The 144,179-nt window shown below is 37.1% G+C and overlaps 2 protein-coding genes across 6 annotated transcripts in view; both read left to right on the forward strand.

Annotated features, from left to right (window-relative positions):
• Positions 1-18,213: 18,213 nt before the first annotated feature.
• Positions 18,214-114,176, forward strand: pam (peptidylglycine alpha-amidating monooxygenase). 5 transcript variants are annotated; one of them, XM_041233205.1, is made up of 26 exons: positions 18,214-18,305; positions 49,497-50,030; positions 50,992-51,112; positions 55,321-55,375; positions 56,647-56,734; positions 62,497-62,588; positions 62,884-62,967; positions 66,138-66,186; positions 66,865-66,932; positions 69,161-69,241; positions 69,799-69,875; positions 72,542-72,645; positions 75,576-75,772; positions 76,224-76,295; positions 91,112-91,420; positions 97,070-97,199; positions 102,642-102,758; positions 103,206-103,278; positions 103,697-103,907; positions 104,773-104,976; positions 105,099-105,217; positions 106,512-106,611; positions 109,754-109,807; positions 111,974-112,189; positions 112,884-112,940; positions 113,343-114,176. In XM_041233205.1, the coding sequence occupies exons 2-26, from the start codon at positions 49,939-49,941 to the stop codon at positions 113,522-113,524; spliced, it is 2,952 nt and encodes a 983-aa protein (XP_041089139.1). In that variant the 5' UTR covers positions 18,214-18,305; positions 49,497-49,938; the 3' UTR covers positions 113,525-114,176. The 5 variants fall into 5 exon arrangements, with proteins under 5 accessions (XP_041089139.1, XP_041089150.1, XP_041089175.1 ...); XM_041233216.1 differs by having other exon boundaries at positions 18,214-18,300; XM_041233225.1 differs by lacking the exon at positions 18,214-18,305 and adding an exon at positions 23,861-23,949.
• A 14,100-nt stretch (positions 114,177-128,276) lies between these two features.
• ppip5k2 (diphosphoinositol pentakisphosphate kinase 2) overlaps positions 128,277-144,179 on the forward strand; it is a 45,041-nt gene continuing 29,138 nt past the window's right edge. The window contains exons 1-9 of the mRNA XM_041233255.1: positions 128,277-128,597; positions 134,948-135,399; positions 136,052-136,247; positions 137,164-137,254; positions 139,118-139,203; positions 140,577-140,731; positions 141,190-141,291; positions 141,964-142,125; positions 142,905-143,026. Of these exons, the coding sequence (XP_041089189.1) occupies positions 135,253-135,399; positions 136,052-136,247; positions 137,164-137,254; positions 139,118-139,203; positions 140,577-140,731; positions 141,190-141,291; positions 141,964-142,125; positions 142,905-143,026 (1,061 nt within the window). The 5' untranslated portion in view covers positions 128,277-128,597; positions 134,948-135,252. The remainder of the gene's footprint in view (positions 128,598-134,947; positions 135,400-136,051; positions 136,248-137,163; positions 137,255-139,117; positions 139,204-140,576; positions 140,732-141,189; positions 141,292-141,963; positions 142,126-142,904; positions 143,027-144,179) is intronic.

Below are 144,179 nucleotides of genomic sequence, written 5' to 3' on the forward strand. Positions count from 1 at the left end.
TATATATATATATATATACATATATATATATGGGCTTTACTATTTATTTATTTATGTATTACGAAGGGCTGCATTTTTGTTTTTGTTATCGTAGCTTCCGTATTTTTTTGTAACGTTGCTTATAAAACAACCAAACTATAAAGCACTATCATTTCAAATGGCAATAATCTGACAGTTGAATAAATTGTCACATTTAAAAAAAAAAAAATAAATACTGAATGAAGAGTTATTTAAACCCCTCGTACTGTATACATATTTATTCCTATTTGGTCAAAGAACCTTCCCATGGCTACTTCCAACAGTTCTCAGATAACAAAGGACAAAATAAAAAAGTATAAAAAGTTTGCACGCCACTGCTCTAGAGGTTTGAATTGCAAATTCTGTACCGTCTGCAAGTCATGTAGGGCTGTAGGGCAAACGCATATAAAAATAATACTGTATTACAGGTTTTAACAACAATCCTCAAAACAATAAGTCAGTTTTGAAATAGTTTTTTATTTAAACTAAGTTCACAAAGCCAAAGACATCTCTTTAGAATCAACTTTTCTGGTGGTTTACTGATAAGGTATGCCACGACAATAACGATAAAAAAACATCAGTCTGCACCTCAATGAAAAAGATTAAGAAATTAGACAATTTATAAAGTAAATGGCAACTTACAGAACAAAGGCAGAAGTTAAAAGAAAGTTAAATTTAAAAAGTAGAAAAGTCATTTTAAAATGTTATGCATTTACTGTAAGTTAATACATTGTGTGTATGGTATCTATTAATTGACTACATTTCATCTTGTGCAGTTTGTATGGTTCTGGCTGCTCAAACTATTCACTTATAATAATCACTTTAACATTTCAAATGTGGGTCAAATTGCACCTTGACAAATAATAAACTTATTGACCAGTCTGATTAGGACAAAGCAGGTAACAAAAGTGCAGTAGTCATTCTGCCATTCAAGTACTGTTGGTGGATAGCACAGTATCAAACATAATTTTTATCCCCACATCTTTTGATGTTCAATACTTATCTAGCTTTTTTGTCCTGTCTCCTCCTCTCAAAACAGCGACATTTGAATAAGAGAGAATATTAATTGGAATAAACTCCTCAGGCACTGATAGCATTCATTATGAACTTTATATTCAAAAGGTAGGAGGAGGGTCTGATTGGAAGGTGGTAGTCAACCCATAAGTAACTGAGGATTACAAGCACCCAGAGGATGAAGAACATTATTCAAATCCCCTTTCGAGGTGGATTACAGAAATAGGGCTTCTTTGTCAACACTGTGTTCATTTCATAGGAAAACCGTTACATGGGATCTGACATAAGTTTAGAAATAAGCACAATTAAAAAATAATTATTTATAAAACTTGATGAGTTCAGTAAATAAACATTTACTATCTCTGCTTTAAAACAATGATACCAACCTGTTTAAACCACAGATAGATCATTAGTTTGAAGGTATTTACTGACCACAGAAATTCTAAAGATAGACTATTTGTAAACCACACATTTAGCACAACACCAGGTGACAAAGAGTCTCTTTCCTGTACATAACCTGGCTAATTTAATACTTTGACATATCAGGTACTGTGGAACACAACATACCTGGTAGATGTTTTGGGAAACCCAAGAAGGGCACAATAAGGTGCCACGCTGCAGGCAAGCTTGTCAGATATGAAATCCACCATCCTAGAGAGGGTCTTATGGACTAACAGCAACACTGATAAATACACACTGATCAGTTATAGCAAAAGATGCTAATTTTAAAATAACTACTGTCCTCCTCCTGTACAAATGCAGTGGGTATGACACACATTAAGCTGTAACAGATCAAAATGTAACTTAATATACAGTGGCTTCCAAATTGACCTATTAAAGTCAATAGAAGATGGACAGCAAAATAATGCCCATTTCACACTGGCATGCTCTACCCGGGTCAGAACCTACCAGGTCAGGACCCGGTGTCATGCGGGTCGGGTATGCAACTTCACACTGCTTTTGATAAAGCAGGGATGACCTGGGTGACAACGCAATTAAACAATACACGTATCAATGCCCCGGAAGCAGCTTGTTACTAACTATTCCATCCAAGCTTCTCTGGATTAAACTGTCGGCCCAAAAGTTGATTAGAAGAAATGTTTCTACATCCCTGCTGAAATCACAGAAATATTTACACACTATCCAAATACCATGCCCCCCACCACATAGCATTCTAATTTCCATTAATGCACCACCATCACCTAACACTCCTTTTACAAATGTATACACAAGGAGTGGTTTCAGGGGGGAGTCCCAAAAGAACCTGTTTCTAATTTATTCTGTAATAATCCACATCTAAAATGGATTTGGCTTTTCTAAAAGATGGACGGGGGACAGGGGACGGGGTGGGTTGTAACAGACCCAAGTTTCTTTAAGCTCAAAACATTGAGAACCACTGCTCTAAAGTGAAATATATGTAGCTATTGAATAGCTCCAGGAGGGATTAAGAAAAAAAAAACATGCAAACAATTGATTAATCAAAGATATTGTAACAGTAATAATGTAGTGTTTAATGAAAGAGCTAACTTTGCACTTCAGGTTTACTTTATTATTGTATCCAACTGTAGAACTCATTCTAAAGGAGTATAAAAATGGTCTGCAAGAAACTTATAGTACATGACACCTCATCTCCCTAAACTATACTGAGAACAATTAATTTACAAGGACTACAAAAATAAATGTTACATCAAGGCACAGTAAACCCTAAATACTTTATTATGGCATCAGTCTGTTAGTGTTTAGTTTTTCCTTTACTCTTGGTATGAGAGCAAGGCAATAGTTAACCTCGTCCAACATTACATGCAACACATTTGTATTTACTATTTTCAGTCTACTGCAGATTATGCAGGCGCAAAACACACTGGCTGGGAGAACAGAATGTACAAAATGCTCATACTTTCCAGCAATAATTCACATGCCCAGCAATTGGGATGAGATGTTTATATTTGGGTCATGTCTAGAATGAGGGTCGCTAATGACAACCTGAAATGAATGAGTCTTATTGACAATGCTTGTATAGCCATCTCCCTTCTGAAAAGTTTTCCCAGGGCCTACATAATTAGGAGAAACATTGGTCAATAAGTTGGTTATGAACTCTGTATCCATCGTGATCACATTCAGTATTCAGGTCAGATACAGGAGGGCTTAGAGCATCCTCCCGTGAATCCAAACCCTCCTCCTTCTCAGCATGGATTCCGTCCTGGTTGTTTATTAACTGCTGACGGACTGCAATGTTGTGAAGCATACAACACGCCACAAAGATGTTACACACCATCTCAGGGTTATACTGTAGCACACCTTTAGATTGATTAAGACAGCAAAACCTTGTCTTTAATAAAGAAAGGGTTCGCTTGATGACTTTCCAAGTAGAGGAATGCGCTTCATTATAGTTCTGTTCTGCTTGGGTCCGGAGATTGGCAATGGGAGTCATGAGCCAAGGTTTAATATTGTAGCTTGCATCACCTAAGCAAAACATAGATAAGACATATTTGTACACAACAAATAATCCAGACAATTCAACACAGAATCTCAAAATATAAGTTTCTGTCAATATTCTTTGGTCCATACAGGAAAAATTTACTTTGTCTTTTCCAAACAAACACATAAATACCTTTCTAGATACACATGGACACAGGAGAACCTGCAATGCAGGGCTCCAGACAAAACCTTAGCCTAAGGAGACATATTGTAACCATCCATTTCGCACTTCAGTTTGAAACAAGTTTTTTAGGTTTTTTTTTATTTTTTTTTAATATTGCGCATTCACAAATATTGACATGTTTTTGAAGGAAGAGGCATTATTTTTGGGTTACAGGCACCAATGGCACCTAAACTCAAAAAGACAGTTGGCAAAAAAATTGTCTACCATTTTAGCCACAATCTGGAGCCCTGTAATGACAGTTTTAATAATATTATTATTTATCAAATATTATAAACAGATTGTATATTTACCCAATAAAATGCCATCTGGGATATGTTTACCTTTGAAGATCTTGTATATCGAGGATTCAGATAAGATATAAGAATTCTGAAAGGAACCAGGGAATTTCGCAAAAACAATCCAGATAATGCCGGACGTATCACAAATCACCTGCATGTTGATGGAATGTGATTTCTTATGACCGATATACAGGTCAGCATCTTGGGAAGGTGCTCGGATTGCCTGGGGAAGCCAGCAATGTCAGAAAATTATTTTTGTATTTTAAGCTGCTGCTGAGAGGTCAAAGGAAGGGAAATATAATCAGTCACCTTCTTGACCAAAGCATCAGTGACCTGACATACTGCCCTGGAGATGGCAGATTGACTTAGTCCTAGTCGGTCACCACTAAGCCTTTGAAATGACCTGTTGGCATAAAAGGATAACGCTCCCAAGAGGTTTAAATGGTGCAGTACAGCGTGGCACCTGCGGGTGCGACTCTCCAAATCCCCCTTTAAAATGTCACCAAGTTCCAGAATGGCTGCTCTGTCAAGGCGAAATCTCTTTAGCATTTCCTGGTCTGACACATCCAGGAAATTTGTCCTCTGCTTGAACACTCTCGGCCTGCGAAGCCAGCGGCGGGTGGCTTCTTGGCGCACAAGTGGTCTTGCAGTGTCCTCCATTCCTTCCTCCACCCCCTCCTTGTTCTTCTATTATTAAATTAAGTTGTACTGCAACAAGCTGAGTTGCAGCTGAAAGAATTGACATAATGAACCTCAAGCAACTTAGCTTCCACCAAATCGTATTTATTCAGAAAGTCATTTTTTTCCAACTCATTAAATTACTGCAATACTTCACATGTATAATAGTGGGCACCGTCAGCCATTTAGTTACTGGGGAATCGTGTTAGTCTTTGTAAAATAGCACAACGTTGATATAGTACTAGTTTTCCTGTTTACTGTACATCTAACCACATTAGGAAAGCAACTGCGCTCGACTCAAAACAAGACTTTTTAGGGAAAAGTCAATTTCTACCCCCTGAATGGAATTATTAAAACTAGTGTTAAACCTGGAATCAACCAAAGATGGTTATTGTTTTATTCAGTAATGATGTGTAGCTATTATACATCAATGGTTTAAAAAAAGAAATACATGAAAACACTTCAAACATTAAACTTGAAACTCAGAACCAATTACAGTACATTGCCCCCCCCCCCCCCCCCCCCCCGCCCCCCCCCCCCCCCCCCCCCCCCCCCCCCCCCCCCCCCCCCCCCCCCCCCCCCCCCTCAAAAACAAACAAATAAATAAATACAGGCTGGCAACAACAACTCAAGCAATAAACTGGATACAGGGCATCCTTTTAAAATGCCCAAAATATATCGGGATTGTACACTGCATATTAAGACAATGCAATTTAAACTAAGAAAAAAACAAACTTTAAACAATTCATAAGGACAACAACTTAATGTACAGATAACATTTGTAAGACACTAAACAAATACAACTCAAGAAGGCAAACACTTCAACTAATGGGTTCGTGAATGTTGTAATAAATCACAAAATGATACTCCAAATAACTTCAACTAAAAATTAAAGTTACAATTACCTGCATCAAACCAAACAACCACACACAAGCGGTCTTCTATTTTCAAACAACGTCTCTAAACGTGGCTACATAATTGTCTTATTGGCTGTGTTGACTCATGTGACATTTACGATCAAACCACAGAAAATAAAAGATTTTCCTTTGCCTTCTGCTCGGCCCTCTGGTGGCAAGGAAGACTAATTACGGTGAAACTAATTTTCTTAGCCCAGCTCAACCCGGATGCTGTTCAGATGTTCATATAAAAAAGAATTACATTTTTTGCATATAACATTTTTTTAATAAAGGCAAAACATTGATTTTAAAATTAATCAAATAAATAACTGAGGAGATTAATTTAGGGGATCATATATGCACCTTTGTCGTCTTCTGTTTAGATCTGTAGGATAAGCAGTTTGTTTTAAGTTTTACTTAAACAATTCTCAAAATTAGCATGGCAAATGCACTTTAAATATGGCTCGTTGTAGAATATATTTACTGTAGCAATATATTTACATATTATATCCTTTTTCTATATTGTACAACATACATTTTAAAACAGTAGAATCTTTGATAATCTAAAATATATTTGTAATTGATTAAATAAAGCTATACTAGCAATACCGCTGACTGAATGACAGTGCTATTGAGATATATGGCCAGTATGTCATTTTGTAGTATCACCTATAATTTTTGTTAACTTTGCCAGCATGGTGCCCAGTTTACTGTGGGAAAAAGATTTGAACCCGTACATTCAGACGGTGTATATCCTTATTTATCTGTACTCCATCATATTACATTTTATGCTGCATTTACTTCATTAGACACGCATGCTGCTATTAAGGAAATGTTTTGAAAAGCAGATTTAGCTGTCTTGACCAATCTTACTGTGAGCTGCCAAACACAGTACCCTAGACAGTATATGTCTCAACTGCAGTGTATGTCTCAGCTGCATATTTTACTTTACATAAGACTGCAGTGTCTTGTAGGATTGAAGATGCCTGCTTATAAAGGACGAGCGAGCAGATTCTCAAATAGTTACTGGCAGGCTGCTTGTGTGAGCTCCCACTTTAGCTCTACCACCTTGAGTCAATTGATTTATTTAGTATTGTCAAGTTTTGGCAGAACTTCACAGGCTCCCTTAGTAACCCACATCTGGATCTACAACCCCTTACTAGAACCCTCTCAAAATACACCAAAACAAACCTCCTAAAATCTACAGTTTAAAGAAACCCCCTAATATTTTGCCAAATCAATTATCAATAAATATAAACACACCATGCTGAAGTGTAGCATTCTAAAGTAAAGGTGCTTTATCATGGGAATATTTTTGTTTTGTTTTTGTTTTCTAGTTGCCCACTGTATGACTAGCAACAGACCTGCTTATTTACTTACACTTAAAAAAAAAGAAAACGTTACTATGAATTATTCTAGAAATGGTTTTATCAGTAGAATTTGATGCAGTTAATATCTCTTGAACAACTGGCTACTGTAAAGCCGTACAGTACTGTACAGTTCAAGCTGCTACATGCACCAGAATGAAATGCCATCTGCTGGGATTCACCTAAAAAAAAACACACACAAAAACCAAATGCATTGTATAGTAATAGACAGAGCCATCTTAGATAGTGTTATTTAGAATCATGGGCCATACTAGGAGTAATGGGAGTGATAATTGACATGTGACAGTCTGGGTCTAGGTATGCAATATACTGTAATTAGGTTCTGAGTTTCAAGTTTAATGTTTGACTGTTTTCATGTATTTATTTTTAAAATCATTGATGTATAATAGCTACACATAATTACTGAATAAAACCATCAGGTTAACAACCATTTTCGGTTGATTCCAGGTTTAACACTAGTTTTAATAATTCCATTCAGGGGTAGAAATTGGCTTAGTCAGGTTTAAACCTAAAATAAGAATCCTTTTGATTTCCCTGAATTCGTTTTTTTTTTTTCAAGTCTTTGCCTGACTGGTTTGAATCGAGCGCAGGTGAATCATGACAGAGAATAATTTCCAATGTTTGTTCAGCTCGTATTTGAAATGGATTCTGGTGATCCCAGCACAGCTACAGCACTAGGGGACATGTGTCCTCATCTCAACCAGTGCTAATGAGTAGTTCGACTGGCAGCCTTACAGAGAGCCTAGGAATTGGATAGAATAGTTAGGCCTTTGAATTACTGATACAATCCCTGGAGGAAGGTCTCTCCCGGGCAGGAATAAGACAGATTGCTGCATGGAGAGCCACAGGGAATTTGCAATAGCAGCTGTCTGTCGGATGTATTCAAATCTACATACACCCCCCCCCCCCCCCCCCCCATTTAAAAAAAAAAAAGAAAAAATCACAGTTAGGTGCTAATTATTATGAAAATGGATTAAAACAAGAAAAAACTGCTTTCTTTGTAGGTGTTTTACGAAATTTTGAATTACTATATTACATTTATGCTGAGAAGGTTTTAAAAGAAATACAAGGTATAGTTATATTTACAAAGCACTTACCCCCTAGCTGAGTGTGCACCTCTTTTTGTAAAATAAATAATGAAATAAACTGCTGATGTTATAGAACTAACAAGAAATGTACCTTAATTGTTGCTTGCTAGTTGTATGTTATTTATTTGAAGCCTTTTAGCACCAAAACTGGTGGTGAATTAACACAGTGGCAAATGCTTTGTGAATATGGCCTGCTATCTGGTACAACACTAAGTGAAAAATCTCAGTTTGCAAGCTGTGCTTTTAGATAGTGTTGCACTTTCTTGGTCTTCATTAACTATTCATCTGATTCCCCAATTGGCTGGCATGTATTCATCCAGTAACATGCTTTGACCCGGAAGACACTACGGGGCTGAAATGACCCAGGAAGTGCAAGAGAAATAGATGTTCCGAGAGTTTTGAAAGAGTCATTCTGTATCCTGGTGTAGTTCCATTTAAAAAGAAAAAAAAAATTGTTATAACATATGTTTCTTTCAAAATTGCACATTTGAGACCTATTGATAGTAACTATTAGCAATGCAAAACAGAGCAGATTTACGGAATAGCTTGTGGTACGATATAATAGCATAGCTAAGAGACAGGATATTACAGTTTAAGCATTTTTTGCTCAGTTTTATTTACAACAAAAGCGTTAAACAAACAAAATATACAAGGCAAACAGAAAACCAGAGCTTTTGGTATCTGTTCTGTGCCATTAATGTGTTCTAAACAGGATAAAAGGAATTGGCTCCTTTTATTCATGTGGTCTACTTAAATTGGCAAACCCAATTTGAGCCTTACCTCATGTTGAACATGGATGAGATTTTAACCCCATCCCTGCCAAATTAAATTAAAATACATCAACGTGTATTTACAAATACACATCACACTATGGGGGTGTCACAAAGATGGCTGCAGTGGGTGACGTCTGACCAGAAACCCAGGAACCAGGAAATAAACAACAGAGGTGGAGTTTGGTGAAGCTGAGTGAATGGTCCTTCTCAGCATTTAATAATGAACAGACAAACAGAAAATAAAAGGTTGTATGACAAACAAGACACAGGACACGGCACTCGTAGCCAAAACAAAAAAAAAGACAAACGAAATGGACTATATAGACAAAACACAGCGAGCTTCTATTATTATATCTATTACAATTACCTCCATCTCCAATCCTGTTCTCCACTCACCGAACACACAACCCCGAGTGAGTGCAAACATGTTGCTTTTATGCAGCTGTACTGAGACTCGATTGCTAACACTATGTAATACAATTTTTGTTCCTGGTTAGTAAGTGTTATTTCCTAATTGCTTATGCCTCAAAAGTATAGAAAATGGCTATAATTCCCCACAAACTTTGTTTTTGTGACCAGGACAGTGATATTTCAAAATATCACTATTTCCAATGGGAAAACGGGCAAGTGTGTGTCTTTTCATTCACATAAAGTCAGAAAAAAACAACATATGAATCCAAATTAACATGTATTTATACTAAAGTAATACAAAAATGACTACAAAATATTTAGAAGTGAGTAGTTTTTCGAGATTTACGATTATACTGTATTTACATACTGTATTACTGTATTACTTTAGTATAAATACATGTTAATTTGGATTCATATGTTTTTTTTCTGACTTTATGTGAACGAAAAGACACAAATTTGCCCGTTTTCCCATTGGAAATAGTGATATTTTGAAATATCACTGTCCTCGTCACAAAAGCAAAGTTTGTGGGGAATAATAGCCATTTTCTATACTTTTGAGGCATAAGCAATTAGGAAATAACACTTACTACCCAGGAACAAAAAAAAATAAAAAATTTGTTACACGGTGTAATCAGTCATTCAATTTGAGTCATGGTACAACTGCACATGAATTAATAAAGTGCAATTCCCCTTGTTCACATATTATTACATTTTACTTGCAAGTGAAGTGCTGTGCAATCCTCGTGCCTAAATATATACATTTTAAACACGCATGTTACACAGACCCGTTTATATCCTGTGTACCAATAACTATACAACAACATTAACACACAACATACAACACAAAATACACACAGGGGCGGGGCACTTTGCCACAGGGGGTGATGTAAGTATAGGCACGGCGCAAATAATTGCAGATGCAAAATTAAATTTGCATTGCGGCCAGGCAATTACTTTGCACTTCACCCTATGTTATGATAATGACGGTCTCAAAGAGTGCATCTGTCTATTTAGTGGCCTCATATACAGAGTTAGCAGTACAGTGAGCAGTAGTCGTTGTGTGCGGAACACAAAAATAGAGAGCAAAAAAATAAAAAAGTCAGAGGAAGGACAGCAAAGTCCTCTTGGAAAGAGGTTAAAAAAAGTTTTTTGAGAATGGGCTGAGAGTCCTTACTGCTGAGGCCACTCAGTATGAGAGGAGTTTGGAAAAGCCTCAGCCAACATCAATTATGTGAGTAGCTATAGGAAATTATATGTATTGGGCTGCCCTTTTCAGAAATGTGCCTAGTACTCTGGAAAAGGTGGATTGGGATATCCTTCCAGACATTCCAACTGTGGTCAGAAAGGAACTAGATGCTATGCCATGCAGAGAACACAGCACTTTCACATGTGCAGGGATAGTGGTCCCTAGATTGACGCGGGGATCTAGCTCATCTAGTTCAATTCAGCTATTAGGTCTAGGATGACCTGCAGAATGAGACGAATATGAATATGATTGAATATACAGGGTCTTCTTTGTCTTGCCCTTCACTTCCGAACGGGTTCCCGCCTCTCCTCAACAAGAGTCAAGTGTCGCCACATCGGACGTGTACCAAAGCAGCCATCCTAAAGCCAATGACAGGTCTCTGCAGGTGTCTGGTTTTATACAGCTCTTAGTTATTCACTTTTACAATGGTTTGCACCGTGTAAGAAGTGTAAAGTTTTTGGAGGGTCAGCAATTGCCCAACTGCAAGGCAAAATCCTTAAATCACGTTATGTTTGTTCCCACTTAGTATCCAGATCCCACCCAATTCCATGCTCTTTTCTTCAATTGAGTGCATTTCAATATCATTTTAATGGATTGATGATGGGAAAGTGCCAATTTGATAGCAGGTGCAGAATGCCAGGTGAACACCATTCTTTACATACGGCGCATTTTTAACAACCGGTAAATATTTATATATATATATATATATATTTATATATATATATATATATGTAATCTCACAGCTAGAGCTATGGTTCCCCAAAGGGAAATGTCCCAATGAGGGTAATGGTTAACAATTAGTCAGATCAAAAGTTAACAATGGAGAATAAAAAGCCAAAACACACTATTGGTAGTTACTTATCTTCAGAAAGCCCAGATCATATTTTGTATTTTTTCAAGACAAATTTGTATCTACAGGGTGATTAGACGGTAAGTTTACCACATCAACGCACCCTATCTCATGTGTAAACTTACTTTCCAGTCACCCTGTATATTAAGTGCTAACGTCTAGTCTGAAAACTAATTGTTTATAATTTTTTTTATTAATTTTGATATCAGAAAACATCTGGAAACAATATACATTATATTTCAATTGATATATTTGTGCAGTTCCATTGGATTGATGTACATTTCTTTGCAAAAGTCCTCATTAAGTAATGAGATGTAATCTCATCTCTCATGGGGTGACACCATATGCTCTCCCTAAAGCTAAAAAGCACCACTTAGCTAAGAAGTTTTAAAACAGACCTCTTAGAAATAATCCTCTAACTGATCTACTGTAAACTGTAAACTGATGAGGGCATCTAACTGTAGCTGATGACCATCTGTGGCCAATAATAATGTCTAATTTAATCAAAGAGAGTCTTATTTCTAAAATGCATTTGAATAGACAAACAAGACCATCAAAGTGAATTTTTGATTGTACATCAGTAATCATCGCCATGCCTTCAGCGTTGCATGATTTACAACATTAATCATTGCGTGTATAAATGTTTTATTATTCATTACTGAGGGGAGTCGTGCAAAAACTTGATCATCTATCATTTATTTTCTTTATAGAACCTGGCAGCCTTGCTTCCTATTAAACAAACATAATAATACCAGATGGACAGGGCTCCTCTTGTCCACTCACACACCCTGCTGACTATTGCCAGCTGGCCCCAACATTAGCTCCTTTCTCTTCACTGGGCTTCTGTAAGGGGGTGCCCGTTTAATCCACAGCCTACCCCCAAAGCCCTTTGTCCCTTTTTGAGGCACCTCTGGAGGACGGCCTTGGCAACAGCGTAAGCCCCAGGCTTACTGCTGGTGTCGGTTGCGAGGGGCCTTCCAGCAGTGGCACTGTCAGCTCTAGACACGCAGTAACGCTGCTGGCGGGAGTGTGACTGGCTTCCACCGCTCTCCTGTCAGCAGCGTTTACAAGTGCAGGGCCTCAGCCCCACCACAGCCTCATTTTTATTTCATTTTGTAAATAAAGAAATAGTACCATGCCAGGGAAAAAAACACAGCCTGCATGCTTGTAAATAGTAAAGATTAGAGTACTATTAGCTTTATTTTAGGAATACATTGTCTATGTTCAACGGTAGTATGCTAAACAAAACTGCTTACAACTTGAACAGTTTCATGAATATCACATTTATTTTATTCATTAAAAAAAAAAAAAAAAAAAAAAAACTAAACAAAACAAAAATATTACTGTGACTATATAAAAGTCCAAACATTGTAGGGTGGGAACCATTTAATATTCCTGGTAAGTGTCTTTGTGCATAATGTTACATCTCAATGAGGCGATATCACACACTTCTAGGAAATATAATTGATCTAATGTTATCTTAAAGCACATTCCTGTTTATCAGTGTTCTGTGTGAGTTTATGAAAGCCTATTCAGAATTCAATTAGGGACCTGTTAACTGGATAAAAAAGGGTTGTGTTATCTTCTGTACTTCATTCATATTCAAATACTATCCTTGGAGGTTTGCCATTGATGATAAACGCTTAAAAATATATATATTTAGTGCAATTGGAATGTTGTCTGCCTTATTATTTATTTACAATAGTCATTCAATACATAGTCCAAAATCAATGTCAATCAGGCATCATGAATCCAGCCCGTAGTTGTAGAATATATTGTCATACTTAAAGAAACTTAAAAGGAAAAATGATCTGACAAACATTTATTATGTTAATTATCTGTACAGTAGCTGTGCAAAGGGTAAATAGCTGGGCGTGAGTCATGTTATCTGACAATGTGTCGACTCCCTGGCAGGTTCATCTGGTTGGAGACAACTCATACACACACTGCCTAAATGTGGTTGCGAGTTCACCTTTTGCTCTTCATATGATTTAAATACACACACAGTTTGGTTGCAAAAGGCAAAATCCTGTTCAGAACAAGTAGCGAGTTGTGTTGGTAATTCCGTTTGGCTACTTAATGCACAGCAACTGTGTGTGTGTGTGTGTGTGTGTATTAAAAAAGCACTTAGGCCTTGTCCACACTATGCCATGTGTGTGTGTATTAAAAAAGCACTTAGGCCTTGTCCACACTATGCCATTAAACTGTATTAGCTGTCTTTAAACTGGCTTAAAAGTAGCTCTGTCTCTGTCCCATGAAAAAAAAAAAAGAAAGATCTTTGAGATTCATTTCGGACTCTGACCTGGTAATTGTGGGCACTCATCTGCCCGGGCAAAACCCGAAATGAAAGATCTCTGTGATTAATTTCAGACTTTTACTGGGAAATCCTCAAATTGCCTAGTTTAAGGGTTTGCTCGTAACATATATACAGGGTGATTAGAAAAGTAAGTTTACCACATCAATGCACCATCACCCTCTGCATATATACTGTATATAACCTTACCAGGTAGTCTACCATTTTACCAGCAGATGGCAACATTTCATGTGAGCTCAGAAAACATTTCATACAGGTATGCCTAATATAAAATATTAGTATCAGGATTGCAGGAACAACGTTTTTATACAAAGTAATGAAAATGTAGTAAATATCTATGAAAACCTTCATATAGAAGATAAAAGACTTCTAGCTGAAACGTTTGTCAAATAGTTTTACTCTACTAGTTTGATTAAAATGTTTCTTTTTATAAAAAATAGAAAAGTCCTGTGACAAGTCACACACACACACACACACACACACACACACACACACACACACATGTGTGTGTAGGATATCCCTTATCTGATGGTTTCATTTTATACAAAAAGCAAATTTTCATAAATGGCTGATCAGTTGGCAGGCACTCCATATTAAAAAATAAATACTGAGTGTACTGGAGAACAGACTTTTCTCCACTTGTGCCCCTCAACATGCTAATTCTTTATGTCAAACTAGTGCCATTCTGTGCAGTTTGCTCATTTTAAGATCATTTTTCCTACTTTTCATATATTTTTTTTAAATGTTAGAGCCATTTTTAAACCATCTTTTATTACTCATTTTAAACCATCTTGTATCACTCATGACATCTGATGCTAAACAAGAAGTATTATTTTTTAAATATTGCTCACTTTAAAAAGGAATGTGTAAGAGAATTGCAAATGATTGAAGCTATTCTGAAACCACTTGCTTAGTGCTGCGTATTTAAAAATATATATTTTAATGGTGGTATAATTGTGAACGGGCCACAAGAAGACAAAGCGAAAGATACTGATAAAAGGTAGAATGTCTAATTATTATGTTGGGGGGGAAAATGATTCAATGCACTCAGTTATTTCAGTAGGTTTCTCTCCGTTTCTTTTGTGTGTACTATGTGCCTGAACTGTGTATATTTGCTAAATTGATGGAATAACCTAGTGACTTGAGGCTATGCCTTTCATTCTGTTTCAGCTGAATATCTCCATGGATACAGGGCATAAACATTATAAGATCATTCAAAATCTCATTTTTTATCATAAGTGGTGACATTTCTTTCCAATCATCCCTTTAAATCTGTATGCTTTTCAATACTGTTCCATACACACAAATGCATTCAGCTTTAATAAATTAAAAATAATTGTGCATACAGTAGTGTAGTAGGGATGATACCCAAATGCAAAATGATCCTTCAACATCTACACGGCCAACATGGCAGGTTTTAATGAATCCCTACAAATCCTTGTGGCTTGGAAGCAATTCCGTGATGAAATTAAGAGCTGACGCAGGTGGTATTCAGACTGTAGTTTTCCACCCACTGTGTGCCCCCTGGTTAATGAGTGAATTATTCAGAACAGCAGCACTCATCTCCTGAACTACATGTTAAAGTTTTACTTGTCTAATGCTGTCAACATTTCATAAAAAGGTCAGGAATCCCATAAGATACTGCTGTCTTCCCAAGTCCAAAACTGTCAGTGGCCATTAAATTAACTTTACACTAAGGCTAATCTTTAAGGGTCTATTTTGACACCTATGTGAATTCACCCAAAATGAATGTTAGAAAATCTGTAACGACAGACTACCTGTTACATAGACATTATATATAGGTAAGACCATAAAAAAAATATTAATTTGAAGTTAGTTGCACTTTAAGTTTGTCAGTAATTTTGACAAATGACAACCTTACAGTATAGGTCATACATAAATTAAACAGCCCAAGCATACTGAATACTGGGAGTGGTTTAACTGGTATGCTGTTTTGATTGGAGTTATTTTTCCCGGACTCCACTAGCAGACAGTCTGCAATTTTTAACGTATTTATCATAAACCTCTTTCCAGGTCATTAGTGTATGTATTCTTTTAGTAGCAGAAACCACTTGAGAGTTAGAACATAAGAACCTAAGAAAGTTTACAAATGAGAGGAGGCCATTCGACCCATCTTGCTCATTTGGCCATTAGTAGCTTAATGATCCCAGAATCTCATCAAGCAGCTTCTTGAAGAATCCCAGGGTGTCAGCTTCAACAACATTACAGGGAAGTTGGTTCCAGACTCCCACAATTCAAAATAATAAAATGTCTCCTATTTTCTGTTCTGAATGCCCCTTTATCTAATCTCCATTTGTGACACCTAGTTCTTGTTGTTTTTTTTTTTCAGGTCGAAAAGTCCTCTGCGTCGACACTGTCAATACCTTTTAGAATTTTTTGAATGCTTGAATCAGATCATAGCATAGTCTTCTTTATTCAAGACTGAATAGGTTCAATTTTTTTTTGCCTGTCTGCATATGACATGCTTTGAAACTCGGAATAATTCTGGTTGCTCTTCTTTGCACTCTTTCTAGAGCAGCAATATTCCTTTTTGTAGCAAGGTGACCCGAGAAAACACTTTTCACTATATAACATATAGCATTTTGTTGGCCTTTTTTTATAGCTTCCCCACATTGTCTAGATGAAGACATTTCTGAGTCAGCATAAACTACTAGATCTTTTTCATAGGTTCCTTCTTCAATTTCAGTATCTCCATTGTGGTATTTATAATGTACATTTGTATTGCCTGTGTGCAGTACCTTACACTTTTCTATATTAAATGTCATTTGCCATGTGCTGTGATAGACATCCAAAATTGCATTCCTGTTTTTGATAATCTTTAGGTAAATTGCAACAAACTAAAAGTATGCAAAGCTGACATTTTCAACACTTTTAAATGATTAAATTAAATTATTAAATAATTAAGATTTACTTTAGGGTTCTAGAAAAATTGGGTGTAAACGTAATATTGTGGGTGAAATTACGTAGCTCACAGTTACTCATATCTGCAACTTCTTTCAACGTTTTCTACCTATTACAATGCGATTGCTTAATGCTTTATTTTTGTTTGTCAGCATGTTTCAAATGACTTAAAGTGATACAATGGGTATATCGGTATTCATTTTTATACACATTCTGTGTTAACTGAGTTCAACTGGGTAACTATAAGGTGAGCAGGGAGGGGATAATAAAGCTATCTGGCCGGGGGATCTCAAGCACAATAGACAGAAAACAAAGCTGATGTACGTGTAAGTAAGCTGGGCTGAGTTGAGTGGGGGACGGAGGGGGGTGATGGTGCGACGCCAGTTGTGGGCTAGTCAATGTAACACAGAGGATGAAAGGTGCCCACTTGAAGACCCCAGAGATGTACCTTACGTTGCTCAATCCAGACGGTTGTCATGCTGATGCACTGGGGAGACTGCACTGGGTTGATCCCCGGAGTCAGTATCACAGCCATTGTGTGTGTTGATGCGCTGGGGAGGCAAAATAAGCTGATCCCTGGAGCCAGCGTTACACTTCAACCATCAACACCAGACAGAAGGATATCTACATCATCAGATGGAAAGAAACGCAAATGGATGGAGATGCAAAACGATCACATTAGTTTACTGTAAAGATCTTAGTTGGTGCTTATCTTGGCGAGATCATGAAGTTTTAACATCTACTCTCATGTAATGGAAATCATCAGTGTTGTACACCCCTAAATTGATTGCAGGTGAAGAGGTAGGACTGGAACAGATATTATATGTACATTGCCCACAATCCACACTTATTGTAACTGTCTCCCAAATGCACCAATTCAGTCCACAAGGAACATCAGTCCAGGAGGCCCAGAGATGCCACTGAACCTGAATGTGATTCAGGAACACTATACATTATTACCCCCTTCTCTGGTACATGTTAAAGTTAAACTCTCCAGAGTAAGTCCAGGAGCAGCAGCCTAGCTGCATGTGTTACCTCAAATAGCCACCTCTGATTCACGAAGCCAGTGGAACTACTGTAATGGTTCTATATAGGCTTAATGGACAAATGGATACCAGATAACTTTAAAGAACTAAACCATGGAAACATGCACAGCACATTTGGTTAATTCTCATTAAATTCTCAAGGTCTCATCCAAATGAGTGAGGTTTGAAAAAATGTCAGTGAGATTTGGGAATGCTCATTTAAAGTAATTTCCTTCCTTTTAGAAGTGAGATTTCAAATATGCCGTCAAAAAAGCTCCCAAAATGTTTGTCTCACACCAAAATGGACGAGACATGATATGTGTGCTACTAAAACATCATTAATGAAAAAGTTATGTTCCACTCTGTCTGTCTGTCTGTCTGTCCAAGTGTATATTTGGATTTTTGTGTATAGTTCACAAAGAGGTAAGGGCCTTCACGTCTACCGATAGGACCTTTTGGGCTATGACCTGTCAACCATTTGAAGGTAAAAAGCTGTTCAAATGCATCCCCATACAGTAAAATAAGTCGATTTTTGGCATTTTTTCAACCACAAATCTTTAAAGACCTTGAACAGCCAACTCACGATCGATGACTCGGAGCTCCACCCAGTTCAATCGACCTGCTCCTATGAACGATTAGACCAGCCTACTTGACTAACATGGAAAGACAGAGACACTGCAAAGTCGAGTCGCTGGGGCATTACGGAGAGGAATTTAATGGAAAAGAATACACAGAAGGTAAGGTAAGTGAAGTAAGAAAACACATTAGTGCTTAATGAAGTCTAACCGATACAACCTTTCTTTTCTGAGTTGAAACTAAACTTCTGAGTTGTTTCGCAAGTTTTTAACTCTTGATTATGTGAATGTTGATCCTGGTATATAAACAAACGTGAACAGCATAAAACAGAACACCCTGTCCGTTAGTTAATAGTTGCGTGTTGACAGTTGTTGCTGTAGTTTGCTGGTACTGTGTAGTGATTAGGATTGGTTATTATTACTTGCTTAACATTTTTCAGATAGCGAACTTCTGAGTCAGTGTTCTGATGCACGTCAACAATCAACACGACTTTGTTTTTAAAATTCCAGTTTAAATCTACACTTTCCCGAACAGCGATTTGCTTTTTGCACTGCGTTTACATTGCACAATGACACGATCATGGCTTTTGAAACTAATTGTTTTGGATCCAAAAAACGAATGCACTGAGTTTTATAAATGGCATGCCAAATTCAGTCGAGCTCGGCGGAATCAGTTATTCTGAATTTATACGATTTAACGATAGTTTGTGTACATAATGTATTTGTTTGTGACAGGTTGAATCTGGAAGATATTAATTGTGTATTTAACTACGCTGTTTAAAGAAAGCCTGACAACTGGATGCACTGGTGATAGTTTAATATAATAATGACATGTTAATAAACACGAGGTCAGTAGTCGCCTTTTTGATATGAATGATTTTGAGCAGACTGTCTGCAAATGAGCTTGTGCAGTGCGTCGACCACCCAGTTAAAATACAGAATTGCAGGGTGAATGCTCCAGACCTTCCTTTACAACAAGGACTTCATATGAATTCAAGTACAAACATAACTGTTTATGTTATAAAGTGTTGCGCTTTACTGTAATACTCCTTGCTTATATGTATTGATTTAGCAATGCGTGATATCTGAAGTAGTGTATTTTCAGTAACATCAAAGTAGAACATTTCTTTAACTGTGGCAATAGGTTTAATAACACACATAGACAGACATCAGGTACTTTATATGTTTTATATGCAAGCCATTTTGTGTACTTATTGCACAGTACATTCATGCATTTATATTTATATCATGTCCTAATTATTTAAACACGTATAATAAGTGCCCCAATAATACCTAAATGACAAGATCGATTGCAAAGTTGCAGAAAAGGCATGGTTCTGTTAAACCTGACAGAAGGTAAAATGGTGGCTAAAATTGGCAAGAAATATTGTAGCAATACGTGCATTTATAATCCCCCGCAGATGATGCATATCCCAGGCCACATTCTTTACCACAAGTTATTGAGAGTCAAAATCTGGAGGCATCTGTCTGACCGACTATGTCGCAAACAGGTCATGATGATTTCCCTTTTCTATCCGTGTCAGGAAATGTTGTGTCAAGATTAGTGATGGTAATTTATTGGGCTGTGAAACCATCAGTTTTAATTTACTATTTTCCTAAATCTTTTCTATTTTCTTTTTGATGTATTATTAAAAATATATTAATGTTTCAATGTTCAGGTAGTAATTACAAATATATGGGAGTGAGTTTGAAGAGCTGGTTTTCTTTATTCTGTCAACTCTTCAGACATTGAAGTTCTTTGAACACAAAAATGACTCATTCTCAGCATATCACATCTAATTGTGCGTGGGAGGAATGAGCTTGTGTGTATTTTCAGGCACAGATCCTTCTATTAAGAGTTGTTTACCCATGTAAGCCTGTGAGTTGTGGGTCCCACATCAGTGGTTCGTTTGGAAGGTATTGTAGCTACAGCAGTGCAGGGGCTGCAGTGGCACTTATTGCTTCTATAGGCAACAATTTTTCGATGATGGTATTCCCCAGAAAAGACTACAACAAATCCACAGAAATTGCAAACGCATAACAGCAAATTATCACGTTATGAATTATTTTGATACTCGGATGGCGCCACCTACAGTACTAACAGTATTAACTTTACAGTCCTCTTTTGGGTCTAAGTTTCCTTGTTGGCACTTCATTTTTCTGTGGAAAAGCTGTTGTCAGGTACTGCAAAGTGACTTTTGAACCATGCTGTTTGTCTGCTTTACAGAAACAAAGTGATGCTTGTGGTTTGAAATACAGTATATGGCTGGTACAGAAAGATAAACTGCAGCCCTTGCTTACCCATACCTCGAGGGCTGCACTGAGGGCCAGTTTGTTATAGTTTGACTTGCATTCACTTTTTAAAGTTTAACTTACAATTTTATAATGCACCTGTTTTCCTTTAAACTGTATGTAATATATAGATCTCACAAGGTTTGCAGTTTTTTTTTTTTTAAACAATCTATTTAGTATGTTGGTTTGTTTTTGTACTCCTCCCAAAGTAATACTTACAAATAATTGAAATAATTGAAGTTGTAGATACTGGAGATTAGCTAGGTGACAAGGGTATAGTGGAGCTGCCACCCCTAGTTATTGAGTTGAAAATCTGGGGAGCTTACCAAAAATATTGATACCCACCTGTTTTTTCTATGCTAAGTGCTCAAATTCACTAGGCTCAACTGTGTTTACACCTGAATTGGTAATGATTTAGTCAAATATAATTTTCCGTTGCTTTAATTCACGTTTTTATAGCAATGTTCTTCACTAATTTTCAGAGGGGGCGACTTTCGCAGCTAAGACATCAGTGTGAGGGCCGCCACACTGCCTTTTTCACGTTTGTATATTGTTGGGGGCCGCACTAAAGTCCCCCAGGGGCTGCCAGTTGCCAGCGGGCCTTGCAATGAAGAACATTATTTTGTAGTAAACAAAATAATTAGTTAGAAATACATGAAATAAAATATTATAAGAAATTGGGTTTTAAAACTAGATTAGATTAAATAATTTTCTTTTTTTTTTTTACATTCATATTTTAGGACCCTGTCCATCTGTATGCCAGTCACGAATTGCACATTTTCACAAGGACCTACATTGTTTCCTTTTATGATATTGATATGTTTAATTTTGTATATCTGTGGCAGGGAATGTATATTACTAAAGTGCATGTTACAGATATGCTAAGTTATAGTACACTATTTGTTACAGTGCATTTCTTACAGCTGGATATACTGTAGCTGTACTGCTAAATGCTTTAAGTTTCTTGCAGCGGTTAGCTGGTTTGAAATTAGTCATTTTAATTATGTTTGAATTGCACAATTAAAATTTTAGTTGACCCCAGCCAGGCCTGATGATATTAAAAGGGGAAAAAAAAAAAAAAAAAATTATATATATATATATATATATATATATATATATATATATATATATATAAACCTCAAATATATCTGAGTAATTAGACTCATGTCAAATACAGTTTCAAAATAAGGATTAATAGCTCAGTTATAATGTTGAAGACATATTTTGAAAGCTTGCTAAAGAAAAATATTCATCATCAGACCCACTTGCTATTGAACCATTACATTCCATTCTGCACTACTTGCTTTAATAGTCAAGGCACAAGGGATACACTACTAATATATTGGGTGCCTGTAGAAATGTTTTCTTTTCTCCGTGCATTATTAGTTACTGTAGGGATTAGTTTCCAGAGTAGTACAGGCTGTCAAATGATTGTTTGTCCTTGCATTAAAAAAATTAAATAAATAATCCTATACAATACTGCAGTAGTATTCACCCAAAACAAAACACTTTATTTATGCCTTCATGTAGTCTTGCCCTTCGTTTTGATCTTGTTCTCCTATTGGCTGAGCAACTAAATGTGACAATTCAATGCTAAATGTACATTAGAACATTATTAGATGAACATAATCTTGCACCACAGTTCAGTACCCAAGAGGAGCATTAATTTGGATATGTGAAACTTTGTATAATTTTTTTTTTTTTTGTATCTTTAAAATATAGTTCTATTTATTCTATAAATCTACTGACCTGTTGCTTCCATCCGCTAGGTAGGTTTTTAAAGAACAAGTAACAACAAAAAGGTATTTATTCTATTATTAGACAGTGAATCAATAATAGGGTCTGGATTAGACGAGTTTTACTGTACTAGACTTGTTGAAACACATCAAATTGCATGCAGTACTGTACCTGGGTCATTCACTTGATGTGTTTGGGGTAAAAGCATGCCAGTCATTGGAAGTACAGTGCTGTACAGTAGCTGGATGGGTAATGATAGTAAAGTAATTTAAAGGGTGGATATAACTTCAATTTAATGAAAAAAGTGAAGTAACCTAAGTATACAGTAATAATAGAAATGGCCAACGTATGACAAACTACCAGAAAGTGTTGGACACAAGTACTTAAGCATGTTTGTTTTGACGCTGATGCTTTTAAAATGCTTTATTTATTTGCAAAATTAATTTGTAGAAACTGGCATGTAATATTTAGAGCAATACTATCATCTAACTAGTGAATTGCTTGCACAATGAAACAGTTTCATAATTGAAGGACTGCACATTCAAGAAGAATACATTGAAAAGGTCATTTTATAACCTTTCCAAAAATTGGTTTAGATTCTAAGATTGGACAATAGTTGATCTTGTAGGCTGCATTAAAGTCATGTTGTCAGTTTTGCTGCTCTGGATATGAAGTTGGAAATCAATTGCTTGGACTGCCACGCTAGCAATGGATCATACAGTTCCAAGACACACAGACATACAGTACTTTACAAGTAATTCCAAGTTTGAAAAAACAGTAAAATGGACTTGAGAGAGAGCTACAGTATATAGTGAATGGAAGTGCATGACAGGTACAGTTATTTATTTTTTTTAAATTATTTATGTAGGAACCCTCTAAACATCTTTTCATGAAAACAAATTATTTGGAACTCTGTAAAATGTTTTGTGTCCAGAGGCTCAAAACTGACATGTACAGGTTTTAATGCAGCCCTTACAATCTGTTTCTGCTAATGTTCTCAGATGACCTTTTGAATATATTCTTCTTAAGTGTACATTTTTTAAATTACAAAACATTTTCATTGGTCAAGTACTACAGTAGATAGATGATTTTATTACTCTAAAAATTCTGTGCCAGTTTCTGGAAATTAATTTGGCAAAAAAAAACAAACAAAAAAAAACCTCAAACAAATAACCAGAAGCATTTTGAATTGATGTCAGAACAAATGCCTGCGTGTCACTGCTGGACAGCTTGCCTGGTCGTGTATTGATGTATTGATCGTGAACCCTGTATTTAGGATCATGGTAAGAAGTGATTTGGTTACCAGCCTGTGACTGCAGTATTTGAGTTCCTGAAGCCCACATTTATTACATTTGTCTTGACAGACAGGTCCTAGTGGATTAATGAATAAACCAGTCCCAAAGGCTAGGATAGATGCTGCTTGATGAGTCTATTTATAAAAAGGCTTGTTTTGCATTTTCAGAACATGCGGCACTGCATTTTGAGTATCATTGTTTAAACAAATTATTAGCGTGGTACTTTAGAGCACCTTTATTTTCTGCGTGGGATTTCAGAGTCCAATAGCTGAAGCCCCAGGAAGTTGTTAAAACAATTACGGGCTCTTGACTGTTAGTGCATGGAACGGTTACCATAGTATCCTCTGCACCCTAGCCTTATGTGCTGATGTCAGTGTGCATGCTAGGCTAATTCAAAGCATCTCTTCACCAATGAGTCACTCCAAGCTGAAGATCAGAAGTCTCTTCTCTGTTCTTTAACTGTGTTTCAGAGGCAGAATGTGAGCAGGTAAGCAGCTTGTGGAATAATTATGTGTGTTTACTGCTTGACAGTCCTTTAGTCTGCTTCTCAGTGTTGACAGGTGCATAATGTGATTTACAAGCAAAAATACTTGTGTCAGCAATTACCTTGTTTGTATAAATTTATATATATATATATATAACAGTGTTCGCAGCAATATGATGTGAAGTATATGTGGTCTAAAATATCTTAACTATGAGTAAGAGATATATTTAAAGTTATTGAAGTTAAAGCTTTGAGGTGATTTGTAATCTATACATTAGTTAGTTTTACCTTGGCAGCAGGTGCTTGATATGTGGGTTTGCAGTACAAGACTAGTTTGGCTGTCTACATTCATCACATTAGATTTGTAGAGGAAGCATCTTAGCAGCTGATTGAACAAGGAGGCTTCCTGGAAAAATTGATTTGCACAATTGATTGATGTTTGTGTGTAAGAGGCACAGAAGATGGATTGGAAATCCTCCATTTAGGTGTATTGTGTTTGTGTGTTTTATGCCTTTTTAAATGAAATATCTTCATATACTGTGTGTGGGAGGCTAGAGCACTAACAGAGCATATGGCAGCTGCATATTTTTAAAATGTAAATAGTCTATAGCATCCATTTCATTTAAAAAAAAAAAAAAAAAAAAAGTTAGTAATTATTGCTTCTTTTTCTTTCGAACATAAGTGAAACACAATGGGCTTATGTGAGCGATAATAAATGGAACGGCAGTGGATACAGTACTTTGTATAAATGTAGTCTGCATGTAGAGTATTATGTTGGGCTCCACAATGTCTTGTTTAATAAGTACAATACAGTTATGTTTTAAGCTACATTATTTCATTTTATCAGCTCTTTATATCTACCCAATTTTTTTTTTATGATTTGTCAACACAGCTACTGTAGCATTAACGATAGATATCCTGAATGTTAACTTGTACCTTTCATGAAATATTGCATACCTGTTTGTTTTCTTATTTGTTCTCTAGACCTGGTAAAGACACGTCGAAGCTTTTGCACATTGTTATATGAACAAATAAGCTAGGGGCGTCGGGCATAAACAGGTTCCATTTATTCACCTCAAGGCTGCTGTAACAGGGCCAACCTCGCAAATTGTTGCTGTGTGTCAAAGGTCTCAGGGGGATTGTAGGATCATACTGTGTTTTGTTTTAAAGAAACCAGAGGGAAAACTGCATTTAGAACAAAGCTGTCCAAGCAATGGAAGCTGAAATTAAAAGAACGTTCTTTGCTATTTTCATTATGGCACTACATATGATTTTAGACAGGGTACTGAATTAAAAAAAAAAAAAAAAAAAAAAAAATTAATGACACTGTTAAATGTAAAACAATAATACATCCTACAAAATCCTTAACATATGCTGCTCCTGGCAAAATCCCCATTATTTTTTATTTATTAATTAATTTATTTATTTTTGGCTAATGTCATCTAGTTTTTGTGTCAAGTTCCACATGATTCATCATGACCGAAAACAGAGAGCTTTAACACTTCCTGGATACGTGATGACGCACTTCATTGTAGCCAGTTTGGCTGCATCGAGTATGAGATACACACCTGAGCAGATAGCCGCGAGCAGGAGAGTTATCTCACATTGTCACTACTGTGACTCTCCAGTCTTTTCATATGTGGGCATAATATAAACTGAAGTTCAGGCAGCTTTAGCCTAGCCATTAAAGTATTCATTAAAAAAAAAACAAAGAACCCTAGTTATCTGTGACTGTAGTTCGGAACTATATGTGAACATTGAGTGAATGGAACTAGAAAAAAGGGAATGCATGTGCTGTATGGCTTATTTCAGTAACGATAATGATCACATAATATAAAATGTGAAGCATATTAGAACTAATTCAGAACTGTCCCTGTTGAAGAGGTTTTAACCCTCATACTTGCGTACAATTACCGCCTATTAAAAAGCTACAGTAGAACTCATGTACAGTATTTGTTGCAAATTCCAAGCCTTGTTCTACAATAGTTCTGCAGTCATCCAAATACAAAACAAAGAAATTAGGGTTAATAATAACTGATACTCTCTGTAAAAGATATGATTTAAGTATCTGAATCTTCAGTTATTCAGTCTCCATGTAAAAACACTACAGGGGCCTAATTAAAACGGCAGGAGACTGAGCCTTTCCCTGTCGGATAGATACTGTGTGGGTGGGTGGTATATATATATATATATATATATATATATATGTTATTAAAATGTTTTTTTTTTTTTCATACTGCAGCAGCAGTGCACCCACAGTACCTCTGACTTTGAGATTCCAACTGAGCCAGTTCATTAATTGTTGTTTTTTGGGGGAGCGTGGGGGGGTTGATGTTCTCCCTGAAGTCTTGTGTGTTTGGTGTGAAAATAAATCTTGCTTAACTGTAAAGAAATTAAAATGGGCATGTGCACTGTAGATGAAATAAAGACTTTTGCACTATTTTTTGTCTCCAAGAGTGCTTTGAAAGGATCAACATTCTCTAAGCAGTGGGCATTCTGTGTACTCAATTAATGGTTATTTACATCGAAATGATGCTGCTTTTGGTCATTTTAAATACTTTTATATTTAAATACTATATTTTATATACTGTATTAAAAGGGGCACAAAAGGATCTCCGGTCTACTCTGCTTACAATACTGTACTGTGTCTAATGCAGCTGTCATGCAGAACTTTATGAATTTGTTCACTAATTCACAAAGGGTAGTGATTCCAGTTTATAAAGCAAACCGTGCCCTGTCTTTTAAACAATTTAATGCCTAGCGCATGTTAGGCAGGATGGCATTTCACACCATGCTAAACAATATCATGGTTACTGTACTGTGTGTTTTAAAATGTTGTCCACAATTAAGATGGCATACAAATACTGTTTCTTGTAATACTTTAATTACAAGATTAACATTGTTGTGTGTTTTGTTTGTTTTTTTTTTAATGTTTTTTTTTGTACTTGCGATGTATTTCCTGTTTCGCTCAAGTAAAAGGAAGTGGGCTGTGTCCAGACTGGAACACTGTGACCTGTACATCGCTTGTGAATGCTGTGCAGATGGTGCTGAAACTGTTTAGAAAAGCACAAGAGCTGATGAAAGCAGTTAAACAGAGGAAAGAAAGCAATGATATGTTGGTATAGTTTTGTTTTACTGCATGGAGAGTAAACGGATTGAGGAAATTGATCATCTAGTAAACCAGGTCAGGGCAGTGCTCCAGAGATGCCGTAAGAAGTAGGTGGATTATATGGTTGTCAGTCATGAACAGGCATGCTGGAGCCATTTACAGTATACTAATTTATACAAGTGTTGAGAGGTTTATAATAGCAGGGAGTAACTTGTTTCATCTGCAGTGTGCTGCAGATCTTCTTTTGGAATCTGTCTTGCTTTCATTCAAATTAATGACAGAATGACTGGGTATATCGCACTGTTGCTAAGCAGATGGGGCTTGTTCTAGTGCAGTAAGGGCAATTCTGTGAATTCAATGTTTAATTTAGGGTTATACATATTATAACTTCCATGCATGGTGTTTGTTATATTAGATTACTCCATGCAAATTCATGAAGTGCTGCGGTTATTTCACACTCACTTGGCCCCAGCAGTGGTTTGCATGTTATTCGGCCCTCCTCAAGCATGGCAGACAGTACTCTATGAACTTTTTTAGACTCCCTAGCAGTGCATCCGTATAATATTCACTGAACTCCATGTGCAAACTGTACAACTAACATGTTCCAAAGCAAAATCTTCTTGCTAGCATCTGGTCTGTCAAACAGATCTGTTTTGAATGGCCAAATTGAATCAAAACGTTACCGCATGCCTTCTCCTGTCTGGCAAGGGCTCATAATCCTACTGCAAACCAGCAATTGTGGAGATCAGTCTTTTGAAAGCAAAATTTTTCTGAATTGTTTTGTCATTCATTTTGAAAAAGGTTCAGTAGCCCTCCGTTTGTCACACATTGATATGAGACTAATAATAGCAAGACCAAGGTTTGTTGTGATACAGTTTAATAATCAATAAGTCATCTTTTAATTTAATGTCAATGTCAATAATGTGTTGTTTTTCTTCTTTTTTTAAAAGACCTTGTTGGTAACCTGCTCATAGTCTGCTTGCATCTAGAGCAACAAAGTCACATCACTCCTGACTAAATTGACAATGTTTTAAAGCCTCTGGGCCTTGCTGGCTGTTGCTTCCTTCCTTGGTGGCAGATAAAACTAAAATGTAAAAATAAATAAAATAAAAAGTGCAGTTTTTTTTTTTTTTCATTTGTTGGAGCTAATAAATAAGATTGTCCGATAGAAACACACTGATGGTAAACTGCTTATTGTAATTTTCTTATGTGTTTAAATGATATAGTAAATTACAAGCATAAATCCATACCCTTCTGGTGTTACAAAATGTGTGTTTGTTCATGGCTTGTTTTGTTTGGTGTTTTCTGTCTGCACAGCCACACCCATGTAAAGTGTTTCTACAACTGTAGCAATGAATTGTAATGTGGCTTTACAGTTGAACACAATATGCATCCAGCTTGCTTGCTTTGATGTCTGTGAAACTAAAATGATTTGAATTTCACCTAATGTTCCAGTTTTCTATTTAGTTCATTGCATCAGTTCACACACTTTGGATATATATCATTCATAAAATCCGCACTGTAACATGTCACCATTGTGCTACTTGTTCCTAACAGATCTTATAAGGGGGGGGGGATTAAATAAATAAATAATGCATGCATTTGATCCAATACTGTTCTCTAGAGTTGCACTCTCAGTTTTAATACTGTAAAACTAAATAAGCATGGTTACAGCATTTTCTATCTTTGGCACTGTAAATGTCTCGGAATTTTTCTCTGTAGAATGGATGTAAGCACGAGTGACAGTTACATGATTTTTATTATTGTTATTTTCTTTGTTTCAGAGATTTATTGTAGAAATGTATGTGTGTGTGTGGGGGGGGGGGGGAATACTGTGTTTAATTCTAAGTACTAAGTAACCTTGGTACTGTGTTTTAAATTGGTATTTTCTGTTGATATGTCACAATGGTAGATGTACAGTAAGATAACTGTAGTGAAAAGATTGTTCCTGTTGGTCAGTGTGCCCATTTTATCAGGAACTCTGGAGTAAAAATGTATTGTGTCTTTGGTCAAAGATTATGTTTTGTGCATTTGTGATTACCAGCACTGGCCTCTGATACCAAGCCTAATGCCCATCTCTCAAGATACAGTACATGACAGTGCTTAAGATACTATACAGTAACTGTTGTGCACTGACCCTACAGATATGTATTACAGTACAGTAATATCCACCCAGGTTATGAAGTTGTTGCTGTATGCTTTTAGGACAGATGCAGTGATATCGTTACAATAGGAAGAAAGACAGACATAATCCAGAGCTTTCTTTTTCAAACTGGCTAGTGTCTGATCATTGCACAATACTATATATGGAATGTTTTTTAAATAATTTTAATAGCAAATGATAACTTAACAAATTGAATAGCACTGCATGTTTGCTTACAGTACTTTCCTAATTCTAATTTGAGAAAGCCAATGGATACATTGTATAACACAATCATGTCAAATTCAATAGAAGTGCCACTAATAATCTACTGCCATATATTGTAGAGTATGGATGCCTTGAACAATGCATTCTTAATCAAGTGTACTGTAGTTGGAAGACCAAATGGAGGCTTTTGATTTGGCAGAAACAACTTGAAGCACGACACAAACTGGAGTTAAAACATTATCTTTTTCATAAACATTGCCGTGGCTTTGGTGTCTGACATTTAGTTCTAAAATGCACGTGTGACTAACGTCTAGCAGGCAGTGTACTGTTCAGAACAAATTGTTCCGAATGATAGAATGAAACGTGTCCTCATTGGACAGGAATTCATATTGGCTGTGAAGCATTTCTTGAAACTCCCATGTTTCTCAATGCAAAAAACACTTATAGGGAGAATTCACCATTTGGTCTTAAATACAGAACTGGTACTGTATGTTGTAATGGATTGATGTAGTTGGCGAAAAGGAGGTTAATTAAGGTAAAGGTTAAAGCACAGTATATTTAAAGTGAGCCACATTTTGGCTAAACATGGCCACTACCTTTTTTTTCTTAATGTTTCTCTTGTTGCAGAGTAATACTATATCATTTGTGTGTGTGTCTTTCTGCAAGTACAGTCAAGCCGTAACTAAAATCAACTTCTGAAAGGTACTGTGCGTTAACCCTTGTGTTTTGTTTTTTTGGGGAAGGGTTTTAAAGTGAGCCATGAAGATGAGCTCTTGGTGTACTGTACTTTATTCTGTACCATAAACTCAACCATGTAGTTTCTGTGTTCCAGCGCAGAGAAGTTGGTTTTATTTAATCATTCGTATGACCGTGCCAGCTGCTGTCTTGTGTTTGAGCTCCCTGTCACATATGCTAAAGTGATTTCACAACTGGGGAAAGGGGAGGGAGGGAGGAGGTTTTAGTAACACAATGTCACATCTCTTGAATACGTGCAACAAATGTGTGTGGCTTTGGTCCCATGTCTACATCGCTCCCTCAAGTGGTTGTGATATGTCTAAACCACAGCTATTGTACAGTTACAGTATCGGATCTACAGTAGACATTCAGAGGCTGTACTATAGTTCCCAATTATCCAGTTATCACAGCAATGCACAGTACAGTAATTTATTGCTGTTCATACATTTGTACTGTAAGATGTATTACTGTGGTTCAGAGGTCAATGGTTGTTCTGTACATGGACGTTTGTTTCTCCATTTCAGATCATGCAAGGTGTATAGTACTGTACATGTGTCTGGAGTGGATGTGGGCTCACATATAAAGCCTAGGGTGTAGAAACTTTTGTTCAAAAATGACATGAGCAGGCTGTATAATTTTGTTCTTTCAATATTTGTTGCTTCAGTGCTGTTCTCTTGCCATGCAAAACTGTAAATTACTTTGACTTTGCATGTCCTGTAGGTACTGCTCTTGTAAGGCTTCATTACCTAGAGGCACAGCTTTCTGAATTTGTCATACTGTAGTTTTTCTAAGTGTATGGTAATGATCTGGTGATTTAGCTAATAAATAAGCTGGAAACTAAAGGCTGTTTGATTGTATTGGATTAATGAAATAACTGGAGCAATTCTGTACAGTATTTGTGTGAAATTCAACATCGCACTTGCCTCAGTGGTAAAACATTGGAACAATGTTATTGTGTTACTGTGTCATTGGTCACATAACTTTACATCACAAGGGTACTGTAAGATGTGGTGTCTTGAATGATCTTAAGAATTGGTCCTGCTGTCAGGGTGGGACAGTGGGTCTAGACTTTCAGCTCTGGAAGCCTAGGTTCAAATCCGAAATTCAGGTTTTGTTAAATCACGATGCATGTATATGTATCATTGCACAGAAAGGCAATACTTTGTTTGTTGTAAAGAGGATTTTTTTTTAATGTCTTAATCTCATTACTGTAATGCATCCAAAGTTTTTTTTTTTTATTTCAGTTCTTAAACATTTATTCATAAAACAATGAATATATATCCCAGAAATAAATATGTATATTTTGCAGAAGTGTTCACTATTTGCAATAATCTGTATTTTGAAAGTACACCTTATAATTATTGCTTTTTTTTTTTTTTTTTTTTTTTGGAGAAAGGCTACATGTATAAAGGGATTTGTCTCATTACTGTAATATTTCTTCAAGTTCTCCAATGATTCCTGGAAGTTTTAAATAAATCAAGTTATCTTCAAGATGGACCCAAGGTGAGTCTTTTTCTTGTAAGTTCACAGTTCACCCTGGTATCCTCTGTGTGTCCCACTTATTGATCTCATGATCATCATTTGTAGAATGCAAGACATAAAAGTGCCTGAGTTTTCAAGGCTGTCTTTTGAAAAACACTATGACTGCCAAGTTTGCAGAATCATGATGGACCTTCTCATTACTGTGTCAGTTATCTTATCAAAAACCCATTGCGGTAATGAGATGTAACATTACAGTAGTGATAACTGTAAGACTCATTGTAAAAAATGATACAATTTATAGCTACTTATAATATCTGCCCTAGAGTAGATTATTGTTGAATTTGTGTTTTGTTTAATTACTTTTTTTATAGTGGGCTATTTCCTTTTATCTATTAAAAATTGTGTGAACAAGGTTACAGAAACGCAGAGAAAAGATCCAATAGAAGTGCTGAGCTTCTAGAGGTGTATAGAAGAAAGGAAAGAGATCCAGAGTAGTGTGGAGCTTCTTTATAAGAAATGAAAGAGATCCAGAGTAGAGCTGAGCTTCTAGAGGTGTATAGAAGAAAGGAACGAGATCCAGAGTCGTGCTGAGCTTCTGTATAAGGAAAGAGATCCAGTGTAGTGCTAAGCTTCTAGAAATGTATAGAAAAAATAGATCCAGAGTAGTGCTGAGATTCTAGAGGAGTATAGAAGAAAGGAAAGAGCGGTAGTTTCAGAATAGGAATATGTTTGGGTAAAAAAATACATATTTAGCATAAATCAAGTGGCTTATCCCTTATGTATAACAGATAAACTACACTAGATCAGCGGGTTGCGGGTGCAGGTCCTGTAGCGGTGGGTCGTAAAAATCGGACCCATGCAGCACTCTGACTTCTATGAAGAGATTTCAATACGTTAAGTGGAGTTATAGTGAAGCATCAATGAAAAAAAGGAGCCTTTGATGGTGTTGGAGGAGCTCTTAAGAATTTGGCTGAGAAAATTGTTGCCCACGGAACAGATATACCAAATGTTGACACACTAATGGAGCAACTCTCACGACATTCTTCAGTTAAGCTTTACAGGTTATCGAAGGGAGTGCCAAACTAGTACTCCCATCCCTTTAAAGCAATACGAAGAACCACGAAGTTTCACAAAGTAAGATAGTTATATCAGTCTGATATAATACATTTTGTAGAACTCCATTTTAGAGCAGGTTTAATTTACAATAATTTGTTGAATATGGCTGTGCTCTGTTTCCGAGTGTTGTCACACAAGTATGGAAATATGAATAGCATTTTAAATAGATCTTCAATTAATTCATTGTTTTTGTGTCCTGTCATCTCAGTCAATTTTGTGACTTCTTCAGGTGGTATGTGAACATTATGAAGTGGATGTAGAGTTGGGATGGAATATATATATATATATATATATATATATATACAACTATATATATATATATATATATATATATATATTAGTACTGTGCAAAAGTTTTAGGCAGGTGTGAAAAAATGCTGTAAAGTAAGAATGCTTTCAAAAATAGACATGTTAATAGATTATATTTATCAATTAACAAAATGCAAAGTGAGTGAACAGAAGAAAAATCTAAATCAAATCCATATTTGGTGTGACCACCCTTTGCCTTCAAAACAGCATCAATTCTTCTAGGTACACTTGCACAAAGTCAGGGATTTTGTAGGCATATAGTCAGGTGTATGATTAAACAATTATACCAAACAGGTGCTAATGATCATCAATTCAATATGTAGGTTGAAACACAATCATTAACTGAAACAGAAACAGCTGTGTAGGAGGAATAAAACTGGGTGAGGAACAGCCAAACTCAGCTAACAAGGTGAGGTTGCTGAAGACAGTTTACTGTCAAAAGTCATACACCAAGGTAGTTATACTGCATCAGCAAGGTCTCTCCCAGGCAGAAATTTCAAGGCAGACCGGGGTTTCCAGATGTGCTGTCCAAGCTCTTTTGAAGAAGCACAAAGAAACGGGCAACGTTGAGGACCATAGACGTAGTGGTCGGCCAAGGAAACTTGCTGCAGCAGATGAAAGACACATCATGCTTACTCCCTTCGCAATCGGAAGATGTCCAGCAATGCCATCAGCTCAGAATTGGCAGAAAACAGTGGGACCCTGGTACACTCATCTACTGTCCGGAGAAGTCTGGTCAGAAGTGGCCTTCATGGAAGACTTGTGGCCAAAAAGCCATACCTCCGACGTGGAAACAAGGCCAAGCGACTCAACTATGCACGAAAACACAGGAACTGGGGTGCAGAAAAATGGCAGCAGGTGCTCTGGACTGATGAGTCAAAATTTGAAATATTTGGCTGTAGCAGAAGGCAGTTTGTTCGCCGAAGGGCTGGAGAGCGGTACATGAATGAGTGTCTGCAGGCAACAGTGAAGCATGGCGGAGGTTCCTTGCAAGTTTGGGGCTGCATTTCTGCAAATGGAGTTGGGGATTTGGTCAGAATTAATGGTCTCCTCAGTGCTGAAAAGTACAGGCAGATACTTATCCCTCATGCAATGCCATCAGAGAGGCATCTGATTGGCCCCAAATGTATTCTGCAGCATGACAACGACCCCAAACTTACAGCGAAAGTCATTAAGAACTATCTCCAGCGTAAAGAAGAACAAGGAGTCCTGGAAGTGATGGTATGGCCCCCACAGAGCCCTGATCTCAACATCATCGAGTCTGTCTGGGATTACATGAAGTAAGAGAAGCAACTGAGGCTGCCTAAATCCACAGAAGAACTGTGGTTAGTTCTCCAAGGTGTTTGGGCCAACCTACCTGCCGAGTTCCTTCAAAAACTGTGTGCAAGTCTACCTAGAAGAACTGATGCTGTTTTGAAGGCAAAGGGTAGTCACACCAAATATTGATTTGATGTAGATTTTTCTTCTGTTCACTCACTTTGCATTTTGTTAATTGATAAATATAAACTATTAACATGTCTATGTTTGAAAGCATTCTTACTTTATAGCATTTTTTCACACCTGCCTAAAACTTTTGCACAGTACTGTGTGTGTGTGTGTGTGTGTGTGTGTGTATAATATATATATATAATTTGTGAACGATTGTCGCTACCTCACGCGGTTCGTTGCCCCTTTAAGAATAGACCCAGGACACGGAAACTGATTTTTTCAGCGCTTGCGTGCACTTTTAATAAACACAAAATCAAATTAAACAAACAGAAACAAAAACCTAACTCTGTTTTGGAGCTCTGACTTTACACCATTAGATCTCTGCCTAACCCACAGGACGGCTAAGCCGTTTACCTGTTACTCGCAAAAACTTACACACGTTTCACACAATACCTTTCTCTGAAAACGACTGGACACGCACGCACGCACAGTCTGGCTCTTCAGTCAGCAGCCTCAAACAGACTGGCTGCACTCCTTTAAATACCCTGCACCTGGCTCTAATTTACAATTAGCACCAGGTGCAGGGGATTATTAAACAATAAAACAATTAAAACCCTTAGCCCATTCACCCAAAATTGCATTCTCACATTTTTTTAGCAGGGGCGATTTTTAAGCCCCTCCCTGCTATCTCACTATATAAGTAACACTAACTTTGTTTCTCATCTTCTGAATAAAACATTGCTTAAATATGCTGTCTTAGTGTAAGGACTACCATCTACAGTTCTGTAATTCATTTGGGAAGTGAATGTAACATGGTATGCATCCACGTGTCAAGAGTTCTAAAGTGTTGCTGAGCTTGATTTAAATAGAATTTTAAACAAAATTAAACTCAACACCCCTTCCTTTCCCTATTTACTCCCTTATTTATAGGCATCCCAGGTTCTGTCATGTGAAACAAGATGTGAACTATTGTAGTGTTGCAAGAAACATTATAGAAAATCTACTCAACAAAAACATCAACAGGAAACATTTAGGGGTTTGTTATTAGAAAATGCTAGATAATATTTTTTTTGTAATCTTTTTTTAAAACCGTTGGCTACCCATATTCCACATTTTAAGAATCTTGTTTATCATTTTGTCATAATTATATTTTTACGCACACACACACACACACACACACATATATATATATATATATATATATATATATATATATATATATATATATATATATATATATATATATAGTACCAGTCAAAAGTTTGAGTACACCTGCTTGAAACCAGGTTTTTCATGGTTTTATTAGCTATGCCTTTAACTGTATAAACTTGTCTATAAACACTTAATATTTCATTATATGATATGTGTACTTATATAAGCTGATAATCATAAGTGAATTGCATTCAAAAATTTAATTTTTAAATGAAAATGTAAATCTTATCAATTTCAATGAAATGGTCACCCAAAGGAAGGGGATTTCAGTCTGAAGCCCAAGTCAGTTAAAAGTCTGAAATGTGTATAACACGGTGTTAGAACACTGGCCTAAGTATAAAAGTGTCTTTGTTAGATGTTCTCTGAGTTAACTAGCATGTTACCTAATTAACCTTTTGTCACCAATTATTGTTAACAGGTGAGGGTCCATGATTACTATAAATATAGGTAGCATAGGCACAAGTTTGTCATTCCTGAATGTAAGGGAGCAGAAAATGGCAAAATACGCTCAGTTAAGCAAAGAAAAAAGACAGTCTGTAATTACTTTAAGAAATGAAGGTCAATCTTTAAGACAAATCGCAAGAACTTTGCAAGTGTCTGTAACTGCTGTGGCCAAGACCATCAAATGACTTGAAGAAAATGGCACTCATGAGGACCGAACAAGGTCAGGCAAGCCAAGGGTGACCTCAGAATCAGAGAACAAGTTCATTCGAGTCACAAGTCTGCAAAACCGGTGATTAACTGCCCCTGAAATACAAGCTCAGCTAAATGCTACTAGAAGTACAGATGTTTCAACATCAACTGTTCAGAGGAGATTGCGTGAAGCTGGCCTAACTGGAAGAATTGCTGCAAAGAAACCATTGTTAAGAGTGCAGAATAAGAGGAAGAGACTTGCCTGGGCCAAAAAACACAGAAACTGGACGTTTGAGGAGTGGAAGTCAGTCTTATGGACTGATGAGTCAAAATTTTAAATATTTGGGTCCAAATGCTGAGTATTTGTAAGACGCAGAGAGGGTGAGCGCATGAGTTCTGCATGTGTAGTTCCCACTGTCAAGCATGTAGGAGGCAGTGTCATGGTCTGGGGTTGCTTTGCTGGTGACAGAGTTGGTGATCTTTACCAAGTCCATGGCAAGCTCAACCAGCACAGCTATCATAGCATACTTCAGAGGCATGCCATTCCATCAGGATTACGGCTAGTTGGGCAGTCCTTCATTCTTCAGCAAGATAATGACTCTGAAACACACCTCAAAGTTGTGCAAGCACTATCTGAGGAGGAAAGTGAAGGACAAGTCAATCTAATAACCTGGCCTGCCCAGTCTCCAGACCTCAATCCCATAGAACTTGTATGGGATGAACTGGACAGAAGAGTCAAACCAAAGCTACCCACAAGTGCTCTACATCTCTGAGAATTGCTGTAGAAGAGTTGGGAAGACATGTTGCGTGATTTCCTGCTGAAACTTGTTTACCGAATGCCTCGTGTTTGTGAGGCTGTTATTAAGGCAAAGGACGTTTATTTTTGAGGAATCCAAGATTTAGAGACAATTTTCAATTTTCTTGAACATTGCTTCGATACTCCTTATGTTTTGTTTTGTATATTGTAACATGTGTTTTCATTTTCAAGTATTTACAGAATGTATCCGACGTAAAACATTGTCAATTGAAAAAATATGAAAAAAAAAACTAGTTTCCAGCAAATGTACTCAAACTTTTGTCTGGTACTATATTGGTTTTATGTTGGGAAATATTTTTAAGAAAAATAAACTGAAATATCTTGCTTGCATAAGTATTCAATCCCCACACATTAATATTTGGTAAAGCCACCTTTCGCTGCAGTAACAGCTTTAAGGCTTTTGGGGTAAGTATGTACCAGCTTTGCACACAGTGTCAGAGTGATTTTGGCCCATTCTTCTTGGCAGATTTGCTCCAGGTAGTTCAGGTTGGTTGGACGATGCTTGTGGACCGCAATTTTCAAATAGTGCCACAGATTCTCAATGGGATTGAGATCAGGACTTTGACTGGGCCACTGTAGGACATTCACCTTTTTGTTCTTGAGCCACTCCAATGTTGCTTTGGCCTTGTGCTTGGGATCATTGTCCTGCTGAAAGGTGAATTTCCTCCCAAGCTTCAGTTTTTTAGCAGACTGAAGCAGATTCTCTTGCAGTATTTTCCTGTATTTTGCTCCATCCATTCTTCCTTCAATTGTAACAAGATGCCCAGTCCCTGCTGATGAGAAGCATCCCCACAGCATGATGCTGCCACCACCATACTTCACTGTAGGGATGGTGTGTCTTGAGGCATGGGCAGTGTTAGGTTTGCACCACACATAGCGCTTTGAGTTTTGGCCAAAAAGCTCCATCTTGGTCTCATCTGACCACAAAACCTTTTCCCACATCGCAGCTGGGTCACTCTCATGCTTTCTGGCAAACTCCAGACGTGCTTTCAGATGGTACTTTTTGAGTAACGGCTTCTTTCTTGCCACCCTCCCATACAGGCCAGTGTTATACAGAGCTCCTGTAGCTCCTTCAAAGTGATTGTTGGCCTCTCTGTGGCTTCTCTCACAAGTCTCCTTCTTGTTTGAGCGCTGTTTTGAGGGACGGCCTTTTCTTGGCAGTGCCTGGGTGGTGTGATGCAGCTTCCACTTCCTGATTATTGATCCAACTGTGCTCACTGGGATATCCAAACACTTGGATATTATTTTGTACCCTTTCCCTAATCTATGCATTTGTATTACTTTATCTCTAACTTCTGTAGAATGCTCTTTGGTCTTCATTTTCCTTCAGATTCACAGCCTTACCAGTGATCCTTCAACAGTGGGGTTTTTATCCAGAAAATGTGACAGCAACTTTAATGGTTCACAGGTGGAGGCCAATGGTAAGGTAATTGTGTCCTCGTTAGGGCAATTTCTTTCATCGGTGCAAACTGGGAGCTTCCACAGCACAGGGGTTGAATACTTATGCAAGCAAGATATTTCAGTTTTTTATTTTTCTTAAAAATATTTCCCAACATAAAACCAATGTCACCTTACAATAATTGATTCTGAGTTTCAGTGTTTAAAAATAAAATATCAAACAGAACAAAAATTTCAATGTACCATTTGTAATTCAGTAATATGAGAGAATTGGTCAGGGGTCTGAATACTTTTGCAAGCCACTGTGTGTGTGTGCGTGTGATTTTATATATATATATATATATATATATATATATATATATATATATATATATATATATATATATATATATATATATATATATATATATGGTATTATAGAAGTACTCATGATGCCGCACAATTGGACGATCGGCGCCTGGGACCGGTGGACCGGCTTAGGTCGGACATGCCGAATCGGCCGCAATGCCACAGCAACCCCTGTGGACGATAGGGTCGCCTGTGGGACCACCTGCCTGTTAGCGGACTGGGCTTGCCTGTAAGCTGCCCAGAGTTGCGTTGTCCTCTGACGCTGTAGCTCCAGTGCACAGTGCGTACAGAGGTTAAATGTGTTATACTACTATAGGGAGAGGTTGTGAAAAGATGTTCAATCAAGAACGGTAAAGAAAACTAAAATCTGGATCCATCACTTGTGTGTAAAAAAAAAAAAGGCAGCTTTATCTGACTTTCAGTTGGCAAATTATTGACATGTTTGAAGTTGAAGAGAGCCCCCTATGTACGTCAGTTCTGACCTTTCTGAATGCTGCCCAGGTGCGGAGGAGGCTTTCCTGTTTCATTGCTTTGTGTCATGGAAGTCTTTTAATTGTATAGACGAAACTGATGGATCATGGGAACTGGAATTGAAAAGAAAGCCCTTTTTTGAATGCAGTGTCCTTGTATAGAACAAAAGAGCAAAAAAAAAAAACCATGCTTGTAGGCTTATTGAATTGAATACTGAAATTGGTTGCTGTGGGAGGCAAGGTGTCTGGAAGTTAAATAAAAACTGTACAAATAACTTGCCTTGGAGCACTTTGTGTTTCACAATAATGGTTGCAGTATAGCCATTGAAGTTAATGAGACTTGAAAAAGAGTCATTTAAATATAATTACTCTGCCGTGTGAAAAGGCACAATGTTTAAAATGTTAATGCTCCCTACAGCACAGTACATCTATTTATTGAACATCGAACCGTTTTCCTTCCGGTATACAACTATGGCCAAGAGTTTTGCATTGTCCTATAGAATTAACAGATTTTGCTTCATAATGAATGAAACCTGTTGAATAATGTTATGTGAACATATTGAATTGCATACTGCTTTGTAATTTTCCATATACTTATTGAAAATAGACAAAGATTTCAAAATCTAGCAGGAAATACTATTGTGATTTCCAGTAGACATTTTTGCGATATCATTTTTTAATATTTTTGATCACATGATGTTAAATAAAATATCTAAATTATGTTCATAGAGTGTGTGGTTGTTGTTGGGTTTAAATTTAATTGTCTCAATCCTAAAATGCTACAGAAATTTTGGTCATGGCTGATGTGTGTGTGTGTGTGTGTGCCTCTCTATAATCCAGGTCTGGCAATGGAACGTGAAACAAGCAATGTGATTGGTCATGCAAGGTTCCAGCTGTCTGTATATTGGATGGATATGGACAGTTGGAGCCTTGTCACATATTCAAAATCACTGCGCTGCCTCACAGAATTAAGTTCTGCTAGCCATGAAACAAAAAACAAATGGTCTCAACTGTGGAAATTGAACATCTTTATAAAATACTAAGGTATTGAAATGTAAGAAATTCCAAAGGAGAATATAACATTTCAACCTACATTAGTCCCATCTAGACTAAAACGCAGTCGAAATGAAAACAAGACTGGGGAATATGTCGATATACATACTCACCCCGACATCGTCACTTCAAATGTGTTTTTAGCAGTTTGTAAATGGTACAGAAAGCCACATATAGACATGTCTGCACGTTATCCACCCCACTCCGACACAGACCTTAAATGATTGAAATCCGAGGCGTAGTTGAATTTATTTTTATTCCTTCCATCACTTCTGCTGAAACAGTGTCTTGCACTGAGAGAGTAAATGGCAATGTACACTAGATCAAAAATAAAGATATTTACTTTTGCCTGTTTTCAATTTAAATTAGTTTACTTAACTTAGTGTGTAGTTCAAAGTTATAAATTGGACTACTTTATTGGCATAAGGATATTTATATATATATATATATATTTTTCAAATCCACTGTTTGACCTGGATTATAAATACAATAAGGTCCTTCAGGGTGTTCGTATACGGTCGAATAATATACAGTCTTCTCACATGCTGGAGGCGTCCGTATAGTTGATGTATACGGCCAACTTGTTGGGCCTTATTGCACACATATAATTTGGAATGTCCAATTTATTATTATTATTATTATTACTATTATTTACTTCTCACTGCAGCAGTTCCCCACACAGCTCTGGAGATTTGAAGGTTCAGCGGGCATCCTCCGATCCCGTGACCAAGCCGGCTTCCTCTTTTACACCCAGAAGCTCGAGAGCAGATGTCGGTGAGCTACAGGCATCTGGTGGACAAAGGCCAGCCCTGCAGGCGTCTGTTCTGAGCTCACTGGGTACCTGGCTAGTTTGCTGTAGCACTATGCGATGAAGCTGTCCTTGTTGGTTTGCGTCCCTAACCCATGGGAGTGCCAGAAACCATGCCATGCAGCCTTCCCCAGCGAAGGCTAGTGACTCCACACAGCCAGCAGCGAACATGCGCCGTATGACTCACTCTGCACACCAGGTGACTTTGCTTTAACTCGGGGAAACCCCAGTTTACTGCATTTTGATAGGTCTTAATGTTGTATTTCCCAAACACCCAAAACTGTAGCTGTAAACCTTGCTATTAGCAGAGAGAATACTGTACACCATTGTCCTAGGTCCACAGTTGCCATTGGCAAGTAGAAATTAATGACTTTTTCCCAATTTAACTGCAATACATTCCCTTTGAGGGACAAATGCTGCCACACCCATCCAGTCACTTTACTGAAAAATAGCGTTCTAGTGATTTCAGACACTACAGGCTATGCTGATAAGAGCTCCCAATTGACCTCCATCCATACTTTGTATGCTCTATACTACTCCATATATCATAAGTTGCATGATCACCACAAACACATGCTGTGTCTCTGAATATCACTTGTAATTGCCAGGCGAAGTGAAGTATATTTTGATCTTGATACTGTAAAACCACAAGTAAAGTACTTTTTTTTTTTTATTGTAAGGAGCAATATTGTGTTTTTATGGTATGAAATAAACAACAAAAAAAGATAATACAGAAGCTGTACCAAAGGAAGCTTTGTTACTCAGTCAGTGTATTATATTGGTCTCTGGCCATTATAGCAACAGAGTAGAATCAGCAAGGGACTTGAATTAAAACCATACAGATGTAATAGTTGGTTGTTCACTAATGATTTTAGTTATTGCAGCTTTCATTTTAGTGTCAGAGGAACATTTGACAGCACAGTCTTAGAGGCTTGCTGACTCAAATCAAATGTTTATGGAATATTTTATAGTGAGCAGGTATTATATTGAACTCCAGATATAATTTTGACTTGACATAAATGGTAGGCACATCATTAGTGAAATCACATATAAAGAACAGTAGAATGAGATTCAGGAATTTATACATTTCAGCTCCTTAAAATAAACCCCTGTATCGAATGGCTCATCATATTAATGCATTTCTTTTTCAGCTCATGCAGTATTTTCCACTTTTATAACACCTGATTTTTCACACACTGTACACAGACATCAGAGATGCCTTTGGATTCCTTCCGTTGTGCCCCAGGGAATGTTTTGTTTTTGTTCACAGAAGCACCAGTCAAGTTTACACTTTGAATCATTGGTACTAAAATTCTGCAAAGATCTGTAAATTAAATCCCTCTAGGATTCTTAGATTTTCTCCTATTAATAATAACATATACATTGGCAAGTTGGCATTCAGTTCCTTGGGCTCTGCTGTTGAGACTTTGCTCTGATGAATAGAGTAACTAATTAATAACCATCTGCTCTCTAAAACCAAGATACTATTTATAAAGTAAAAAAGGGGCAACGTCCAGTATTATTGTTTTGACCTGATTTAATGTTTTGTTAGGATAGAAAGAGTTGCAGAGAATAATCTATTTTAATTGCTGCAAGATACACGTGGACCTTGTGTGAACTGAAATATATTTTAATGACATTTGTCATGGCTTAGCAGGCTAATTGTTGCATGTACTATGGAATTGTCCCTAGAGGAGTCTGCTGTTTTTTTGTTAATAAATGGAAATTGGGGGGGGGTGGGTCGTGAATTAACCTTTTATCTGATTGGTACAAACTGATATTGATATTCATAATGAATTAGATTTTTTTTTTTTTTTTTGTTTTATGTCAGCAGGTTTACATACATTTTTACATTCTGATAAATATTACTTATGTAGAACATAAAATACATATTGGACTGAATATTCTGCATACAGTCTGATTTGACATATTTCAAATGAGTAGGACACATTTGTTAGATGTGGGGTATACTAAATTGCCCTTTTGAAGGAAAAAGCATAATAGTGGAATTCTCCATGAAGACGGTGTGACAGATATTGGTATATATTCAGTGTTCATGTGTGCCAATTACTCATTCTCAGTATTCAGTGTACTACCACAGTTGCATGTTCGGTACAGTAAACAGGGACATTAATGGGAACGGCATTCCACATTTTCATGTGCAGTAGTGCTAGGACGAGCATGAACTTTTCATGTTTGGATATAAGTTCATTTTCAAAAGGTTATCAAAGCCATTATATGCAACACTGCATTAGAGTTGAAAAATATCCCAGAAGAAAGGCCTTACTTTTCGCTTGTAAAGTAACTACAAAACAAAGAATGCAATACAGTAGTTACGGTTTAAAAAAAAAAAAAAAATGGTACAAACAAAATAGAAGACAGTGTTTAATCATCCCTGCCATTGTTGTGTCATCACACTAAGCAAAGGGGCCATCGACACATTTTCACAAAGTAATATTAGTTTTTAACTTTAATAAGCACTTCACATAAACATGGAAAAGGGGGCAGTGACTCCAGCCGAATAAATCCTGCCTCCGCTACTATATCTGTATCTAATAAAGGTAAAGTAATTTCTGATGGACACAGCTTTTTTTTTTTTTGCCTTAAAAAAAAAAAAAGTAATTTTGAATATTTGTCCCAGTACTAATATGCAGCAAATTGTACTGCAGTATGTGAAACACTACAAGAAATGTTTGTAACTGATTGTGAACTTTCCCTGCAAGGATGCTTCAAGCCCTGAGGGGTGATGGAGAAGGTTTGTTTCCCATGGCCATCCACTCCTTGGCCTCTCTGAATCTACAGTAGTCATACTGTACTTACCATGCTTTATTACTGTCCACTGAGGGCTACAGTAAGTGGAGACCAACAAACTAATTCCACTTGTGACTTCATGCCAGATTCAAACCCAGACACCACATGTAGAATGCTGGTTTATTTACGTCTGTTGATTTACTATAGTATCTTCAGTAGATGGTAAAATAAATCAACAGAGGTAAATTATTAAAGTAGTTCTTTACATAAACAAAGAAAAGTAAATCACCATCGCTTGATTTTTTTATTTTTTTTTAACTTGTAAAGTGGCTGCTTCAGTGTTTATCAACATCCATAGGACCACAAAGGTTTAAAATGAAAGACAAACTATCGGATACAACTGAAAAGTTTTATTAAAGCATATCGTAGCAAGCATCTTCACAGCCGAAACACCGTATTTAAATGAACAATTAAACATAAAAGGCTTTATTTTCTAACTTGCTATATATAAAGCACTAGTATGCTGGCTTCAAAATAAAATCTCTCCTACTGATATTTTCCCCAGTGAATTTCTTGTACAAAATGAAGGAACTGATGGCTGCCAGGTCCAGTAGAGATAACAGACTTGTATATGTAAAAAAATAAATATTGTAGGTTATATTCAAAATAAAAACAAGTATTGTAAAAGGAGGTTCTAATGTTAATGAAATTTCACTTTTAGATGTTCCACAAACACACACACACAAATATAAATTCTTAGTAGTAAAACTTGTACATAATAGAAATTATATTTTATATAATTGTGTGTGTGTGTGTGTGTGTGTTTGGAAAGGTAACCAGACAAACAAGTAGCTAATGCGCTGCATAATTCCGAATGTGCGGATAACATGTGAATTAATTTCTCTTGTTAAATGTTTTTATCTTCATGGCAACGCATGAAGCTCTCCTCACGATATTCAGAGTTGTTCTTTTCCTACTTAATAAGCAGACACAGACATTTAAATATCCCCTCCCTTAAATGACTATGAACTGAGTAATCTACATTGGTATGGATGTTTTTTTTTTTTCCTAAATCAGCACTGCATAGCAACGCATTTCCTGAAAAGTACGGCAAACACGTTGTGAGGAAAACTGTCATGACTTGTGCATGTAAACGGCGCCTTTGGCACAGTTAATAAAACAACGTGTGTGTGATAATGGTATGTCCCGTTCCCTTGGCTGCACAAATACTTTTTAAATTTTTTTTTCAACTGACTTGCATCCTTACTTCAAATGAATAGGTCTGTGGCAAAAATGGGCTCTGAAAAGGGTCTACGTTTTGGGAAGTCAGATCTTTTTAAAGTATTCAAGATATATATTCTTAATACTTGCTACACACACAGACTATTATATGTGTCAACATACTGTATTACCTACTGTAATAGAAATGCCATATTGTATTTGTGAGAACTAATGAACCACTCTAGTTATTGCCTTCTCTGTAGTTTCTCCAGGTCATCTAACGACAACAAAGACTGCAATATTAGCTTTGCAGGGTTACGGAGTTATGAGCACTCTGGACATCAGACCAGAAATTGTATCCCTGCAGCACCACCAGAACTCAGAAGGGATAGCAGATGCTGTACACACTTGCAGTAATATGTCATAAAGCAATGCTTTGTGTAAGACTGGAAAAATATTGGCCTATAACTTAAAAAATAATGAGAGTTGAGAGCTAATATTTTGTGAGTCTTCCTGAAACACTTCCAGGTACATTCATAACGAATGTCTTATCAAAATAATCTGAGATGGTGAGGTAGTCCTTTTGATGTGGAATGACCTTTTCACTTCCTCTGAGAACTGAGTTTGTGCAGTCAGTCCCAATTGAAGGAAGTATCCTTTCAAACCAATAAGGAAGTGTAATGGAAGTGCAATATGACAAGCAAGTGTGGGCCAAGTCAAAAGGACATTACTGTAGTATGAAGCTACACTTGCAGGCCAATAATATTCCCACATTATCCATCCTGAAGCTTACCATATCTGTGCACAAGTGTCTATCCATGCCAATGTTGTGCTTGACTTTGATAAATAAATCTTATTAAGTGAAAACACATGAATAGAAATCATCACTTCTAACTTTGGACTTGTATGAATGCCAGGGAGAGTTAGGTCTGTTGCATGAACAAGGTTACAATCTTTAGAAGAATGTGTTTAATGTTGCCCCTGATTCATTGACTGGTTTGCTGTGCTGTTGAAATGTGTTTTAATGTAACCTAATACTAGCAAGAGGAAGTATTGGACTGCACTGCTGTAAAAAGGAACTCTTCATGCTTCAACTGCAAGCCAGAAATAATGTTACTTTCTTTCATTTAAAATACCAGACTTGTTGATTTAAAGTATACAGTAAGGGTGTGGGTGTGTGCATTCGCTGCTGAGTGACAGGTAGGAGATTGAGACGGAGGTTGAAGTTGACACGCCCCGCAGGCGTGCAAGTTTGATTTACAGACAGACAGCAGCTCACGTGACACTACCAGCAATGGTAGCACACTGAGGACATACAGGGGAATGTGCTTAAAGCAAAATAAAGACACGGTACAAAAATTGTAAAACAAAAGGTGCCATGAAAACCACGTGTGCTACTGCCTAATTCCTGGAGGTCCCTCTTGCACATCTCGCTATACTTCATGGGGATCTACCATCCCTGAGCTAATCTTTACTTGCATAGACACAAACCCCAGTCGTCGGCCGTTTGGCTTCTTTTGACTCCAATCCTGGTTCACCATCAGGGCGATCATAGGATTTCAGAAAGGTATTTCGGACTCTGCGTCCGGGTAGCGTGGACGATCTTCAGGTGGACAGCTTTTGCTTTGCAGCAGCCCTGAGGTGAATGAGCACCCCCCTGGAACACACCTACCTGCTGATTATCCACAGCTGTCAATCACACACAGCAGGCAGGCTCTCCCAGGGGCGGCAGGTGCTTCATTCATTATGTATAATAATTGCACAATAAATATGCACACATTTTTACACAATATTTATAATCTGAAGACACAAAACCCACGCTTCATGTGCAAGGCCCCTGCCCTGCCAAAAGGGGTGAGTGGTCCTGCTGGTTTTGTGGTTTGGGTAGTTCTTGTTATTCTGCACCACTGTTACCATGATTACGGTATACAACGGTTAACGCTATCTATGTTTATGTTCCTACTGCATGAACCAAATGAAGGGAAAGGCCATTTCCATTTGAACATGTTTTTATTGTACAAAATATTGTCTCGGTACTGCTACGATTTCTCAGCCAGCCTCGCACTTGAACATTCCATCCACTTCTACCTCGCTGTCAATCACCATCATGATCATGCCTTTGCATTTTCTATTGCAAACGTGCTTCTACATAAAGTGATGATACTTGCAGCCTTAGCAAAGTGTCTGAGGAAGATCTTTTTATGAACTGATTATACTGTATTTTGATAATGGTATTGAAGGAAACTGTCAACGACACAGAATACAAGATTCATTGTCTCAGTAGCTGAGACAAGCCACTGCAGTGATACAGCCTACATGTTCTCGTTGTTTACAGCATTCCAACTTTTTTCGGTATGTGAAGGAATTTATTTTTTTTTTTAACTATAACATTGTAAGCTTAGTTGTGCATTGCACATATATAGTATACATCTTCGTATTAAAATATATTTTTGGTGGTGTTGCTATATGTATTTTAGTTACCCTGTGCCAAAAATAAACAACTCTCTGTAAATAAATATAACTGATAGTCTTAATTTTGTGAATTACACTAATTGAAGTCATTTTACAGTAGCATTTTTAATTTTTTTCTAAGCCTTCATGTTATAACTTGCACGATGTACTGTCCACTGTGATAAAGGTATTTTTTTGTTTGTTTTTGGCGGTTGTCATACTGTGGTAGTGTTATACCGGCTCATCCCTAGTATACAGTATTACAGTAGTTACAACAAAGATTATTGGCTTTACCTATACTTTAGAATCAGGAGATTTGGTAATACTGTAAAACCATAGACCTGTTGGTATAAGCTTTGTGCCTATTTAGTAATGTAATTCTCATTTTGGATAATTACTCTGTTTTTGTATTTACTTGATTGATTTGCTTTATATTACTTGCAGTACTGTAAAAATTGTAACATTCTAGGCATGCATTTACAGGATACAGAATTATATGCATCTAACATTAAATGTCACATCAGTTATCAGGCAGTTGCCCTACAGCACATTCAAATAAAGCCAGCCAGTTATACACTTTGAACCATCCCCATCATTCTTCAGTTTCAGTCCATCGTTAAAAATGTTGCTCCTTTTAAACCCTGTTTGTAATGATCGTTGTCTTCCAGTGCTGTATGGAGTTCTACTGTACTGAGAGGCATCAGCTTCTTGTGATTTTTCCCATACAACAAGCTCCCCGCAGAGTGAAAAGGCAGTAGGGTTAGAAACAAAGCAACTCCCAGTGTTCTTTACACAAGATGCTACTAGATCATTAGTGACAGCCAAGTCCTTTCATTTGCTGTTTTTTCCACTTTAAAAAAAAAAAAAAAATATATTATATATATATATATATATATATATATATATATATATATATATATATATATATATATATATATATATATATATAATATATATGGTCTGAAAGTACAAAAAATTGGTCTCGGAACAGATGTACTGTGGAGGTGAGGGTAAGCAGATTGGAGGTCATCAGTGGCACATCCAGAATTGTTTGTCAAAAGCCTTACTACGACGAGGAGGGATTTTAGGCCTTTGTCTTTTTAACGGTCATAATTATCATTTTGGAAATTTGCATGATAAAATAAAATAAAAAAAAGTTTGCTTGGAGAGCATCAACTAGATTGAGAGCACGCACTCCCCATCCCCCCCCCCCCCCCCCCCCTTCTATTATGACGGTGCTTGCAAGAACGAAGAATTAGTTTTTTTTTTTTTTTTTTTTAATACTTTATAAAATTCTAGTGCCGCCTCCCACAGCAGAGGCCAGTTCCTCTCTCTGCTCCGCAGTACAAAGGAGTTTTCCTTGAGAATGACTGAGTGAATGCTGTTCACTCCCGTTAATTGTGTCCAGGACTACTTTAGAGCTGCAGTGAACTGTACAGTCGTTCGATCATGTGGGCACATATTTCTGTCCTGACGGTGAACGACTGGGTGCATTTGTTTGGGAATCCTCTTTGCTGTGAAAAGCTTTATCTCTGTTTGGATTATTGTGTTTGTCTCTGAGGTAACCTTTCTACCCTTCAATTTGCATGTCACTGAAGCAGAGCGCTGAATAACTGGCGACATGCAGTGCATACAAGTATAGACTGTTTTTATGTATTTTTAATGAAAGAAAAGAAAAAATCTCTTGCCAGACCTTTATTCCACAGAGCAGACTCATTCTCAGCACATGGGCTGGGCTACAGCTTATCAAAATCCTAATGTAATAAAGAGCCCAACAGGGATTTGCTGAGGGCTAATGCTGTAATATGTCAGTCATCCATTATCTGCTTCTGTTTTCACAGGTTCAGAATGAAGGCTGATGCTCTGCTGTGAGATGCTACCCAGCGTGCTGGAGTGATAACCTGCAGAATTTTGCTTGAAAGCAGGAAAGAACCTCTGGGGGAGGAGAACAGACAGCACTGTCACTTTTTTGTATCGCTTCCCTTTTACCAGACACCAGGAATAAAGCGTGGGAGTGCAAGTGCGTGCATGTGTAGCAAGAGAAGAGAACCTTGTTAAAAAAGATTCAAACAGAAGAGCCAATCTATCCCCTTGATTTCCAGCACAACCCCTTTTCTCAGACGCATGGACTGACAAGTGCTACAGAGTGCCGATGATGACCCAGTGCTGAATTGATGCTGCCGCCGCTGCTGCTCCTATTTTGTCTCAGTCGTCCACAGCTGGTTTTAGAGCTCCACTGCCCGTTCTTATTCCACTGATCAGGCCAACAGCAGCAGAGTGGACATGGGGTCCCTCATTTGCACCATTGTGTTACTCGCTTTAATTTTTCAAGGCAACTGTTTGGGATCCAGAAGCCCACTGTCTGTTTTTAAAAGGTGGGTTACAATGTCTATATTTAAACATAGTGAATGTTCTTGAAGTGCATGCTTACAGTGCAAAGGTATAGAAATGCAGGTTTTTATTTCTTTTTTCTTTTTTATTTTAATACAGTAGTACTGGAGGAGAAACTAATTCAGAGTGTTTTCTGGGTCTAGAGTTGTATTAAAAGTGGTTACAATGTACGTTTGAATATTATTGATGTTGTCTATAATAACACATTTCAATTGTAAAGTAGTTATGTGTTTTAAATTGATTAAACTTAAAGCAGCTTATATCTCATATCAGACCCAAGCAGAGAGCTGGTTATGTATCAACTTTTATGCAGTTGTTTGACCAATTATTTCTTTCACAAATTGTCTTGGATGCATGCAGTGTGTTTATAATCTCGAATACCCTGCAGTAAATGTTTTGCTGTGTTAAGTGAAATTAAAAGAACAAAATCGAAACGTAACCAGCTGTAATGCTTAGGTGCCCCACAGGGATCTGCCTACAAAGGGGCTGTAGTTTCATTTTGATTTGAAAGTGTTTTCTTTAGAGAGAATCCTGTTGTGAGCATCCTGTTGTGTTCACAATGGGCTCCTCCCCGTGTCATTGTATATCCACAAACACCCTTTGCATCTGCTGAATAATGCATTCTTGTTCTTGTATGTCTTATTTAACACACACTGTATTTTAACTGCGTGCATTGTGCTTTTTATACTGTAATATTATACTCTTATGAAGCAATAGGCAGTTCCCGTGCTGTACATTTTGTTTTCAGTATTCAGTTACTGTTAATCATATATACTGCCTTCTCAGATGTGTTTAGAATCTGTAACAGGTTGCTACTTTACCTGCAGTGCCTCATGTTGAAGCAATGATTAAATGATCCCTTTATATTCAGAGTAGCTGCTCCACTTATTGCATGTTACCAAAAGCTACTGACAACTGACAAACCCTGCATTTTCTTAAACACAGATATCAAGAGAATTACTGGCCTCCCTCCAATGAATGCGCAAGAACCAGACGGTCGGCTGCTTCTGCTGATGCTCAGAATTTTACTATTAATATTGGGATGCCAGGGGTTACTCCTGAGGCGGTAGGTACCAAAACGAATCAATAAGACATTACAGGTTGTTTCAAACAGTAGATTCTTTCCAGTGGTTGTTAGTGGTTACAATTTCATAATCGTTTTAGAAGTTAAGAGAGAGTCCTTATCATATCGGGATTTTATTTTACAAGTTGCGTTTGTTAAGGAATATCAAAGTAAATGATATATTTAAAAAAAAACAGATTACCTTTGCAACTTACATTTAAAGAGATCAGCTCTATTAGAGTAGAGAGCATTGGTGGACAGCAGAAAAACAAACTGTAGCTTGTAAATCATCTTGCATCTGGCTAATAATTTTTCCCCAACCCAGGTGAGAGACATTGAAGTGATGAGCGTGTTGTTGATTATTGAGTCTTATGGAGGCTGCAGCAGTAGGAAGTGTATCGCTTGTTTTTTGTTTTTTTTTTCAGTTCAGTAGTCAGAGATGACTCATTGTTGCAGATAGGGTTCATTGTTTTGATGGGAAAATGAACAGGTAGAGACAGATTTCTGTTGCAATATTTAATAGGTAAAAGATAAAACTTCCACATGCTGTACAGATAATCTTGGCTGAAAGGCATAAGCAAAATTGAAATTTAAAACGTTAAATGTTTTTAATTATGATCTTTTGTAATTTATATTAGTAGTAAAAAAATAAAATAAATTATCTATCTATCTATCTATCTATCTATCTATCTATCTATCTATCTATCTGTAGGTACGTTAAACCCTACGTTGAGTACCTTTAGTAAATCCATAGAAAGTGATATAACAACGATGTTAAAAAAAAGCATTCAGTTCCTAAACAGCTAGAAAGGAGAGCTATTAAAGAGTTCAAAGAAAATAGTAACATAGTAATGAAATCAGCAGATAAAGGAGGTTCTGTTGTCATTCAAAATTCTGAGCATTAGGTTTGTGAAGTTCTATAAGTTTTTATGAACCCTTATAGGGAGATCAGGGTTCACGATTAAAAAAAAAAGGATTTTCGAAAAAAGCGCTGGAAAGCAAACTGATCACACAAAACCAATTAGAATTTTGAAAGGTTGAATTCCACATGACACCGGTATTTTACATGTTGCCAAAAATACATAAGAATCCTTTACAACCTCCAGGATGACCTACAGTTTCAGGTAACAGTTCAATTTCTGAACCACTAAGCCTGTTTGTAGACTATTCTGTTAAAGGTATTGTAAGAGATTTACCTTCTTATTAAACAGATACCCGAGATGATGTGATCAGGGTGCTTTCCCAGCACATAGTTCCTCTGAACTCTTTTCTAGTTTTTTCGATGTAGAAACTATACCAATGTACTGCATGAGGGGCAATTGACGGCACTGTTGTTTTATTTTGAAAATAGACAAAGTGATTTACCCATGAATTTTATTATTAGAATTAACTACATTTATTTTAAAATCAAATAATTTTTTATTTAATAATAAATACCGTCTGCAAATCCAAGGTACAGCAATAGGCTCGTCTTTTGACCCAAATTCTGCAAACTTTTGTACATGGGGTATTGGTTCTGAGACTGATTTTTTGTTTTTGATCACAGATTATATAAATTATACATATCCTACTTTAAAATTCACAGTGGAATTTAGTCAAACTGAGATGCATTTTTTTGATTTGTTAATTTCTAAATTATAAATATAAATAATACAAAATTCTTCAACCATCAACATTCTGGTCATAAGATTTGTGATTTCATTAATTGTAATTCAACTCATGTCATATATATGCTTAAATGTCCTTGTGGGCGTATATAGGACAAACAAAAATAAATGTGAAAAATGGGGAAATTGTATCTCCTTGACGAACTCCTTTTTTGTAATCTTGATTTTTGTTGCTGTTTTTATGGAGTCTTAGTGTAGATGTTGCATTCTTGTATATGATGTTGATCAAGTCTCTGTACATTTGCTCATTTCCTTGTTTTTTCAGAGAGCTTAATACAGATCTTGTGTAAACAGAGTCAAAGGCTTTTTCATAGTCGATGAATCCCAAGCAAAGTGGTAGTTTGTACTTGTTGCTGGTTTGAATCACTTGCCATACAACTTGAAGATGATCCATTGTGCTAAATCAACTCCTGAATCTTGCTTGCTCGTTTTATTGTTAAGTCAAATTAATCTTAAAATCTGTTGGTGAGTGTCTTGGTAAAAATTTTGTAGATTATATGAAGTCTTTTTTATCTCCTATCTCATGTAAAGTACCCCCGATAATTGTTCCAGTCATTTTCACTTTCTTTTGCTTAATACAATCTATAAAAATATGCAGTAATATTTTTGTCAGCTGTTCACCTCCTTCTTTCATGATGTCAGTCGTTATGCCTTCTTCTCTGGGTGCCTTTCCTTTCTTCATATGTTTGATAGAATGTTTCACTTCTTCCAGTATAACATCTGGAACTTCTTCCTCGGATTACGTTTTTTCCATCTTGTCTTCATCATCTGTTACGTTGCTCTTTTCAATTTGCTGTAAAAGTTTGAGACTTTTCAAAATCAATTTGCAGTTCTTGATGACAGTATCCTCAGTATTGTACTTTCTTACTGTCTTGCAGAGCACAATGTATTCAATCTTTGACTTCAGAGCTGCTGTTTGTTTCATTTCCCTTCTTTTCTTCACGAGTTCTTTTGTCTCTTGTGTGATCTTCTCTTCTCATTTTGTACTCTGTGTTCCAGGGATGTTTTTTGCTGTTTCTGCAATTACTTGCGTCACTTCCTCATAGATTTTGTTTACCTCGATTGCTTCACCTTTTTGTAGATCGTGAACGCTGAATCTATTCTTCATTTCCAGTTGAAACACCAGGTTTTGCTTCTGGAGCATTTCTACATTGATTGTGATGGATTTCGTCATCATGAGTTTGCTCCCCCCAGGCTGTGTTTAGGTGTATTTTGCATCGTACAAGTCTGTGGTCACTTCCTGTGTTAAAATTGCTTAGTACTGAGACATCTTGTATGGTGTGCTTCTTGTTAGTGAGTATGTAGTCAATTTCAGTCTTCACTCTGTTGGGTCCTCTCTATGTCCATTTTCTTGATGAGTTTCTTCTGGAAGTAGGTGTTCATGATGAATAAGTTCTTGTTCTCTGCAAATTCGACTAGTCTGTCACCCCTCTTGTTCCTGTCGCCATGTCAAAATTTGCAGAACGAATTATCGTCTTGCTGGGCTCCCGTTATGGCGCTGAAGTCACCGATGATGAAATTATAGTGGCTCTTCCCATTTCCTTGTAGTTCTTGTACTACTACATAAAAATCTTCAACTTTTTCATCCGAATAGCTTGTTCTTGGTGCACTTGGATGGCCTGAAGTTCATACTTACTTGAAAGTCTTGTCTTGCGGACCTCTGACGCACTCTGTCTCTACTACATTATTCTTGATTCACTTGTGGACAATGAATCCAACGCCTCCTGTTCGTCCATCTGTAGTGCCTCGGTAGAAGAGATGTCCACCCTTGAGTCCTAGTAGGCCTCCATCTTTTCGTCCTACTTCGCTTAGTCTTACGATGTCCCACTTGATTCTTCTAAGTTCTTCCGAATAATCCGATAACTTGCTATCTTTCAAATTTCTTAAATATTTTTTTGGTTCAGGTTCTGATGCTATGAGATGCACAGGCATGGTGTTAAGTTCCGCAGTCAAAGTGAGTTTGTAATACATACAGTGGATGAAATGTTCCAAGGACAGACGTCATGTTTATCAGAGGTACTGGGTTTCATCTTTTGCCTTAGTACTTTAAATGAGATCACATTATACTGTATTGTAGCTCTGTGGCTTTAAGGTCAGGCTTTGTGATTTACAGATGTATTATCTGGGCAATAGAAAGAGAGCTTGGACCGTCTTCATATATCTAGTATACAGGCCTGCTGACTACCTGAATTGACTCCCATTTATAGTTCTGTTGGTAGGTTAGAAGGGATATATGCTTTATGTGACACATGGTAGCCATACAAATGCAGTTGTTTGTTGGGTATTGAATAGAGTTTATTATGTCCTGACAGCTCAATACCCATCGCTGACAGAATCGCAACTTAATTTGTTACAGTGATTCTGGAGGACAAAACCAGTACATTATTATGGTTTTAATAGGTCTTCCATCATGCCTTTTTAATTTACAAGTTTTATCCCAGATGTTTTGAAAATGAGATAGATTCAGGCATTAACCTATCCTAGAAATTTAATATAATTTTATATCAAAATAGTTTTTAGTTTGATTCTTTTTCTTTTTTGCAGTCTGACAGCTACTTCTGCATATCAGTTAGAGCACCGAGAGAGGACACGTATATAGGTAAGTGCTTGTATGAAAAAAACAACCACCCAACCAACCAAATAAAGATTGCTATTAACAAATGGTATTTTGTGCTGCTTTGGATTTCTTAAAGGCTACTGAGAAAAAGCAGCAAACGCAGTTCTGTGCACAGTGTGAATGCAGTTAGAGCTGCATGCCAATGCCTGTGGCAGCCATAACCCAGTTTATCCTTTTTGTATGCTGTTGGCTTTCTGTCCGAGGTGAGATACTTAATCGTCTTCTGTTAGATGGTCTGTTTATGTACATGTTGGCTTTAGTCTGTACTGTATATCCTTTTTGTATTAACAGTAAGTAGTGAGCTTACAAAATTGAACCTGTCCTCATTTAAAACAAATGTGTATATGTAAGCATTTTTAAAGATGACAAGAAAATGAAAGCGCCAGAAATTATATTGGGGCAATACCAACTCATGAAAGGAAGCACAGTATGCTGAAATTCTATTATGCAGTGCATAGGTAGCAAAATAAGTGAATTTTTATTTTCTGGGACAAAAGATTATGGCAAATTGAAACTGTTTCTTGCTGCTAATAATCAAGTGTTTCAGGTACTAGTAACCAGTTTAACCTATCTAAAGCTTATCAATGCATGAACTACTGTTTGCATTTGACAGCAATTAAACTTTTTTTCATGTACACAAAGCCACAAAGCATAATGTGATTTGCAGGCTTAAGCTACATGTATATTTTAATTACATTCTGTAAATACTTACAAGGGGGCATTTCAAAATGCCAGTAGCTATAAATTAAATGTGACCTACTGAAGAGGCACATGCAGTGATATAGTTTAGCTTTGGCAGTTGAGCTTTATCGATAGCTGAAGGATGTGCCACAGACATTCTTAAAAATTGAGATTGACTGAAGCAACTCGGCCAATAAATGTGCTGTCAGCATCATACTTTTTCTTTATTCCACCTGGCTTGCCAATGTGTAAACGCTAAACTAGTGATTTGACACCAAGCCTCTTTCTAACTAATTATTACAACAGAATGATCATGAATACAGTGTCATCACAGGTTGAGGTAATTACAGTTTGACTGTATTTAGTTGTGGTGTTTTATGCAGCCAGCGACTTTGGTAGCAATTGTGTGATCTAATGACAATAAAGTGCCAGTAATAACAAAACCTATTGTTTTTACTTATAAACAAAATTATTAAAACTTGTTAATCTACTACAAAATACGTAAAAATGTGATTAGAAATGTAATTGTTCCCATTTTAATTTAAAATACTATTTTATTTTTTATCTTGCAGTTGACTTCCAGCCTCACGCCAGCATGAATACTGTTCATCACATGTTACTCTATGGTTGCAGATCTCCCTTTTCCACTGATAATTACTGGTAAGGATTTAGATATAGGAACAATTCAGTCTTCCTCCTTTTCCTGAAGCTAAGCATTGGCCATAATTAGCCATAATTTATTTTTATAATGAATAAAAAAGAGTAACCCTGAAAAAGGTTAAATTAACTGACAGCTTTGATGGTTATAATTGTATTGGCACACTTTGAGGAGGAAATGTACCATTACTAGTTTGTTGCTGTTTGGGGGATTTTAAATTCCTAATATGCTTTAATTTACAAAGAGTTGATGCTGAACCTGCTTGGCGAAGTTTTAACATTAGCTGGACACTCGAAACCATGAAGGGAACGATGATTTAAAGCCGATACATTTAAATGACTTCACAGTATCAGTAACAAGTGAATTTATAAAGGGCATTCTAAAACAAGGCACATTAGATGGATAGCAGCAGCTTCTCAAAGGCCCTGCTGTGCAAGATATCTGTGTTTTTAAAATGTGAAGCAGCGTTCTCAGCTCATGAGTTTATAAAATGTGGAAAATGTTGTGTCCATGTACAGTATGTAGTGTGTACAGTATAGTGTGTGCATGTAGCTATCTCTATATCTGTATCTATGTGTTGCAAAAATGCAGGCTTATATTAAGATGTCCTTTAATAACATTGTTGAACACCAGATCTCGAAAATATATTTATTTCCATTAATTATTCCTCATAGGATAGAGCAGTAGTTTTTAATAAAAGACGTATTGTGCTTGAGAAATTATTCTATGATTCTATTTAAAGTAAACAGCTCTTTTTATGAAAATGAAATATTTATTTTCTTTGCTTCAGTAAGGTTAGTTTTAATCCATAGAGTCCTGCCAAATCCTCTGGAACAAGATTAACAATTTAATCTCGCATTAGGTTTTCACTGGGACTTGGTGGTAATGCCTTTTAAGAATCTCTTGTTATCAATTAAGGAATGATAATGGCATTTCTGTCTGGTTCAGTTTCAAAGATGCATGACTAGTAATCATGTGTCTTGCTAATGATTAATTTTGTTTTGATAGTGCACTACATTGAAGTACTGTAGAATAGAACATTAAATGTTTTCCCCAAATGCCTTTGGTTGCACTTCAAATTGTATTGTATTTACATTTTCATTTGTTAAAATTATAGTTTTCATCCCTGTGCTACAACAAAGCTGGCTATCATCCTAGTGCTACAAATAGTGGCAGAGACTTGCCAGTTTCACTTAGTGGCCGAATGGTGGTACATCTTTGAAAGAGAAAACTTTTGTTCCTTCAGCTAAAACTACTATGCGAGAAAGACTGGAAGAATAAACATGCACTGCTACAGCATAGCATACAATAATCACTGTGATTTGTATATTAACAATTTGTATGGTTTTAGCACATTTAGTCACTACTTAATCTGCATTTGTCTTAAGTATCATGCTGATATTCAATTATGCAGCAACCTTATGTTATGACAAAGCCTACTGTCTGGAGTCAGACTCTCGCTTCTAATGCATTCTTGACTACCTGTATTATCAGAAGTCCAATGTAGACATACCACTACTAGCCGGCTTTTCCTTAGTAATGCGTTGGATCTAAAGATTTTTGTTCAGAAGTGGAAACTCCATGACTACATCTTCCTTGTCTGATTTCCTTGTCCCTGCTAAAACAGACCATGGTTTTAGGGATGTAGGTACTTGCCTCTGATTTTAGGGGATTGAGAATTTTGCCTTTTAAAGGATTCCGTTTTTTTTGTTAATGTCAATTCCCTTGCCTGTATACAGTACCTGATTTTGCTTTTTTTTGTTGTTGTCTGTCTTTAGCTGTAACATGTCATACTGCTGCTGTTGGGTGCATCTCTAGACAAATCCTGAATAAATAACTTCAGAATAAATAACCAACCACTCGATTTATTTATTTTTTGTTTATTATATTTATTTTTTATAATTGTCTATTTTTATGTCAACTTGCAGGCAGTAAATATCATTTCAAGGGCGCTGGAACTAAGGGTGCTGGTTTTGCATGGCTTCCATCATGTACAGCGGTTGCAGTTTTGTTCAATGGCTTTCAGCACCCCCACTTTAAAAATTGTTCCAGTGCCACTGTATAATTTTGTAGATAAGTAAGTCACTTGTGAATCGTATTTTATAATAAAACTACATGATTATGGGACATTTTAAGCTTTAAGTGAAGCATACTGTAATTAAACATTTGATTAATATAACCCCTTTGGTTTAATCTTCTTATAATATGTAATAGTTACATTTTTGGAATAATAAAAGAGCAAGAGGCATGAAAATTTGATTTTAATAGCTTTTTAATAGGACTCTCTTCTGTTAATTAATCAGGATGCCAGTGGGTCCAATTTGCCACATTTTAATTTTTCGTGTTTTATTTTGTTGTTCCTGTTTCATATGTGTGTGTGTGTGCTGTCCTGCCATTAAGGTATTCGCAGAATTCTCTGCTTGACCTTGCAACCGAAAGGAAATCGTGTGAGCTTTAGAAGAACATCACTTTTTTGTCTACAGAGGACATGCATTTGAAACTGACGGAACAAACAACGCAGCAGACCAAGTCATGAGAAGAAACCACTTAGAAGGATTGTAGATGTAACAAAAATATAAGAACACTATTAATACTATCAACTTTAGCACATTGAAATATGTAGAGATTGAGGATCAGTAAGATCTCTTAATTATATCCATGGTATATTTGTCCTGTATAAGCTTAAGGGTTGAATACAATAATGTCTCTTTTAAATTGTGGAATAATCCATAATGTAGAATGTATTTCTTGTAGAAAATGTGTATAATCTAAAGCATATTTTTATTATTATTATTATTATTATTATTATTATTATTATTATTATTATTATTAATTTCTAGAATAATTAAACCATAGAATGCTAGACACACCCTTTTCATGAGCAAAATCCAATACAAATTTAATGGAAAACCAAAGTCAATACAGTTTTGCACAATTCAGAAAATAAATGCAAATGTAGTGGTTCTTTTTGTTGCACAATATGCTGTTGTAGATAAGAGAATTAATGTGTGTTGGCGCACTGTTGTCTCACTTCACTGCAGAAAACCTTTATCAAGCTAGCACTAATAAACGTGCACATTACCATAGCAACCTATGCAGTCTTTTGAAAGAGCAGGATTCTCCTGTGTTGACCCCAGGGAGATATTTACTTTATTCAGTGTCCAACCCTTGTGATGAAACAGACAAAGGGATCATTCTACAAATAAACAGTGTGGGGCGATGGCACAGCAGGTATAGGGCATACGGTATATGGCTTCTGTCCCTTCTGCAGATTTGTTCAACTGATAAGGATGCCGTTGTACGACAAACTAAATATATCGCTTTTTTTTGTTTTTTATTGCTTTAATATTTATTTGTTAGTAATCCCTTTTAAATGTCTAGTAGGTTTGAGACTCCTAACAACCTTTAATTAACAAAATGTTGATATTTTTTGTTGATATTATTTTTAACACCAGAAATCAGTCAGAGCAATCAAGGTTATCCTGAGGAATACATCAAATTCAAAATATAAAAACTTTAGTAGCCTTGATAATGACATGCAGAGTGCATTTGAGATGTCGCTTGTTGTTTTGTTACAGTGCTGCTATGCTACAGCTATGACAGAAGATCCCATTTGTTTGAAAGTCAAATTAACTTATTTGCAAATAATGTTTTACTCATTGATGAAAAGATGAATTGATACATCACACAAGTTAGCTTAAATGTATTAATTTATCATATATATATATATATATATATATATATATATATATATATATATATATATATATATATATATATATATACAAATCACATTATTGTAAAACTAGAGTTGATACTCATGTAAATTTACATTTAAGTGATTAATTGATTGCTTACATGCTATGATTAATTGGTTTCAAAGGAGCAATTACTGTAACTATTGCAATTATGTTAGATGTAGTACTGTAGGAACTGCAGCATTATTCCTAAATACTGTTTGTTAAAGGGCTACTTGTCCTTCATAATCTGTAATTGCACAATTCATTTAAAATGATTGCTTTATTTTAACTTTTTTAGAGAAGTCTTACCTTGTTATGTTCTGCTTCATAGATGTGTTTTGTTTTACATGCGCTGCTTTGCTAGGAAACTTTTCTTTTTTTTAAATGTCATTTGTTTGCCCACACAAATACTTTAATTTTTCTTCCTATTCTGTTTATGTGCATATCCATTACATCATCCATACACTAACTTTCATGATTCGATAAAATGGTTGAGTCCAGGGTTTTAAGTTTTCACATAATAATGAATTGTAGCCTTGCTGTGGCACAGTTTTCAAGCCAGTTTGCCATGAATTAATTGCCAGTGGAGGTAAGGCAGTGTGCCCTGTTTCATTCCTTGCCAGCAATATGCAAAGGATTAGTAAACAACTGTTAGTTGTGACAAGGATAATACATTTTAAATATTTACTCAGATTGCTGCAGTTCTCCTAACCATGCAGTGAATAATCCAATGCAGGTATGGCTGAGAGATGAATACTGTGGTACCATGTTAGCCTGTGTCTCTGGGAAAAGCTGCCTGTAAATAATGTGACAACATTAAACTCTGTTAGAATTTAGTGGTGCGTCACTGAATAATTATGCATGTTTAAATTGCAAACTAAATACTTAGTTTGCATTAGGATTTAAATATCTAGGCTGAAAGGGACATAATGGATTAGTGTTTCAGTCTGTGCCATGCTGAACTGGCTGGTATCTTTGGTATCAAATAGAGCAAACATTAAGTAGTTAGGGGCAGCTACTGACCTACTGTAGATATGTACAGTACCTTACTGTAGTATTCCATTGTTCTGGTAGTAAAGTCCTCTGGGATTAATCTCCCAAATATCCCAATATTGTTCACAATTGATGCAAGTAGAGGTGCAACATCATAAGAATAGATTGAAGATCAAATCCATTTTACTACCATTTATTCCTAATAAAGTTCCGGATGAAGGCTGCTTGGTCAAATCATTGGCAATGTTATAATTTGTTGTGTTTATATTTATTTATTTATTTATAATTTGGGTTTTTTTGTTTTGACAGAAGTGTGGACTGGCAAAGTGTTATCTGCAACCTGTTTCAGTGTCGTTTTTAGAATTACATTTAAATGTCCTTATGAAGCCTTTTTTTTTTTTTTTTTTTTTTTTTTTTTTTTTTTTTTTGAACATTGTGAAAATTCAGGTTGAATTCTCTATATGGTTTAGCAAAACCTCTGTGCCACCCGAAGTAGCATATTTCTATAGGTTTCGTCATTAAACCATTTAGCTATTGCAATCTGTACACAGTTTTTGAAGCTCTTAAAGCTATTACACACTGAAGACATCTACTGTCTTGTTCCATTGTGTATCCACTGTTTTACATGTATAAATGTATACTTTTTTTTCTTGTCAGCAACAAACAGACATGGTTATGCAAGTTTTTGAATTGAGGTGTAGTTTGCGTTACCCAATTGATCTTTTGTGCTTCTTTTGAAGATTTATAATGGCTAGGTTATCTTCATTAGGAAAAGAGATTGCAGCTTCATATAGCAAGTTAACCATAGTAAGGTTGTTAATATTGTGTGTGTCACAAGCCTAAACTGCATTTCTGTTTTCAGCTCATCCAAACTACGTCTCAAACTGGTGTTTTAGGTCTTGACCATATTATGCTATACTGATTCTATAATGGTGGTTAACAGTCTGCATTTATTCATTGCCATTACCAAAAACAATGTGGACTATCTGTTGATGCCATTCTTCAGATCTCAAATCTGTATTCCTCAATAGGGACTGTGGTGGTGTACAAGGAACCTGCCAAGATACAGCTAACATTTTGTATGCTTGGGCGAGGAACGCTCCACCGACAAAGTTACCCAGAGGTATCCAAATGATTTAATTTAAATCATGTTTCATATACGTTATGCTCATGTGATGCTGTCTTTTATTTTCTAATTATCAGCTTGCATGTTAATAAGGTAGTGTTCCACAAGGTGTCCATTCCATTTGCTTCAAATAAAATGAGATTCTGAGTAGCTGTAGGATGCTATTTTTTGTAAATGAGACATTTAAACAACCTTTTTTTTAAATTAATCAATCCCCAAATGTTTAGAATAAGAAAGCAAGGCACTGTTCAGTTTTATTGAAATGCTTATTATTTTTTTCCCTCACTCTTAGGAGTTGGATTTAAAGTTGGCAGTGATGCTGGAATTACACATTTTGTGCTTCAGATTCACTATGGAGATGTTGCAGCATTTCGGGGTAAGATCTCTTAGAATGCCTGTTTCTGCATACACAGAAATGTGGTGGGTTTTTTTTTTTACTTAACGGTTGCTTTTATTTCATACAGAATTCCTGTTCCAATTGAATAACATTCATGTTTTTGTTTTTTGGGTATATTTGTGCTGGCGATTTCATATCTAAACGGTGTCATAGGCTATGTTTGAAATGAAAGCATAAAGATCAAGGGAACTGGATGAATAAAGATGTGAGGCTGCAGTTGATTCTGTATTCATAAAGTGTACACTTGAGTCTGGAACTCTGCAGGAGTGGACACTCGTTTTCCCAGCTCAATCAGCTCTTACTGTTGACTTAACAGCAGTAGCCTTGTCTTGCTAGTCCAGTATGTTTTAATTGTCATCTCAAGTGCTGGCTGCCACTTGCGTTGTGTCCTTGTAATGTCACTGAATGAAAGAAAATAGAGAACTACTAATTCTAAATTCTGTTGTTGAAGTTAACAGGAAATCAGGTGAAGTGGTAGGGAATTTGCTGTTGAGGTGAATGTGGGTGTGTGGGTGGGGGAGCAATAATGCTAATACCTGTATGAATGGGATAGGCAAACAAAAACATACAACTGTCACATGATTATTCTGAACACTGGATAACCCACACTAACATCATGTCACCATTATCCAGCCTGTGGTAAATTCAGAGAAACCTCAATTATCCAGTACACCGTATTTCAAAATGTGTGTCGTCTGAGGAGTTGGATAATTGAGTGTCTCTGCTTGTTAAAAAGCATTTATAAAAGTAACCTTGTTGGGTGCGCCATGTTATACAGTATGTGAACCTTGTGGAGATTTGATTGTACTGATACATCTTTGTGAGTTAGTAAACAGGGCTGACATGTTCATGTTATAAAACTGGTTTTATTCTTGGCAGCACAGCCACAGAAATCAAGAAAAGTATCATGCTGTGATTTGAGTAAACATATTGGAAAGTTTAGTCCGGCATGTACCGGTGCACGTAGACTCCATTATTATCAGACCCACAGACACATTGCTGATAGACAAGAAAAGTAGGCATGCTGGGTAGCTGCATCTTCCCTTGAAGAGAGTGACTTGAATTCCTGGATCAGATACTATGACACTATAGTTTGGATCAAGAGCTACCAGGCAAACCAGATATTCCTGTATTTATTACTTATTTCAATTATACTTATACAGGTATCTTTTTGTAACATTATCTTGGAGTACTGTCACTGTTTTTCTAATTGATAAGTTGGATGCAGTGTGTTAGCAATCTGACATTGTTGATTTGGCAAATCCTATGGAATGAGTGACCATTTAGTCCACTCCATGCTGTTTAGCAAAGACTGAAACACATGCATACATAGTGAGCACAGTCTTTTCTCACCAAATGTTAATGTGTAATGATGAGTAAAGACATGACACAAAACAAAAAATCTGTCAGATCCTGAAGGGCAAAAACACTCTCACAATTGTTTGGATCACAGCATAAGAAAAACACATAATTAGGTCACCTGGACAAAATGTTCCAAAATGATGCACAAGCGATATGCCTCCTGCTGAGTGTCGTGCTTGAGATGGATAACCTCATTGATTTACCAACACTGATTTAATCACAATCACAAATCCCTATCACATTAGCACGGAGCATCTGGGTATTAAGAGGACGAAAAGGGCTTCATGCCTGTGCTTGAACTTTTTAACCAGATTAACTTTTTATTAATATATACTGTACTTGACATCAGTCCCAGAAGACTTGCATTACAGCTACTGTAGTGACTTTAGCAAGAAGATCTTCCCTCTAACATAATTAACAAAGCTCAGTCAGTACTGGCAGCCTGGTGAAGAACAGGGCTGCTAGGTAATAGGTTATTAGATGAGAACAGAATTAGTATGCATCTTGCATGCTTTAGTGTTTTATTTTATTTTTTAATTGACAGCACTGGGGGCAGAAACCCTTTATTTATCCACAAAGCAGGTACACCACTGGCACAAAGTTCTCTTACTGGTCCTGCCAATAAGCTACGGTCCTGCCCTTGGGAGGTGGTGGAGGGGAGTACCCTCTCGGGAGCAAGAAGGCCTGCTCTGCTGACTAATCGTTGGTCTTTTCAAAAGTCTGCCTCAGTGTCTATTTGGTTATGGAAATTGTGTTTTGAGGTTTTTTGGTTGTGGACATCTGGGTGAGACCACCAGAACTAATTTCATGTCTGTTTGCCCATTTCACACATGTCTGCTCAGGAGGCAGTGTGGTCCAGTGGTTAAAGTCCAGGGCTTGTAACCACAAAGTCACAGGTTCAAATCCCACCTCTTCCATTGAATGACTCTCTGTGTGACCCTGAACAAGTCACTTCACCTCCTTGTGCTTCATCCTGTGGATGAGATGTTAAATACAGATTAATATATTAATATAAAATAATAATACAAAGGTTTGTTATTTGTAAATGATATGGAGCTTCAGGTGAAAAGCTTCATGTGATACGGTCAATCCAATGAGTCACAAAATCCCATGGAGAGCCTGAGTAAAGCTTTCCAAGCTGAATAAAAAATAAATAGTGCAAATCTCAAGTAAGAACATTGGTCATATTGTATTAATCAGGTTCCCTTTCTTTATAAATACGCCATAGGCTGTGTGGTCCAGTGGTTAAAGAAAAGGGCTTGTAACTAGGAGATCCCCCGGTTCAAATCCTCACTGACCCACTGTGTCACCTTGTCCTCTGTCTTTTGGGTGAGACGCTGTTGTAAGTGACTCGGCAGTTGATGCATAGTTCACACACCCTAGTCTCTGTAAGTTGCCTTGGATAAAGGCGTCTGCTAAATAAACTAATAATAATAATGTTATTTTTTATTATAATTAAAAAAAAAAAATTACTTATTTTAATTGTTTAGATCTACTATTTTCATTCAATATGTATGATCATTTAGACTATTTGCACGTGGTTTCATACTTTAGTCTTTTATACAAGAAAATAGGCTTTTTTGACAGGCCAGATTGTTATCATTCTCCAAAGTGTATTGTATTTTGAGTAATGTGTACTGTAAAACGCTTTATATTCCTGCATTTTTTGGAAATTGAGAATAAATGTTGTGAATTGGTGAGCTCACATTTGCCATTGTTCTACATATTAGAACATTAAACAGTATTGTGTCTGTCATTACCATAATAATATTGATTTTTATTTTCAGATAACCACAAGGACTGTTCAGGAGTTTCTCTTAAAATGACGTCTAAACCGTAAGTATTTCCTGAGGAGTCCTCATCATTGTACACCACAATTTACAGTAAAGGACAAAAGGAGATATTTATGAAAGACCTGTTTTCTTCTCCAATAAATGCAATGATATAGTAGAATGATCACTTTCTTTGCTATTGGATACAAAGTAAATACTGCACTTTCAAACCCACTGTATTGTTTATAGGCTGATGCCATGTGATGTTGTATGGAGCGAGACTGATTGTGACTGCAAAATGCTTCACACTGAGGGCTAGTGTAGAAAGTGTGGATAGCATACGTGCTTTTAATATGTGTCATTTGATAAAATATACTGAGACAACTGTCTCATTACCATAGGTGTGCTAGAGGCATTATGGATAAGGCACACCACCTTAGTGTCCTGAGTAGTACTTCTGTGTAATATGGGTAAAATGCAGAGATGTCAATAAAAGCAAGTTGAGCATTACATCTGATTTTTAAACAGTAAAGATGCCCTTTATGAAAACAGTGTTTTTAGTTTAAAAAAATCACTGTTCTTGCTCCATTTTTTTTGTACCTATGAACAAGATAAGTCATCATTAACTGTACTGTACACTAGTAGTGTATAATGATACGTTGTTTTATACATTTAACAGAGTGGTTAAGAGATTGTAACAGCTGTTCTTTGTAAAAACGAATATGTCTGTCTCTTGCTGCAGACAGCCTTTGATTGCTGGCATGTATCTCCTCATGTCTGTGGATACGGTTATACTACCAGGGAAAAAGGGTGAGTGAAAGTCATGGAACTGATTTATCATTTTCATTGTAATTGCTCAACATTTACATCCTTTTGATGTTCTATCTGACATTAAACATTGGGAGTAGTACAATATCATGCTGCTTTGGATTTTTGGATTTGTGGTGTTGTTGCTACTCTTAATTTTCCTCAGTTTAAATAACTGTGCATTTAATCCATTTATATATTTGGTGTTTCAGAGATTTTGCACAATTATTTGTTTTATACTGCAAATGAAAGAACTATGATTTCTGCTTTCTTGCTGTTTTTCAAAAACCACCTCGTAATAAGGGCTATTGGTAAAATACCATGTCACTGTGTTTAGCACCGTGTCGTGTAGCGCTTCCTTTTCTTAATTAATTCTCGTTAGTATAGTGCTGCAGTATATCCTAATAGATTTGTTTTGGATTGCTGGTGGTCTTATTCTCTACAAAGATTGCCATCATTACTTTTTAAAGTAACACTAAAATGATTCAACTTAATACATTTAAATAGATTCCGCCTTCAGTAAACATGTTCAAGTATTTCTAGGATAAAATTAAATTTCAAAAGCTGTGCTGGTCTAACCCCAAATAGAACAAATAGAGATTTACAGACAGTTCTAACACTGTTAAAAAGCATTGTGTTTTTTACGGTACTAACATTCACACCCTTTCATTCCGAAAGCTGTAACTGTTCAATTCTCAACTTTAATTAATCCTCATTGTCATTGCCTGTTCCATAACTTGCAGTTTTAAAAAAGTTGAGTACACATTTAATTATATATTATCTGCACAAGAGAACTTTCCCTCAGGTGTTAAGACTAACAGTAACAACAAGGACTTATCTTGAGTAATCTTCATTTGCATAATACATTCTAATAATTTAAATGTGTATTATGGTAGATATGTCTGTTCTTGGAAGTAATGACAGACCAAACACTGCCTGGCCCATCTTGAAAACAAGCCAAAAAATAGTAGCATGTTATGAATTCTTATTGGCTTTCTTTGTTGTGCACCAGCTGAGGAGAAAAAAAGGTTAGGTGTTTGCTGTGGTGATGTTAGAATTGTGTGATGGGTTTTTTTTCCCCCATTTTTTTTTTTTATGTGGTTGACATCTTCTTTGTGTTAAAAACAAGAAAACAACTGTTTGTGTGTGAAATTAGTGATTTATAGAATGGTGTTTTGTGGACATCGCCTCATAGAGGAAGTCTCTTTAGCTGTAATGTGTTTGCTGACAATCCAGGGAAAAATCAATTGAGATGAGTAAAAGCATGCTGTGTGGTTTGCAACTGCTGTGGCTGTCCTTTTAGTAATACAACCATCGGCTATCAAAGTTGATAAACATTATTTGTGTTTCAGTCCCACTGTACAACAAATATATATTTAGAAAGAAGACATTTCTGATAGATACAAAGACCAGTCTTTTTTAAATGAAGATTTGTTTGTGATAATTTGTTAACCAGGATGGCAGTCCCGTTGTTCTCCCATGTATGAATATGTTTTCTCCCTTTTTGTCTATGTTTGCCATTACTGAAAGGATCAGCCTTATAAAGATGTTATGTACTGTTAACCAAGTTTATAAAATTCAAGAATGGAGAAAGCAATCTCATTGGCTAACAAAGTGTTCCATCCTGTGCAATTATGTCACCATACCAGCATGGCTTAAAACTTTCAGAACCACTCTGCTTGATTCATTTGACAAGCAATTAACTTTGGTATTGGTGGGGTATGCAGGGGGGTGGCATTTTATCAATAACACACTCCAGGGTATTCAAATATTGTCCAGAACTTTCCGGCCTAGACCTAGTTTAAAAGCACTTAGCTTTGCCTTGTGGAAAACACCCCTAGGTGTTCAGCTATTGGACATATTTGAACACAGTGTTGCTTTCTAACCAAGACATATTAAACACAATTTGGGAGTAAAAAACTACAGCCTGTAAGTGAGCACTTTAGTTATTTTTTATATGACTCTGTTAGGTCAGAATTTAAGTTGTAGTAGTAGTAGTGTTATTATTTTAATGTTCATGTAACCTATATGAACATAGGAAACAGTAACGGAAACAGAAACATTTATATTTGTTTAGATATGCTGCATAACTCCAGATGATCCCGTTTGTAAGTTGCAAGGTATTGATCATTGGGTTGCATATCTTTAAAAATGGTTTAGTTATTTAATGATATATGTTGATGTTGTGCTTTTGGTTATCTGTAATTTCCATGTATTTCTTTTGTTTGCAGTTGTTAATGCTGACATTTCCTGCATGTACAGGAAGTATCCAATTTACCCTTTTGCATTCCGAACGCACACACATCGTTTAGGTAAGGATATCGAATGGATAATATTCAAGGGTTTGTACTGTCAATATTCAGTGACAATAAGGGAAATTGCTTTATTTTATCTCATGGAAATTAGAACAGGGCAGTAGAGTTACTGTACATGCTTATTTGACAGGAAAAAGTACCAGTAATTGGATGTCCAAACTGTTTGCCTGATTTTCTTTTAAATGATCAACTAGGGAAAACTTTAATGAGACCAAAATCTATGTTTTGTGAGTGTATTATAGTAAAAAGTAAATTACATTACAAAATAGTTTTAATATTCATACATCAATGATTAAATAATATTTTATTCAAGAACGAAAACAAACTGGAACGCACAGGGAGTCTGTTTTTGTTTTTATTTTTTATGAAGCATTTGTAGTCCACAGTCAACCAGGGATCATACTTCAGTCCAAAATTGAATGTGATTGTGAGACAAAGAAGCTGTAAGTTAGGACATAATTTAAATGCTGTTCATTCATCTTGATTGCACTGCTATGTATTTCAGTTACAACATGAAGTAATCTGATGTAAACCAAATAATTTTTCCTTTTCAGGTAAAGTGGTAAGTGGATACAGAGTACGAGATGGAAAGTGGACTTTAATTGGCAGACAGAGTCCTCAATTACCCCAGGTATGTGCTTTCGTTTCCATTTAATGAGGACATTTTAATATTGTAAGATAGCTTTGATAAAAAGACTGGGAAAGAGGCAGATGTGCGTGTGTTTGTTTTACTTGAGTGAAACTAATGGAGGTTGACTGTTCTGCATTAGGGAAGCTGTGAGGCTGACTACTTTACCAAATGGGACAGCAAGATGCCTGTTTTGAAACTGAGCTTGATCTTAAATTATTTATCATTGGAACAGCGGTTAGAGGTTAAAATCGCTGTCTGTCATCATTACAAACCAGATATCTTGTATGATGCAGCAGATATATCAATCTGGATAAGTTATAAAATGTTACCAGTGACAGATCATATTCTAGATATTATAATATCAAATATATTGGTGTGGTGCAGGATAACAGCAATGCACCCCCCCCCCCCCCCCCTTCCCCCTTCTCATGTCATAGCAGTATGAAAACTAACACATTTAAGCTCCAAGAGGCGTTGCTTAAAGATTTAATATTGAAATGAATTTTACATGGTGTTTAAAATTGCAGAGAGGATAACCTGTGGAGTAACTCTTCAATGCAATAATTTAAAACAATAAGGGTGAACTGGATTGAGAAACACAATTTCCAAGTGAAAAAAATATATAAATTTATAGAAAAGTAATTAAAAATAAAAACTGAAATAACTTGGTTGGATAAGTGTCCACCCCCCTTGTAATAGCAATTCTAAATTAGCTCAGGTGTAACCAATCGCCTTCAAAATTACACACCAAGTTAAGTGGCCTCCACCTAAGTTAAATTGTAGTGATTCACATAATTTCAGGATAAATTCAGCAGTTCCTGTAGGTTCCCTCTGCTGGGTAGTGCATTTCAAAGCAAAGACTCAACCATGAGCACCAAGGCGCTTTCAAAAGAACTCTGGGACAACGCTGTTGAAAGGCACAGATCAGGGGATGGGTATAAAAAATATCAAAGGCCTTGAATATCCCTTGGAGCATGGTCAAGACAATCATTAAGAAGTGGAATGTGTATGGCACCACCAAGACCCTGCCTAGATCAGGCCGTCCCTCCAAACTGGGTGACCGAGCAAGAGGGAGACTGATCAGAGAGGCTACCAAGAGGCCAATGGCAACTTTGCAAGAGCTACAGGCTTTTATAGCCAAGACTGGTCAAAGTATGCATGTGACAACAATATCCCAAGCACTCCACAAATCTGGCCTGTATGGCAGGGTGGCAAGAAGAAAGCCATTACTCAAGAAAGCCCACCTTGGATCCCATTTTGAAGTGTGCAAAAAAACACTCGGGAGATTTTGTAGCCATGTGGCAAAAAGTTTTGTGGTCTGACGAAACTAAAATATAACTTTTTGCCCTAAATGCAAAGCTTTATGTTTGGCGCAAACCCAACACAGCGCATCACCCAAAGAACACCATCCCAAGTTATCAAAAACATGGTGGTGGCAGCATCATGTCATGGGGATGTTTCTCATCGTTAGGGACTGGGGCACTTGTCAGGATAGAAGGGAAAATGAATAGAGCAAAGTACAGAGAAGTCTTTGGGGAAAACTTGCTGTCTGCTGCAAGAAAGCTGAAACTGGGACGGAAGTTCATCTTTCAGCATGACAACGACCCAAAACACACAGCCAAAGCTACACTGGAGTGGCTAAGGAACAAAAAAGGTAAACGTCCTTGAGTGGCCCAGTCAGAGCCAAGACCTAAACCCAATTGAAAATTTGTGGCATGACTTGACGATTGCTGTCCATCAACGCTCCCCAAAGAACTTGACAGAGCTTGAACAGTTTATAAAGAAGATTGGTCAAATATTGCCAAATCTAGGTGTGCAAAGTTGGTAGGTAAATCTATCCCAACAGAATCACAGCTGTAATTGCTGCCAAATGTGCTTCCACCGAGTATTAACTAGGTAAGTAATGATGGACATTTTTACACGTACTATGGAAGTGCAATGCTTGTACTGATGCCATAGCTATAATTTTGTATTTTCAGGTATGGGTGAGGATATGTGTTACTGATATACTCGTTTTCACTTTGTTCTTTTTTTTGTTCAGATTACCAAGCAAATCTGAATATTAGCTGTGTAGTCTTTAGCTTTGCAGACAACACACATGGCCTTCTTGAACTCACTTCTTCAGTGACCTTTCGCGGCTGTTCTGTCTTGGCAATTCTGTTCAGTACTGTTGTAAGCATGATTGCATCCTCGGTCCCTGAGGAAAAATACAAGCTAGTCGGTGACTTTGCAGAAGAAACATAGGACACAGTAGAGAAAGTGCTGACAAATAATAGGTGTTCTCTTTTTATTTTTTTTTATTTTTTTTTTCATTTTCTAACACTCTAGATGTTTCCTGTAGAGGCATGATTGCATAGACAGATATTTAATAGTGGGTGCCAAAAACTGTCAAAATCTTGATTCCACACATTAAGCTATTGAGAGGTGATTAGACAGATCTATGTGAGCATGTGTGGTGTTTTTTTTTTTTTTTTAATGGTACACACTCTCTACATTATAAGTTACATTATTAGGATATCTGGTTGACATGCTCCTGTGCTTGTCTTCTCTACCTGTTGCCTGTTTTACTTCCTGTGAACCTTACTTGAAAACATGTGTTGTTATTTGTCGATTTACCTCATGCTCATGCCTGGCTCATCACTGGTTTCATTTCTGGTTTTCCACAGGCATTCTACCCAGTAAACAATGCTGTTGACATCAGATATGGAGACACAGTAGCTGCTAGATGTGTCTTTACAGGGGAGGGAAAGACAAGTACTACATACATTGGGTGAGTTTGAAATTGATTAATGTTTTTTTTTTTTTTTTTTTTTTTTTTACCTCCATTGGATGTTTCCCTATTGTTAAGAGATTTAGTTTTTTCAATCCTGAAAAATGTAAGTGCATAAAAAAGCTAGTGGAAACTCTGGACATGTACTTTATCCTGCATGATAGGACTTCCTTTCTGTTAGTACAGTTTGTGGGGTGTCCCATGTAAGGTGTGTGACCTTCAGTTTGAAGAAGCCATTGTTATAATTAATATGTGTATAACCTCATATTTGATATGTGGATTGCATTTTCAGTACCTTCTGTATGGTTCACTGTTTATGCAGTTCTCTGGGTACTGGTAAATATTATAACTTGCCAGAGTTCAGTTCTTATATATATATATATATATATATATAGCCTAATATATATTTATATGATATATATATATACATATACACACACACACACACACACACACAGTGGCTTGCAAAAGTATTCAGACCCCTGACCAATTCTCTCATATTACCGAATTACAAATGGTACATTGAAATTTCGTTGTGTTTGATATTTTATTTTTAAACACTGAAACTCAGAATCAGTTATTGTAAGGTGACATTGGTTTTATGTTGGGAAATATTTTTAAGAAAAATAAAAAACTGAAATATCTTGCTTGCATAAGTATTCAACCCCTGTGCTGTGGAAGCTCCCAGTTTGCACCGATGAAAGAAATTGCCCTAACGAGGACACAATTACCTTACCATTGGCCTCCACCTGTGAACCATTAAAGTTGCTGTCACATTTTCTGGATAAAAACGGCACTGTTGAAGGATCATTGGTAAGGCTGTGAATCTGAAGGAAAATGAAGACCAAAGAGCATTCTACAGAAGTTAGAGATAAAGTAATACAAATGCATAGATTAGGGAAAGGGTACAAAATAATATCCAAGTGTTTGGATATCCCAGTGAGGACAGTTGGATCAATAATTAGGAAGTGGAAGCTGCATCACACCACCCAGGCACTGCCAAGAAAAGGCTGTCCCTCAAAACTCAGCGCTCAAACAAGAAGGAGACTTGTGAGAGAAGCCACAGAGAGGCCAACAATCACTTTGAAGGAGCTACAGAGTTCAATGGCTGGGAGTGGAGTAATGGTGCACCAGTCAACCATATCAAGAGCTCTGCATAACACTGGCCTGTATGGGAGGGTGGCAAGAAAGAAGCCGTTACTCAAAAAGTACCATCTGAAAGCACGTCTGGAGTTTTCCAGAAAGCATGAGAGTGACCCAGCTGCGATGTGGGAAAAGGTTTTGTGGTCAGATGAGACCAAGATAGAGCTTTTTGGCCAAAACTCAAAGCGCTATGTGTGGTGCAAACCTAACACTGCCCATGCCTCAAGACACACCATCCCTACAGTGAAGTATGGTGGTGGCAGCATCATGCTGTGGGGATGCTTCTCATCAGCAGGGACTGGGCATCTTGTTACAATTGAAGGAAGAATGGATGGAGCAAAATACAGGAAAATACTGCAAGAGAATCTGCTTCAGTCCACTAAAAAACTGAAGCTTGGGAGGAAATTCACCTTTCAGCAGGACAATGATCCCAAGCACAAGGCCAAAGCAACATTGGAGTGGCTCAAGAACAAAAAGGTGAATGTCCTACAGTGGCCCAGTCAAAGTCCTGATCTCAATCCCATTGAGAATCTGTGGCACTATTTGAAAATTGCGGTCCACAAGCGTTGTCCAACCAACCTGAACAACCTGGAGCAAATCTGCCAAGAAGAATGGGCCAAAACCACTCCAACACTGTGTGCAAAGCTGGTACATACTTACCCCAAAAGACTTAAAGCTGTTATTGCAGCGAAAGGTGGCTCTACCAAATATTAATGTGTGGGGGTTGAATATTTATGCAAGCAAGATTTTTCAGTTTTTTTATTTTTCTTAAAAATATTTCCCAATATAAAACCAATGTCACCTTACAATAATTTATTTTGAGTTTAAGTGTTTTAAAATAAAGTATCGAACAGAACGAAATTTCAATGTACCATTTGTAATTCAGTAATGTGAGAGAATTGGTCAGGGGTCTGAATACTTTTGCAAGCCACTGTGTGTGTGTGTGTGTGTGTGTGTGTGTGTGTGTGTATACATATACACATATATATATATATATATATATATATATATATATATATATATATATATATATATATATATATATATATATATATCGGACTTTTACAAGTTCATGTTTTTTTTTTTTGTTTGTTTGTTTTTTGTATGCATTTTTTGTGTCCTTTCTGTGTGTGAAGTGAACCTGTACATGTAGATATGGCACAGACAGCACTGCCTTGTAAGCCTTTTAACTGTACTTTTAACTAAGTATTTATGTCATTACTGTCACCTTGGTGTTGTCTCATGTGAATCAGAGAAAGAAAAAAAAACATTGTAATTCCAGCCCTTCTGCCACCTTCCAGTGGTGTTCCAGGCTGTGACAGGCACACTGACAATGTGACCCCAGAGAATTGTAAAAGCATTGCCAAGCAAAGGAAATGGCTGCTCCCTGTAGTCTCTTGGGAACCTGATTTTTTTAATGCATGGAAAAACCTGTTTCCTTTTTTGGAACTTTCTTTTTGTCTGCGAGTCTCTTCCATGTCATTACGGTTGCCATGGTGAATAAATGAACATTTCATGACACCGGTGAGGAAAGTAGACATTGTTTTTTTCCAAGTGGTAAATGGAACGCCCCGTGCCTCTGTTTGCTGTCTGTGATAAATAATTAAAAAGTGTATAGAATGGTGCATATTGAATGAGAAGGGTGGGGGGAAAAACACTTGAAGAAAGAACTAGTATTTGCATTACTAACTAACAAGTTGTTTCTACTGTTAATGTTAATTTTAATATTAAAATAATAATAATGATTTCCATATACTTTACTGTTTTTGTGTCTCCAATGTCGACAGGAGTACTTCAGCAGATGAAATGTGCAATTTCTATATCATGTATTACATGGATGCAAAACAAGCTGTTCCATACATGAGCTGCATGCAAGGTGGTAACAGTGACATGTTCAGAAATATTCCTGAAGAGGCTAACATTCCAATTCCGGTCAGCCCTGAAGAGATGATGATGATGATGCATGGGCATGGACCTCACCCAGGTAAAATATATTCTTTACCTGGGATAGCAAGCTAAACAGTACATTTCAGTATTTTACAAAGTAATGTGTACAATGATCTTTCTGGGGATAGAAAATGCCCAGACAGCTCAAATGATCTACAAACATTTATTTATGATTCTTTGAGGTACAGATGTGCAAGCATGAAGTACTGTATGTGTTTGTGGAATTGGAGGGTATGCCAAGTTTGTTTGTTTATTTATTTATTTATTTATTTTTTTAAGTGAAATTGGTTTAATATGTTAAGCTAATACGATATTAACACATTTTAAATTATCTGGTTCCTTACGTTTACTGGCCTGCATATGTTACTTTTAGCCAGATTTTGTAAGGTCTCTTTTATTGTTTCCACAACATTTTAATTAAGAGTGAACTGGTAGTGTAAGGGTAACAAGGATGTCATTGTATAATGCACTGTATGAATACATTTTAGATCCTAAAGTTGTAAAGGAAGATTCTGTTCTACAGCAGCCCAAAAGGGAAGAGGAGGAGGTCCTAGACCAGGGTAAGTGAAACTGCAATACAGATTTCATCCTTATCAGAATAAACTGAAACCTGTTATAGAAACTTGAAGAAAACCCTAATTCTTTTCTAGAGTAACCATTTCTTTGTATAGCTATGCCAGTGACATCGATGTTAATTTAAATCTGGGTTCTGTCAGTTTAAGGGTATTTATTCAAACAGGGAAACGCCAAGTTAGTTGGTTAAGTATATACACATTTCCTTTCTAGAAAAACAAAACGAAACAAAAAAAGATTTAATCTTCTAAATAGATTGTTTTGGGGGTTAAACATTTACCCATGCTTTGTTGTTCCTCTATCATGTTAGAATGTCTCTCATATTACCTCATTCCAATCTGCTCAGTACTGTTTTACTATAATAAGTAGGTATGCCCTGACAGACCTAGAATCATACATTGACTCATATGCAAAGTACTTTCAAATCTGTGATTTATAAGATGTTATCTTGCTCTGTTTTATGTTCTACAAACACAAATAAATAAATAATCCATAACTCCTGTAGCAACATTTTGTAATTCCTATGAAAACTATATTATATATATATATATATATATATATATATATATATATATATATATATATAAAAATAATAGAAATAGATCTGCACAGCTTTTTTGGTCAATGAAAACAGTGATGCTGCACAATTTGGTAACCGTTTGTATTGACCAGCTTTGCGAGCCATATTCTTTGAGACCACGGAGGTAACGGATGCACAAGGATAGGCAGTCTGAAGCCTTTGTTACCATGGACACAGTACACCAGTAATGTTACGACATTTTACATTGTTTTTAGGTGCTCTGTAAAACTGCTTGACTGAATATATGTGGGAGATCTGCATTTCATAAATACTAATTGTCATCTGGGTGTGGGTGTTATGGTTATTCTGTAATTCTGTTCCAGTACCAAACACATTAGTAAAGTTTTCATAGCCATGGACAAATGTTTAATATTTATTTTGATAGTACCCTCTTGTGTTAGAGAAAATACATTTGTTTATTGTGGTCCGTTGTGTTTTCTAGTGCAACATTATTTTTCTTCTTTGTCTATAACCGCCCACTACATTTAAGTATACATTTTTCAGATGTTAACGACCATCATGTTTTTAGAGGCCTTTTTTGGATGAATCTTTTTTTTTTTGCCATTATCAGACTCTTTCTTTTTGATGCTGGATACTCACGCTGTGCTCACAGCAGAATTATAACTCCCAGTCACTGCAGCATCTTTTTGTGAACCACTTCTTGCCCACATGCATACACTGTAAAATAGAAAATATAAGGTTAGCATTGTCCTTGAAATATGTTTGTGAGAGACAAAGCAGACCTGATCTCAAAATTCATTTAGGCAATTGGGATGCCAATACATTATTCTATTAAGATCCATTCCTTGATCACAACAAAGTATTCTGATTATTTGCATTTCACAAAACTTGTAAAAGATATACAGTAGTTGAGGCACAGTACATGCATACAAGTAAATATTTATTAACTATATCTCCAGTTGTGATGAACGCTGAGATGGACATTCCTTAGCCCAAGTCACTTTGAGTATCACATTGTGGAGTTCTGTTCTGTATTTGCTACTATAATTAAGCCAGTATGTACTGCTTTTTCAAATGATGACTTATACAGGAAGTTATTCCACATACTTGTATTATGTGAGTTTACTAACACCGGGATTGGCTGACCTATTGAAGGCTATATCTTAGGAATCAGTTATTGACATCTTGTGGCAAAGTGATTAACAGTGTGCAGGTGATCAATAGTCAGACAAACAACGATAATCCAGGTCCAGTGAAGGTATAATACAATGCCTGATGGCTAACAGCAGTAAACAATAACAATGTTAATGAAACAATACAGCGGCGTGTATTGCTTATTTATAATCCGTGGGTTTGCCCCGAAATAATAACAGACCCGTTTCAGTTCACCCACACGTAACACATACACAAACACCAGTCCACAGTGCATGCACTAGTGCTTATGGTGAATACAGTTCTTTAGTGACAACAAAAGTGCAGTGTTGTTGATCCAGGTTCAGTGCTGGCCTTTTGCGACAGCACCGGATCGTGTTAGCTGTCCAAATAATTACAAACAGTATTTTTAACAACAAACTAAAACACTCATGTTTCACAACACAGGTTCTTCTTCTGGTGATTTAACGTAACCATTCACAAAGGAACAGGTCACATCACTACGTCCCCTTTTTATAACATCACCCATGACCCCTTGGTCAACGAGCGCATCTGCTCCTCCAATCCACGGATCCCACGCCGTTTCCCTTCCGGGTCTTTGAGTTTGTATACCGTAGCTTTGCCCACTTTCTTGTCGTGCCATTTAGTCCAGGGTATTCTGCTCCCTTTATGCATCTGCCTCGCAGGTCGGGAGGGAGATCTAATACCAAGAATCATTCGATCTGTGTCACACACCTCTAATGTGTTATGTACTCTTGGTTGAGGGTGTGCTTCTGTAATAATTCATTATGGTGCTTTTACATTCTGAAAGTTGTTATTACATTGTGCCTGTGAGCAGATGCACAATACCTTACACTCTTTCCGCTGAAATGGACTTGAATTTAAGTGGCTTGGTTGGCAATGCAGTGAGACTGCAATAGTATTAAAATGTGGTGAAATAGACGAAGAGTCAAATGTGGTGAAAGAGTCATAGAAGAGTCAGATGTGGGTCAACTTTTTGGGCAAAACTGGAATGGGGAAAACATTGCTTGTTGACCTTTTCACTGGCACTTGAGATTAAGCTTGTATGGCTTTTTGAAACTGAAAAGCTGGTCTCTGTTGGTTTGTCACAGATACTGTTAAAAACATTATATTACTGAAAATTTAATGCAGAGCACTCCATCAAATAGTGCCCCTTTTTTCTGTGACTTAGTGCTTGCTAACCTGCTTTTGCATTCTCTAACCTTCACAGTGCAGTACATAATTAATTAAACAAAATTGTTTATTTACAATTTTTTTTGCTATTTCGATTTTTAACAATCACTTTTTATAAATTCTTGCAATATGTGTTTGTGCATAATTTCTTGTATAAGGAAAACACTGTAAAGAAATAAACTGTACACTAAGGCTTTCATATTTAAAAACAAAAGTTAAACATTTAAACTAAATAGATTCTGGGAAACAAAACAGCAGGAAAACAAACTGGGGAAAATATGGGATAACATTTAGGAAAGTCTTGGTTACTACACTTCAAACAGAATGGAAGACCTCCAGTGAACACAGGAGTGACTGAAGTAGTAGTTCAGAATACTGATTGTGTATGTAGGCAGTTCTAGGTCTTCATATGCTATTTTTAAATGTGTCAATTGGATATGTTTGACAGGTCAGTGTATGAATACATATTTTGCATAAGATGAAGCTCATACACACTAACTTTGTTTCTCATCTTCTGAATAAAACATTAGTTAAAAATGCTGACTTAGTGTAAGGACTACCATCTACAGTTCTGTAATTCATTTGGGAAGTGAATGTAACATGGTATGCATCCACGTGTCAAGAGTTCTAAAGTGTTGCTGAGCTTGATTTAAATAGAATTTTAAACAAAATTAAACTCAACACCCCTTCCTTTCCCTATTTACTCCCTTATTTATAGGCATCCCAGGTTCTGTCATTTGAAACAAGATGTGAACTATTGTGGTGCTGCAAGAAACATTATAGAAAATCTACTCAACAAAAACATCAACAGCAAACATTTAGGGGTTTGTTATTAGAAAATGCTAGATAATATTTTTTTTGTAATCTTTTTTTTAAAACCGTTGGCTACCCATATTCCACATTTTAAGAATCTTGTTTATCATTTTGTCATAATTATATTTGTACACACACACACACACACACACACACACACACACACACCACATATATATATATATATATATATAGTACCAGTCAAAAGTTTGAGTACACCTGCTTGAAACCAGGTTTTTTGTGATTTTCTGTGCTTTTAACTGTATAAACTTGTCTATAAACTGAAGCCCAAGTCAATAAAAAGTGTGAAATGTGTATAACACGGTGTTAGAACACTGGCCTAAGTATAAAAGTGTCTTTGTTAGATGTTCTCTGAGTTAACTAGCATGTTACCTAATTAACCTTTTGTCACCAATTATTGTTAACAGGTGAGGGTGCATGATTACTATAAATATAGGTAGCATAGGCACAAGTTTGTCATTCCTGAATGTAAGGGAGCAGAAAATGGCAAAATACGCTCAGTTAAGCAAAGAAAAAAGTCTGTAATTACTTTAAGAAATGAAGGTCAATCTTTAAGACAAATCGCAAGAACTTTGCAAGTGTCTGTAACTGCTGTGGCCAAGACCATCAAATGACTTGAAGAAACTGGCACTCATGAGGACCGAACAGGGTCAGGCAAGCCAAGGGTGACCTCAGAATCAGAGAAAAAGTTCATTCAAGTCACAAGACTGCGAAACCGATGATTAACTGCCCCTGAAATACAAGCTCAGCTAAATGCTACTAGAAGTACAGATGTTTCAACTTCAACTGTTCAGAGGAGATTGCGTGAAGTTGGCCTAACTGGAAGAATTGGTGCAAAGAAACCATTGTAAAGAGTGCAGAATAAGAGGAAGAGACTTGCCTGGGCCAAAAAACACAGAAACTGGACGCTTGAGGAGTGGAAGTCGGTCTTATGGACCGACGAGTCCAAATCTGAAATATTTGGGTCCAACCGCCGAGTATTTGTAAGACGCAGAGAGGTTGAGCGCGTGAGTTTTGCATGTGTGGTTCCCACTGTCAAGCATGGAGGAGGAAGTGATACGGTCTGGGGTTGCTTTTGTGGTGACAGGGTTGATGATCTTTACCAAGTCCATGGCACGCTCAACCAGCACGGCTATCATAGCATACTTCAGAGGCATGCCATTCCATCAGGATTACAGCTAGTTGGGCAGTCCTTCATTCTTCAGCAAGACAATGACCCGAAACACACCTCAAAGTTGTGCAAGAACTATCTGGCGAAGAAGGAAAGTGAAGAACAAGTCAATCTAATAACCTGGCCTGCCCAGTCTCCAGACCTCAATACCATAGAACTTGTATGGGACGAACTGGACAAAAGAGTCGAAGCAAAGCTACCCACAAGTGCCCTACATCTCTGGGAATTGCTGCAGAAGAGCTGGGAAGACATGTTGCGTGATTTCCTGCTGAAACTTGTAACCAAATGCCTCGTATTTGTGAGGCTGTTATTAAGGCAAAGGGTGGCTATTTTGAGGAATCCAAGATTTAGAAACCATTTGTAATTTTCTTGAACATTGCTTTGATACTCCTTTTCTTTTGTATATTGTGACATGTGTTTTCGTTTTCAAGTGTTTGCAGAAACATATACGACGTAAAACAATTATGTCAATTATGAAAAAAACTTAGTTTCCAGCAAGTGTATTCAAGCTTTTGACTGGTACTGTGTATATGTGTGTGTGTCTATATATATATATATATATATATATATATATATATATATATATATATATATATATATATATATATATATATATATATAGGAACTGCTTTCCTATTTGTGCTTAAGCTTGCCAAGATAATTTTTTATTATCAAGTTATTGAGCATGTCACAATATTGGGAATCGTGGCTTGCTGTCTGTCCACCATTTGTCATGTTTTTAAATTTTATTTTGCGACCCTGTCGAGCTGACACTTCTGGAATGATGTTGACTTAAACCTTCAAATTGTAATGCTGATGATGGTCTCAGTGTTAACCTTGGTGCAATTGAGGAAAGTGGAAATGTAATTGAATGATAACATACACTCATTTCTTACCAATATTCACATGCATTAAATACTTATGAAAGGTTATCTTCACATTTCTCTTTGACAAAAAATGGGCAAAATGTATCAAATACTGTACAAATTCAAAATTTTACACCACTATCTCGGCTTATACTTAGAGCAGCCTTGGCCAAGAATATAGATGGTAATTACGGTATGCAGAAATCCATGTTTTGGAAACGGCTGACCCAAGCATTACTCATTCTAGCATTCTGTTTATAACTAACAAAACTATTCATTTGTACAGAAGTGCTCGCAGACAGTGACAGGAACCTTTTTATTTATTTATTGTTGGCCTTATCTCTGTACGGCTAGTACTGGATTAATGTCATGTTTGTTTGAGCCTATTGTAAACATATGGTGAGTCTAGATTAACCATACTCAGACTGTATGGGATCTCTTTTTAGATACTATTGTAGACAACAAGGTCACGAGGATTATGACTCAGGCTTTTGACAATAATGACACAAGGCAGAGGGTTTAAAGTAATATTATAATGTGGGTGACATGTGTATGTCAACAGTATCTTCTGTTTAAGATATCTAGAAAACTTGCAATATTCATATTGGTTAAAGTATGAGACTTAATTGCAGTACAGCGCTTGCATATCATTTAGCTTCCATTGTAAATCCTTATGAAAACACCACACTTCTGCTCAGTACAAATCTACAGGCAGCATACAAGTCACCATTCATTGTATCACCTCATGGTGTCAGTTTACCTTAAAAAAAAAAAAAAAAAAAAAAAAAAAAATAAATATAAATAAAAAAATAATATATATATATATATATATATATATAGTTATATATATATAGCGGAGGGAACGCTCTGGGAGCGGCGGCTCCTCTTCTCTGGGCTCTGGGAGCGGCGGCTCCTCCCTTCTGGGCTCTGGGAGCGGCGGCTCCTCTTCTCTGGGCTCTGGGAGCGGCGGCTCCCCTTCTCTGGGCTCTGGGAGCGGCGGCTGGGCTTGTCTTGCCTGCTCCCATTTTTGGAGCAGCAGATCCAGCTCCGTCGGCTCTGGCTCTGGCAATCCAAGTTCCAACCTCCATCTCTTATTCTGCTCAATCTGGGCAGCAGTGTTTCTCTTCATCAAAGCGACCAAATCCTCTAGGGTTTCCATTTTACTGGGTCATAGGGGCGCCCACACACACTTCTGGTACCATATGTAAACGATCCTCGCACTCACGGAGTTCGTTGCCCCTTTAAGATAGACCCAGGACACAAAAATTGATCTTTTACGGCGCTGACGCGCACTTTTTAATAAACACAGAAATGAAAACAAAACAAATGCCTAGCTCCCTCTTGGAGCTCTGACTAAACATAGACTGGTTCCTCACTAAACCACAGGACGGCTAAGCCGTTTACCTGACAAACACCAAAACGGGCTTCTCTCAGCACTCTCTTCAATACGACTGGACACACACGCAGTCGGGCTCTTCACTCAGCAGCCCCGATCAGTCTGGCTGCCTCTTTTAAATACCCTGCACCTGTCTCTAATTTATAATTACGATCAGGTGCCGAGGATTAACTAAATCATTAAAACAATTACAATTAAACCCCATAACACCCAAATGTGCATTCTCACAAGGTTTTTAGCAGGGAAGGATTTTAACCCCCTCCCTGGTACCTTACACATCCTCCCCCTCAAGTGTGAAACACTGATCGGCCATACCAAGGCCACCCCCTCCCCTAAAACACAACCACCCACACTCAAGTCCCGAAATGTCCATTTCCGCCCTCCTCCACGGGCGGACTTGAGGGTGGGTCGAACCTTCCGGCACTTCCAGGGAAGGGACCCTGAACCGGCGACAAGGGACCCCACCGGGATGACAGGGCCGACCGAAGTGACGACCGGGGAACAGGAGGATGCAGCAGTGGACAGAGATCTTCCACTGGGGACCGGCGCAGCGATGTCCGATCACCCAGGGGGAGCGAAGCAGCGAACAGGGGGAGCAACAGCGACGTCTGGCAGCAGCCCAGCGACGTCTGGGTGCTCGGGAAGAGCGGAGCAGGGAACCAGGGGAAAAGCTGTGGCCAATGTTGCAGACTCCTGGGCTCCAGGTCCAGCGCAGGAAGGTCTAGGAAGACCGGCAGGGTGTCCAGGAGCAAGGGGCAAGGGACCGCAACTGGCAGTGCCGGACTGGTTCGCTGGGGTGATGGAGGTGGGCACCTCACCTCCTCCTCTTTGTTCATCGCTTCTCCCTCTCTGGGCTCTGGGAGCGGCGGCTCCTCTCCTCTCTGGGCTCTGGGAGCGGCGGCTCCTCTCTCTCTGGGCTCTGGGAGCGGCGGCTCCTCTTCTCTGGGCTCTGGGAGCGGCGGCTCCCCTTCTCTGGGCTCTGGGAGCGGCGGCTGGGCTTGTCTTGCCTGCTCCCATTTTTGGAGCAGCAGATCCAGCTCCGTCGGCTCTGGCTCTGGCAATCCAAGTTCCAACCTCCATCTCTTATTCTGCTCAATCTGGGCAGCAGTGTTTCTCTTCATCAAAGCGACCAAATCCTCTAGGGTTTCCATTTTACTGGGTCATAGGGGCGCCCACACACACTTCTGGTACCATATGTAAACGATCCTCGCACTCACGGAGTTCGTTGCCCCTTTAAGATAGACCCAGGACACAAAAATTGATCTTTTACGGCGCTGACGCGCACTTTTTAATAAACACAGAAATGAAAACAAAACAAACACCTAGCTCCCTCTTGGAGCTCTGACTAAACATAGACTGGTTCCTCACTAAACCACAGGACGGCTAAGCCGTTTACCTGACAAACACCAAAACGGGCTTCTCTCAGCACTCTCTTCAATACGACTGGACACACACGCAGTCGGGCTCTTCACTCAGCAGCCCCGATCAGTCTGGCTGCCTCTCTTTAAATACCCTGCACCTGTCTCTAATTTATAATTACGACCAGGTGCCGAGGATTAACTAAATCATTAAAACAATTACACAATTAAACCCCATAACACCCAAATGTGCATTCTCACAAGGTTTTTAGCAGGGAAGGATTTTAACCCCCTCCCTGGTACCTTACAATATATATATATATATATATATATATATATATATATATATATATATATATATATATATATATATATATATATATATATATAATTTTCTCGGTAACTAAGAAAAAACTACATGGAAATGAAAACATCCCAGGCTTGAATCCCACAAAATTTTCACAATTAATGTTCTTGGTACTAGGGAAAAAGAAGACATAGATTGCACCCCATTCAGAACCCCAGATGTCTATGAATGTGTGCTTCTTCCATTAAAAAGATCTGTAACCTGAATCCTGACAGGTTGATAAATCACACTCTATATTTGCCTTTGCCATTATTAGGAAACAAATTCTGCGTCTATCATTCAATGGCTTTCTGTTGTCTCTTGGTGTTTTCAGGGCTGGTTTTGATAGATGAGCTCAATAGATATGGACCGGATAAAGCTTGTATATCACAAAGTGCTCAGAGTGTGAAAGGGAGAAGCGTTGCTCTGCTTGTCCAAGATTAGCATTAAAACACAATGCTGTTTGTCAGGTCTCGGCAGATTTGTAACTTTTTCGTTCTTGGGTTCCATTTCGGAACTTCCCGAGTAAATGGAACAGTGCAATTCTTATACTGTCCTGTGATCACTGATTTGTAGGTCTGCTTTTTCAAACAATCATCGCCATTTCATTACATATTGCTGTTTGGCGTGAACACGTTTTAGATCTCCTGCCTGTGTGCCAAGTAATACTTCATTTTCAAGTGTTTGAGGTAATACCGAGTTTGTGTGAAACAAATTTAAATTTGTTAGCCTTTTTTTTTTTTTTTTTTTTTTTTTTTTTTTTATGGGAGTTGACCTTTGGTGCAGGAAGATTGATGATGTTGCAGCAGCTATAAGTGTACTAGGAAATGGGGGGAAAAAAACACAACCGAATGTGTAAGGAACCTTCAATCAATTAGAATTGAGTATTTTTCGAGGTGGCAACACTTGACTAGTATACGATATCTAGTACCGTACTACTTATACAATACTAAAGTTAATGTGTTTTTATAGATAGTGGCTTGATCAGAACACATACAAATTATGACACATTTATTTGTCAATGTTGAAGTGATGTTTTTAATACCCTTATTGATGACTGAAAGTATAACCTTGTTAAAAATGTGTGCTACACTACAGTAATCTGGCTATAAGTACACTACGCCCTGTTAGCGATCACTATATCAGCTTTAAGTGCACAAATGTCATCTTGCTGCTGTTGCAGGTTGCTGTGTTAGGGGAAATGTGTGACATATAATCAATATCTTAAGAGGTTGCTTGTATAATAACACATGGGGATTTTATCGATGTGTGTTAGAATGCAAGGTAAAAGAATGAGGTGGCAAACCTGTTGTAAGATGCTTTTTAATGAGCTTAGCTTTACTTCATTTGTATCGCTGGTTTACTCAATAAAGTGAACTCATTTAAAGAGAATATAAAGACACACTCTGAATGTTGTTACAAAGTGGTAATGAGAAAGCTCTGTAAACTCTACCACCATATTTTATATTTTAACATAACACATAAATACAGGTAACACCAGAAATAAAATAAAAAATCCCTATTTTTATTTGAAAACAACTAATTTATGTTCATCTTATGTATTTTGCCATACAGACTTTACAGATATTTCTATCAATGTTATTCATCTATGATAAAAAAAAGAGTATTGATAAAGCTATAGTAAACAACAGTGAACCGTTGTAAATATTCTGTAGTGATGTAAAACTCCAGTTAACCTTTAGGATTGTTGTTTTTATGCACTTTTTTTTTAGTTTACAACAAATATGTAAGGATATGTGCAAAGTGATTTGCGACCGTAAAAACCCTATATTGCAGCCACAATCAACGTTTTGCGTGTTTAAAAAAAAAAAAAAAGTTTTCATCTAGCATTCTTCACCGGTATCAAATTCGCACTTTGCCATCATGAATCTGTTTTAAATGATATTGAAATGTATTTAAATGAAGAAATGATCATGGTGAGCACAAACATTATAATGAGATATAAGGATTTGACCTTGCACTTGGGTAATTTCTGACCCTCCAGAAACTTGGCACCTCCTGTTACAAGGTGCAAACCATTGTAGAAGCGAGTAATTAAGAGCTGTATAAAACCACACACCTTCAGAGACCTGTCATTAGCCTCAGGATGGCTGCTGTGGTACACTTCCGGCCAGGCTTGGCTCTTGTTGAGTACAGGCAGGAAAACCTACGGAGAAGACCCTGCATATTCAGACCCCATGGTCACTTTGTTTGGGATGCCGGAGGGTGTGGTGGTAAGACTTTATTGTCTCACTCCACAAGTCACCCTAGACATAATAGCTGAATTTCACCTTTTCATCACCTGGATGACTGTCCTGGTAACAATGACAGAATTGACTTTCTCCACTATAGAGGACGATATGGTCTCTTTGGTAGCATAACTGATGTTGGCTGAGGCTTTCCCAAATAACTCAAATTTCATACTGAGTGATCTCCGCTCCTCCTCAGAAAAATTTTCTTTACTTTTCTGTGCACCAAGAGGACTTTTCTGCCCTTTCTCTGACTGTGGCAGGCTGGCGAGTGGATAGAGGCCCAGAGACAGTCTGTAGTTCAAAAAAATAACTATTTTATTATAAATAAACACAAAATAAACATGCACAAGGGCAAAATAAAGGGATTAAACACAAATAAAGCAATACAAGAACAAAACTTGCAAAATTAAGGTTTCCAGGCTGGGCAATGCCTTCACTGGATTCACAAATACAAAAAACCACAAACACCAACCTGCTTCCTCAGCTCCCTCTTTCCAAATGAGAAGCAGAGGCCTCCTTTTATGTCAGGTGGCTGGGCGTTGATTGATCATTAATCAACCTAATCAACTAATCAACCCCAGCCACCTGAACATAATAAACCCAGGCAGGTAGGGGAAATTAACCCCATCCCTGCCAATTTAAAGGGCAGAGCTTTGCTCTGCCACACACCTCCCCCCATGTACAATGTACACCTGCCGCAATTGGCCAACTCCCCCCTTCCCCCCTAAGAGTCCAATTATGTCCCTTGGGTGGGCTGTTATGGTGGGTGGTGGTGGGCGGGGTTGATGTCGGCGCTCCAAAGCCTTCTTTGGTTGAGGGGGCCCCGGATCTCCAAGGTTACGGCGACGGCGGCCCGGCTCCCTCTGGTGGCGGAGGCGGCGACGGCAGCGGACCCTCGGCAACCCTAGAAAACAAAAAGGAGACACCAGCAGTCCCAAGCGATGCGGAGCAGCAGGCAACCCCAGGCGATGCGAAGCAGCAGGCAACCCCAGGCGATCCAAATGTGTCATCCCTGAGCGGAGCGGGCGTGGCATCCCTGGGCAGTGCATCCCTGGGCATCCTTGGGCCATAGCTCCTCCCCTCTGGGCTCTGAGAGCGGCGGCTCCTCCCTCTCGGGCTCTGGGAGCGACGGCAGCTCCTCACCCCTCTCTGGCTCTGGGAGCGACGGCAGCTCCTCACCCCTCTCTGGCTCTGGGAGCGACGGCAGCTCCTCACCCCTCTCTGGCTCTGGGAGCGACGGCAGCTCCTCACCCCTCTCTGGCTCTGGGAGCGACGGCAGCTCCTCACCCCTCTCTGGCTCTGGGAGCGACGGCAGCTCCTCCATACTCTCTGGCTCTGGGAGCGACGGCAGCTCCTCCATACTCTCTGGCTCTGGGAGCGACGGCAGCTCCTCACCCCTTTTTATTGGAGTGACTGGGGCATCTCCCATGTCTACCGCCAGGTAATTAACCACCATGAGGGCAACCTCTGGGAAGGATGCTGGGTGGTGGCGTTCCTTCCATTGTTCCCACCTCTCCCCATCTCGACGCCACAGTGTGTTGATAACTATGGGGAGATCGTGGACGAGGTCTGCCTCAGGGTGCATCAACCAGTCCCAGATCTCCTGGGACGGTGGTGAAGGTGGTGGTGCTGGAGGTAGTGGGGTGGCCCCTAATGCCCGGGGTGAACACTGCACCTCCTCCTGGGCCTGGTTGTAGGGGCATCCTGCCCAGTTGTGGCCGTCCTCCTCACACCGGCCACACCAGTTTGCCGGTGGCACATCTGGGCAGGACCGCCAACGATGGTCCTCCTTCCCGCACCAGGAACACCAGGGGAAGAGGCTGGCCAGGTCCTCCGGCGGTGGCTGCAGCAGCTTACATTTCTTCAGCTGCTGTTTGTCCTGCCTTTGCCTCTGTCTGCTCTTCTTTCCCATGTTAAAAGAAAAAAAAGATTCCAAAAATTAAAAAAAAATAAATAAATACTGCTCTGAGCCTCTAGGTGGCGCTATCCCACTCTGACACCAAATGTGGCAGGCTGGCGAGTGGATAGAGGCCCAGAGACAGTCTGTAGTTCAAAAAAATAACTATTTTATTATAAATAAACACAAAATAAACGTGCACAAGGGCAAAATAAAGGGATTAAACACAAATAAAGCAATACAAAAACAAAACTTGCAAAATTAAGGTTTCAGGCTGGGCAATGCCTTCACTGGATTCACAAATACAAAAAAACCACAAACACCAACCTGCTTCCTCAGCTCCCTCCTCTCAAGTGAGAAGCAGAGGCCTCCTTTTATGTCAGGTGGCTGGGCGCTGATTGATCATTAATCAACTAATCAACCCCAGCCACCTGAACATAATAAACCCAGGCAGGTAGGGGAAATTAACCCCATCCCTGCCAATTTAAAGGGCAGAGCTTTGCTCTGCCACACTGACATATTGTCTGAATAATTGTCTGGCCTCTAGTGAATTTGGATGGGTAAAATGTTCTTGCAAGACGTACTGTACGAAGTGCAAAATTACAATTTTTACTTGAGTTAATGAAAAAAATGACATCAACAGTGTTTTCACTTTATGGTCATGTAGTGGAACAAGGAGGTGTACTTGGTCCTGTTGTGTCAATGGCTTACATCAATTATAATTTTCTTTGGGTGAAAACCCTTGAACAAACTTTAAAATCATGATAGGCAAACATGATAAATGGGAATTTTTGCACACATGTTCTGTTTGGCATGCACACATCACCAACCCTGGAACCCATTTCTCTATCATGTGATAATGTATCGTCAACCATAAACAGGAAACATGACCCTATAAAGTATTGCAACGGATGGGAAAGTGTTTAGTATCTTCAGATATGATTAAATAAGTGTGGAAGGCCTCAAAATGACACACATAGTTCAGGTTTCAGGTGAAGGGGTAACTGAAATGTATTTGCAACAAAACAAACAAAGTAATACTAGGTACTGCCCCTTTATATACAGACAACTATGACACATCACATAGCGATTCTGGCAAGGTATTTTGAAATGTACACAGAAGCTTATTTCTCCATTAACAATGTTGTCTTGAAAACAAAGGTTCCAAACAACTTTTCAATGTTTTGACTGGCTAATTAGCTTTTAGTTTGTTAATTACATTAACATTTAGCATCACTTGTACTTTTAATTTATCTTCACTGCCATACATTGTGTTGAACTACTCCATACTATGTATAATTATGACCTACAGTGACCAAAGAAGTACATCTTATATTTAGTATCTTGTTTTCACACTTTGTCTGTTCTACTGTGGTTCTTGATCAATAAGAATTCTAGGTTTCACGAATCCTGGATACCTAGCTACAAAATGTATGTTGTTCATAATTTTCAGTTTTAATTTACAATAAAATCTTGATTCCCAGTGCATGAATTGATTTGGGTGCCTGACGTGAGTTTTTAAACTGGGCTAGTGGGTTTTCTAGTTCCAAAGAAAGCCCAGTGTGTTTCCATGAATCCTATTTGATTGAACACTTACTATACATGCTCTGATATAAAACACCTGATTTTTTATTTTGATTATTTCCTCTCATTTTCCGAATTCTTATATACTGCAGCTGTCTCCTGTCTAAATGTGTAATAATATATTTGCTGTTCTTCTGCTCTATCTCATCTTAACTATATTTACAGCCTCTTGTTTCTTGTCTTTCCTTTTTCTTTTCCTTTTCTCTGTGCAGGTGACTTCTATTCCCTTCTTTCCAAACTGCTAGGAGAAAGGGAGGATGTGGTCCATGTGCATAAATATAACCCTACAGAGAGGGCAGAGTCGGACCTGGTGGCAGAAATTGATCAAATAGTCCAAAAGAAGGATCTAGGTTGGCCTGATCAAAGAGAGGTAGCTGAGTACGAGGAGAGGCCAAATCCAATTCTTGTAAGAGACAGAATTCACAAATTCCACAAACTAGAGTCAACTGTAAGACCTCCTGGGAACAGGATTTTGACAGCCAAACAAACCAAATCTGTTGCGGCTACTGCCCACAAATCAGGTGGGTTCGGGACTTGTTAAATCAGCATGCTCGTTATGAATCTAGATACAAACTATTATGTTGTAGTTGTATTGCGAAGTAGCAGGATTATCCCAGCAGGACTTAACAGAAAATAATGAATTAATTAACTTCAATAAATATATAACATTTAAATCAATAAATAAACAAAATGAATTGAAGGTTGTGCATGCTGATGCTCTGGGCAGGCCAAATCAAGGCTAATCCTCAGAGCCAGCATTGCATGATATTATAAATATAATTTTATATAAACTAATTAATTAGAATGAATACAGATTTAAAGATTAGAAGTAAAAATGATATTACAGTATATATAGCACAATTACATCATTTAAGAATAAACCATGGATTTGAATATAAACAATAAGTTGTTGTCATGCTGTTTAAACACCTATAAATACCTAAAATGTTTTGATTCAAACATATGCTCCCTTGAGAAAGATATGTACAACATATCGAAACGTTGGGCAGCTGGCTCATTGTGTGTGTGTGTGTGTGTGTGTGTGTGTGTGTGTGTGTGTGTGTGTGTATATATATATATATATATATATATATATATATATATATATATATATATATATATATATATATATATAACACACACACACACACACACAAGTGTGTGTGTGTTTTTGAATATTCCTAGTCCTAAAATCCTAATTTATACCTTAATTTTACATTGATTGATTAGAATCCTTCAGTCTATAGGATCCCCTGTGGCACTGGTTGCTGAGGTTAAAAGCTTCTGTGATGAGTTTCTAATATGTATTCTTGTTATGTAGTGCTATCTAATTTGAAACTATACAGATTCACTAGATTGACTGGTATAAGAAGAACGTTATGACTCATTCCCTTCTGGTTTCCATGACAGCCAGCCATAATGGCATCCCACTTGTTTGCAGTTGTGCTGTGGTCTGTGTGGTATTGATTATGTTTAGTCTTGTTTGCTAATGTAGAGTTCCTATTATTAAAAATGCTGGATATACCTGACAGATATGCACGTGTGTGCTTGAGCATTGAACTGCCTACGTGCTGCAGCTTGATTATTCTTTACACAGCTTCACCTCTAAAGATAAATAATTCATGAGGAAGACATTTTCCTTCAAGTTACGCCATTGAATGTTAGTGAGGAGAAGCAAATATAACAGTGCAGGAAAAGGCTCAGATATTTGGTTGAGCAAATAGGTCACTAAAAGATCTGAATTAAAACTATGTGTGTATTATAATGAAACATTTACAGCTGCTTTCACAGACCTTGATTAGCACTAGTCCTGGACTACTTTAACTGAATTAACATTAGGTAGTCCAAGATTAGCATTAATCCAGGTCTATGAAACAAGCCATTATATTTTCATGGTTTGTTGTGCTTTTCAGTGGGCAATTTAATCCCTAGCCGACACACATGCTAGTAGCATAGAAGAGGAGTGTTTGTTGTCTTTATCATTTGTTTTTAGCTTTTTTTTTTAATTGAACATGCTTTTTATGATAACAAGTTAAAGGGTTACTACCATATTCCTTCCAATTTAAGACGCAGCCCAAATTTCCCACCCTCAATTTGAGGAAAAAATAAAACATCAAATAAAAGATGCATTTACAAAGACAGAGACAGTTTGCAGCTGTCTGCTATCACACAGAGCATTACATTTATGTGCTGCTTCTCATTTCCAGTCGTGATTGTACATGTTTATCTCCCTTTTTGTGAACTGTGGTATTGCTTGGCATGTCAAACAATATGGGGATCTGATCAGCATTTCTGACCTGTCCAAGCTGGTACTGTTTGTTAGAACTGAGCCTAATAATGAAACACTGAAATTGTAAAAGCTTCTCTTCGAATTCCTCAGGAAGCTAATGGCACTTCTTTGAAAACCGCGAGGTCGAGGTCAGCCAGTGGATTCAGGCAGTGACGTTTTTGTTTGTCTTTTCTCAGCAGTCAGTGAAGTTGCTGTTTGTGTACACAGTCACGTCTTTTGTTGCCGATTTTTAATGCACGCATCACTATACTGTACTCTAAAACGCAAGCCATTTTTTTGAAAAGAAAAAATTGGTTTAAAAAGTGTGTCTTAAATTCGAAGGCATAGAGTAATTGAATAGTGGGATGAATTGGAATACTAGTTAATTCTGTAATAGTTGTGATGAGGTGGCCCCGTGATGCTGTATAGCTTTGTAATAAACACAAGCAGGATACTTCAGTTGCAGCACAACAACAGTCGTGGTGTTTTTTATTCAGTTCATGGACGTCGTGTAAAACAAAACAAACAGCTTACCCAGCTTCACTGTTGGTCTGGTGGTATCTTGGATAATATCTCTCTCTTTCTCTCTCTCTCTCTCTGACCTCTAAAAAATGCAATAAATCAAAGTTCATCTGGGAAGAAGACTTGTGGGAGCAATATATACCTGCTCACCTCAACAGAAGTAACTTGTAATTCAAATACTGCCACCTTGACAGTGGAGGAGTATGACTCTAGGGTTAGCTATTTCCTATAATAATGAATGACAGTGTGTCCATATATCTGGTGAATCGCTTATCCATTTAAATTGGTCACAACATTATACATTTGAGAATATCAGATTGTGGGGATATATGGAGGTGTCAGTGTGTCACAGTTAAATGTTTGCATATATCTGGAGAATCGCTTATCAAACTGTTATTTTGTGATTATTTTATTACAGTATCAGAGTTAAACGGAACAGCAAAGCGGACAAGTTGCAATATGAAGATTTACATTTTTAATCAGCAATGTTTATTAGGCAGTCAGGCATTGTCTAGATCTCCATAAAAGAAAATTCACAATTCAAATTTCCTCTTGTGGAGGTATTTGATCATAATGCATACTTTATGTTCTACTTCGTAAATATTATAGTGATTCCACTAAACGTAAAGATTATATTGATTCCACTAAAAATAAGTTTTAAAAATAAAAGTGGTGAAAATGCACTTTCTGTATGATAGCAGCCTGATTTTCAAGAGGCAATATAAAAACTAGATTACAAAGGGTGGTAGGGTATCTACAGTAATACAGTACAGGTATTACACGTACTACGTAAAAACAGAATTTGATTTATATTTTCCCAGGACATTTGACAGCTTACATAAATAATATTCTGTACATAATAACGTTGCGTACTTACTGTTCATAAGCCACTTCTCTCACGTGATTTAAGAATATACTCTGTTGTAGAAAGGTATAATCATTATGCAGTTATATTTTCTTTATGGTGCAGTAGCAATACGGTACCATTTTGGCAAAACTGAACACGAAATGCAGTTTTGTTTAGCACGGGGACTGTTTTAAATGTGGCTGTGACAGAGCAAAGCTCTGCCCTTTAAATTGGCAGGGATGGGGTTAATTTACCCTACCTGCCTGGGTTTATTATGTTCAGGTGGCTGGGGTTGATTAGTTGATTAGGTTGATTAATGATCAATCAACGCCCAGCTACCTGACATAAAAGGAGGCCTCTGCTTCTCATTTGGAAAGAGGGAGCTGAGGAAGCAGGTTAGTGTTTGTGTTTTTTTGTATTTGTGAATCCAGTGAAGGCATTGCCCAGCCTGGAAACCTTAATTTTGCAAGTTTGTTTTTGTATTGCTTTATTTGTGTTTAAATCCCTTTATTTTGCCCTTGTGCATGTTTATTTTGTGTTTATTTATAATAAAAGTATATTTGTTTGAACTGCAGTCTGTCTCTGGGCCTCTATGTGGTGCTATCCCACTGCTGACACCAAATGTGGCAGGCTGGCGAGTGGATAGATGCCCAGAGAAACAATTGCTGCATCAGTGTCTTGCTCATTCATAAACTAAAATTATCAGTAAAACAAAACCCCAAAATGCCAGTGTGGCTTACAAAAATGTGCCGTTACAGTGAACTCGGTAATCATGGTACAGAAAAATGGTTGCGGTTTCAAAACCGTGGCAGTTTATACCGCGGTTTACTGTAAAACCAGGACATCCCTAGATGCAACAGCATTGTGGAGCAGGTGGTGTAGTTTAGCAGACATCAGTCAGAGGCAGACTGAGCAGCTGATTTGGGGGAGAACTTGAACAGCACCATAGTATCTGAAGTGAAAATAAATAAATAGGTGAATCCACATCACTTGCTGCCACCTAACCGGAAGAAAATATTATGCTAATGCCGGGATTGCGGCTCAGATGTAAACAGACACCATGCAGTTCAAATGTAGTGAAAGCTATCTCTGATTTAACAGGACCACAGGAAACAACAGTAAGGTCTAACAAATCTCACAGGTATTGTTATAAATTATATAGATGCGATACTGGAACACTCAAGATGAGGTGAAACCATTCTGAGACGCAGTGTGACAAGTATGAATATCCCAAGTACCCTGAAGTGCTGAACTGGAATAGTAACTGTATAGAAACAGGTTTTTTTTATAATCTTCATCCCTTTCTTCAGCAATGTTTTTTTTGGATTATGTAAGGGCTAATAAACTGTGTGTAAACTTTTTTTTTGTCCGGCAGTTTTAAATGAAAATATTTTAATAACAGAATAGTGGCATCCCAAACATGGAGGGCTAACAGATTTAGGGTTGGATCAGTCATGACCTGTCGTAATGGGAACAAAATTCTTGTCTTTGTCTACTATATAATTCGGCATCCGGTAGGGCCCCCGCTGTGTAATGAAATCTTGATATATCAGTGACCATTTCTTGCATTAGCAAACATTTCTAGATGTAACACACACCATCGGGGGAGGGTAGCTGACTTTGACCTTGACACCCTATCCAATATGGCTGGGTGGTGGAAGGTAACATTATCTTCTAAACAATGTAATGGAATTTTCAGTTTTTAGTGGGGGTCTAATGAATATTGACTGATTGGTCTACATAACCACATGCATTGTCTTCACACACATACATAGAGCTGTTTTCTATGATTCTGTCATTCTGTGTACCCCCAGGTTAAAGCTTTTGAGCACGTAAATCACTCCCCGGTCGTACTTAAGTGGCGAAGACCAAAAGGTCTATAAAAATGTACTTTAGTTGACTAAATTAACCCTTTACAGTACATGAGTTAAATTGATTTCAGTTGTTTTAGTATACTGTATGATAAACAGCTTTTTACAGTCTTGTAAAACATTTAATTAATAATGTTTGATTTTGGGGGGAGGACATAACAATTGTTGCTATTTGGTTATGTCCCATTATGATTCACCCTGTACATTTAAGAGTAAAGAAGACCTTGTTTGAGTTCTGGTTGCGTTTTACTATAAAGTAATATTTATCCTTTACTTTTGATGGTTATATACTGTACTGTACAACACAGAGCTGACGTTTTGGGAGCAATGGGGTCTATTTACTGTAGGCTATATGAACTAAATGGCAGCCGATCTGAAAATATATTCTGTATTAACCCTGCCGGCGTCCTCCCCAGCGGTGATTTATTAAACCTGTATTAACCTTACTAAATACAGTAAAAAACACAGAGACAATAAGTCAGCCATAGAACTGATTTTAAAATTGAATTATTCACAATTTAAAAAGTTTTAAAATCCTTTTCATACAAACCTGTGTTTTGTTGTCCCTGCTATTTTGTTTGTATTTATTTGTATCTGCTTTTTAGTGTTCAGGTGCATGTTTTTATTTGAAATGTTTGTTTGTTTATTTATTTTATTGTAGGTTATCATTTGGAGGAAATGACAAACTGGCCTGGGGCCGATCTCCAGCTTGGACAGGTTTCTGGATTGGCTCTGGATTCTAATAATAACCTAGTTATTTTCCACCGGGGAGACCACAAGTGGGGTGTAAAGTAAGTAGGTGACCTGTTACTAAATCTTGTAGATTTGCTTTACAATATATTTGAAAATAGGGCATTTGATATTCTTGGTGTTCTGTATTCAATAGAAAACCACACAAAATGTCTTTCTTAAGTTGGCAAGGCTCTATATTAGTAACAAACCCAGGCTACTGTTGTGATTGTCGTCTGTTCATATCATAATTATAATTATTATAATTCATTGTGTGTGGGTGTAGCTTTAGTCTTTCTTTCAAGTTTTAAAACATAGTAACTACTGTTAGTATATTAGGAATTACACAGTTTCTGCATATTTGTCCATTGTCAGATCAAATGGTTTAATTAACAAGAACTTTCCATTCAATTATACACTGAGGATTTGTATTGGTTTTGTTTTCTTCTACACCATTCATTTTGGAGTGTTTTTTTTTTTTTTTTTTTTTTTACAGACGAAAATATTTTAAATGTGAAGGTCTGTATTCAGTATTTCATTGCTATAGCTTTATATTTCCTGACTTCCCCATCTAGCTTACAGGACTCAAGGGCTGCAGCATTTCTAGTTTTAGCTTTTACTGATGTGTGTAGGACACACTGCAAGTGACAGGAGTGTACTTATTAAGAGTTTGCAGACAGTCTAACAAACTCTAAGAGACAATGTTTGGGGGGTGGGGGAGGGACACCACAAGCCAGCATCGATCCTTAGCCTGGAATGTGTTTATTGTCTTTGTGGACATTTAGCCATCCAGTGCAGACATTGGATATTGTTTCTTGACCCGTCTGTTCAGTGACAGCATGGTATCAAAGGCCAATACAAATAGTACAGTTGACTGCTTTGGACAATGGCCCATCAGCAGGACTTTGGATAAAGCTTTTTTCATTGGATATTTACTATCTCCAGATATTGGTCAAATTGTACTGCCCAATGTCAGCATTGAAAAGCTATCCCTACAAAGCTGTAATTTACAATCGCAGACGAAAGTATTGGCACCCTATATTTAATATAAGATAATTCAAGAACACACATTAAATACAAACATTTAGTGAATAGCCACTAATTAATGACAAAGACCAAAATGCACAATGTCTAATAGTAATCTTTATATATATAACAAAAATAATTTCAAATATTTGTTTATGACAAGTATTGGCATGTTTACATTAAGACTGTGAAAATGAATTCTGACACTTTGTATTACATATATATAATTATATATATATATATATATATATATATATATATATATATATATATATATATATATATATATATATAAAAAAAACATTGCCCAGTAATAATTTTCGATGCATATCGGCCAATTTCCAGAAAATTTATTTCCAACATTTATAACATCTATTGAAAAAAAAAAGTTTGGCAAACCAAAGTTTCGTCAACTACAGGTCGTTCTAACCTATGTTACAAAACGCTTTTCGTAACACTTGTAGCTGCTCAAGACAATGACATTACAATGTATGGTTAAATGGAGGGTTTACCTCCACATCGAAACAGACTCTGATGACAAAACATTAAACAATAACGATAACAGACAATACACAAAGGGTTGCATATTGCTCTGTTTAATCCAAGGGTTGGATTACCACGGCTGCGTTTATTAACAGCTGGTTGAATATGTGTTCAGTGTTTGATACATTTCTTACTTGCAATAGAAAAACATAGGAAAACACAAAAGTCAGAAAGTGCAAAGCAACATAGTCATACAGAGTCCCTTTGGATAGTTTTTAGTTAGTAATTCTAGTTTTAGCTTGAGGCTGATGTTTTTATATTGTAAACATTTTAAATGGCACACAATTATGCTGAGGTGGGAAGTAAATACTAACGTGATAAATGTTTACAATGCAGACTATTTTGTATTATTTATAATGATTTTTCCCAATAGAAAGCGAAGGTTCCTAAATGTTACTTTTTAATTCTTTGCATCCAAGTTTTAAGAATGAAGCCTACTGTTTGGTTTTCTGTCACAGCAACTCGTCAGTCTCAGACTGTTGTGCAAAATGATGTGTTAAATAAACAGAAGAAAAAAGAAATGTGTAATCAGATTATTCTGCCTTTTATTGCAACTGTGGTACCATTCATTGAGCAAAAATTGTAAAGGGCTTTCACTGAAACCTTCTGACAGAAGGGTACAGTTTCAAAAAAAGGTTGAAACCCCCTGAGTTAAGAGAAGCAAAGTATTATCTAGCAATAGCCAGTCGAGTGCATTTTAAGACATGCAGTGCCCACCCACTGATCTCTCAGCACAGAGCAAAACTTAATGATGAGAAGACGGCTCCTCTATCTGGGGACTTTTTTTTTTTTTAATGGGAATAAAGTTGTATCGATTTTTTAATACATAAAACCAAAATCCCTACAACACTAGCAATTCGAGGAGAGGGCAATAGCTTTACAATACTGTTTAAAATAATACAAATGACTAGCATCTTGGACTTAGTTTTTTATAGTAGTAAATGTAGACTTTTTGATTATCTGCATTGGTTTGTGCTTACTGCATTTCTCTTGGCTGATACGATAGATAATAGCTACTGTTACTTGTTTGGCTTGGTAAATTAATAGGAAGGCAGTGATTAAAAGTTACAGTGTCTTGTTCTTGCTGATATTTTCAAGTATTTGGGTTTCATTTACTGACAGTCACGTTTGCTAGCGATCATTGTTTAGTAGGGCGGTTTATATTAAATATGACGTCACTTATTTAATAGCCTACTCGGATAATCTCATGCAGTTTTCAGAACTTCTAATGAACACAGTTGCTCACCGATGGACAAACGAATAAAATAAACGTGCCCAAATCACCTTAAACCGTGTGAACACGGTAATCACTCTATAGAAAAATGGTTGCGGTTTCAAAACCGTAGCAGTTTATACCGCGGTTTACCGTAAAACTGGTATACCATGACATCCCTAGTCCGTGTTTGGTGCTGACCTTTAGCGACAGCTCCAGATCGTGTTAGCCGTCTAATATCAACAAACAGTTTTTAGACAAGACAAAACAAACGAAACAGTCACGATTATAATATGGGGCTCCTTCCGGTTTAGCATTAACCATAACAAAGGAACAGATCACTTCTCTGCATCCCCTTATATACAGTCAATCATGACCCCTTGGTTAACAATTGCAACCAATCTGTGACTGCCACATCATTTCCCTTCCGGGTAGATTATTTAGTGTACTGTAGCTCCGCTCCCTTTCTAGATGGCCGACTTCCATCTAACCCTGGGAATGAATTGTCTGGCCATCCAATCCAGGGCACTCTGTTCCCTTTACACAGTACCCTCACATCCATTTTCTTTGGATGTTGCGACAGAGTCATTTTGTCACTGTCACAACATCCAAAGAAAATTACTAGTACAGCAGAGAAATCGACCAAGCAACAAAAAAAGATTAACAGCCAAGGACTTAATTCTAAATTTTTCTTTATCAGGCATAATGGTGCATGAAAGAACCGTACAAAGGCACCTGAACACAAAATAATTATGTGCATGTAGACCTCGCTGCAAGTCACGTTTTAAAGAAACAAAAAAATGTTATATGCCATGGAATCTGGCATATAATTTCTTCAACAAAGTTATCTGGTCTGATAAAATATAACCTTTTCCCAAAAGTGGACCAGTATGTTGGGGGAAAAAAAGAGGAAAGCCTATGGAGGTGGTTTGGTCATGCTTTGTGGGTGTTTTACAGCTCAGGGACTGGAGATTGTAGCCAAGCATTATATCCAATCTGTATATACTGAAGGAAATATGTAAGACAGAATGAACCCATATTTCACCAACAAGATGTAACATACTGTACTGGTTAATAATCATAAATGTCTGAAATGAATAATAAAATTAAAACGGGGGCATGCAAAATACTAAAGCAGGGGTGCCAGTACTTTCTATCATAAACAAATACTTTAAATGAAAAAAAGTTTGTATGTTTTTTGATAAAAATTATTTGTTAAAATACTAGAAATTGTGTATTTTGCATTAAAAGGTGATTAAAGCTTACTTAATCTGTTACTTTGAATTGTGGTATAATAAGCATAGGGTGCCAGTACTTTGGTCTGTGACTGTGTGACACTTAGGATTTCAGTCAAGCTCCAGTACTGACAGTGGACTACTGCTGCAGTCCAGCACCACCATACTTTCCATTTGATTTGATTTTATTACTTTGTTGCTCAAAATAATTATATAAATGCCACTTTTATATTTTATAACAATTAAAAGTTTATAACAATTAAAAAAGGCTTACCTTAAAATCTAAAGCATTGAAATTAAGCCAGTAATTTGACACAGGTATGTATGGCCGTGTAGTTTCAGTCTACGTTTTTTTTGTTTTGTTCCTTCATAATTAATCGTTTGTATGATTTGCTGACCACACAGAGCAATAATAATATATGACATTGTCACTGCATCTAAATTAAACTGACTAATTCAGCTACAGCATGGAAAGCGTTAATGATGAGTAACAGTGCTCTTGCAATAACACTAATTTGATGAGATGTGTGCCTGGGGGCGGAGTTCATTTAGAGCCATGTCATTTCAAAGCTATCCTTTCCAGCTGTGGTGAGCAAAAAAAAAAAAAAAAAAAAAAAAAAAATTGAGTCCTTAATAGTATAATGTGAGGTGTATCTGTTCACCTGTCTATGAATCTTGTCACAGTCACTTACACTATACTCTGCATAATACATTATAAATAGGCTTGCTACTTTTAGATTTTAATCGGTAAAGCTCGTTAAACATCAAATTCCCCCAAAATATGAGTTCGACTCAAATAAACATAGGAGAAACGTCGGTAAAACCACTCCTATTTTTGATTAATTGAGAACTCAGTTGGAATGAAAACCAGCAGACACATGGGAATCCCAGACTTCAAATAATAAATGCAAGTTAGTTCTATTCAACTATCTAATGTTTTGTTCTGTGCATATTATTTTTACTTGTAAATTGATGCTATAAAAGTCTGTGTAATACACTTTTATATGCCGCGTTTCCTACAATTTATTTGAGCCGATTTTTTATTTTTTTATTTGTGTAGGATCTTTGTCTTTACAGGGTGTAGCTCCGCTGTGACCAAACGTTATTTCAATTAGAATGTTGGTAACCATGGTTGTGTTGCATGTTAAGTATGATGAAGGGATTTCGCTAAATGAGATGTTTCTCAAGTCTTTTTTTTTTTTTAAAGCATAAAGGTGGATTTCACACATCCCCTTCTTGAATTGAAAAATAAAGATTGAAAAAGAACAGTAAATTCTTTCTAAAATAAACGTTGATATTAATCGTTGATTTGGCTAAAAAAAAAAAAAAAAAAAAACAAATAGTAGCAAGCCTAATTATAAACCACAGCAGAGAACGTAAGAAATGTAAAGCAACTTAACCATGTGTTTATAGCTAGCGCAGCATGCTGTGTATTTCTTTTATTTATTTTTGTACCTGTACAGTAATTGAGGATCTTTTTGTTTCAGTTCATTTGACAAGCAGCGCATCTACCAGCAGCAAGGATCCGGTCCTATTCAGCAATCTACAATCCTAGTGATGAACCCAGTTAAAGGAAAGGTCCTCGGATCTTCAGGAAGAAATCTGTACGTTTTTCTATGTGCCGTTTTAATAGTCATATTTAATAGTTGTGTGCAGATGTCATTCATAACGTTAACACTAAATCATAAAATTTGAGTAAAAACTAAAGAAACGTCTTAGTCTGGGAGGGCAGACATGTCAATTAATTTTTACTCACGTATGCATAAACATTTGCATCAGAATAAAACAATTCCAACTGTCTTATTTCAATAACGATGGTATTTAGAGGTTCAGATCTACTTTTAGGTATAACTTGAGAACCATTTGCCTCAATTTGATTTAGCTTTGTATGGACATTTGTTACACAAAGCTATTCATGTATACACTGTAACTCTGTAAATCACCTTTCTTATGAAAACTATTTCAAATATGAAAAACAAAATCAAATATCTAACAAATGTACAGACTGAATTCTAATTTTGTAATATATAGTTGTATTTTTTTTTTTTAAGTTTCTACATGCCTCATGGTATAAGCACAGACACAAATGATAATTACTGGGTCACTGATGTGGCACTTCATCAGGTAAGTAAATGATTCTCAGTTCTTATTCTGCTGGCCAATTAAAGCTGCATCAGCTACTACTGACTGACAGGTTAAAGTTTCTAAACTGACTGGTAGTGTATTTTGTTGATATCACTAAAAAGGAATATAGTCTGCAGAAATAACACAATGAATAACAAACATGTCATCGTAACTATAGGCGTAGCTAACGACTTGATTGAAGTTAGGTCTCTGGTTTTACCCAATTGGCACTAATCTTGGACAGTATTACCCCAGACAACATAGAGTAGCCCAAACTGAATGCAAATCTTGTTCTGTGAAACCAGTACATCACAGGGAGCCGGTTTTGTTGGGTATCTAGACCCCTCCTAGTTTTTTGTAACTTTCTTTTATTAAGTGAAAATTTAAATACCATTTATTCCTTTTCATTTCCCTTTAGGTGTTTAAACTGGGTAAAAATGGGGAAGAAAAACCCCTGTTGGTCTTGGGACAAGCCTTCCAACCTGGAAGTGACACTCATCATTTTTGCCAACCTACAGATGTGGCCGTGGATCCTGTTTCTGGCAACTTCTATGTGTCAGACGGCTACTGCAATTCCAGAATCATGAAGTTCTCACCAGAGGGGAAGTACATAATGCAGTGGGGAGCAGGTATTGAAATATTACTAAACTGTATCTAAAGGAGTACATTTTAGGCACTCCTAAAGCCCCTTTCACACAGACATACTGACCCGAGTTGTAACCTACCCAGGTCAGGACCCGGAGTCATGCAGGTCGGCTACGTGATTTCACACTGTGTTTGATAAAGCAGGGTTGACCTGGGTGACAGACGCAAGTACGTAGTACGAGTATCAATGCCCTGAAAGCAGCTTGTTACTGACGCTTTCATTCAGGCTTCTCTGGATTGAACCATCGTCCCAATTGTTATTTAGGGCAAATGTTTCTTCATGCCTGCTGCAATCTGGGTGACGGTGTGACTCAAGCAACAAAAATATGGCCAAACAGAATAAACAAGCAAAAGTTAAACCTTCACGCAGGCGTGGCTGTTTGTTATTTCGTCGTCCAGGTCAAAGCGTGTCAATCCACATCCAAAAGTGGGTACGACCCAGGTACGTGGTTTCACACTATGCAGGATTGTGACCCGGGTAGAACCCAGATCCGGACCCTCATCAAAGTGCCGGTGTGAAAGCGACTTTACTTTCGTTAGTTTATTAACAGATATTTTTTTTCCAGAAAATATTGGACATAATGTTTTATGCTCCTTTGACAAACACCTTCCATGCTTCCATAGAACATGACTAAAACAAACATCAACAATGAGCTTGCCGCCTTTGCCTTGTGTGCATGGCTCAGACCTGCCTCGGAATGACATCTTATTAGGGGGTAAGGGAGCAGTTCCGTCCCCATGCCAACCCAATGTTGGCCCTAAACGAGATTGGTACCCATGAAAAAGGCTTGTACATTAATCCAATCTACCACCTAATTCATTATTATTGTTTCTTTGTTCGTTTTGCAGGATCTGCACAAATGCACAGGCCAATCCAATTTAATGTTCCTCACAGTTTGGCTTTTGTGCCGGACCGAAGAGAGCTCTGCGTGGCTGACAGAGAAAATGGTCGAATTCAGTGTTTCATCGCAGAATCTGGAGAATTTGTCAAGGAGATTAAGCACAATGAATTTGGAGGAGAAGTCTTTGCTGTCTCTTATGTACCTGAGCATGGTAAGCATGAGTCAAGCTTATAATCCATTACATTATTAATAAATGTGATTTTTTAAATTCACTAGGTTTGTTTTTAAAGTTTCATACCTTTGTTTTAAATGCTTTTTGTTTGTTTGTTTCAGGTGGCTTAATGTATACAGTAAATGGAGAGTCGGTATATGGTCAGCTAGCTCCTTTACAAGGATTTATGATGAATTACTCAAGTGGTGAAATTTTAGATACCTTTAGCCCAGACTCACAGGTAAAAATAAGAAATAGCTATTTTATATACTTTTTAAAAGATGCATGTTTAATGGGAAATAGCTTGACATGTATCTATGTGTCATGTATTTATCTTCACTGTGTTTTGGTGTTACAGTTTGACTTGTTTGCTCTGCTCTGCATATGCAGCTAGCTGGATACGGGTTCTTTGCCAAAATTCCGGAAACTATGGGTATATAAAGGTTGTGTGTTGTCATCATAAAACGAAACAAAACAAAAAAATCACAGAAAGTTGGGAACATACCCGAAATGGCAATACCAGCTAAAATGGTTTCTTCAAATAATTAGTTTAACAGGGAAGGATCTGTCATTTTGTTATCCTATTTGTATATTTGTAGTTGTAGATTGACATGTATGACTAAGGGGTCGTCCAAAATGATCATCAAATACAGAAAGCGTACACAGCATTCTCTTTTTTAAGGCAACTTTTTAGCAACTACAAAGAAATATGTCATGTTTTCTAACACGATTTTGCAGTGAAACTGAGTAATGTCGTGCGACAGGCCGAATCTACCTAAATATTTTTTTTTCAAGTGTTCCGCAGAAGCTTTTTTGTATGGTACGGTGTACTGTGTGAGATTCCAGTGACGTTTTGAAGACCTTGCACTGCTATCTGTACAAATCTGTCTTGCTGTACCATTTGCCATTCCAAATGATTGCCCATGATATGCATTGCTATTGCTAAACAAAGGCGCTTTATAGGCCCAAGAATTGTTTTTACTATATACACCGAGAAATGTAAGCAGAGCTTGTTGGCGCTCCAATGCTGTCGTGCTCTGAAAAGGAAACATGACAACAAAAAATCTGGTAGCTACAGTACTTTTGCATGAAGACGTGAATATTTCAAGCTATATAAAAATTGCATTTTTTTTTAAAATTATTATTATTATTTTTTTTATCAAAACGAACACACTGCAATCCTACAATCCTAATGATGGAAAAGCACACAGTTTGTATGCTTTCAAAAATTCTTGGATGGCCCCTAAGTAATGTCCTTTTTTAGCGGCAGGGTCTGCTTCTAAATACATTCCTAGAAGCTGAATTTCTGAACTGAAGTTGTTGTAGAAAAGACCACTATGTATCTCCAACTGTAATTCCTGACCCCTCAACTGTAGTTAGTAAAGGGACATGCTCTAATTCACTTCAGAAATTCAGCTTTTAGAAGCAGGTTGAAAAGGGACTGCGCTAACAGTTAGTAAGCATGGTATATAACGATAGAGAACACATTTAATAGGATATTAAACTTGTACTTTAAAATGTATGTTTATTCCCAGGACTTTCGAATGCCGCATGACATTGTTGTTACCAGAGATGGAACCGTTTATGTTGGAGATGCAACCACTGACACAGTGTTGAAATTCGTCTCTTCAGAAAGTAAGAGTTTTAGATTTTGCTCCATTTCATTATTATCATCTCTCTTGATCTGTTAATCTGTATTGTGTTTAACCTTAAATGTGTTAGATTTGCCGTAGAAGTGAAACCAATTCTACAAAAAGTGAGAAATGTGACTAAACCTGTAAAAGGGTCTATATGGAGTAGTACTGTAAGAATTTATTGGAGGCTTGATTTAATACGGCGTAAGCCACAGCCAGTGAAAATACAGAGTAGATTATAGCAGATATTACAGGAAGATGCGACTTTTGTTTGGGCTAAACTTTATTTTAAAATGATTTGGATTCTATTTGTTACATGCAAGATACTAAATGCTATTAGAGAAAGGAAGGAATTAAAGGAAGCAGGAGTAATCCTTCTTCAAAGTGCACATGGTACATTTCTGGGGTGCGTTTGCTATCCAAGGGTTACACCTTTTTTTTTTTCTTTTTTTCTCACATAAGACAATCACAGCTCCTGCTTACTAGATTGTTAATTCTTGTGGGAGAGCGTAGGGGAAATTATTGATTTGTCCCTAAATGTGTATTTAACAAAGTAATTTTTTAATGAAACCTGTACATCAGAGTGTTTATAATACATTAGTTTCCAGCACTGCGTGCTTTACAGTACCGTGCTTATTACCTGATACTGTATTGGAGAAAAGTCTGTCTTCAGGGAGTCTTTTTTAGTGTACAGGCTACCACACGCAGCTCCCGTTTACTTGCAGAAAAGAGTGCTCAGAGTTTGGGGGAAATCTGTGTTCTAAAAGTATTGATTTAGCCCTACAGATTTAATTTAATCCTGTGTAGTCAATTTACTGTTTAAGAACGAGTATCTCTGTGTGTATAATACATCAGTTTCCCACACTATTTGATTACTACATTATGTACAGTAATCTGCTTATTTCCTCATACAGTTAGTTGAAAAAATATAATTTTATTCCGCCAGTTGGGGGAAAAAAAAAAAACAAACAAAAAAAAACCCAGCCTCTGTTGATTTGTAGAACTGATGCCTCAGAGAGACGACAGGCAATTCAGAGTAAATGTGCCTCATCTGTAGGACTTTGATAGCAGCAGTATTTGGGTTGGCATTATTTTTTATTTTTCGAGAGATGCAGCCTATAGGTTCTATCCATTTATTTATTTACTCAGTTTGAGATTCAGCATTATATTCTGAAGGCACATCAAGTTAGGTTAAGGATATCTGGAATTGTGTTTAAAATTGCTGTAGAGGCTGATCCAAAATCATTATTTAGGAAAGATGATGCGGCGTATTCTACTGTAAGCAGAAGCAGCATCCCTGACAGTTTAGGTAGAAAACAAACTCGAAGTGGAATTGACAACTCAAGGTGGTGCTGAAAAAAAACTGATGGACCTGTCAATCATTTGTTTTCTTTCTAAAATAAATGACAGTGTGTGGAAGGGTGGTGGGCAATTCACAGACAAGGAGACAGAACTTTTACTTGTAATGCCACTCAGGCGCACTAATTTATTTCAGCCCACAGAGGGTGCTGTTGTCTGTGGCTTGCGTACCGGCAACGGTAAACAAGACCACGGTTATACCAGTCCAGATACACAGTCCACTGCAGGTGCACTGGAAATAATAAATCATAAAGGACAAAAGGCAAAAGAAAAAGAGAAAATAAAGCACAGTAATAAAACTACAAAACAAAGGTGCTGCACTCTGCAGCGTTCACCCCGACCGCCGCTACTCGTACGGCCCGGGTCTCCGTCCTACGCTCAGGCATTCCCTCTCTACCCTAAACAATAACTGGGGTCTGCTCAAGTTTTTTTTCTCAGATGCAAAAATAATATTTCCTTTCTTTAATCAATTATGAGTTTATCTCAATCGTTCTCCTCCGGCCGTGCTCGGTCTGGCAGCAGAGCTTCCGCCAGCTGGCTGGCTCATTTCATCTCTGAGAGGGCAAACCCAAGGGAACCCCAGAGCGTCATTTTATTAGAGCAGCAACTCTCCAAAGCCCGCCCCTCAGCCACTCAGAGAGGGGGAAAACCCACACCCCTTCTTCCCCACCTCTCCGTGTCAATGCCGTGACTGACAGGCGAATATTGCAGGGCTGCTGCCCTCTTCCCACAGCACTACGAATGCGCACAGAGAGTCAGCGCAGGCCTCCGCTGTTACACAGTGATAAATTGATAGGAGCAGATTAGTTAATAAGAAGACTCTGCGCTTCGTCATTCCATTTTAAGCTTTCTTGTCCAGCACCTGTGTGATTGCACATCTTGTCTTCAGACCGTGGAAATTGTGTATTGTAATATTTCAATGATCAGTAAAAATCCTCTCTTATACTTACATTTTATATAACCTAGTCTTGCACTGCTTGCAGAGATAACTGCTTGTACCTTTATTATTAAAGCAGCTAACAATATCATTTTCTGTAATGTGTGCAATTTTTCCAGAATTCCAGAGCTGTTTTACGGAATGAAAAATGTGGTACAGAACATTCAATACCATATAACATATTGCATTACCAATGTAATCACTTTCAAAAGTATAGTCATTCCATCACCTCCCTCAATTAGGACATTATACTATACTTTGGGACTCTAGCCACAAGGAAAATAGATGCACACATCTCAAACAGATGTGGAAAAGAGGAGAGTGTGCAGAGTGAAAAACTCATAAGACTGTGTTGCTGCAGGCCCTCCTATCACATGTTTTATGTAACCCGGTCTGATTTTAAGGTGACTTTGTTCTTCTTTTTTTTTTTTTTTTTTTAAAAGGAGATTGTCTGACATGCCCATTCAAATACAAGTCATTCTACCCAAAAGTGGGTTTACTCAAATATCCTGAAGCATTGTTAGCGTGCATCATTTTGCACACAACATAGGAGGCTGGTAACAACATGAAACTGTAAATCCTAGAACACTCTAAAAGATGAGAAATGCCATCCGAGTTCCCTGGGTTAAATATTGTAAATGAAAGTAATTGACGCAACGATTTTCATTTGTTTAAGTGAATTTGTCTAGGGTTGTTAATCACTAGTCTGCAGTGTTCTTTTTTGTGACAAGAAAAAAAATCTTTCTTCTGGATGCTGTCAAGTAAAATATATTTTTAAATAAAAAGATCCAACTGTTTTTGATCTTATTTTATAATTTGATATATGTGCTTCGTATTTATATTTCAGAAGCTGAACATCGCTCAGTAAAAAAGGATGGGATAGAAGTTCATGAAATAGAAGGTATGTTTTTGTTTTATTGTATGAGAATGTTAAATGCAGTCAATATCTAATGCTCCTGGGTCCCCAAGTGGATCACCTGGTAATGGCATGCCTGCATGGTGTGCCGCTTGAGTTATAGTCAGGGGGCGCAGCAGTTTGTGTCTTGGCTGTGCAAAGTCACTGGTCTTTGCTGCGGATTCCACATGGAGCATCACATTGAATCTGGTGCTACCACGGTTTAGGGAGGTAAAACATGCAGGGACAGTGTACATTGTTCCCCCAGACAATGTTGCTGGGATAGCTTTAGTTTGCACACTGTCTTAAATGTTGATCTCAAAGGTTTGTTTGAGTGTTATTTTGGAAACCTGATAAGGATCAGTCTTCTCTGGATCGGTTAACGCTTTTCATATGCAGTGGATTGTGGGATACTAGAAGAGTGATGGTGTTGTTTAAAATGGATGCAAAACGAAAATCTCACTAATCCTACTTGCAGCTCAAAGAAACAAAAAAAAAAAAAGAATCTTCGCTATTACCATCTTATGTTAACTTCAGTTCTTCTTGCATTGGTGATGAGCATGAGCCGTGTCGTCATGTGTCATTTGATGTGAAGTACTGGCTCACGAAAGCTAAGCCGTCAGCATCTTGACGCAAGTTTTTCCAGAAGAAAGCTGATCAATTAGCTAAGCAGCACGATGTTCTTAAAAAATCAGACACGGTCTCAGAGAAGATGAATGTATCCTACCTGATTACAGTGCGTATTGCAAAAACCAAAAAACTGCACAACTCAGTACATTTGCAATGCTTAGTGTTGAGTTGAAAATTAAAACCGGTATTCATTATGTTGCAACGCAATTTTAAATTAATATTGTATAATAATTGAATAGGTTGTGTAATTGTAATACTTTCTCCCAAATCAGGATGTAATGCTGTTGTCTTTTTTATTGACATGACATGATTTTGCACAGTTTAAGCAGCCAACTGTTCAAACTGCACAAGATGACATCTTGCACAATAAAGGACAACCTACTCCTTAACAAACATAGCAATTAGAAATCAGTATGTTGATAAGAATGACACATTTTGGCTGCCCGTGCTTCCTCCGGTAAAATATCCTAATGCACTGTAGTACTTCTGATTTCTTGTCAGTTTGCTTACTGCTGTCTACTGTTGTAATTACTGAAACCTACCGTTTTTTTTAATTATTAGTTTTCGAGCAAACACATATTAGGTCTGTTTCTTCCCGGTGTAGAACTGCAGTAGTTTAGGGGGGTGGAAAAGAAAGAACAAGCAATACATTATTGTTGGGTGGTTCAGTTAGAAAACAAAAGTGTTTAGTAAAACATTAAAAAAAGAAAATAGCCTGTTTCGCATATCTAGAAATTTCCCTTCTAGTTAAAATGTTTACTCCACACTGAGGATTTGTGTGCAGTTGCTTGTAAGCAAATTGGTAGAAAATCTAGAAAGAGTGCAAAGAAGAGCGACCAGAATTATTCCGGGCTTAAAAGGCATGTCATATGCAGACAGGCTAAAAGAATTGAATCTGTTCAGTCTTGAACAAAGAAGACTACGTGGCGACCTAATTCAAGCATTCAAAATTCTAAAAGGTATTGACAGTGTCGACCCAAGGGACTTTTTCAGCCTGAAAAAAGAAACAAGGACCAGGGGTCACAAATGGAGTTTAGAAAAAGGGGCATTCAGAACAGAAAATAGGAGACACTTTTTTACACAGAGAATTGTGAGGGTCTGGAATCAACTCCCCAGTAATGTTGTTGAAGCTGACACCCTGGGATCCTTCAAGAAGCTGCTTGATGAGATTTTGGGATCAATAAGCTACTAACAACCAAACGAGCAAGATGGGCCGAATGGCCTCCTCTCGTTTGTAAACTTTCTTATGTTCTTATGTTCTTATGAAGAGAACACTGTTCAAAACGGCAAGATAGAATATGAAGACATGTATGTGTCTTAATTTTTTTTTTTTTAATTCACGGATTACTTTAGAATCTGGCTATTTGTTTAAATTGGTTTTGTCTGCTCAGTAAGTATTTTACACAGCAAGTCATTGGTTTCTTTGTGCTGAAATAAAGCTTGATTTGTTTGTTTTGATTTGATCATTTGTTTTTTTATACCAAAAGAGAACTTGTTCGTGCTTGAAAGATGTACTCATTTGGTTTGTTCTTTTCTTTTAAGAAATGGAAACCATTATTCAAGCAAAGCTAAAACCCCAACCCAAAGTACAAGAATTACCAAATGAAATCCCCCAAGAAGTGAAGAAAAAAAACCTTGTGAAGCCGGACACTCCAGGAGTTTCACCAGCTATTATCACCTCCCTGCTGCTAATTCCTCTTGTTGTTCTCGTATCCATTGCTGTTTTCATACGATGGAGAAAAACGAGGATGTATGGAGGTAGTTTACTGTTTCTTTTTTTAATTTTAAAATGTGTGTTTTAAAATAGTGATGCAAGGTGCTTTTTAAAAAGTGTATAAAGAAATTGGAAATTGATTAAGGAGCAATGCAAAGAACTGGATTCTGTTGAAAATATTTTGCTCAGATGTACAAATTCTAAAGTAATGCGTTTCTTGTAAACAATACAATTTTCAGTAACTGTTTAAGCCTGTAGTTAGGAGTATGAAAAACAGACAAGGTTGTACTATTGTCCAGTTCTGATTTAAAGGAATGAGTACGAAGGAGAGGTACGAATATATTCTGGTCCAACATGCATTTGGTTAGTGGTACAGGATTTTTATTTCCAAAGTGATAATGATCTCGGACCACTGCAGCACCCTGTCAGCAGTTTTTAGAGAGGAAAGTCAGAGATGGGGAAGTGACATTGATGTACTGGCCTCTCCAGAAACCTGATTTTAATCTTAACCTTTGGCAGTATTCGAAAGTCTTAGACTCAACCAGGTTTCTGAGCTCAGCGAGAGGCATCAGTACTTTGTTGATGTGAAGTGATAATCAAACTCACTCAATGCTTTGCCAGTTTTTTTGAAGAGGACTGTAATAGATAAAAACAGTTTTCTAATATTGCTGTCATTGATAAAGGTATTCTCTTGAGACCTGTCATATTTGGGCTTTTTACTTCTACTTTCTTTTCTAGAAGGTACTGAAAAATTGGACTCCAGTTCATCTGGGGGAATCTTAGGAAAACTTAGAGGTAAGTAGGATAGACTAATAAATACAATTAGAAAATTATATTAACAGTAACTTTATAATAGACATGGTTTGTTTTTCTCAAGAAATGCTTCCATGATCAAGATGACATTTAAAAAAGAAGCATTTTGACAGGGACATGCAACACCTGTTAGTAAATGGCTTCAGACATCCTTCAAATCCTGCTGCATTGTTTTTATACACTGGATGACTTAAACGAATGAGCTGTGTGCAGGATTTCACTACCGATGCCACACTGATGTCATTAGAAGAGTTTCATATATCAATATAGGCTGTGATGCAAAGGTTGACAGAAACAGAGTATAGAACCAAAAAAAAAAGTGACCTTTTGCAGATTGTTACTGGGCAAATCAATATGAACTAATGTCCATTCTCCTATGCACAGGAAAGGGCAGCGGTGGTCTTAATCTAGGGAACTTCTTCGCAAGTCACAAAGGCTACAGCAGGAAAGGATTCGACAGGCTGAGCACAGAAGGTAGTGATCAGGAGAAGGATGATGAAGAAGCCACAGACTCGGAAACAGAAGAGTACTCTGCCCCTCAGCCTCCAGTCTCCTCATCTTCCTGAAACTGAATTGGAACCCTGAAACTCTGAACAACGCCGACTTCCCTATTGCTCATGTGTTCAGGATGTGTGTTTAATAGTAACTAACTGTCTGCATTGGCTGCCAATAATTTATTTATTTGTGTAAAATTCTACTTCTAACTGCCATTTTGGTCAGTTTTGTCATGTAAATGGTACCAGATTCAAAACTCTGGTAGTGCAAAGGTGAATCATTAGAAATCTTTTTAGTTTTTTCTTTGTAGTGTTTTATTATTTACTACTTTTTTGCAATAGCTTCTTCCAGCATTAACCAGCCAATCAACATGTTTTTCTGTTTTCATTTGTGGGACCTGTGGTTGAGAGAATTCTTATCTGTACATGTGTGCCTTTTTCAAGGTAGTATTTAGCCTTCAGCAGTACAGAAAACAAAGTGTGCCACATGAAAAGACAGAGCTGCTGAGCTTTGTCATCTGTGTTTTCCATCTTATCTCATTCATCGAAAGGAAAAAGGTAATAAAATGTATTCTGTATTTAAAATTCTATTTACTAAATTTTCCTATTTGATGTAGTGCTGAGATGTGTCTGATATTTATTGTCAAATACTGAGGTTATACTATCAGAACACTATTTTCAGTAACTATGTAATTTGTGTAATAAAGTGTCTGCAAAGCATAAATTTATGTACTGTCTTGTGTTCTAAATCATTCAGTATTCCATTCCTAAAAAAAATGCAAAGCCTACATTTTTAGCATGTAGGCATCATTCATCTTGGTTCACAAACCATATCTCTGTATGCACAACAAAGCCATCTATCAAGGATACATTTCTTGACTGCCTTTTCCCTGTTTTTTACCTTCAGAATATTGTTTTCCCACTAGACAGAGTCCAGTTGCTACGTGACAAGCTTAGTATACTACTTTTCAAACATCAGCAAAAAAAATCGAGAAGCCATATGTAAGTACCCAAAGGAAGACTTGATTGTATCATTGGCGTAAAACAAGTTTAAAGTATTTGAACAACACCTTAAAGTAATATCCCCATCAAGGGTATAAATAAGATAAAAATGTGCTGTTATAAAGGCCAGCAAGGGCTACATCCACAACATGTTCAATATAATCTGTTAACAATTTACAGGTGTATTAAAATCACAAATAGATCCCCATAGTACAAAATGCATTCAAGGTTTCTCAAACATGTAATTCAGTAATTGACCCAGATTCTAATGAAGTAATGACTGACCACACTATTGTATCAACCATTCTCAAGCAACTGCTAAAAGTTAGATATGCAGGTAATTGCAAATAGAAAGCGCTTTCACTGTATTGACAGAGATATGCATTCCCTACAGGGGATGATGAATTAAGTATTAATAAACTATAAACTATAAATAAATGAATTGTCTCATACACAGTGGCTCTCAAGAGTATTCACCCCCCTTGGACTTTTCCACATTTTATTGTGTTACAACATGGAATCAAAATTGATTTAATTAGGAGTTTTTGCCACTGATCAACACAAACAAAGTCCATAATGTCAAAGTGAAAAATAAAATCTACAAATTGTTATCAATTAATTTCAAATATAAAACAGAAAATAATTGATTGCATAAGTATTCACCCCCTTTGCTATGACACACCTAAATAACCTCTGGTGCAACCAATTGTTTTTAGAAGTCATCTAATTAGTTGAATGGCGTCCACCTGTGTGCATGATTTCAGGTTGAATACACCTGTCTCTGTGAGGTCCCACAGTTGGTTAGTACATTTCCTAACAAAAACTACATCATGAAGACGAAGAAACATTCAAAGCAAATTTGGAATAAGGTTCTTCAACAGCACCAATAGGGTAGGATATAAGAACATTTCCAAGGCATTGAATATCTGCCAGAGCACTGTAAAGTCCATTATTAAGAAATGGAGAAAATATGGCACAACTGTGAATCTGTCTAAAACAGGCCGTCCTCAAAAACTGAGTATCCAGGTGAGAAGGGCACTAGACAGGGAGGCCACCAAGAGGCCTATGGCAACTCTAAAGGAGTTACAGTTTTCCATGGATGAGCTGGGAGACACTGCATACCGCAACAATAGCCCGGGTGCTTCACAAAACTGGCCTTTATGGAAGAGTGGCAAAAAGAAAGCCATTGCTGAAAAAAACTCACATCAAATCTCAGCTAGAGTTTGCCAGAAGACATGTGGGAGACTGAGACTCTGAGAAGAAGTTTCTATGGTCTTATGAGACCAAAATAGAGTTTTCTGGTCTCAACGCTAAGAGCTATGTTTGGCGCAAGCCTAACACCACACATCATCCTGAGAACACTTACCATGAAGCATGGTGGTGGCAGCGTCATGACATGGGATGCTTCTCTGCGTCAGGGTCTGGAAAGCTCGTGAAGATAGAGGGCAAAATGGATGCAGCAAAGTACAGAGAAATCCTGGAGGAAAACCTGCTGAAGTCTACAAGAGACAAGAGACCTATGACTTGGGAGAAGATGGAGTGGCTTAAAAACAAAAAGGTCAATGTCCTGGAGTGGCCCAGTCAAAGCCCGAACCTCAATCCAATTGTTCACCAAAGGTCTCCATCCAACTTGATGGAGCTTGAGCAATTTTGAAAAGAAGAATGGGCAAAAATTGTAGTGTCCAGATGTGCAAAGCTGGTAGAGACTTATCCAAATAGATTCATGGCTGTAATTGCTGCCAAAGGTGCCTCTAACAAATATTGACACAAGGGGGTGAATACTTACGCAATCAATTATTTTCTGTTTTGTAGTTGTAATTAATTTAGAACAATTTGTAGATTTTATTTTTCACTTTGACATTATTGACTTTTTTGTGTTGATCAGTGGCAAAAACTCCTAATTATATCCATTTTGATTCCATGTTACAACAATAAAATGTGGAAAAGGAAAAGTCAGAGGGGGGTGAATATTTCGAGATATATAAATAAAGGCTGTTGCTGTGCTTCATGAAAAATGATACTGCTTGACAGGAGGAAGAAACTGGAGGGCCTGCAAAGCTCCAGGCCACAGACCTACCAACAGTAATGCTTTCCTAAATGGAGGATTGACAGAATAAATGATTTGATCTAACATCAGGTTTTGTATGTCAACCCAGCCTCCTCTACGCAAACACAAAGTTCATACCCTTGCTTGATAAAGCAAATGATACATTCAATTTATCAGTTTTATTTTGTTCAAGAATCAGCTGGTCAGCTTTTGAAATTGGTCGTTCAGGTATTGACCTAAATCTAAAACCACAACATGCATGCTATTGTAGAGGGCAGGTTGTTACTTTAAAAAATATACAAATTGTGTAGACCCTAGAGCTTTTTTCTTTCTTTTTTTAATTTTTTTTTTTTTTTTTTTTTTTAAGTAATTATAGTTGCCTCAGGTGTTTCCATTCTACACACTATAAACACCAAATGCAATTTACATACTGGGTATACTATGAAATAGTTCCAGTTTGAGAAATTGAGTGAAAATTCAAAGGGACAGCATCAAATTATATCGAATAGTATTTAATGCCCATTCTAATTTAAATACCATTAACATGTTTTATTGTTCAGAGCTTTACTCTGTACAGAGCACTGTATTCATTATAAGATATATGACTAATAAGTGAAGGTGACAGTGTAAAACATTTACCTGAGATCATAGCTGATTTTCTCTGTAGACTGGTCTTGAGTTCTGGGCTATTGCTAATTTGGTGAAGCATGGCTTTTAGATTGTGACAATATATCACTAAAATGCCCAACAGCTGTTTATAAGCAGATAGCAGAATGTTCATTGTGTGAAGCTTGTGAATTACTGTACATCCAATGACAGTATCACATTACACCAGAAAAATTGTCCTAATTTCCCCATATAGTAGATCATTTAAAAAAATGAAAGATGTTATCATCCCATTTAACACTAGTTCTGCCTCATTTTTGCAAGCTTCTTGGTATACTCAAGTGACACAGATCCATTAAGCAGTCAGCCATCTAATATTGCTGCCATTCATAGTTTTATTTATTTTAATAGGCTGTTCAAGCAGAATTTCACAGGAGACAAGATGGTCTGCTTGTGTGTGATAGACTACCCTGTAATATACATACTTCCTCTAGTAAGTTTCTCTTTGCCCTCTATGCATGGAAGAGATAGGGGCTCACATTTGTCTTGTTTAGAATCAATAATCACTGGATTTTTTTTTTTTTTTTTACTGCATGTTTGTAGCTAGGTGAGTATCAGTGTTGTGCAGTTGGTGGTAGGGACAACAGAGAGTAACAAGTAAATCAAATACAATCTTTGATCACATTAAACGGTGAACTATGAAAGATGATCTTTTAATCAATGAAAATAAAAATTTAACATTAAAAAAAAATCTGAGAAATTATTACTGCTGCAATTCATGAGTTCAGTTGTAATGTGGCGCGTGAGAGACGCCTTGTGGTAGATAACTATACTTACAAATCTATTAAGGCACTGCTATATTTACTTGACCTATAATTTTGTATTCTACAGTCCAGTTGCAAATATGAGAATGAATTATATCATGTAAGCATAACACTGAAAAACTGGTAAAATAAAATATGTATATTAGTTTTATAAGAATATCACATACAATATTATGATTTAATAAAACCTGAAACAATACTTCACAATGGTACTAAATAAATAAATAAATAGACAGTGGAAAAACACTGTCATGACCAGCAAGGAACATAGAAAAAAAAAAAAAAAAAAAAAAATCTTAATTGGGAACTCCAGTTTGAATCGATGGTGATCTCAGAATTGGGATGACAGTGTTTATTTACTGCAGGGTGTTTACAGTAGAAGATGCTCTTGTGATTTTAATGTCCAGCTCTAGCAGTGAACCCAGTCAGCTAGGAGGAATCTAGGTGGCAGATACCCAGTTCACCTCCTGTTAGATGTCTGGTATCATATCTGTCAGGTTCCTGTGTAACTGAGGCTATGACAGCTGCTGCGTCTTAGGCTCCGCTCTCTTGGTTTGTCTTCATTCCGATAGCTCTGCGGGACTTTCAAACCCTCACTGGACAGTCTAATCCCAGCAATCTGAACAAGATACCTACCATTGTGGCTGTTTATTCAAAACCTCTCTCACTGTTTATCGGCTGCTTAGAGAAGGTGAACACCAGATCTGGTTGTTTTACTGTAGGAGTTTTCAGTCTCTAAAAATTGAAGCTTTCTTCAAAGGTTGTGTGTGTGTGTGTGTGTGTGTGTGTGTGTGTCTATATATATATATATATATATATATATATATATATATATATATATATATATAAGAACAGAGTTAGATAGGAAAAACTAAGAGTCCCGGAAATCTCAGCTCCAGTCAGGAAGGGGCTGGGTCTGGGGGATATAAAAGGCAACAGGAAGAACAAGCCGGTGGTTGCAGTGGCGTGTCAACCGCAGTTCTAGAACCATTTTCGTAGTAAGTAGAGAAAACCATACACAATTGTATAGACTTGCAAGCTTTTGTTTGTTTGACCTGTTTGCTCTGCTTATTTTTACTACTGCTTCAGTGTAGTATTGTTTTGTTTACACGTTTTGTTTGGCTGTTCCTCCGGCATTGGAGATTCCGCTGGAGGGAAATCCTGTGTGTTGTTTTTTTTTCGTTGAGAAGAAGAGTGAACGCCTATACGCACTCCCGGTGTATAACGCCGCTTTGTTTTGGTAATTAGCCAATGTGCATATTGAAGAACCATACAAGGGAAATTAAACAAAGGGACACAGGACACTCGGGTGGGGTGGACAAATCATTGTTTATTTCGGCAAAGTTCTTGTGCAGGGGCATACGGACCAGTCTTCGAGTACGGCGTTCCTTCTGTGCTGACACACCAGACAGAGCTCAGCGACTGCTCACCTGCAGTGCTCTGGCTCTCCAGCAGAGGGAACCCAACGTCCACTCACCTGCTCTGTTCTGGCTTTCCAGCAGAGGGAGGCCAGCGACCACCTACCTGTCTTGTTTCTGCTATCTAGCAGGGGAGCCAGTCCTGACAGGGAAACCACGCTCACTAGTGGGAAGAGCCAGCTGTTGTTTATATCTATCTATCGATCGATATGAGGTAACTAAAAATAAATAAGTTATCTTCAGGTTATGAGCACAAAATATAGCTTTAAATATGTTCATATTTTACTATTTCAACTTTGTTTGTGTTACTGTTATGATTAACCAAATATTTCTACAATTTGCCTAAACCTCTGGATTTCTTTATTTTCCTTATCTGGACAGCCCACTGCTGAATGCCTCCCTTGTTATATTATCTCTACTGTTTTTTAAAGGCCAATGAGGCAGCTTTTGTAGATTTCTACAGCTACCCAGCCAAATATCAGGCAGCTTTAAAAGTGTTCCAACCTGTCTGCCTGTATTACTTTGTGTGCTATATATGTGTGAGTATTTACATAAGCTTCTCTTCAGAGCTTGGTTAAAAAACAGACATTAAGAAAATGTATTTGGGTGGGGAGGGTGATTACTGTAAACTTCAATGCTATGTAACTACTCTTTTGTGCTCCCTGTGCCACTCTGTTAGCATCCCTCTTTTTTATTAGATGCTACGAGAGCTGGGTGCAAGTGCGTTTGCATTTGAAATTAAATGAGATCAAGAAATAGACACCGCATCTGAATCTGTTTGCAAAGTATGCACATTTTGAGAGTTGATCAGCCTACAGCATCCCCAGCCACATGCACTTTGTCCATTCACTGACACATGAGCAGTACAACCTTCTGCACAGTAAACTGCAGGAACTTGTCAAGTCGGCCCAGAATGTTTGCCTCATTATTGATTTATGATCTAGTCACTGGCCACATGATCATCAACGACACCCTAAAGACAGTGTTGTTTGCCTGCAAATGTGTCAAGGAGAAACACAACACCTTCACCACAGATTCACAAGGCCTCACCAGGTAGAGGAGTTGCCTTCCCCTCCGTGCAAAAACAGCTGCATATTCCCCTTCTTTGTAGATGAGCTCCAAGTTGATGTCACCAGTCCACATGCTCAAGAAGTGGAAACCTACCTAAATCAACCCTGCATACCCTACAATCAAGATCCTCTTGTATGCAGGAAAGACATCCAGCACAGATACCCAGGCTTTCCCAGTTTGTTCAGCACTATCTGTGTATTCCTACCTCCTCAGCCCCTGTCGAGAGGGTCTCTACAGCAGGCAAGGCACCTAAGAGGGCAATGCTGTATGACAGCAACTTTGAAACTTTGGTGTTCATTTGGTGTGATCTGTAACATAGAAAAGGCATTTGAACAATGTCTAAATGCCTTATGTGTGTATGTCTTTATATTTGTTGATCAGTAATTTTATGTAGTTCAATAAACATTTTTGCAACAAGAACACTTACAAACTACATAACCTTTCAACTGCAACACATTCTTTGAACTGTGAGTTGCGTCTGATCGATGGAACTATTTCCAGTTGGAAACCTTCCAACAAGTCAAATGTAATGTTGCAAGACTATTAAAAGTCAAAAGCTGCTTCCCTTTTGTTTTGCTGAGAGCCAACTCAATACAATGCATAATTCCCAAGGACAACCATCTTCTTTTGATGGAATTTCAGAGAGAAAGAGATGGGAGAAACTGCAGTGTTTTCATCACCCTAAGAAGACAGACTTCTTTGTTGAAAATGTTTAAGTATTTTACATATCAAATATAAAACATTTTATAACTCGAGAAATTAACTGTAGCTAAAGCTATCAAGTTGGTGGATACATTGTTCTAGGAATAGACTATAACTTCCTATTTTAGAGTATGTAAGGAATGTATCATTCAAATGAATTGCCTAATACATGCAGATAATTCAATCATTGCCCCATTTCAATTTTAATATAGAATTAATTGAGGTTTATAACATATTGTCAGTTTGGTAGAGCACATCTAAATTAACACAGTAAAACTAATTTATAAATTAGTTACTGGAATCTTGGATTAATTCTTGTGCATTTTTATATGAAATATGATTAATTATAATGAGAAGCAAGCATTGAAAGTACATATGCAAAGTACACCACTTTGTGATTAACCATAATTAATATTAGTGTCTTAGCCATGTATGCTAATAATGTTGTGGTCGTTGTAATCGTTTCACTAAGGAATCAATGAGCTGTATACTGTTCACGAACATCTCTAACCGATAGCCTTTCCTTTCATTAATATTAGATTAGTTGTGCACCCTTTTTATTCTTAAATAAAATCTTGTTTTATATTTCTAATTCTGGTTCTACATGATGCTGAACTCATAAGGTGTGTGTGTGTGTGTGTGTGTGTGTGTGTGTGTGTGTGTGTGTGTGTATATATATATATATATAAAAATACCAACCGATTGTAACACTAAAATGTAAGAATTATATATATATATATATATATATATATATATATATATATATATATATATATATATATATATATATATATAAAGACGTGTTTATCTTTAAATAAATTGTATACCTAACACACTACAGTGGTTTTCAATAAAGTGGTGATATTAAAAAAATCACTTCATCCATAAAGTGTGTTAAGAGATAGGTTCTGCTGTTATGATTAAATACTAGGTAGGTCTATATTAATAACCATACTACTGGTAAACATGTCAGTGTTTTTAGTTTCCATGTGAAAATAATAAACAATGCGTCCAATGCAGTTTAAATTATTCCTGACATGCCTCTATACACTATAAAGGTTACAAAAATATTTTCAGAACACCAGTCAGTATAAGCTGTTTACTATAAATTAAAGTGCTGTTGCCACCATTTCTTAGAATTTCAGCCCTGCTTATTACAACAGGGGATACTGGTGTTGACTTTGGATGTCTGTGACTAACCAGCCAACTACTTTTAAACAAGTTAGAACAAGGTTGGAACAAAGACCAGGACTGGAAAGCAGACCTGAGACAAATATATTTATATTTGAGATTATCAAATATCAAATATTTCAATATTTTGTCTCCAAACAAATAATGATTTGAAACTACAGGTCAAACTTTTCAAATAATTAAAATTTTTTATACAAATAACACTTTCAAAGTTAAGTAAATATCCTTGGAACCCTATCATATAATCAAACAAGTTTAACAGGCTTAACAGTCATTATCAAACGATAACAGAATGGGTTCACTCCTCACTTTAGTTCAAAGTTGTGTACACGTGTAGTATCTAAAACCTTCTCAAACATCTCAATTACAAGTCAATCAAGGGTACTTGGTATATATAAGCTGCCTGTCTTTAGTTCAAGTTCAAGTCACTCACATATTACTTGCTTAAGTTACCAACATGTTCATTCCTAGATCTAAGGCTCCTTTGCATTTCATTATACAAGACAATGCCTTGGATAAATTCAAAGCCAATGGTACATATTGTAGTATCTCAGCTAAAGCTACTTCAAACCTCCTTGTGCATCTCAGGGTAAGTGCTTGTTACACAATTACATAAAATTTCTTGAGGGGCTTTAAAACAAGCTGTGGAAAGTAATAGGTCATACTGAACATAGCAGATGGCACTTTAATGAGTGTAGTTAAATAGGGTTATGATTCAAGTTATAGATGTTTTGAAAGTGTAAATATGAATTCTGCATAATGGATAATATTTAGTGTAAATATTAATGTGATAATGCTAAACAGATATTCATATAAAACTTAATGTGTAATATTTGCATATTTATAAATATTCACAACATTACTATATGAGCCAGGTTGCAGCAGGGTTGTAGAAACATTTGCTCTAATCAACATTTGGGCCAACAGTTCAATCCAGAGAAGCTAAAATGGAAGCGTCAGTAACAAGCTGCTTTCGGGGCATTGACACGCGCATTGTACATTTGCGTCTGTCACCCAGGTCAACCCTGCTTTATCAAAAGCAGTGTGAAATCGTGCAATTGATCCGCATGACACAAGGGTCCTGACCCGGGTAGGTTCTGAGCCAGGCAGAACATGCCAGTGTGAAAGGGGCTATAGATTACTGGACTGCATCACCTCCCCTATAAAAAATAACAGCAAAAGTGGTTTAAAACCTCTCAGAACTAATCAGAATGTGTCATTTAATAATGTCACAGTATATACTTCTCAAATCACTTTCAATGGTGAGAACAAGGTCCACTAATTAAAAAATAAGTCTGTTATTACAGCATACAATTAACATAATTCTAATTATATTTGGAAAATGGTATACTATGTCTGGAAATGTAAGTAAGCATAAGCAGTGTTTGACAAATATGGGCACTTCTGGATTTGTAAGCAACCTGGAAAGCTGCTTGCCCAGACCTGCACTGTGTGGTGATTAATTTTTTTGCAATGATGATGATTAAAAGTATAACTAAATATGTATGAACTTTGCTTATAGCATGAATATATATATAGTGACAGATTGCCCTCCTGTCACACTTTTTCCTTCTTCAAATAAACACTTTAGACAAAGAGAAAAATGTCAGGAAACGCCGTAGAGTCTGTTTATTATTTACAATAAAAACAAAATAAACAAAACAAAACCAAACCCGATCTCAGGCCCTAGCTAAAATGTTATTTCTCTAACTAATATCGAGGCAGGCTAAGACTGTTACCTCTTCACCAAAACCAAATTGGAATCCAAATCGGAAACCCCAAATACCTTTTCCAATAGTTCATTTTCCCGTTTCACAATACTCGCAACAACAACTAGATCGCTTTCTCTCCATCTCTCCCAACCAACTCAAAGACCAACTCCCAACCAACTCCATCCCACAGATTCTCAATTGGATTGAGATCTGGTGACTGGGTAGGCCATTGCAGTAAGCGGAATTCACTGTCATGTTCGTGGAACCATTCCTGGACAATCCTAGCCTTGTAGCATGGGGCATTATCCTGCTGAAAAAAATCAATTAGCAGATGGATACACTGCAGTCATGAAGGAATGCACCTTACTGGCAACAATGTTCAGATATCCTGTGACATTCAAACATGCTCCACTTTTATCAAGGGGCCCAATGTGTGCCATGAAAACACACCCCACACCATCACACCACCACCACCAGCCTGCAATGTTGACACACGGCATGATGGATGCATGTACTCATGTGGTTTTCTCCATACCCTAGTCCTCCTATCAGTGCGAAACAGCAGGAACCGGGATTCATCTGACCAGGCAATTTTTTTCCAATCCTCCAGTGTCCAGTGTTTTCGTTCCTTAGCCAACTGCAATCGTACCTTCTTGTGTTTTGGTGAAAGAAGTGGAAGTGTTAGGTCATTGGCTGCCATACCCCATTTGTGTCAAGGTACGATGAGTTGTGCATTCTTTTATGAGTCTTTCGGCACCAATGTTGTACTGGACTGTCAGTTGACTAACTGTAGCCTGTCTGTTGCAGCCCTTCGTGTCAGCCTCCTTTGGCCTCTTTCATCAATGAGCTGTTTTCGACCACTGGCCTGCTGTTGGCTGGATGTCCTTTGGGTGGTGGACCGTCCTTGATACACAAGGGAAACTGTTGAATGTGAAAAACAGTGTTGCAGTTCTTGACACACCCATACCGGTGAGCCTGGCACCTGCTACCTAACCCCATTCAAAAGCACTTAAATCTTTTGTCTTGCCCATTTACCCTCTGAGTGGCACACATACACAATCCATGTCTCAATTGTGTCAAGGCTTAAAAATACTTTTTTAACCTGTCTCCCCTTCATCTACACTGATTGAAGTGGATTTAACAGGTTACATCAATAAGGGATCATAGCTTTCACCTGGATTCACTTCTTCAGTCTATTTAATGGAAAGACCTGGTGTTTGTAATGTTTTGAACACTCAGTGTGTGTGTGTGTGTGTCTGTATATATATATTAATTCCAAATTAATAGCAAAAGTTAATTGGATTGGGCATGCTTATAGCAATTGTCTCCACTGCTGGCAGTATTCACAGAGTTCATCAGCAAAGCCAATGTCTCTTACTGCAGGACAGCAACCTGTGACACACCACGTGCATCATTAAGCAATGGTTTAGGGACAATAGCATCAGTCCTCTGCTGTGAGAGGTCGAACCCTGATGCCAAGGGCTGACAACCAGGAACCAAAAATCAGCATGAGTTAGGTGAGGCAATTTGTAACACCCTTGAACCAGGTCAAAAGTGTAAACCACAGGATGCAAGCTGTCATTTGAGATAAAGCTCCTCAATACGGTGCTGCCTTTCCCATCCTATTCCTTTGTATCTCAATACTTGCTACAATATCATGTAAAACTGATACATTATGCTTTGTTCTTTTGTTTTGTTTTCAGAATTAAATCTCTTTTTAAATTATAAGTGATAGTAGTGGTAATTCAAAAAATGCATGCTTTGTTATACTGTAAAGCACCTCACCAGCCACTCAATAATCATTTTAGTAATGTTAGAGTTTAAAACTTGAGTCTGGACACATACAGAAAAAAAAAAAAAAAAAAAAAAAAAGTTTTGGATGAAGAACAACAGGTGGTATTTAGTTACAAATAAAATCCAATAAAAGAGTTACACGGTTTCTCAAATGCATGATACTGTACATACCCCTTTTCATTTATACATTAACTGCAGACTAACTTTGACCTCTTCTTCCTAAATAAAGATCAACACTATAGCTGCCCTAAACATTTTCACACTGCTATTTAGCGCACCAGTTAACTTTGGAAACAATGTAGCAATCTACTACATAACTTCCTGTTTTACATTTCATTAATCCTCAGTAATTAACTATGAGCTGGAAACATACATCTGCTTAACTTAGTTTATTATAGTTTTAGCTCAAACTAAGAACCACTCTTCTTATGGCAGGAAGAGTTAAGTTAAAGGAGAGTTCATACCATACGAATTAGCCTCTGAGGAAATCTGAACCTCCAAATTTAAGGTATGCAGCAAGAAAGAAATATTTGACATTTGGTAATGTATGGATCATAATGTAAGTAAAACAAAAAATATAACAAATATACTTGAATTTATTTTATAATTGAGAGCACTGAAATGACAGTAAACAGAAAATGAGAAAAGATAATTAGAACACATCTGGTGCTGTATACCATTTTTAATTACACTTGCAAAAAGACACTTTGACCACAGACTTGTATGTCATAGGCCTCAGTAAACTGTAATCACAAGATCTCCAATGTTGATAGAAATATCACTGTAATGCTGTGCAATTTTTTAACCTGTAACCAACTTTTTTAAAATGTGATTCCTATTAAAGACTACTTCATAAGAGATTCAGTATCTCCCAGCTCAGCTGGTCAACACACAGGTAGCTAATACTGCAGGTCTTTTTTTTCTGAAGGGGTTGCTGGTGGAAGTTTGTTAATATTGTGACTAATATTGAGATTTGTTATTTCCCTTCTAGATGTTTTGATATTTTAACATAAGCATGTGAGGTAAGACAATTATTGGGCACTGCACCTTTAATTAAAAGAAAATAAGACTTTTAAAAAAGTCTTTGTCAGTCTTTGGGATCTAACACATCAGAAACAAAGAGGAAACTGGTCATTCCCTTTGAAATATGAGAATATTATCTACTAATCATCTGACTATGGCAATAATACTGCATCTTCTGGTGGAGTGCTTTGAAATTAAATCATCTAATCTTATTTAAATGACTCAAATGATTTAAATTTAACTTATATTTTATTCAGAATCTTAATAATCTAAAACATCTTTCAGTATTGTTTGTCTCTGGAGAGGGCTGGGATTTATAATAGAAAACGTTTACCGTATTTTAAATCTTCACTTCAAGAATCCACCTAACATAGCCTACAATATTTAATCCAAATCTTCTGTAAACAAAGGCACAGCCACTGGCTGTTGCTATTCCAAATACCCAACAACTCCACACTGCACACAACATTTAGGCAGACACTGTTGGGAATCACATTGTATGTTCAAAAGTAATTAACTTCAGTCTTTGTGGGGGTGCTTTACCTCCTTGTTATTGTGCAACTTATTTAACTTTTAAACTGTTTCTGCCCTGACACTTTAAGACAAGACAACACACTTGATTCAAGTTCAATTGCTTTAATTACACAGAGACCACTGCTCTGACTGCTTCACTGCAATCCTGGAACAGTAACCAGCTTTCAGAACGTAGCAAGAACGTAGCGTAGAAATTACAGTACAGTACACAAGACACAATTACATAGATGCATGGATATACACATGTAGCGATCTTGGTTCCCACAGGCAGGTACCTCACACACAGGCGGAGGGTGGGCGCGAACCCGGGACCCCTCGTACTGAAGCATAGCGCCGATACCGCTGTACAAAAGAGCTGGCACCTTTGCAAGGAGCTGCAACTTCCCTCGTGCACGCTACAATATATATATGCAGATGTTCTATACGCCGCGCATGAATAAAAATAAGATTTTTATATTCATTACATTAAAGGTTTCTCAAATGAGGCCTTTTAGGTCGTTCAAAACGGTCGTATTATTACGCATATGTATTATTCAACACATGAGACTGAATTAAACTTATATTGGTCACACTCTCCTCTTCTCTAGCTGGTCTGAAATATTCCGTGCTGTTTGTTTATTTTATTTGCTGTCCTTCCAAAGGTAACACAAAATTCTCCTGAAAGGACACCATACTCTGATTGGCTATCATATTATTGTTGAAAAAACAACGAATAACCCCTATCCCTACACTGAAACTGTAACCTTAAGGTCGTGGGACCTTAATAACCACTACATTTTATTTGTTTCTCTCCATGTCACGCCTACCTCATTGTGTCATTGGAGGGGTGTGCGCGCGCAACTGTACCAGATTGGATGCGCCACATGGACACGTACGTCTTGCAGCGATACCCTTCACTACCTGACGACAGTTGCTGGTTCTGCTGATGCTGTCTGGTGCTTGACAGCCCTGGAGCTGAGGAAGGAAAGGCTTGGTGTGGAGCCCAGTGAATGATCGCATCTGTAGCGGGTTGTAGTGTTCGACAGGCCGGAAGTCTTGCAGTTCTTCGGAGCTAACCTCGAGGGCTGCAGTTGGGTAAGCTCTGGGAGCAGTGAGCTGAAGAGAAACGAGGGCTTGAGAGGACCAGGCAACACAGATGCAGCAGAGGGGCTTGCAAGAAGGTGGTTACGGAGGTACAACACAGTAAACAAAGGCGAGTGCGAGAATCATCAGGGAAAACAGGTACATTATTTAAAACTCTTCAAATCAGCAAATGTTCTTTATTGTTCATGGCTTGGTTGTAACACTGCGTTTGTGTGCAGCCATATGTGAGGCGAAACCAACACGACAAAGCAGTAACTAGTAGTACCTCTGCAGCATCACTTCCCCTCTGCTGAGCGAAGTGCTAATGCAATGATGTCATTTTCAACCTCGATCATAAATTTACCTTTTTATGATATATTTCTACGTAGAGTAGAATGATTGACATGAGTCTGGATGCATTCTGGTGACAAAAACATATTGTGCTGATTGTGAAGACTGGCATGCTTAGTGTTTCGGTGCTTGCATTGCCATTCAGCCGTGCGCGTTGTTGAGAGGAAGTGTACTGTCATCGCAAGTTTTCGATTGAGACAAGCATTGTGTTGAATCACTTTAATCTCATGCATGCGCAAACTGTCAGAAAAGTCGTCTAAACTAAGCACACGATAATGGCATTAACACTCTGACTCCTGAGATGAAAGCTAGGGTTTTCAGTTTGATATATATATATATATATATATATATATATATATATATAATATATATATATATATGAATATATGAGATGACTGTGCTTTCATTACTGCTCGAGTGTTTAAATATATAATTAGAGTCCAGCTTGAAATTTTTGGACGAGGGGGGTTGGAAACAGAAAGAAAAAAAAAAAAAAGTTAACAAAATGTTTATTAAAGTAAGTATTTTACTGTACTTCCAGGGTAGACACTTGACAGGGAATTGCCCAGTTGCTGTAAGTAAGGCGGGCAGTTAAGATGTCAAATGTTTGGATTTCATCCAGGGTTGGAGTTAATACTTTATTAAAATGAATTTCCAGTTCGCATTCACCTTTAATCAATTCTAATTCCAATTCCAATGGAATTTAACAAACAAAATATGGATTTCGTTTTTTAAAACTATTTGATGAGATTTATAATAAATCTAGACCTGCTAGGTCATTTTTGGTCGATGCAGGTTATGATTGTGAACTATGTTTTTATCTAAGTTGGCGTGATACATAGTCTATGTTTTTAACATTTAGTTTTGTTGAGCAATTTTCCAAATAAAATCGTACTGTTGCAACTAATTAAAATGTGCCATTTGAAATGAATACGGAAATGTTGTATTTATTTTTTTATTTTATAACATACTATTTTATTGGTTAGGTTAGCATTGATACACTGATAATTATACAACAATTGAAAGTTGTGTTTTTTGTGTCATTGGTTCATGGTATAGAGAGAGTACAGTTTATTATTTTAGTACCTAGGCTAAGTGTTAGCACTGTCTAGGTGGTAGTCCTACAGTACCAATCAAATAAAAATAAAATGCCATTCCACAAAAAATCTTTGGGGATAGAGGGTACTTCTTTGGCCTTTGGAGTACCGCATCAGTAGCGTTGAGTGTTTTGTAAAGTACAGTACAAGTATGGTACCTGAACATATGTTTCAATCTGTAGCCTAGATCACATTATATAGTACTCCTTCAAACAAACTAGATGGATCTGCTTTCACTTTACTGCTTACTGTATAGGGACTCTGTTGCTTATTTAGGCCAACACTTTGTCATGTCTGTGCCATGAAAAACAGGCCTAATATTCGGTCTGTTACTGACATTTAACACCATTAGTAAACAATGATCTTAAGAGAATTAAACAAAATACAGTAAAACAAATGTAGTAAAGTAGGCTTGTCTATAAGTTACCTGATGATAATAATTGTGATTTATAAAAATGACAGCTCCTTCAGGCTTACTTAATACTTTGATTAATCTGTTCAATCCCAGCAGAATCCACCTCTCTTATTTATTTTCAAGTTTGAGCATATCCAGTGGATTGTGCTTACAGTCCCACATAATGTTATTATTGTAATTTTCTTGCTGTCTTGAATGCGGTTTGTTTTTCAAACTATATTTTTTTCTTTTCCCAAATGTAGTACCGATCCACAAAAAGATAGAAAACCGAATCAGGTAACTACAGACCAATCGGGTAACTACAGACCAATAAACCTGACTTATATTATATGTAAACTTATGGAAACTTTAATAAAATCCAAAATGGAAAATTACTTGTAACAGTAACCTGGGATACAGTCAGCATGGTTTTAGGAATGGGGGATCATGTCTAACTAACCTGCTTGATTTTTTTGAGGATGCAACATTGACAATGGATAATTGCAAAGCATACGACATGGTTTATTTAGATTTCCAGAAAGTGATCTAGCATTCAGAACTGGTCACACAGATGGCAAATGTCATTTAATGGAGAAAAGTGCAAGGTACTGCACACAGGCAATAAAAATGTGCATTATAAATACCATATGGGAGACACTGAAACTGAAGAAGGTATCTATGAGAAAGACCTAGGAGTTTATGTTGACTCAGAAATGTCTTCATCTAGACATTGTGCAGGGCTTGAATTTCTTTGCGGGATTGCAGGAATTGCACATTTTCCAAGTTACTCCCGCATATCTGCAACTTTCAGTGCGGGAAAATCCAACAGGGATATTTTAAGACTGCAAGCTACTGTATTTATCGCTCAATTTAGATTGCCTAATTAAAACGCTACAACAATCTAAGGGAGTGGGTATCAGTCTGAGTAGTTCTGGTTAAAATAAATAAAAGCAGTGCTGGATATTTCAAGTGGCGCAAGACTTTATTCTCTTGTATGTGATTCTTGGCCACTATCTTTAAGTATTATAGAAACTCAGTACACTGCAGTATGTAAACAGTTTAAAAAAATAAAATAAAAAAGATGCTATTAAATATATCTAGGTGTTGTTTTGCAAGTGGCGACTTTCACTTTAAAAATAAATAAATAAATAAATAAAATGGAGCGCTGGTTAACAAGAAAAGCATCTTGCACCTGATTCTTCTGGTGCAGGCAAAACAGGTTTGCCAGAGCAGTTAAATGAAAACAGTGCAGAATGTACAACACAAACAAATGACAGCAGTGAAGGGAAAGGCAAAAAAAAGAGCAATTTCTGCCAAACTGGCTGAAGATTTAACCATGGCTGGAGTTCAATAACAGTGAAAAGAGTTGTTCAGTCAGCAGTCTTTCTGTAACTGTAAAGTTTACTAGCTGCTGTTACAAAACGTCTACATTACATTATTGAGACATTCTAACGGCAGGGCATGCACAGCTTTGAAAAACAAACACGAAGTAGAAACTTTACGTCAGGCAATGGCAAAAGCAATGGAAATTGCTCGGTTTTGCACTGATGACTGTTAGGTCTCCTGAAAGCAGCTTACTTTAAAGCAACACCACTGTGAATGATTAAGCAGTAAAATACATATTGTTTTTTTAATATGCAAAAGTATCTTTTGTTTGCCATTCCCCCCTAAAATTTTGGAATCCCCCACCACTGGCTGCAGCATGGGGAGGAAATCCCCCTAGCACACAAGCTATAAAGGGAAGCTAGTATAAAAAAGGCCAACAAAATGCTCTGATATATAGTGAAAAGTGGTGAATTTAAATAAAGGGAAGTAATGTTAAAACTTTTTACAATGTATTAGTAAGACTAAAATATTGTGTTCAGTTCTGGTCACCTCTCTACAAAAAGGATGTTGCTGGTCTAGAAAGAATGCAAAGAAGAGCAGCCAGAATTATTCCGGGTTTAAAAGGCATGTCCTATGCAGACAGGCTAAAAGAATTGAATCTGTTCAGTCTTGAGCAAAGAAGACTACATGGCGATCTGATTCAAGCGTTCAAAATTATAAAAGGTATTGACAATGTCGACCCATGGGACTTTTTCGACCTGAAAAAAGAAACAAGTACCAGGGGTCACAAATGGAGATTAGATAAACAGGCATTCAGAACAGAAAATTGGAGGCACTTTTTTACACAGAGAATTGTGGGAGTCTGGAACCAACTCCCTAGTAATATTGGTAAAACTGACACCCTGGGATCCTTTAACAAGCTGCTTGATGAGATTCTGGGATCAGGAAGCTACTGACAACCAAACGAACAAGATGGGCCAAATGGCCTCCTCTCGTTTGTAAACTTTCTTATGTCTGTGACTGTCTTTATGAATATGTGGAGGAGGAGGAGGAAATCAGAAAGCGCTTTAACAGTGCAACTTCAGATGTCAAATGAGGTGCGTTTCATATCTTGCTAGAAAACGATCTCAAGGGTACAAAGACAGGATCGACAGAATATTTCAAGCTACAGGTTGACAAAACTGGAAAAAAAAATCTCTCTGTAAAATGTAAACTGTACCTGAGCAGTACCATTTGTACTGTAGCAGGAAGCAGTTAGATTTTTTTTAGAAGTACAGTAGTCCCTTCCTAAACTGGACATGCCTGGAGACAGACGGATTGTCTGGTTTGAAATAAAAATCTGTCACACACATATTTTATAGGGCTCAATTTATTCATCATGCTGAAATAACAAATATATAAATATGTATAGTAGGCTTATACAGTATAGAGTAAAATAAATGAATATCTAGTCTATAGGCTGCTGCAAGTAATACCTGTATTACAAAATAAATCATACCACTGCATTCTCTGTATACACTAGTACTACATACAATGCAGAAATAATAAGATTATTATTATTTTAAATTGAAACTAATTCATTTAGTACTTTCTTTTTTTTTTATTATAACCTAATTAACACAAAACGGATCACGATACTGCATTAACACGTTACAATACTATACAGTACATTACATATACTCCACGCACTACAGAAATAATCAGTAATTTTAAATTTACATAGAAAATGTTTTAGTGTATGTGTAAAACACACAGCCTACCAGCTACTTTTGTTTTCTGTTGGTATCAGTCAGGCAAAAAGCAGTTAAAGACTTCAAATTCAGAATTTTAATGTAGTCCTCATCTTTCGGAATGGAGTCCAGTAGTATTTCTGAAAACTTCTCTCCCTTTTTCAACAGTCTGATCACAGTCAGTTAAAACTGTAGAGTATGAGTTAATGCCCTATTTTACTCTTGTTCTTAATTTGAGCTATTTAGTAGGCTACTTGTATCGGTGTCTGTATTAGCAAGGTACTACTGTATTATGGTTCTGTAACTAGTAACAGTTTTGTTCACGTAACTTGTAACTGTAAGTATCTCCAACATTGAAAATGCCTTCATATAATTTCGCAGGGTGCTTCATTTCTGATACAAAACTGTTGTGGTCGTCCTGACTTAGTCTAGCGTTTTTTTTTTTTTTTTTTTTTAATGCATGTAATTGTTTTTTTGTCTGTTTTTCTTTAATGTATTTGCCATTAACAATAACTGATAAGAGCAATTGACTCAAAACAAAACCTAAGCTGTAAACGCTGTCACATGACGAGGGGCATAACTTCAGGCGATTGTATTTCCTGCTAGGAGTACCACATACACACAGTGAATACGTCATTGGAAAGCCCCGAGTCTGTACTTTTAAACAAGCCTGGTAGGTGTCTGAGTAATATGCGCGTAATCACCAGGCTGAGTGTAAAGAGTTAAATAAATATTTGCAAGAGTACAATATAACAGGTCATCTTTGTAAAACTATATTATCTGGCTGAAGAGTCAGGAACGTAACCCCAGTTTATAACATTGTTCCTATGGGACTGTGGGCTTCGACTTACGACGGTTCGACTTACAACGCGACTTTCAGGAACAAATTGTGTCATAAGTGCAAGGACTGCCTGTACTTTAATTTTTATAGCAACAAGCACAGCTGATTGTAAAACGGTCCTTGGTTTCTTTAACCTTGCTGTCATGCTCTCCTCTCACATTCCACGAGGCCCATGACCGCAGAGTAACTGGTGACAGAAAGTTCATTTCATCACCTTTAATGGATGTAGCTTCTTTTAATTTTGTCCAGCAAGGTGCTTATCCAAACAAGTGGAAATGATAACCCTGAAGAATGAAGGGCATTAGAATGCTTTAGTGGGTGGCTGCTTGGATGCTGGATGCATATTTTAGCCCTGGATTTCATACAGTAGCTTAAAGTATACTGCATGCATCATCTAGAAGTCATTTTAATATGATCCAATGGTTGAGGGTGAGAGCCTGTGTGAGCATTATTGTGGGTTGTAAAGAGGATATCTTTAGACACCAAATCCTTGGGAGCGAACATTCTGCAGCTCTGGTTTAACCTGCTTGATGATTTATCTTTTATTTTGTTCTTTTTTTTTTACATTCACCAGTAGCTTTAGAAGTGAGCCAGCCATTCTATCAATTAACCAGCATTTATTTGGTAAACGTAACATAACCTTAATCTACAACTTCAGACATAATCTAGCACTACTGTTAATTGTTATACGCTCAAGCCTTGTTTCCAGTTAATTTAGCCTACATTTTGAGGAAAATCTAAATGTCACCAACTTTTTTTTTTCTTTACAGAAAATTACAACATGACTTCAATTGAAGAACGGGAGGAGATAAAAAAGAGGCTAAGGTCCTGAGGAACAAAAGTCCGAACTGTCCTAAAAATGATGCAAGGATACACAGATTCTCACACAGCATCTGAATAATCTACCTTGGGCAGCTGACTGCATATAATTCCAAGCAGGTGACAGGGCCGCAGAAGGCAAGGGCTTGTTCTGTCAGTCTAGTAGTGGAGCTGGTGGAGAAGGTAGGGCTGGCTTTGCCTGTGGTGTACAGCTTGCTGGCCAGGTTCCCCAATCAGTTCTCTGCACTGAGTGGCCATGTCTGTCAGTGAGGCCGGAGGAGGCACCCCTAGGTTCTTTTTTGGTTGCGAAGATGGAGAAGGAGATGAGCTATTGGATCCAGGGAAAGTCTGTGACTGCCTTTATGAACACGTGGAGGAGGACGATGATGAAGAATATGAATCTGTATGTTCTTGGTGCGGTTAGATGATGGGCAGTACATTACTTTAACTATAGCATGGGTTTAGCTAAACAGATTACATTTGTTTTGAAAGAAGACATGGATATGGTGTATATACTGGTAGCTGAAATTCCCAGTTGAAATAATTATAAAAAAGATTGATTGCCCTGTAATGTACATTTTCTCCTTGCAGCCTCTAGGTACCAAACATACTAATAAGAAACAAAAAATATTTATTTATTTGAAAACTTTACCTTTTATAGCTTGCTTTTCACATTTTAAGAGAAAAATTTGTCTTTAGCTGGCAGATTGCCTGTCTTTTTGAATGGCCTAGAAGCCACATTTTGTAGAACTGACACCTAATTAGACTTGACATATCAAATCAGCTTATCTACACCACATAGCACACATGTGGATTTTGAGACCCTAACATTAGTTAAAGAATATTTATTTTGGCAAACATTGATCAAATATAGCTGAATCAAATGAGAATCAAAGCATCACTAAATAGCATTTCCATAAAGTATTTATTTATTTAGTATCTACAGAAATGTTTAAGAAAACTGTAACTGTATTTAGAGGGAATTATTTAAGTTTTCCATGGAGCATTTTGTTATTTTATCCTTGTTTGATCCTAATCCATGTTTTATTCTCTAGCCGCCAGAAAGGCAGATTGTGATTGGAATCTGTGCCATGGCAAAGAAATCAAAATCCAAACCCATGAAGGAAATCCTGGAACGCCTTTGCTTATTCAAGTACATCACTGTTGTGATATTTGAAGAAGATGTCATACTGAATGAACCTGTGGAAAACTGGCCGCACTGTGACTGTCTTACTTCTTTTCACTCTAAAGGTAGTATATGTATTCGTTCCATGATGAAACTGTGTGTTGGAATTTAAAAACATTATGTAAGCTTAGTTAGTTTGTATGTTTGTGCTTTGGGAAGACACTTTTAAATTTGGCGGGAAATACATTTTACATTTTCTAAAAGTCAATGTAGCTTTCAAGGGATTAAGCAGGCTTTAAAGTAATATGGATAATGTAATCTCTCTGCCCCAATTTCTGTGTAGAAAATGAATAGTAAACACCAACAGTACATTTCATATTTTATTTATTTGTGTGATCTGTTTTTGCAACTGAAGAGTCATCTACCTACGTTTAACTTTTGACTTTCACTGATAAACAGACATATCCAGTTTGTTGTAATATGTATGTTATGCCTACCGTGTTTCTATAATCCCTTATGGAGTCTGTCAAGCAACGTTTATCGGTTATTCATGTACAGGTATGTATTTTACCAGAATTAATTTAATGTTTACTGTAATGTATAGTTATGATTTAAGGGATGGAAACTTTGTTTTTTTTCAGCTCTTAGAAATACATTCAAATCCATCTAGACTGGGCATATAGTCCGAAACTCTCACCTTCTGTGAACTCTTTGTTGCTTTGAATGTTCTAAATGATGGGAGCACTGTTACTTTTGTGTGATTCTTTGTGAGCACAGTTACATTTTGCTTTGAAATATATTAACTACACTGAACATTACATCAGGGACTAAACTTTAAAAAGCAGGGGGTGTTCATGCATATGTCAAAAAAAGTGAAATGGTAATTAAAATATATATATATATATATATATATATATATATATATATATATATATATATATATATATATATATATATATATATTTTTTTTTTTTTTAATGCTCATCTACATCATGATGATTTTGTTTAACAATGTGTTGTCTCTCTCTCACTGGCACACAGGCTTTCCTTTGGACAAAGCAGTGGCGTATTCAAAACTAAGGAACCCATTTGTTATCAATGATCTGGACTTGCAGTATCACATTCAGGACCGGTGAGTTTTAAAACAGAAAAAAAAACTTTTTGGAGAAACCTCAATACTCTGTGCTGTGCTGTAAATATGAAATGAATCTTGGATCCCTACCAAAGTTTACACAGCATTGTCTATGTTTGCTTTTTAGCAGGCAAGCTGTCATTTAAGATCTTCTAACTGTGACTCCATCAAACATTTTTGTGTTGGATTACTGTGTTTACAATTTGTAGGATTCTGAGATTTGTAGAATTACAGAACAGCACACATGCTTTCTAGATTTGTTTTTGTTTTTTTACACAGAAGGATCATAAATCTTAATACTTTTAACAGGCAAACCAATCTTAACAAAGCACTGATTCTCTGTTCTAAATCTGACTGCTTTAAATATAACCAGGGCAGTGCCTGGCTGTATGCTAAGTTTCTGATTCCTCTATTTGAATCTACTGTGAGACCTGTTTTTGCTGAAATCTCTTTTCTTGCATAATGATAGCATCTTATTTGCCGTGGCTCTGCTAAAAGTATTAGGTTTCTTTATTTGTTGGGCCATAACCTGTGTGACATCACTTGTGGACCCACAACTCATGAAGTCACAGGTCATGGCTAACTTGTGAAATAAATCCAGTAATTCAACTGGCACCTAGCATATTATCCTAGGGTCTTTATGTAAAGCACAATGCCAACCTATTATGGTTTTCAGCAAGGGTTAGTAAGTGGTTATTTAAGCAATATATTTAAGCAATAACAATTATAGATTATGGTTCCTACCCAGTCTAATAGTTTGAATTTATTTGAATGCTGGCTTGATTAGCACTCGAACTTTGAATGTGGATTATTTTCTAAAACGTGGTGCTGATGAGTAGAGATCTACCTAATTTGCGATTATTGCGAAAATTGGGGAATTGATGGGTCACTGTGAAATTCACCTCCTTAGGGGCCAATGTGTACTGGACTGAAAGGAAAAAAAAATTTAAATGAACTACTCAACACTGCAAGCGATGCAAACTGCGTATCTTAATTCTGTAGATTTTTTTGTATTATTCCTTTGCCGTTTTTTTTTTTTTTTTTTTTTTTTAAAGTTCTAGACAAATAACACTTTAAAAAAAAAAACTCCAAAGCGGTTAACTTTCCTGTTTACTGTTACACATGACAGCAGTGTTTTAATCAGCCTATCAGTGCAGTGCGTCTGTAGTGGCTTTTCTTTGACCTGTGCTGTACATTAGGAGGTGGGACATTGTTATTTGATTTAGGTTACTAAAATCTAGTTTTCAGCATTGGAGATAAAATACCAAAAAGATGACGGAAAAAAAAAATCTAAGTTTATTTTGGTTGAGAATCATGTCAGTAATTTTCCCAACGAAACTTTACTTGCAGATGGAGATAAATTTAAGTAGAGCCTTACTCATGAGATATGATACATTGGAAGCACGTGAAGCTAATTGAGAGATAGCAGTTTATGTAAGCCTTGTCAATCCAGTCTGCCCATTGAAAACAATTTAACTCTGTTCACTTGTGTCCTAAACAAGATTTGAACACAGTCATTCATTGATGCAAAGGGAAACAACCGAGTCACCTCAAACTTGTAGTACATCAGTACTGCATTTGTTCTTAATTAAATGGTACTGCAGTACACTCTTATGGGCAAACAAGTACTGTTGACCCAGTTTTTCTCCCATGAGGTATTTTATTTTTAGCAGTGAATGACCTGTCCTTTTACGAATCACACACAGACATTTCAGTCCAAAGAAATATGTAGCATAATCTTTAGTCTTTGATACTGTACCCTTCTCATTTAAAATGACATTTATTTTGAAGAGCTGTTGTAGTTGCAGGGATGGTGTAACATTCCCTGCAGATTGACTGCTCATTGTATCTTGTTAATTTTAGGAGAGAAGTATACCGAATTTTAAAGGAGGAGGGAATCTTGCTTCCACGTTATGCTGTTCTAAATCGCGATCCTGACAAACCTGAAGGTAATACTTTGGAAAATACACTGTAATATAAAACAACATATCCTTGGTTTTGTATACATAGGGCTAAAATATACAAAAGGGAGTTACAAATAGATTTTTTTTAATTTAAAAAATTATGCAGAATTTAAGATTAAGTTTATTTGTTATATGTTTGTTAAAGACATTTCTATAATAACTGGATTCCAGGTATACCTCTTGGTTTTTTGTCAGTTATTCGTTCTGTCTAACCACAGAAGCCTTATGCCATAAACCTTGCAGCAGGAGACTCGTCCAGTAATCTGTCAGTACTCACTCATTTAGTTTGCAATTCTAAGAATTTCAGACTGTGCTGGCTGCACCCTCTGTTGATCACACTGGTCATATATTATCAAACTGAAATAACAAGATGGATTATTAGCACTAAAATAGCCACATTCATTGCTGAAAATGTTTTACACCAGTCATCAGTCTGCCTCTAAGCAAACTGGTGTGTGTGTGAGATTTTATTTTTAACCATTATGTTTAGAAATACTATGAGAAACATAACAAATGAAATTACAACATTTGTATTCGAAAAGAGTTATAATCAAAATGTTTGGCGTGGATTTTGTTTGTGTCTGTATGCCCAGAGAAACTGATTTAAGCTTGCTGATTAGTTCTTTAGCGCAAGATGTTGTGTGTTTTGTATTCTGAAAACTGTTTGTTACTCTTGCGTTTTCTCATGTTTCTAGAACCGTCTGTCCACTTATATTTTACATGCATCTAGAGAAGGGCTTATTCAACTGTTTAGCACAGATTAGTGCATCAGAGTGTAGAATGCACTCGGTTTCAAATGCATAAGAATTCTACTCATTTAGCCATACATTATGTTTTGCTTGGATCTTTCTGCTCTAGATGTTTTAGTTGTTAGTCCAAGTGTTTTCAAAGCCAATATCAAGTTTACCTTGTTTTCATCATGCAGCTGCTCTCATAACTTTTTTTTTTTTTTTTTTTTGACTGATGTGATTCTGTTCTCCAACTCTTGCCTGCAGAACTCTGGTGGAAAAGGGACATTTGTTTAATTTTAGGTTACAGATAATCATTGCACATAGTTGGAAATTAATCTATCGCTCAAAATTGCATTTCTGAATAGGCTTAGCTGATTGTGATAATGGCACCTTGGGAAAGTCACACAGGGCAGTGGGATGGAAACAAGGCACAGTTTGATGAATTCCAGGTATTCTGTGGGAGCTTAATTTGCCATAGCTCATAACAAATCTACAGTGGCTCAACCTGCTGTGCAACAGAAATACTATGACCACCCTGCAGTTTAAATTCTTGTCTTGTGTCTATTTGTAAATTAAAATCTAATACGTTCCTCTTTAGTTGTAACAAGCGGTCTCTCATTATTACAGAGTGCAACTTGGTGGAAGGAGAGGACCATGTGGAGGTGAATGGAGAGATTTTCCAGAAACCATTTGTGGAGAAGCCAGTGAGTGCCGAAGACCACAACGTATACATTTACTACCCAACATCAGCTGGAGGGGGGAGCCAGAGGCTTTTTCGCAAGGTTTGAAATCACTTAAAATGAAATTATGTTTTTTTTTTTTGTTTGTTTCTCTGCCTTTCAAATATTTCTCATTCTTGTTTCTTTTTTCACTTATTTTTTCCCTGTTTTGCCATTAGCAACTAAATTGATCTAAATGTTAATTATTGTTGTTAAATTTAAGACGAGGTGTCTGAGTAGTAATGTTCCACCTGCTATACATACACAGGTGTTCATTTATGCTAAAAATACATTGTATTGGTCAAAATAGCCACTTAATATAAGCCCCATTAAAGTTGTTATATGAAAATATGATTTATTTTCTTCACATTTTATGTATATTTTTTAATTTATTTAAAAAACATATTAAATCATTTGTTTCCTTTTATTGTAGGACTAGGTACATAAGTGTAAATTGTAACCAGAGCATGACATGCTGGCTTTGATGGTACTGGTCTTAATTAAAAAAAAAATGTTTTCAGATTGGTAGCAGAAGTAGTGTGTATTCTCCAGAGAGTAATGTCAGAAAAACTGGATCCTACATATATGAAGAGTTCATGCCCACCGATGGTACTGACGTAAAGGTATGAAGATCTTAAGCCTTAGCTACTTTCAGATCACCAAAGTAATTCCACAGTTTATTAAACAGATTAATTAATAACAGTAATAACTCACTCCTGAGTGGTGCATCCAGTAAAGGCACTCTGCACGGATGTGCCCTATAGCCTAGGGATCGCAAGTTCGAATCACTGCTGACAGTGACCGGAAGTTCCTAGGGGGTGGCGCACAATTGGCCCACCCCTGCGGTATGGCTGGGCACCTGCGGGCTTGCCTGTAACCTGCCCAGGGCTACATTATCCTCCAACGCTGTAGCTCTGGGTGGCTGCATGGTGCGTCTGTAGTGTGGAAAGATGCGGGCGGCTGCTTCAGAAGACAGCATGTGTTCGTCTTCACCTCTCCCGAGGCAGCGCAGGGGTGGTAGCAGTGAGCTGAGCCTAGAAATAATTGTACACGACTAAATTGGGGAGAAAATAATAAAAAATAATTGCCGACTACTAAATTTATAAAAAATAAATAAATAAAAAAAATAACTCACAACAACAACAAAATGCCCTTGAGCAGAAATATTTTAAGTTTTTGTCCCTACCTGACCTTTTCCAGAAAACTGTCGCGCTTCAGTGGGGGAGCTCCTGCTGTTATCGTGGCACAAGTTCATTCAGCTTCTTTTCTGATGCTGTGATTTGTTTTTGAACAAGGTTTACACTGTGGGTCCCGACTACGCTCATGCTGAGGCTCGCAAGTCACCTGCGCTGGATGGCAAGGTGGAACGAGACAGTGAAGGGAAAGAGGTTAGATACCCAGTCATCTTGAATGCCAGGGAGAAGCTGATTGCTTGGAAAGTCTGCCTTGCTTTTAAGGTAATGAGGGTCTTCCTGTAGGACTGTAAACTTTGAGCAGGTGCCTGCTGCTATATTTTCAAAACACAGTTATGTCTGACAGATTACATACAGTAGACCACCACGATACTGAGCTTCAAAGGTTCAAGTCAGCTACTGTAAAGACTAAGGTTTCTTTTTTCTCAAATACCTGTTTTAGGCTCCTTAAATGCCAAGTGCTCTATTTTGATGTAAGTGTATAGTTTCATAAAGAAATTAAATCATTTTCATGGTTTAAAACTTAAACAAAACTATTGGCATTCAGAACAGTAGTTTAACTGCTCCTTAAAGCAAATTGCTTCTTGCTAGTTTTATACCATCACAAATTTGTTTTGTGCCTTTCAGAAAATTTCTACTTGCTTCAAAATAATGGCCTATCAGTTTAGAATATATATATGTGTGTGTGTGTTTCTTTTAAATGACTTCTTGCATATACATACAGTAATTGTCATTGAACTGATGAAGGACGGTTTTCAATTTGTTTTTATTTTGTCTGATTTTAAAGAAATTTTACCATTATCATCCAATCCAGCCTGCCCCCTGTATTTGTAAAACTAGGAAGATAGAGTGGTATGCACGTTTTGTTTCCGTTCTGTGACACTAACAAGTGTATCAGTCAGAGATGGTCAATGACTCTGCCACCAGCTATATACTAATGTACCCTGCTTATTAACTTTATGGATCTGAAATCCTATCCATGCATCTCTTGTTTAAGTGACTGAGTAGTTTGTTTTAGTTACTATATTTTGCTTTGTTGACAGCAAACTGTTTGTGGCTTTGACTTATTGCGTGCTAATGGGCAGTCGTATGTCTGTGACGTCAATGGCTTCAGCTTTGTGAAAAACTCCATGAAGTACTATGATGACTGCGCAAAAATTTTAGGGTAAGAGTCTGCATCATTTATTTCAACTTCAAAACTAAATTTAAAACATCACGGTAGCTTAAGTTCCATCTCGCCCTCTAGTTAGGGTCACCAGTTTAGGGTGAGCCCAAACTGGAACACTTGAGTTATTTTTGTATGATCTAATAAGCAGTGAATCTCAATCCAAATGCTCGGAACTTAAACTCATAAACTGTCACACGTCAATGTTTTTCCACAGTATTTTTTATGTATTTAGAAATTCTGAAATAAACAAATTCAATGACAGGCATTTTTTGACAAGAAATGTGTGTCTTCCAAAACATTGAGTTTCTTTCAGTATTTCTTAATTCAGCACTAGTATAGTGTTTTAATAGTTGTAGAAGCATTTATGTAGTGGTGTTAATTAGTGGTCATTGAATAACGCTGGAAGATTATTATAGTGGGAAGCAGTATTTAGATTTGACTGCTTTTTAGATCATTGTGTTTGTAGTAGCAAGATATTTCTTTATTCTGAATGTGCTGTTTTTAATGTCATGATTGGGGGTGAAGCATACAGTAGGCTGACATTTACTAACCAAGTACCTTTTTAAAAGAAGAACATGTTTGCATTACAAAAGTCTTTGCTCATTTGCACTGCAGTGAAGTGAATTTTACATTTTCATTGTTTTATGTGTTTTGAATACTCTTTCAAATCTTCAGTTGCTGTATGAGTACTTACACAGCAGGTAGTAATGAGTTTTAAAAAAATACTGAAACAAATTCAATTTTAAGTATATGGTTTTTAAAATTATAAAATTTCTTAATAGTGTATTGGTAGCTTTTTATGCTTTCAATGAATGTATGAAAATAAACTCCTAAGACCTGAAAGATTTCATTGCTTTAAATCTTTTTATAGTTGAGATGGGAGACTTCTTAGTGGTTTGTAAAAAGTTTTTGTCAAAAAAATTATATTTTCTGAGGTGTTAAAGTAAGGAAATGTAATTGCAAATCATGTTGCACTAAATGGGGGTTTGTGAGAGGGTGTGGGTAATTCACTAAGACACAGGAGTGAGAAGTTTTATTTGAAACGCCACTTTGGCGCACTTTTATTTTCAAACACAAGAAGGCACCTTTGTGCAGTGGCTGCTATACCGACAATGGTACTTGGTGACAGACAGTCCCAGTGTGGTTATCA

This window comes from Polyodon spathula, chromosome 2 (assembly GCF_017654505.1).
Source record: "Polyodon spathula isolate WHYD16114869_AA chromosome 2, ASM1765450v1, whole genome shotgun sequence".
Classification (NCBI taxonomy): domain Eukaryota; kingdom Metazoa; phylum Chordata; class Actinopteri; order Acipenseriformes; family Polyodontidae; genus Polyodon; species Polyodon spathula.

What these genes read in the sequence shown, in the direction of transcription:
- pam (XM_041233205.1), top strand. Translation starts at nt 49,939, where the DNA reads ATGGGGTCCCTCATTTGCACCATTGTGTTACTCGCTTTAATTTTTCAA. An exon ending in CCTTTAGCCCAGACTCACAG is followed by an intron (nt 105,218 to 106,511) that starts GTAAAAATAAGA and finishes GTTTATTCCCAG; the next exon opens with GACTTTCGAATGCCGCATGA. An exon ending in GAAATTCGTCTCTTCAGAAA is followed by an intron (nt 106,612 to 109,753) that starts GTAAGAGTTTTA and finishes TTTATATTTCAG; the next exon opens with AAGCTGAACATCGCTCAGTA.